Source organism: Fundulus heteroclitus, chromosome 18 (assembly GCF_011125445.2).
Source record: "Fundulus heteroclitus isolate FHET01 chromosome 18, MU-UCD_Fhet_4.1, whole genome shotgun sequence".
NCBI classification, from domain to species: Eukaryota; Metazoa; Chordata; class Actinopteri; order Cyprinodontiformes; family Fundulidae; genus Fundulus; species Fundulus heteroclitus.
In genome coordinates, this window is record NC_046378.1 from 38,499,873 (window position 1) to 38,644,051 (window position 144,179).

Sequence of the window (144,179 nt, forward strand, 5' to 3'; positions counted from 1 at the left end):
TTCCTAATACCCCGACATTAGCAGATAACATAGAACGTAAGCTAAGCTAACACAAAAAGTAACACACTCAATAACAGCAAAAACTACAGTTTAGCTGTACAAGTGAACAGGCAACTGATCTTGTATATCTGAAAAAGGATTGACAACTCCTCCGTATAAAAGTGGAGGTTTTATCTTAACATAGGCTTATTGAATTATTTATCCCCACTTCGTCACATCCGATATCTTTTCATTCGATATAAGCTCTGTGTCCAACAAAAACGGTCTGCGCATGCACTCTTTGTTATCAGAGAACTAAGCCAGGAAAAAACCGGGCCGAGCAAACCCATCAAACTAGTCTAGATTTAGCGCAGTCCTTTGGTTGTGTCTGGCACGGTCCAGTTCAGTTTGTGATCTATTTACACTCGAAAGTTATCTCAGTTACCGAGCTCGGACTTGTCTCGGCACGGTTAAAAAAGGGTAGTGTATATGTCACATCTTCATTCGGCAAAAATCCCTATCCTCACAAGCTTCACAGTCTCCCTTTTTATAGAATTTCATTTACTTATATGGGGAGTTTTTCTTCCCACTGTCGCTTCATGCATGCTCAGTATGAGGGATTGCTGCAAAGCCATCAACAAAGCAGGTGACTCTCACTGTAGCTCTACGCTCTTTCAGGAAGAGTGAATGCTGCTTGGAGAGACTTGATGCAATCAACTGGTTCCCTTTATATAGGACATTTTTTGACCAATCTGTATAATACGATTGATTTTGACTTTGTAAAGTGCCTTGAGATGACATGCTTCATGAACTGGCGCTATATAAATAAAATTGAATTGAATTATACCAACCTGCTCCACCATGAGCTGACAGTGAGTCAAAAGAAAGAGGAATTACATGTGGTCATGCACAGGCATGGATGGCCCTGCATTGTTCGTTACTCAAACTGGCCAACAATAAAGCGCAGCAGACTCTGGCTGAAATTAGCAGTATAACGTGAATGCTGATCCAGAATGGGCTGATTGCAAGTTACGGCAAATCAATTATTTAAAAAAGTATATTTTTTAATTATGGTTACATAATGACGATATAAACTCTTGATTCTGATATTCACCCAGCAAGAAATGAGGTGGTTTACTCTAATTAGCATCAGCAGAGTAGAGGGACTTTCCCCTGATATGCAGGTAGACCTAAACGCTCCGGCTGTGATAGAAAAACAATAGAAACAATCTCTGGGAGCTTCTATATGGATTTTCATCAAGATGTGAACATTATATGGTGCTTAGTTCAGTGAAAATCACAGCATTTATTCCTGGAGTAGCTAAAAACATTAAAAGGAAATTTAGATCGCTATATTACTTTTCAATCCTGCAGCCGGTGCAATTCTCTGCTGACAGAAAAAGGTTTTAGGCAATAAACTGTGAAAATATAACACATCTACACAATAAGTTCAAAGGTGAGCATTCCTTTCTCTGCCACATTTGCTCTGGGTTTTTAAAGGTGCAGTAATAAAAAGAAATGAGCCAACTGATGACAAATGCAAAGAACTATCACAGATTAATTCTTCTTAACAATATGTGTAATATTACATAAACCAATTATACAAAAATACAGTGTTATTCAAAATAAAACATGCCTTTTTATTTATGCAGTATTAGTAACTGAAATATTAATACTGACAACAAGACAAAAAGTGAGGGTCAAAGGAAGGTCCAGGATGATGTTCTGTCATATTTTCCACTCTGGTAAAGAGGTTTTCTGTCGTTTGTTTGAACTTAGTTTGAGCTTGTTTCATATTTGTTGACTCATCAGAAGCAGTTTGGTAGCTGTCAGTATATTGATATTATTAGCTGTGTCTCGCAAAGGATTGTGGGATACCTGAAAGGGTTCTTAGTGCCGATAAGGGACGTTGCGGGGTTCCTAGGCTAAACTAGCCACGGGAGGAAGCATACTGGCTCTTTTTCCTACCTCCTTCCTTACTGACTGCGCTATTTGGACAGCACTTATCATGGTGACTGCTGACGCACCTTTGCTTTGACTAAAGAGTCCTGACTCTATAAGGGTATTCAGATGGAGCCTGCCCCCCGTCAAGTTCCAGGGGCATCACCTCATGTACTGGTTGCCCCACAGTGGTGTCATTTTGGGAACTTGAAAGACTGATCTAGCATTTTTACTATTATTTACCGTATCCTGATACTGATACATTTCTCAAAAAATATCATGTAAATATGTTGTGAAATCGCCATTAATGTGTGTATATATCTAGATAATATATAATATATATATATTAATATATATATATATATCATATATGTGGTATGTATGTATGTATGTATGTAGTAGTATGATTATGTATGTATGTGGGTTATATAATATATCATAATATATATTAATATAAGATAAAATATATATATATATCATATATAGATGATATATATATGTATATATGATATTATATATATATATATGTTGTGGTATATATATATATATATATTATAACATACATATATAGCGATATATATCTATATAATACTATATATATATATATATCTATGGGAGATATATAATATCTATTATGTGTAATATCTTATAATATACCATACCTGACTATATATACTATATATTATAGATATATATATAATATAGATATATATATATATATATATAATATATATAGATATATATATATATTATATAGGGTGTGAATGTATATATAGAATGTATATCTCTATCTGTATATCTGTGTGTATCTGTCTCTATATCTCTGTCTATATGTGTGTATCTGTATCTATCTCTGTGTCTCTGTGTGTATCTGTCTCTCTCTCTGTGTCTCTGTGTCTCTCTCTCTCTGTCTCTCTGTCTCTCTCTCTGTCTCTATGTATATGTATGTCTGTGTCTCTCTATCTATCTCTCTCTCTGTGTCTGTCTGTGTCTCTCTATCTATCTCTCTATCTATCTCTCTCTCTCTATATCTCTCTCTCTCTCTCTCTCTCTCTCTATATCTATATCTCTGTCTTGCCCTTATAGGTGCCTTTCATGTTGTCTTAAGACAACATGGAGAAAAACCTTTGAAAAATTTAAATGTGTTCTCCCATGGTGAGGCTCAGCCATTGCACTCTGGAAGGCGCTGACCTATGCGATTTCTCTAAATGTGGGAATCTCGACTGCATGATTTGAGGTTCTACCCTGACTAACTGGTTCATTCACTGCGTCAATGAACCGAGCTGATCGTGAATGGACGTTGGTAATAACTGTTCCTCAGAATGTGTAACATGGCTGAAAAGCCATCTCATGCTTCAGGATTCCTCACTGTAGGACCAGCAGGAGGGCGACGGCTCTTAAAATGATCTTATCTGCAGTGCTTTAACCTGTCACTGTGTTCAGCCCCGCTTCTGCTGTCCAGAAATATCAGCTGATGCTATTAATCTTTAACATCTTTAGAGAAAACATCTCCAAGTGTCATGTGAGAAACTGCTCTTTACACTCAGCCGGAGGAAACTTTAACAGAAACGCCACAATCAGAGAACAAGAGGAGGAATAAAACAGCCGTCTGTGAGTAGAAGAAACGAGGTAAACATGAGGCACTGCTGGTGAGCTGATGAATGATGCCTGTTTGACACATTATGATTTAAAATCATGGATCAAAATGTTGAGATATAGACAGACCCTTTCAGTTTTAAACTTGAGCTTAAAGTTGCAGTAATTACCTTTTTGTTCTTCTTGAAGGCAGCAGAACGAGAAGGAATCAAAAGCTTACATGCTAAAATTGGAACAATGTACTCTAATTTTAACGTGACCATAAATATGTAGTTTTAAAAGTACCTTTTTGTGTGTGTGTGTGAAATAACCAGTACGCCGGCTGGGACCGCACCGCTGAGGGCAGAACATAAAAATCCTGCTGACTTTGTTCCCCCTGCAGCTCCACCATGTTTACCCGCTGGTTACCCTTCATAGCGTTTCTGACCGGCTCAGTGACTCCGGGAAGCTCGGTGACTTTTCCGTCTACCTGCAGGCTCAAAGGTGAACCACTGCAAGAGATGATTTTAGCCTGTGGAGACGGAAAACTCCAAGGTGAGCATTTCAGTTGATCATTTTCACCAACAACCTTCAGTGTCAGTGCGGGAATAAAAAATCTGTCGCCTGCTGGAGGATTTTTACTACCTAGACTTTTAACTGAGCCATGAATCATCCAGGCATAAAAAGCCTCTTTAACGTCAAGCAATGACACAAACCCGTTTTAAAGATCCATCTTTCAGCCTTTTCCCATTTATCTGTTGAATCTTTGAATAATGAAGTTTAAGAGGGAGTATATAGTTCTGAAGATTCACATTTAGAAAAGATGGCTTCTGTTTCTTCACTGATCCGTTTCAGTTCAGAACCAAGGCCACCCTTGGTTTTATTTTAAAATCTGGTATCATGTGTTTTTGTAATATTTTAATCTTATGTCTTTATTTATTTTTCCTCTTGACCTTTGTTGCACAGCACCACTTCTGGTCCAGAAGATCTGAGCCTAAAGTTTTGTGTTCTTGCTCCCAGAAAAAAAAAAATCAGAAACGTTGAATACATTAAATAAAAACGGTTATTTTAAATGGTCATGTACATTTTATTTTTTGCTACAGTTAATCCAGAAGAGACTTAAACACATAGCTTGTTTATTAAACTGCTGACCAATCACCATGAGTCTAGCAGTTTTAGCTCCGCCCATTTGATGGATTTTTTTTAAACAAAAGTGCTGCACAACAGTACTATGAACTGCTTAAATACTGAGAATTATACATAATTTATTTACTGAAGTGTTATTAATGAACAATTTTCTGTTTTGTAATTTCTAAAGATGTACGTGATGTGTTTTATTTAAATCATCACATTTATTTATTTTTAATTTTACTCTAAATTGGACTGGACTGAAAAGGAGAGAAAACGCAGTGAAAGTAAAAAAAATGGAAACCCTTTTAACAAGCTTCAGAAATTTTTTTGAATATTACAATAATAATATTATACTATTGTTGTGCTCGTATAATTTATGGCAGCATGCAGATGTAAATGCCACCAGCTTCAACGTTACGCCTCATTGAGTTTTTACTATTTTAAAATGTGCAGCGAAGCAACTCTTCATCTGCAACTGCTTGTGTTGCAGGTGTGGTCCAGTTCTGGCACACCCCATTTGGTGACCTCCAGGGTTCTGGTTCACAGCCTCATCTGGACACTGTGTTTATGGACCATGATGGGAACCTTGTTATCCCAAACTCCAGCGTCCAGCACAGCGGACTGTACTACTGCGTCCGGCGCCACCAGCAGGGATCCACGCTGTGGCCTTACGAGCTTCATGTGGGTCCGGGCAACATGGAGGACGGGCAGCGAGGCGACGGCTGTTCTGCTAGCAGGTTCAGGAGGAACACGGGTTTTCCAGCTGAGAGGGAAGCCGTGGTTTCAGACGGGATCTTTGCAGGAGCCGTGGCCGCATCGGTGCTGCTGACGTTTGTGGTCGGATTCAGCGCTGGAGCTCTGTCACGAACTCCTGTCCTCAGGTGGGTTTAAAACATCTTATGTGATCATTTGGTGTGTTGACATGTTTTCCTTCAGATTTGGCCAAAAGGAAACATTTTTCTGACAGACGAGGGCAGCATACACCTCAAGCAATTTCTCTTGTTTACAGTCAATATATCGGTTTGATTTAAAGTGACGCAGTTTATGTAATAAAAGTAGAACTAGTTTCAGTTCAGAGTGCTTTGAAACAGAGAGCATGCAGTTATATTATCTTAGAAATTTAAGCTGTGAGCCAACACCTGTAGGATTTAAGACCACAGCGATGCAGGACAGAAAAAATAAACTTCTCTTAAAAAGGAGTTGATTGAAGGACAAAAGTTCAGTAGAATCTGCACACTGTCATGGAAAAAAACTAAGTACAACCTTTCTTCTTCCATGCGATTTTTAAAAATCCAAGATACTGCCAATTAAGCCCCTAATTAACGGATCAACACCTCTAATGAGTCTTTCTAAAACCCGAGAGCATACTGATAGGTTTGTGATAACGCTGCGCTAAAAGGCAGAATGGTTGACTGTGAAACTCCTGAAGTTTGCAGATGACACCACTGTAATTAATCTAATACAAGGCAGTGGCGCCGTTCCAAAATTATAGCTCCTAGCTCCTGTTCCTTGACCTTTCAATTCAATTTTAGTCATATAGCGCCAATTCATGATACACGTCATCTCAAGGCTCTTTCCAAAGTCAGATTCCATCAGATCCTCCAGGTTGGTGAGAAAGTTTCCTCTCTAAGGAAACCCAGCAGGTTGCATCAAGTCTCTTCAAGCAGCATTCACTCCTCCTGAAAGAGCGTAGAGCCACAGTGGACAGTCGTCTGCATTGTTGATGGCTTTGCAGCAATCCCCCATACTGAGCATGCATGAAGCGACAGTGGAGAGGAAAACTCCCCTTTAACAGGGAGGAGAACCTCCAGCAGAACCAGGCTCAGTGTGAACGCTCATCTGCCTCCACCCACTGGGGCTTAGAGAAGACAGAGCAGAGACACAGAAAGCACAGAAGCTCACATTGACCCAGGAGTACTTTCTATGTTAGATGGTAATAGTGGATGATCTGCCTCCCCTGATGATGTCACAGCTAACAGAACGCCAGACCAGGTGTACCTTCTAACGAGAGAAAAATGACAGAGAACACAAAGTCAAAAGCTGAAATAACAACAAACAATGCAGATTGGAGAGCAGTAGGAGAACTCAGCAGAGAGAGAGAAATAGATCCTGATGTCCTCCAGTAGCCTAAGCCTATAGCAGCATAACTATAGAGGTAGCTCAGGGTAACATGAGCCACTCTGACTAGAAGCTTTGTCAAAAAAGGAACGTTTTAAGATTAGTCTTAAAAGTAGACGGGGTGTCTGCCTCACGGACCAAAACTGGGAGTTGGTTCCACAGGAGAGGAGCCTGATAGCTAAAGGATCTGCCTCCCATTCTACTTTTAGAGACCCTTTGACAGGGTCAAATGTGGGAAGTAAAGGAGCTTTGGCCTGCTGTGCCAATTTAGGAGAGCCTTCAACTCGTACGTCATAATGCAACGACAATCCAGGCCCACGGCTTTTCGAATATAGAGCTACAAAAAACGTAGTGAACCGCTGAAGCTCTCCGTTACACAAAGCAAAACATATGAAGGCACGTACATTTGCATGTGTTACACACAGTACACGTGAAGCAATGTAACAGTAAATAGTACTAGCGTTACTGACTGCTTCACTCCACCCGCGTCACAAAAAGGTAGACAAGATGAGGCCAATATTCCTGATTTCTGACTGATTAAAACCAAATCTTCAAGTAAATGCTGCTAAAGGTGGTTCTACGGGTCTCAGAATCAGTAAGTGTTCCTAAACATGAAACTTCTTCTGCAGCTTTTCAGCCGTAATTATGTGCTGAAGCGGCACCAGGAACGATGACGCCTAGCGATACTCAAAGCATCTACCGACTCAAACACTGATTCCTTCCAGATGTCTACAGGCAATCAGCATGAGGCTGTCACCAAAGCAGCGCCGCCGCCAACCTGACGTCCCAGACGACTCTGGGTTAACCATGACCACCCGGCCACCCGTGGACGACACCCGGACCTTTGAGAAGGTGCCGACGCGGCAATTCTCTCCGGCCCGCAGAACTTCAGAGGCGCCAGATCCACTCACAACCCCGTCTCCGCCCGCCAAACCCAAGAGAAGCTTCCGCCAGAAAGACGAGGCAGAACCGGAGGGCGCGGCGTACTTAGAGGGATGTGATTACAACCGAGCGGAGGAGACAGACGGAGGGGGCGACGGTGAGGCAAAGGAGGAGGAAGAGACGAGACTCTCTTTCTACTCACTAGAAGGTGAAGGGAGTGAGACGGAGGACAGACAGGTGGAGGACGGAGAGGCGAGCAAAGAGAAGGTGGACGTAGCAGGGGAGCATAGCAGTGGAGAGGAGGAGGAGGAGACGAGTGACGAAGAGGATGGAGGACCAAAAACGGTTGAGTGTGAGGAGTTGGAGCACGCACCTCCAGAAACAGACGACGGGAGAAGCATTAAAAACGAGCGCGACACCACAGAGGAGGAGACGGCCGACGAGGCGGCGTCTTGTTCTCCCCGCCGCCGCGGCCGGGTCATCCGTTTGTACCAGTACGACGAGGACGGCCAGATGTACGGCCACCTCCCGGATCCGGCCCCCGAGCCGCCAGTACCTGCGCCCAGACTCAAGCAGCGCTCCCTGTCTCTAACGCGGCTGAACGCCATCATGGCGGCGGCCTCGGCGGGGCCGATGGAGCGGGCGGAGTCGGGGAAGGAGCAAGGCGAGGAGATGCCACGCTTCCACATGGAGATTTAAGACGACCGTTCAGTCCGGAGACGGTGCGGTGCTGCTGTTGAGGCGCAGCTTCAGAGACTAATGCGCCGTTTGCTGTAAAATAAGCAACTATTAAGGGATAAATGCGGTAAAATCCAACAATTTGTTATAAATGTCCGATGATTTAAATAAGATTGCAGCAGATTTAAGTTCATGGCATGATGAAGTCATTAAAAGGGCGGGTTGCACCTGTATAGATGATACTTTTGATTTCAGAATTTCATTTCAATTCATAGAAATATAAAAAAAGTAACAATAACATAAAAATAGCCCCTTAGGCCCAGTTTTTACATCTTATCTGCAACAAAAGTTGATATTGGGGTGAGTTACGCTTTTATCACACTTTTTCTTTTTGGACATTTCTGGGTTGTTTTCATGTGTTGTGGGAAAACTAAAAAACATTTAGTCAAAGGATGCTGTTACTACAGTTAGAAAAAAGAAAAAAAACACTACAGGATGCCGTTTTAGCCACTTAATATTTTTTTTAGTCCAACTGTTTTTAATGTTCTATTTTTGTTTCTACATTTTATTCCAACCTGCTTTTATTCTGTTTTATTTTCCTATATTTTAATCATGTAAAGCACTTTGCATTGTCTCTGTACTGAATTGTGCTATACAAATAAATTTGCCTTACCTTTATACACTTTGAAATAATATGAGGGGTTGAAGATGTATAGAAAGACCCCTGCTAGCTGGTTCGCACAATTTAAGCGTCAAACTATGTCTGGATCACTGAGCTATATAATACACTGGAGTGCTAATAGCCGCTGTCAGAACGAGTCGCTTTGAAGCCACCAGCCGCCATATTGGTACTCCCTATTTTCACACAGTAAACTAGGGAATATATATATATATATATATAATATATATATATAATATATATATATAATATATATATATATAATAATATATATATATATATATATCTCTATATCTCTATCTTAGATATATTATCTATCTATCTATATCTATCTATATATATCTATATATCTCTATCTATCTCTATATCTATCTATCTATCTCTCTCTATATCTCTATATCTCTATCTCTCTATATCTCTTCTATCTATCGTAGTATCTATATATTATATATTATATAATATATATCTATATATATATATATATATAGTACGCAGTAAGACAGTCATTTTGCATTTTTTAAATGATCCTGAGGGTTATGGAACAAAAAAGTCAAGTGGTAGACCCCAAAAAATGTCACCAGCTCTGAGCCGCAGGATCCGATTGGCTGTCCGTCAAGACACGGGACGATCCTCTACCCAAATTAAGGCCATTACTGGTGCTGACTGCAGCCCAATAACCATCAGACGGCATCTGCGAGAGAAGGGCTTCAGAAACAAAAAACGTCTTCAAAGGCCACGTCTTCTTCAACGCCACAGAATTGCCCGTTTGGACTTTGCAAGGATGCACCAAACATGGGACATTGAAAGGTGGAAGAAAGTTGTCTTCTCTGATGAGAAAAAATTTTACCTTGATGGTCCTGATGGCTTCCAACGTTACTGGCATGACAGGGAGATCCCACCTGAGATGTTTTCTACACGGCACAGTGGTGGGGGCGCCATCATGATTTGGGGTGCGTTTTCCTTCAATGGAACAATGGAGCTTCAGGTTGTGCAGGGGCGTCAAACAGCAGCTGGCTATGTGGAGATGTTGCAGCGGGCATCCCTCATGACTGAGGGCCCTCGTCTGTGTGGTAATGATTGGGTTTTTCAACAGGACAATGCTGCAGTTCACAATGCCCGCATGACAAAGGAGTTCTTCCAAGAGAATAACATCACTCTTTTGGACCATCCTGCATGTTCCCAGGATCTAAACCCAATTGAGAACATTTAGGGATGGATGGCAAGGGAAGTTTACAAAAATGGACATCAGTTCCAGACAATGGATGCCCTTCGTGAAGCCATCTTCAACACTTGGAGCAACGTTCCCACTAGCCTCCTGGAAACACTGGCATCGAGCATGCCTAAACGATTGTTTGAAGTCATCAACAAGAATGGTGGAGCTACTCATTACTGAGTCCTTTTTTTGACATTTTGATTTCTGTTTTGGGGGGTTTTCGGGTTTTTTTGAGCTATGGTCTTAAACTTTTGATCAGCTGAAAAAATCATGTTTGAGTATAAATGCAGTTTTCAGACAATTCACTGCTCAAATGTTCTTGTCTCTTGCACTGATTTGTCCTTTTAACATTGTGAAGCTCTACTTAGAACCTTCTTAAGATCCAATAGTGCAAAATGCAAATTCTTGCAATTTTTTGACTGGTCTTAAGATTTTGATCAGGAGTGTGTATATATATATATATATATATATATATATATATATATATATATATATATATATATATATACACACACACACACATACACAAAAACATGCATTTACATATATGTATACATACACATACTTGTATATATATTTAATATGAATAACATGTAAAATGTTTCAACACCTAATTTCCTAGTAGTTGATAGTGTTAGTACACCCACTGACTGTAGAATTACCTGTGAAACGTTTTCACTCAGCCAGAAAACTGCTTGTTGTTGCAACCAAATCCTATGGGATTCTGGGAGAGTAGGGAGTAGCAAGATGGGGGCCAGGGACTTCAGTTTTTCAGCAAAATCAGCACTCCAGTATTATATAGCTCAGTGGTCTGGACCTACAGCCTGGTTGGTGTTGACCTTTTTCAGGCAAGAGGTGACTTAGTGGAGCTGCAGGACGAGGGAAGGAGAGAGAGGACTTCTCTGTCGTTGTTCAGCTGCTGGTCGCCGTGCTTATAATCTCTGATGGTCCTGATGCCTCTCCACGCGTCGGGTGGGTAGTTGCTGCTGAAGTGGTCCTCGATGTCCAGCTTGAATCTGTGCTTTGCCTTCTGGATGCCTTTTTTCCACTCACTCCTAGCCCTGCTGTAGCCCAGCCTGTCTCCTGATCTAAATGCTACATCACTGGCTTTCTCATCAACAATCAAATCCCAATTACTGATGTCTGAAAGTCCTAAAAACTGTCAGGATTGTTACTTTTGCCATTTCCCCCACTGTTGGCTTCTTGAGAAAATCATTATTAGATTAAGAAATATTAATGCAGTTCATGTGTGCTACAACTTCTTTATGTAACTAGTGTCCTGATGAAAGGTATTTTAAGTTTTATTATTCGTTACAATATTAAGTAATTGATAACGCCGGCACAATTACCTTAAAACGACTGAAGTAATTGTCTTATTCTCATCGTTATCACAATACCAAAATATATTGTGGTAAAATTTCACATCTACAGCAGAGCCTGGAGGACATGTCCATAGGACCGTAATAAACGGTATACTCCATATAGCTGCAGTTTATGGAGGAGTGGCCAGAATTAAGCCATTACTTAGTGTTAAACATTAAAAGGCACATGGGTTACTCCCCAAATGTTTAGAGGAAGGTGCTCTGGTCTGATGAGACCCAAATTTTACTCTTTGCCACCAGATAAAACGCTGTCTGTCCCAAACCCAAGAACTCCATCCCCAGAATGAAACACGGTGGTGGCAGCATCATGCTCTGGGGATGTTTTTCCAGCAGCAGGGACTGAGAAACCAGTCCAATTCAAGGGAAAGATTGATGGTGCTTAAATAGAGGGACTTACCGGAGCAGAACCGGCATCATTTTACCAGCGATCTGAGACTTCCAGCATACAGCTGAAGCAACACTCTAGTGTTTTTTAAATGCGTTGGAATGGCCTAGTCAAAGTTCAGATCACAGTCTAATTCAGAACTTGTGGATGGATGTGAAGATCGCTCATCCAACGAGGAACTGGAGCAGTTCAGCCTGGAGGAACGGGTCGACATCCCAGAGGCCAGACGTAGCGAGACGGGTCCAAACGGCAGTAGTTTTGCCATTTTGTGGGTTAGAAAAAGAAAATAGTTTGAACCAGAGGTGGGGCCAAGTCAGTCTCAAGTCCCGAGTCCGAATTTTCTAATTTCAAGTCTTTGAGTCTTTAATAATGTTGAAATACATGTTAAATGTAAATAATAGAACGTGTTCTTTTTAAATCAGTGTTTACCTCAAAATGTGATGAAACCAGATTAACTGACCTTACAAAACAGTAAAATTAAACTTCAAGAACAGTCCTGCTTTCAACTATATTTTTCATTATATTCAGTGAAAAATGCAACAGCAGAACTTCACATGCAGAACCAAACAAAATTACTATTGGAAGCATTTTTGTCCTTAGCTTTTCTTTTCTTTTTTATCTGGTTAATCTGATTGGCTGTGCTGCATCTCACAGCCATGCATACAGAGAGAAGATAGACGTCTGCGTTTGTTGATACTGAGTGAAATTAATTAATGGTGTACACTTTATAAATCATAGATGTGTAAGGTTTAGATTTTGGGTAAAATAAAGTATTTTCAAGCAAACAGATTCAAGTCACAAGTCTCTGAACACTTTTTCAGATCAAGTATAAAGTCATAAAACCAATGACTGGCTGAGTTCACCTCTAATTTCTACATTATCTGTAGAACGCTGGTCTACGTCGGTTCTGATGTTTAGCAGCCAATAACTAAAGGATCTAAACTGGTGTAGGACAACATGCACAATCCAAATCCCTTCAGGAATATTTCTAGTATTTTACTGTTTTTAAATGTATTCCTCTATTACTTTTTTTTTATATTTTTGTGAGTTTTAGTGAAATTGTAGATGAATTATGGCACGATCTTAAAATTCCCCAGGAGGCCAAATGTGAGCCGTGTTCTTCAGGACGACGGGTCGCGTGTTCTTCACAGGTTCATCATTTGTTTGGTGATAAACCAGAAGGGTTCAACATTTAATAAACAAGCAGCTTATACTTTAAGCTCCTTTTAATAACAGTGAAAACATCTAAACAAGACACAAAAGTGAAACAAAATAATTAGCAGGGAGCATATTCCCGACTCCTTCAGCTCATTTTGTTTCTACACGTTCTCTCCAAATTAACGCAAGGAGAACCGACCGGGTTTATATTGAGAGGAACGCCTCCCAGCAACAGTTTAACGAAGGCGGAGACGACCTCGGACAGGATGCGAGTGTGAAGAGTCCACAGCGATCTTTCTGCAGTCCATGTTTTTATGTTATGCACGATTTTTGTGTTGGTGAGACCAGAACCCGTTTTTTTCCTCTTCTCATGTCAGCTGTTTGGTCTCTGCCGTTAGTTTTCGCTCTCCTTCCCTTTTGTTGGGTACGTACGGCAGCCTGGAGGCCGACCGCGTCTTCTGCCACTCCACAAACTCATCTAGCAGCACAGGCCCTGCAGGGAACAAAAAGTCCACTTAACGATTGTACATCCACTGTTTATTTTAGAAACCTAAATATGACCGACTAAAAAAACCCCAAAACAATCACTGGTGATTCTCCAAATGAACATTATGATCACCTGCTCATTGCTGCCATTTATGGTGAAGGTATGGAGGACTTTATTCTGCACATGTGGTTTAAAATCATTAATATCACAGAAAGCTTACTGCTATGAGCAGTTTTCTCTGGCTGTATGACTGTTGCAACATTAATACAACAAACACATGAAAATTTACAAATAATTATTTCGATGACACCATCGACAAAATTATCAAATTACAAAGTTTCACACACAGACTCTTATCAGGATTTCCACTACATGTATGTGATTGTGGAGCACCGCCACACTTTCAGAATGAATTTAAAACGTATGTTAAAACCATTTTAAGCATACGATATGGTATACCTACTAGGGCTGAACAATTAATCGCATTTTCAATATAATTGCGATTTAAAAAAACGCAATTTCCAAATCGCAGAGTCTGCAATTTTTGGCTATGTAACAATCAGGGAATTAGACGCGTCCATTAGGTGTTGGTAAAATGTTTAAAGTGGGTTTGCCTCCACATGGAAGGGAAGACAGTTGCAGCAGTGAGATAATCTAATTTTATTACTTGTTTTAGAGTTTATATAATCATACATAGCATTAAGTACAGGTCAATCAGTTTAATACATAGATTTGCTTGTTGGTTGCACTTTATGTTCAACAAGGATTGATGTCTAATTAAATTAAAAGCTGTTCTCTTGAATAATATTCTGATCAATAGAAACATTAAAAGTTCATATTTAAAATAGTCCTTGTTTACAAACATCTTTATTTAGAGAACATTTTTGTTGCTTGTGGTTAATGCGGAGAAAAGTCAAAATTGCAATTTTGATAGAAATATATTGTAGGCAGAACGCAATCATTTCTGCTCTGAGTTTAGATGCTGTGGGTCTTTTAGCAACTAATCCACATGGCGAGGAAACAAATTGATTTGTTGTTGGTATATATTTTGAAACACATGATAAATTAACTGGGGAAAAAAAACTCGCATTAAATCACAATATAAAAAAAAAAAAAAAATCGCAATTTGATTATTTTACAAAATCGTTCAGCCCTAATACCTACTGTATATTTGCCACTTATTCTAATAAGAGTTTAGTTTTAAATAAACTTCAATATCATGAGACGTTAAAATTGAAGTTATTTTGAAAAGCCAACCCCTCTGGCTCCTGTCTGTCTCGCTGCTACTGGTGGCTGCTGCGCTGCTCTCGGTAGAGAAGAAAAACTAGACGACAGTCCAGCGTTTCCACTTCAGTGACTGTCGCTGTTTCTGGGGACTTTTCAGACCCCTCTAGCAACTTTTATTCAAAAAAGCAACTAGAAACAAATCTAGTGACTTTTCTCTGTGATTTTGGCAATTTAGCGACGTCACATGAAAGCAGCAACCTGTCTACAGTTACCGGCTGCTAGAGCTATCTGGAGACTCCCTATTCCCTCAGCACTGTCTCACAGGCAGCCGTCCTGAAAGCCCTGCATGCAGTCAGAGCAGAGAGGAGACCCGCTCCGTTTTCACATTGCAGAAGTATAACACAAAGCTGCTGACTTTGTAATCCACCCTGGATTACAAAGTGGAATATAAATATATTATCGTATATTTTGGACCATAAGGAGCACCGGATTATAAAGGTGCATTAAATATTCCTCCCAAGTGTGCAATATCACTCCTCCACGTCCACAGCTCTCTATCCGTCTCGATCAGGAGGACAGAGTAGCTGGACTACGCTGCCCTGTTTCTAACATTACGCCAAAATAAACGTAACTTTTATATTCAATTACTAAGTTTATTGTTGCTAGCGTGTACTCCAGGCTGCCTTTTATGAATGCACTTCTAGTTTAGACATTACAGTCAGGCAGTCTTGTAGACAGCTCAGGGGTCCTATTAGGTAGTGACACAGTGTACCGTAATGCTCCTAATATCCATTGAGCGGAGCGACTTCATTGCTAACCAAAGTCATACTTACACATTTTAACAGATTGTTGAGCGCATTGTACCACATAAAATCAGTCAGTAAGGAAAATGGTGATCAGATATATTGAATTTTGAGACGATTTAAGGATTTTAAGTGCTCCTCATAGTCCAAAAAATACAGTAAATACAGTTTTTAATCTAGTCTTTTTTTTCTCTTAAACTGTTGCACTACAGTAATTACCTGAATACCACACAGCTTGAATCACTAATTCACTTCGTTCAATGTCTGTGATTACCATCTTAGTAAAATTAGACAAATTAGATTCAGGCAATGTTTAAAAATAATCCATTATTTTATAAAGTAATTTTTACGTATGTGACTCCCCCCCCCCGTTTGACTATAATATTTCAGAAACGTTTCTCCCTGGGAGTCGGGTTTGCTTCTGGGATACTCACAAGCCCCATCTTCATCGTAGTTACTGAGGTCCGTGTTGATGGTTCTGCTGAACTCCAGAACGTTGTACCACTGGTCTTTGTTCAGTCCTTTGTACTTTGACTGCTGTAGGGGTGGAGAAAAAAAAGTTGTTAGTAAAAACAGGCAGAAAGCATTTCTTAACTATAGATGTTCGTGGTACCAAAGAAAGGGCGACGTGCTAAAGGTGATGAATGTGAGAGCAGCCGGGCTGCATCAGTAACTGGACCATTACAAAACAATTGTTTTTAGAAGAGTTAATTGCTTATCTAAGCCATCTTATGTCAAATGTTGGCTTAAACATTTGACATAAGTTTAACCGGCATTGTGCCTCGTATTGGGAGCTGACCTTATAACATCGCAGCCGCTAGCAAAAAGCATCTGAACCAACCGTAATGTTTAAAATGTTTCATGCTTTTACTCGCCGGGGAAACCAGTTAGAAATAACTGATCAGATATGCCCTCGATTTGGACTGCAACAACAAGCAGTACACAAATGAGCGTGATTTACCTCCAGGAACTGGCGGAAGACAGGAAAGAGAGGCCAGGTCCTCCCCAGCAGCAAAGCCAGCATGGATGTAGCGGTTTCCATGTCCAAACTCCTCTGGTTCGTGTCCTAATAACGTAAACAAAACTAAGTGTGATGTGCAGGCACCGAGACGACCTGAGCTGCTTTTCATTCTCCAAACTTCTGCCAAACGGAGCTTCAAGGAAACATTTTTAGAAAAATAAAACAACTGCGTACATCACTTCAAAGCCATCACATTTAGCCATCTTTGCCACCAAGTGTCAGATCAACAATGTTGCTTTAATACTGTTTCTCAGTCAAAAAGCACTGAGTGATTTAAATAAAAGTGACCTTTAGAAATCTGAAAATATCAAAAATCATTTAGACACACGGCATAATAAGCAGAAAAGTTCTAATCCTACTGCAACATGCACACTTTCACCCTTTCAATCAGATAATAAGCTAACAGACCGAGCAAACTCACTCCAAGTGGTGTTTCTGATTTGAAAAGAATAATTAAATAATTTTACATAGAATTATTGTTTTTAACTGAATTTTTGCTGTGCATGGCTGTACGGCATCAGAACAAAAAAGCTTTGGCAGCAGCCAGAAACACCATGTCATTCACCTTTATAACACGAGAGTTAAATCACTGTACAGCAGCACGCCTTAATAAACTTACTCTGGCAAAGTCAAAAGCATATCTGTAGATGTTTTTGAAGGCCGCGGCGTCGTTGAGCTCACTGCGTAAATACTCCAGCTTGCTTTGTAACCGCTCCGTGCCGTCGCATCTGGAAAACACAAACACAAACGTCAGCGTCAGAAATATTGATTATGGTTAAAAATGTTAAAAAAAGGGGGGAACGTATGAAGCACCTACTGTAATACTGTCATTCCCCTGAGCCATTCGTCTTTTGTAAAGTATCCCATTTTAGCCGCGTCTAGATGCCAGGCCAAAACTAACATTATAATCTGGAACAAAGATGAAGTTGAGCAGGATTCAGGTATTTATTCGAGCCTCGGAGAACAGGATCCACGTTTTAGTCTGACTCACATTCTCTGGTTCCACGCCGATATCTTCACAGAACTTCTCCATGGCTTCCGGGTCGACCACCTTTTCAGGGCCGGCGTATTTGTGGAACCACGCCAGGCACTTTTTACTGGAAAACTGCCTTTCGGTGCCGTTGGGCTTCACGCCGCGGACCTGAGGACGAGTGAAACTAAAACACAGATCACAGGTTAAGTCCAGCTTCTCCAAAAGAGATTAGGATAAACAGCGATATCAGGTTTTCAGGTTTAGGAGCTCAAACAGCTGAAGACAAACGTTCTCCACATCTGAACTCCAGACTTTTCCAGACTTATTGGTCTGATTTTAAATTAAATACAAAAGCTTTATAAATTATAAATTCAGGCTTTAATTCCAGAAAAGCACCTCAATAGCTCAATGGATAAATGTACGGTTTGATGTAGAGATCGACCGATACAGGGTTCTTTTATGGCCGATTAAAGATTATTTTGACATCAGTCTAGCCGATACCCGATATGTGTTGCCGATTTTTTAGGGCCGATTCTTGATGCCGATACGGCGCTTTCTTCTCCATTTACATGATGTGAAATATTTGTAATCGTTGTCATTTTCAAGTCTCAAAACTTGCGTTTAAACCCAAGAACATTAACAATCAGCTTTAGCTTCAGTTTGAAAGGTACACTGAAAAAAACTCGCATCACGACCAGTGGCGGTTGGCCCATAGGGGGCGCTCGGGCGCTGCTCTCCCTAGATGTGGAGGGGAAAAGTCAAAATATATATAGATTTCAAAAGTATTATTAATGTCAGTTTTTAATTAATAGTATGTGGCTACATGTAATAAGAATTATTAAAACACTTCTACTAATTGACTCATTTAACAGTGCATTTCCACTGACAGAACGTAGCATTTCTCCCGTAGGGCTGTCACTCAAGGAGCCCTACAAGTGTAGCGAAATAACCAATTGTATACTGTTGCTAGGGAAAATTTATAAATATTTGGCCAATAAGCATCACAAAAATGAACGGGTTTGGGGCTCCTGGAATCATAGCCCTTGCTGCAAAGTGATCTAGGTATATGGCAAGCCGTTTTAACATAAAGTAATGTAGCTAGCAGTCAGTGACGTAGAGATTACGGCGACGACGACAGAGAGACACATATTTTGTCATGTGGTAAGTGAGTTTGAATATTGGGCTATATGTTGAAAGGATTTTGGAAGGTGCTGCGAACATTGCATCAGGTACATAATTTTGTCAGCTGATAATTTTTTTTTCATATTTTGAAATTCTGTTCTTGAATCACTATGCAGTTCAAAGCCTTCAGCTGATCCAAAATGCTGCAGCAAGAGTTCTGATGAAAATCAACAAGAGGAATCATATTTCTCCAATTTTAGCTTCCCTTCATTGGCTTCCTGTTAAATCAAGAATAGAATTTAAAATTCTTCTTCTAACGTATAAAGCCCTTAATAATCAAGCTCCATCATATATCAGAGCTCTGATTACCCCGTATGTTCCTAACAGAGCACTTCGCTCTCAGACTGCAGGTCTGCTGGTTGTTCCTAGAGTCTCTAAAAGTAGAATGGGAGGCAGATCCTTTAGCTATCAGGCTCCTCTCCTGTGGAACCAACTCCCAGTTTTGGTCCGTGAGGCAGACACCCCGTCTACTTTTAAGACTAGGCTTAAAACTTTTCTTTTTGACAAAAATTATAACTAGTGACTCATGTTACTCTCAGCTACCTTTATAGTTTTACTGCTATAGGCTTAGGTTACTGGAGTATATCAGGATCTAATTTTCTCACTATATTGAGTTCTACTGTTCTTCAATTATGCATTATGTGTTGTCATTTCTGCTTTAACTTTTTGTTCTCTCTCTTTTTCTTCATAGTAGGTACACCTGGTCTGGCGTTCTGTTAACTGTGACATCATCCAGAGAAGACGGCTCACCCGCTACTACCATTTAATGTAGAACAGATTACTGGATCAATGTGTGCTTCTGTGCTTTTTTGTTTCTCTTGTTGTGTCTCTGTTCTGTCTTCTGTAACCCCAGTCGGTCGAGGCAGATGACCGTTCATACTGAGCCCGGTTCTGCTGGACGTTTTTCCTTCTCGTTAATGGGTGGTTTTTATTTCCACTGTCGCTTCATGCTTGCTCAGTATGAGGGATTGCAGCAAAGCCATGTACAATGCAGATGACTCTTCCTGTAGCTCTACGCTTCCCCAGGAGTGAATGCTGCTTGTCGGGACTTTGATGCAATCAACTGGTTTCCTTATATAGGACATTTTTGACCAATCTGTATAATCTGACCCAATCTGTATAATATGATTGAACTTGACTTTGTAAAGAGCCTTGAGATGACATGTTTCATGATTTGGCGCTATATAAATAAAATTGAATTGAATTGAATTGTTCTGTTGTGAAATCCATTGTGAAACTGTTTGGCTGAAGATAATGGCAGTACAGTATGGTGTATGCCTGAATTATAGTGTTGTATTTAATACTGTTCCTTTCCTAAATAAGACCTAATATAGCTGTAAATGGTTGAATGTATCTGTAAGCTGCAGATTCTGAGAAGGGAATTAAACGCTTATTGTGGAATCGTAGTAATTTTCCGACTTTTAATTTAAATGCATGTACTGGGTTAGGCAGGGAAATCTATTGGCCAGCCCCACCAAGATGTTTTTTCACCAGCCGCCACTGATCATGACTCTTAGGAGAGCGCTTAATGAACGTGTCATCAGCGAGAAAAGAGCCTCTTTTAGTTCAGTGGCAAGGAGGAGGAGAACAAACACAGACCGCCGCCGTAATGTACAGACATCATTTTCTGTAAAGTTAAACGCTGAACGGATAGTGATCAGTAATTGTTTTCATGTGCGTACGTGATTCTCAATGGGAACCAACACACGCCAGCTGGAGATCAGACGTTGGGTCTTTATAATGAATCGAAAAACCGATGCACGTATCGGCCAATGCCGATACAGGAAAAAAGAGAAATAAGTATTGACCAGGCGATGTATCGGTCAACCAGTAGTTTAGCGGATAAATGGATGAAGAGGCTGGAGAAAGGATTCAGGGTGGACTAAAGGGACGACAGACGACTAAGAAAATCTGACTTGGCATTAAGTCAGGAAACATTTACGTCTCCATAGTCAATGTTCCTTTTCCATACTTCTCCAAGCTGTAAAGCGTCAGAGGTTTGGTGTAAATGGAGAATTGAGAGAAACCACCTTTGACATGGCCTTTGTTTATGTTTAAACCAGATCATATTCTCAGTTTATGACTGTAGATAAAGACAAACCAAGAACAGCAAAGGCGTTTCATTTTACGGTTCTCCTGGCTAGATCTGAAGCATCCCAAATGGAGGAAGAGTATAGAGAGATTTCTGACCTCACAACAAAAACGAGCAAAATAAAAAAATAAAAAAGTTTGGTGTTTCTGTGGGACTTCTTTCAGGGTAAAGAAAACTTTCCAGGCGACTCCAGAGTGGAACGCATACTTCTAGCTGAATAGCTACACGGACATAACAAAAAGCAGACAACCTACCTTGTAATTTTACACTTGTGCCCGTGTTCCTCGGAGTCAGGCAGTTTCCTCTTCTTCACAGGCATTATGGGAACTTTACTGGGCTTTCCTAGCTGGGCTTAATGGAATAAGACAGTAAAATGGTTAGGATTTGGGAAAATAACTGCTGATTGCTCTGGATTATTGCACATTTTAGAAATACCAAATTTCTGGACTATAAGATGCACTTAAAATCCTTAATTCTTCTAAAATAAAATGTACGGTGTGCCTTATGTATGATTACCATTTTCCTTACTGACTGATTTTATGTGGTACAATGCGCTCAAAAATCTGTTAAAATGTGTAAGTATGACATTGGTCAGCAATGAAGCCGCTCCGCTCAGTGGATATTAGGAGCATTACGGTATACTGTGTCACTACCTGAGGACCCCTGAGCTGTCTACCAGACTGCCTGACTGTAATGTCTAAACTAGAAGTGCATTCATGTAAAGCAGCCTGGAGTACGCGCTAAGAACAATAAACCTAGTAAGTTAATTCAATATAAAAGTTTATTTTGGCCTTATGTTAGAAACAGGGCAGTGTAGTCCAGCTCCTCTGTCCTCCTGACAGAGACGGATAGAGAGCTGTGGATGTGAAGGAGTGATATTACACACATGGGAAGGATATTTAGTGGGCCTTATGGTCTGAAAAATATGGCAACGAGAAAATCTGAGGGATTAAATGTAAATCTGATCTCCTTTTTATAACCTAAAACGTCTTAAATCTAGATTTTGAGTATTAGGTTAAGTTGCACATTAGATCTGTATGTTTTGTTCCCTTCATTACTTTGGTCAACTTTTAAAATGTTTATGCTCCTGAAAGTATCTTACAGTACTTTAGAGGATTAAAAACAACGCATTATTGTTATATTTTCCACTACTAAGTCTGTCCTAAAATATAGATTTAATATTTGGCAAAGAACTGTCAACAGTAGCCCTCATAAATCTGACTGTAATAAGATGTTACGGTTAGCTAGCTCAGATTATAAGAAGTGTATTCACACTCAAACATCAAATTTAAGTTATATCTACCTAAAATAAGTTATTTGGATGAGTTAGTTGATTTTCTGTTTTTGGGTTAACCGATTTCCTCTGTGTTTATGTGGGTCTTACATTATAATAGGCCTTAGAAATTAAAATGTTTCATTTGCAGAAAGTCACAGAGACCCTGTACACAGAGACGCTGTTACATCAACACCTCCACCTGACCGAGCAACTCAGAGGCGTTCTGCGGCCATTTAAAGTCTGAGCAAAGATATAATCATGTTTACAAAATAAGCCATCAAAAGTTAAAAAGTGTCTGCTGTGAGACGCTGGGCTCATGTCCACAGGGAACAATGTCTCAGATCAGCACATAAGGGACAAACAGAGCCAAACTTATTTAAATAAAACAGTAAAAAAAAAAGACTGTAGAAATATTAAAGGTTTTACTAAGAAAACTAAAAACTAAATCACAATCAAACATACATTCAGACTAGGCCTGAACAGTATATGAAAAATATTTAGTAATATAAACAAGGCAATGTGTTGAAGGCCATTTTTATTCCAAGAATTCATTCTTCATATGCTAATATTACACATTGCTACTGGCTACAGCAGCTGTAGATGTTTACTGATGACGGAGCCGATGCTAAAGCTCAGAAACGCAGTGAAGACATCAGAGGGGGGTGAGGAACAGATCTGATCATGAGCGCCATATTCAACAGGAATTTGCTAATAGCAAGCAGCCAATGTTAAGTTTAGGGTACGCTGTAATAAAAAGTTAATTTAAGAAAACTGCAGATGAACTAAATTCATATTTGCTACTGATGTCAATCCAGATGTATAAACCGGCTAACGCAACATATAGAGCCAGTCCCAGTTTTTCCATTACGGCTGCATCATCTGTAAGTGCATTTAGGACCGTAACAGAAATATGTTAAAGAAATTGACAACAGTTTAAAATGACTTACCGTGTTTCTAAAAGTTAATCACCAATAATTGTCATTATGAGTTACCATAATTACATTTTTGGTGAGCAGACACCGGCTGCTGAATAGTAATGAAACTAAAAATGGTTCATAGTGACTTTGATTTAAAATTTCAGTCCCATATTTATTGATGGGATTAACCTGTGCCCCTATAAACCTTTAACTTCTGGATGTAAAAAGCAGATTAACCTGTGAATCACTGCTGTGTGTGTTGTTTTTTTGTTCTTACCTGTAAACTTCTGGCTGCCTTGTCCATTCAAATCAACAAGATTCTAAAAAAGGTAAAAACAATTTACTACATTTCCAATAAAAACTTTACATTCAAAACACTCTAAAATTAGAAAAAGAAAAAAAAAAACGTTTAAACTTTATGTAATGAAAGCAATACTCACAAGCTTATCCAGCGTTTCTGATATTTTACCGATGTCTGCCAGGCCGCACGAGTCGATCCGATGACCTGCAACACAATCACAGGCAGAATATGGAAATTTAAAACCTGAAGAAAAGGTTTATTCTAGCTTTGTTCAGGTTCCCACTGACCTGCACGCATCCCTTACCGCGGCAGGTGTTAGGGCTGGGCGATTAATCAGATATTGATCTTGATTACGATTTGGGTTTTCAACGATCATAAAAAACACAATAATCGATATTTGTCCCTTAGTCGTCTCTCGGGGTGTCATGAATCCAGCGCCGCTGCCTGCGTGCCAGACTCCCCCCACGGCCGCCGACCCGTTTCATTTGCTTCAGCGTCAGCTATAAACGCTTCAGCAGCGAGAAATGTCGAGAAAGGCTAAAGACGTCGCGGTTGGTAGAAAAGAGATGAAACGGCTTCAGTGGTGTGGAAACATCGTGGGTAGGGCTGGGCGATATGGATTAAAAAATAAATCTCAGATTTTATCATACCAAATCCGATTAATCGATTTTTCCCTCCTTTTTGTTTCATTAAAGAAATTATTTTAAAACCTTGCTTTTATGTCAAGCATTTCGTCAGGGAGTTGACCTGAATTCAAAGTGCAACTAAAAACAAGCTGTGAAACATGCTTGTAAAACAAGATGGCAGCCGTGCCATTATAAACAATGAAAATATAACAAAACATTTGCTGCTAGTGGTATTACACATTGAGCTAAGAACAGGCTTCACTGCACTTGTGAACTTCAAACTAAGTAAAAAAAAAAAGTAAATAAGTAAATGAAGTGCCTCGTATTATGGTAAAAAAAAGTTTCCACTTAACAATATTTTGACAATAATTTTGCCTAAACATATATTCAGCATCACATGCTGTTCTCTTCATGGAAACCCAATGAGTGTATTGGCAAAATAAAATCCACATTTTCCAAAAATTAAATCTTAAAGAATTGTAAATTCGAATTAATCCAATAAATCGATTTATCGCCCAGCTCTAATCGTGGGTACGGGGAAGCAGACGTTGCACGGTTAGCTATAGCGCGCTAACCCTGCTCCTCCATTCATTTCCTATGGAGCGACGAGGCGACAGGCGCCTGCAGCAAAGCTACTGCAGAAATTCATGCGCGGGAAATTTTACGCTCGTACTTGATGACGTCAGACGCGACACAAGAAAGTCGAACAACGTTCAACTTTTGTGGCCGTCACATGGCTCCACAGTCATTTATCTGATCCACCACGAGGTGCGTCCTCAAAATGATGATGACTCCTCGTCTCTAATATGAACCTGGGGGTGTTTTTCTTATGTAGACTAGACATAAAAGCAAGATTTCAGTCAATTCCAGGTAAATCTTCTGACTCTTCTTGTCGGTGACAGGCTGCTTTGAAAATATCAAAACCCTCCAATTTTATCACCAACAAGATTTCTTGGAATCCACCAGCGTGATTTGAAAAGCTGTCGCTGTGTGTTGGTTCTTCCCTGCGGTGAAAGCCACCAGTAGCTGACGGTCACTCCCGGGAGCGACTAAAGACTTTATCTCATTTTTATCCAACTTTTTTCTTTTTTTTCTATGTTTGGAATCCTGCGGACAACGTTTCACGACCAGTTTTATGTTCGATAAACTCGTGTTAATATTGACGATTAATCTTGTTAAATAATCGAGATCTCAGTTTCAATCAAAAATAATAGTGATTATAATTTTTTTGCAATAATCGAGCAGCCCTACTTAGTTATTCAAGTAAATTTTGTGAATTTTTTCATTTAAGCTGTGATTTACAAACAGATCTCATGTCAGCTAAAGACTTCAACAGTTATCAGAAATCAACATCGGGGCAGAAATAATCAAATAATCAAACAAACCATCACTTCAAACCAAGTATCAAATCATGTTGGAAAACAGGATTAAATTCAAAATATTTAATATATTCAAACATATTGCTGGTAACTCATCACAGGAGGAAAAAGCCTGGCGCTGGATCAGCTGGCATTGGTAACATAAAAAACTCTTAATCTGCCTTGTATTTGATTGTCACATTTCCCTGAAATGCCGTCGTCATAGCGATGCAGTTGTCTGCTAATGGTGTGGTTTTTTTATTATGTGTGTAATATTTCTAACATGACTTCAAGAGGTTTGACATTTGTGCTGTTTTTTTGTTTTTGTTTTTAAGTTGGATGTGTTTTACGTTGTGTTTGGGCTGGAAAAAGTCAAGATCTGGCAACGCAGTGTAGTGCTGTGTCCATTCAATTAACTCAAGTCAATTATAAGCAGACGCTGCGATAAACAGGAGCGTTGAAGTCAGGCTGAACTCTGAAACATTCAGGAGAAACTACAGCAGCTGAGGAGCAGAACAGGAGCAGAGTTTTCTTCTGCCTGAAAATAACCCAAATTTCTCCCATTTAGCTGAATTACTGCTCGGTTCTGCTCCTCGTGCTGCAAGCTGCTGTGGCTAACTCACGTTAATGACGCTGCTTCCTGCTCGCTCTCCTTTGCTCAGTTGTCACTTCTTGTATTCGTTTGGAAATGAGTCTGAATATCCAACTACAAATGTAGAGACCCCCCCCCCTCTCAGTAGTTGAGTTGGTTTGATTGGTTGAATTGTATGACTGACAAATTGAGATATGAATTACAGAAAGATGGCCACTCTGAGGTAAAAACATAAAACCCAAATAACCACCGGGTCTGCGCTGGAGTATGTGGGCGCAGACTAGACTATAAAATCATAATTACACATTATTTAGAGTAAAAATTATAGCCTGATGTGAGATTTCCAGTATGAAGAACGTTTGTGATTTAGAGACCGTATAAAGCGACTCTGCACCGCCCATCACCACAACTAGACTTAAATTCTCAACCTGAAAACTGTGGCATGCTATGCTATAGGTGACAAACTATAATGAAAGTTAAATTAATTAATTGAATATGAAAGCCTTGCGAGTAGCTTTAATATTGGTGTTATGCTTTTATTTAATGATTACCATTCTGGTTTAGGTCATTTATAAAAACTTAAAATCCTTCTCGTCTACGGACTACGGACCATTCGGGTCGCACCCAAACCCTGTGTCAGAAGCTTAGGGCCCCACAAAACCTCACATTTTAAAAACAGATCTAAAAATGTTAGATTTTATTTAAATTGGCATGAGAATACTACTGAATCTGATTTGATATTGTTAAAAGATAAAATATTTTAAAAATTGCTCAAAACAGAAATGTGAGATTTAAAAGAAATAGGCCTGTTTATGCTGTAAAAGTGTATAGAATAATATTTATTGTTTTACGTTAACATAGTTACAATCTGTGAGTTTTATTTTTTTCTCTGTGTTTGACCTCAATTTGTCCACAAACGCGTATATATGTAGATAAATTAGCGGTGATTGCTTTTAAATCCAGCCGATTAAACCTGGATCCCTCCTCCAGATTATGCCTAATCTGTATCGTAAAACTGTTAGTGGTGATCTGAACAGGAAGAGCCCCCCCAATTAAAACTCTGCTTAAGGCCCCATAAAACCTGGGGCCAGCCCTGCCATCTAACACACTAACAGCTAACAAGAACTGCGTCACAAACTGGATTTCTTTCCTCCCGAACCGCGTCCAGGCTCGAAGCTGCCTCCTAAACGCCGACCGACAACCGTAATTCATCCGCAGCAGGAAATGTGGCTGAAAACGGGACCGCAAACTGGAACCCAGGCTGGGTTTGGTCCAAATCTGTGGTCCAATCTGTGAAAAATAACTACGTGTCTGACGACGTGCAGCCCGCAAACGTGATTTGAAACAAAACGCTTCGGTCTGTCGAGACTACGTCTTCCTCACAAACGCAGTCGGGATGTTTTTGTGCCTTATTGAAAAAGTCTCTGAACGTTGGGGGTTTTAACGTTTAAGTCAAATGCGACAGTTGATGCTAATGTTAGCAGCAGCAGCCTGAAAGCCAGTCACGGTGGCCCATAATCGCGATTTCCCCCCCAAATTCATCTGTAAACTAATCATTGACACAAACTAGAAGTTGAATGACATCTAAAATAGCACGTTAAATCCTTACAGTGTCATAAATGTTTTTGACAATAAGCAGTTTTCTTTGTTAGCAAGCTAACGCTAACGGCACACCGCGGGTCCCAGAGCTGCTGCTTTTTTTTTTTTTTCTTACGTTGGTTTATTTATCAACACGAAATTCTAAAGATGAATACATTTATTTTAGACTTAAACTATATTACAGAGCTGACTGAGTTAATACGCGTTACTTATTAAACTCGGTAATTCGTGTTAAACACTTACTGTTTCCAGCTTCACTCTGCCTTAAATTACTTCCACACTGTGCTGAGGCTTCAGCTGTACCGGTGTTTCCGTAGGAGTGGGCGATACCATCACTAAGCTGGGCGGGGGGGTGGGAGCCCACAAACCTCACCACTATAAAATAAACTCTCGCCAGATAGTCGATTTTTCTCACTTGCGTATTGAAATACATCATGTAATACACGATAAATACAAAAATATTAAACAATATAACCGCAAACCATGCGGAGAAAAACAATAGAATAAAACCGCATCCACCCTCCATAGAGGAAGAAGTGAAATCTCCCGCTTTTTTTTTAACGAGTAGTCCTCTTATTTGACACAAGCATGCGGGAAGACCTCTATGGAAGACCGAAACAGACAAAATTTAAAATATTAATAGAAAGATAAATGGCCTAGTAAATAAACTAATACACTTATATTATATACCAAAACTTAATATACCAAAACTTAATGTTAAATCCTTAGTGTTTTATATATATATATATATATATATATATATATATATATATATATATATATATATATATATATATATATATATTTAATATAAAGCAGTTCTCTTAGCTAACGCTAACAGCACACCGCGGGTCCCAGAGCTGCTTTTTTTTGTCTTACGTTGGCTTAGTTATCAACACAAAAAGAAGTGAAATCTCCTGCTTTTTTTTTTAACGAGTAGTCCTCTTTTTTGACACAAGCATGCGGGAAGACCTTCTATGGAAGACTGAAACAGACACAGTTATAAATATTAATAGAAACATAAATGGCCTAGTAAATAAACTAATACACTTATATTATATACCAAAACTTAATATACCAAAACTTAATGTTAAATCCTTAGTGTTATATATATTTTTACAATATAAAGCAGTTCTCTTAGCTAACGCTAACAGCACACCGCGGGTCCCAGAGCTGCTGTTTTTTGTCTTACGTTGGCTCAGTTATCAACACAAAAAGAAGTGAAATCTCCTGCTTTTTTTTAAGTAGTCCTCTTTATTTGACACAAGCATGCGAGAAGACCTCTGTATGGCAGACAGAAACAGACAGAATTAAAAATAGAAATAGAAATATGTAAATGGCCCGGTAAATAAACTAATACACTTAAAATGTACCAAAACACAAGAAATAATTGTGTATTTATAAATATCTCTTTGTTTCAAATATTCCATTTACTTTATCTGTTGTTTATAATTTTTGACAATCAAATTATTTTCTCTAATTGCTTCCAGCACATTATTTATTATTAAACAGCATATACCTGTCCTGTGTAAAAAAAAATTCAGTGGGGTTTCACAGCAACAATGGACCATTGAGGAAATGGCATGGGCTGTTGTGTAAGTGTTGTCCCGCTTTGAACCACTAGGTGTCATTGTTACTCATTCGTCCTTTAACATCTTTGTTAAAGGACAATTTTTTTTTTTATGAAAAATACTGTAAATTAAAATCAAATGCCTAAATAAATAATTTGTTGAATATAAGGTTAATTAAATTATAAAACATTTGGTATAGTAAACAATTGGGACGATTTAAACAAATGCATTTGTTTTGCATTTCTCTCAACGTACCAGTGTCGTATAGTAACAAAGTATAAATACTTCACTACTGTACTTAAGTATATTTTGGAGTACTTTATACTTTCCTCAAGTATAATTTTTTTGATAACTTTCACTTTTACTTCACTATATTTTCGAACTTAATTGCATACTTTTACTCCAATACATTTTCAATGTTTGGTTTAGTTACTCGTTACTACTACAAAAAAAAGAGAGAGAGAGAGAGAGAGAGAGAGAGAGAGAAAAAAATTGTAAAGCACTGACCTTACTTGAAGAAGAAAAACTGAAAGCTTACAAAAAGGTTGTATTTTCTGTCTAAACTTGGTCTAAATGTCTCCTGCACTTGGTTGTTTATATTATTTTAAGTGAATTTGACTTTCAAAGTTTACCAAAATGTAAAAAATGTCATTCAAACTGCATTTGCTTTGTTTTACTTTTTACTTATACTTTTCATAACATTACTTGAGTACATCTATTTTTACAGTAATTTTCATACTTAAGTACAATACATTTCAGATACTTTAAGACTTTAACTCAAGTAACACTTCAGTCAGTGACTTGGACTTTTACCAAAGTCATATTTTGGAGAGGTACTTATACTTTTACTTGACTCTGAGATTTCAGTACTTTATACAACACTGCAACGTACCAAACAGAGGTTGTAATATACAATGTATGCAACTGATTCACAGAGGTTCCAACCTTCACATGCACAATTTTTTGCACACTGCAACTATAACCATGTTTAGTTAAAGGACAAAAAAACACAGTCAACAGTCATGGATGCAAATACAAGGGCAAATTTATAATTACTCATGAACTAGATAGAAGAAAATGTGATGGCCATTTACGATTGAATGACTGGTCTGTCAGTAACTGCTTCAGTTTTAGTCCGTCTGAGTTAAAGTCTGCATTCCGTACACGAGGGGATCCCATATTTGTCCCAGAGATCTCCTTACAATTAGAAATCCCAGTGGTTAGTGCAATTGACTTTAAATTAACTCACATCACCAATGAGAACCTGAGGAACCTGCCCTTTAAACCACTGGAAAATAGATTTAGGATCAGAAACCTTTTGAATCACTGATATTTTTAATTTATCAATAAAGTCTTGGATCCTATTCCCTTCTTAGATATCGTCGGTAATGCCTTAAAATACATGTATTTATTTATTGAACATGTAACAACATATAGTTAAAAGAAGCAGAAGAAGAAAGAAAAAAGGACACAATAAGGAAAGAAATGTTGCTGTTTCACAAAATTGATGTATTTAATCAAGGGGAGAGGAGAAATATGAACTTATAGCAGCCCACCCCTTTATCACACACCGTTGCACTGATTTGTTACTGGTTACACGAAGAAATTTCTTAATAATGTGCAACAAGTTTTACAGCATATTTCCTTTCTATATTATTTAAATATTTACAAATAATATATATTTTAGATTTACATATAAGCAACAGATATCCACCTTTTATACCAACATTTAACTGTTTAATGGTTAGATGCTGCTGCAGTTCCATATAGATACTGGTCCATAGCTTCACCTAACTCATTGAAATGTGGAAAGTTTTCCTTGTTGTTCTGATGATGATGGGTGAATTATTTCATCTTTGAACTTTTTTTTCTGTCATTTTTCTCTTCATGTTAAGTATACCTGGTCTGGTGTTCTGTTAGCTGTGACATCATCCAGTGAAGACATATTACCATCTAACATAGAAAGTACTCCTGGGTCAATGTGTGCTTCTGTGCTTTCTGTGTCTCTGCTCTGTCTTCTCTAAGCCCCAGTGGGTGGAGGCAGATGAGCGTTCACACTGAGCCTGGTTCTGCTGGAGGTTCTCCTCCCTGTTAAAGGGGAGTTTTCCTCTCCACTGTCGCCTCATGCATGCTCAGTATGAGGGATTGCTGCAAAGCCATTAACAATGCAGACGACTGTCCACTGTGGCTCTACGCTCTTTCAGGAGGAGTGAATGCTGCTTGGAGAGACTTGATGCAACCTGCTGGGTTTCCTTAGAGAGGAAACTTTAGACTTAGACTTTCTTTATTGTCATTTTGTATGCACAGAGTGCATACAGAACGAAATTTCATACAGCTCAGAAAAATTGCAGTAACTCTACAGGATACGTTGCAGTGAATTTACAGTACAGGATTAAAATGCAGTAATTTACAGGATAAATTTCAATTGATTTCCGGATAAAGTGCAGCAGTGATTTAACAGAAATCTGACCAACAGAAATTTCTGACCAACCTGGAGGATTTGATGGAAATTGACTTTGGAAAGTGCCTTGAGACTACCTGTGTTGTGAATTGGCGCTATATGAATAAAATTTAACTGAACTATTGAGATGCTTATTTCATTTTCCAGCAGGACTTGGTATTAGCCCACAATGGCAAAGGTACCAAAAGTTAGTTCAGGGAACTGCTCCTTAGTGCCACAGGCTGATCACTACCATGAGACGCCGCATTAACGAAGTAACTCATGAAAAAGGAGCCTCAACCCAGTATTGCATTAATATACTGCATAGCACGAGCCTAGATTTCAGGAGGATCACACATTTATGTTAGAAATCGTTTCATTTTGTGCTGGTGTCTCAGTCCCTTGAGCGGCGCATCGCCTGCAGAGGCTACAGTCCTCGATAAAGTCGTCCTGGGGTTCGATTCCTGGTCTCGGGCGATTCGCTGCAGGTCCTCGGCTTCTCTCTATCCTGTTAAATCACTGTTCGATAATGGCTACTAGAGTCAGAAAATTTAGCCAAAATTAAAATTTCCTCAGAAACGAAATGTTGGGTTTCTGAAAACTACAAAGAAACAAACAATTGAAATATATGACTGAATGTGTGTGTATATATATATATATATATATATATATATATATATATATACACACACACATATACATACACACACACACACACACAGTGACGTCTCTGGCAGGATAACTCATCACCATCAGCAGCAGTTTTTATGATATATACAACCTGACTGATTCACTTTAAATGAAACAGATAAATTAGCATAAACCAACACACTAGAAATGTAATTTTATATAAGATAAATGTAATTTAATTTGAATACATAAAATTACAAATAAAGGCGCACTAATAATGTTAATTTATTGAACAGAAAACATTCACATCAATCCCTCAATGAGCCAGCAAGGACAACCAACACTAGATGGTCGCAGAACGTAAACGTAACGTGTGCAATTCCAGCATTTTGATTGGACGATCAGAGCTTGGGGCCGTAGTAGGGCTGGACAATAATTCAATAACGATATATATCGATCGATAGACGTATGGTTCAATATGAAAAACAGGGGTCAATAAAAAGTTGAATAAAATAACAGTGCACTCTAGCCTATCATGTAGGTCATTACATCCTCCCAACCAATCACACACCCAGGAAAGCTCCATTAGCCTTCAAAGACTTCAGAGAGCACGTGTGCTTTTTCCTTTTTTAAACACTTACAGTTTTTGTATAAAGTTGGTTGAATAAAGGGTTGTTTGAATCCATTTATTTAAAAATAGGCAGGGTTCCCACACCTTGGTGAACATAAAATTCAAGGACCTTTCAAGGACTTTCCAGGACCAATTTCCTCAAATTCGAGGACCACACGTGACGGCATTTACCTACTGTGACCGCTGAATAGTTTATCATATTTTAATACAATGCAAATTCAATAAAAGACTAAACGGCATAGAAGTTGTTGGGTCAGAAGCAATGCAAGAAAGTGGACATAATTTATAGCCTACATTGATATTGATCATATTCATAGCCTACATTTATATCCACAGTACATGGCTATGCCATACTGAAAAAAAGTGCAGCATTGAGATGTTCAGAATTATATCAATTTGTTTCACTTACTTTCATCTTTGATTAAGCTAGTTTTTGACTTTGACTCTGAAAAGTCGCTAAATATAGCGACAAAGTTGCTGAGTTGGCAACACTGCGTGAATGTAACCTATTGGACGCACGTAGGCCTAAACCATAGCCTACCAACTAACGAAGAAGAGCGAATGTACGTTTGCAAATTAAGTCTGCAGAATAAACATAATTTTAAAAGATCGTGTGTTAGTAAAATAATGACACACGAGTCGTCATCCGTGTGAACTTTCAACCCCACAAAAAAATTCAAGGACTTTCAAGGACCTTGAATTTATTTTTTCAGATTCACAAACTTCCAAGGATTTCAAGGACCCGTGGGAACCCTGAATAGGTCATTAAGCAACAGCATAAAATGGCCAGGACTGCACTTAAAATGTATATTTTGAATTGTTTTGATAATTATCGATATCGATCAATATGATTTCTATTTTATCGATATGCTTTTATTCTATATCGTCCAGCCCTAGGCCGTAGTATCTGTGCCCCATGGCTATCTACTGAGAGTGTACTGGGCATGCTCACTGCGATTTCAGATGTTCATGTTGGTGCAGCTCCAATATCAAGACGCCTCAGGAGGATTTAGCTACTGAGACACACATGTTTATACCAGAATTTTATTGGTCAGGGAATCTGTCTATTTTACAATATTGTTCTATAAAGAACGATTAAGTCCCACTGATTATTGTAACCATAGAGCTCCACAGCGACATCTGGTGGTGGTAAACCAAAACATTTGGTTTATCAGCACCAAGATGCTATTTTACTCATTTTCCTGTGGGAGCAGTAAGGATGTACTTGCTAACTTTGTTTTTTTTTTTTAAATATTGGTTTCATCTTTGAAAAAAAAAAAGCATACCAAAAAAAAAAAAAAAAAACAATATATATCTTCAATCTGTTTTTGCAACTTGATGTTAGATTTAGGTGATTTTAGAGCTCTGATACGTCCCAGTATGTAAAACTGTAGCGCTGGACAAGGATGCACTTTCTTTTTCCTCATGACTGTGTCCAAACGGATGCAGAGCTTGGACTTCATCTATGTCTTGTTGCATCAATCGGCTGATTTATGGACCAGAAATGACAGTTTTCTTTCCCGCTCATAGTCATGACACAAGAAAAAAGTAACCTGGTCATTAATTTCACTTTGTCCGCCTTGGTATTTAATTTCATAATGTCCAGAGCATGAGTTCTTACACACCACATAAATAACCCGCAGTGTGCTAACCCTTCAGCAAAGACAAAAAAAAAAAAATTTAAACTGTTTTAAACTGCAATCACAGGGCATGGTGAGAAAAAAAATCAAAATATAGACTTTATAACGGTGGCACATCCTCGGTTCTCCACCATCTCGCACACAATCACAAAGTGTGATAGATTTTCCGCGTACGGGAACATAAAATAAAATATAAATCATAGAGCAGCATGCTGTTAAAAGTGCACATACAGATTACACACATGTAAAAAGAAGAGATGCACGTCATGCACCCGGACACACGCAACACCCACACACACACACACACAATTTGGCAAAAATACTCCTCGGTACTCTGAACTAGTCCTTCGCCGCCGCCGCTCCTCCACGTTGGCAACTTTTAATTGCAATTTTTTTTTGCGTTCAACAAGATCAATAGCGAACGGGAGGGGTTGCAAGATGATCGCCCCCCCCACCTCAAAGATGGCAGCTGAGGCGTCAAGAGAAAGCAATAAACTGACACCAGCTTGTTATATTTGTCCTCCCGCCGCCGCACACTTCACCCCCCCCCCACCCCCGTCTCCTCCGCAGTTTGCGGCTGAGGAAAGTAAGGCAGGAAGTATTTAACTTTAGTGTGTAACTATTTAGTTTTTCTTCTCATCTGCTGGCACAGGGGGCCCCCATGCTGCCTGGCGTCTCCTCGGGTCGGACACTAGAGGGCAGCAGAGACAGAGACGGCCCGATGACTCAACGCTACATCTTTAAATGACACGCCGATAACACGCTGGCGTCACGCAAACAGAAAAGAAACATCCACACTTTTGTTGAAAAGGCTCAGCCTCGTCCCTTCGTCCGTCTTCAGGCCTCTCGCTCATTTCAGACACGTCCTTTTTACGCCTCGTCAGGATCATAAAGCGCCCGCGGCAGGCCGGCGGCAACAGAAAAACAGCGGAAATGCACTCCTTCCCCTCAGAGCCTAGGCCATGTAGATGAAGGTGTTGATGTCCGATTCGTCCCGCTTTATATATTTGTGTTCGATGAGCCACTCGATCTGCTCCTTTATCATCTTCTTCTGAGGCAGAAACATGTTTTTCAGGATCTCCACCAGCTCCGTCTGCAGCTGAGCGTTGCTGATGCGCTTCCTCATCTTCATGATTTGGATGATAGCCTCCTGGACACAAAATGCAGATTGCATTAAAACTTAACTGACTCTAAAGAAACATAGAGGCAACGGTCAAAATGCGCAAACCTAAGGTGTCCTGCAGAACCGCCCAGGGTTTGAAACTATAAACATTATTTGCTTTATCCAGATGTTGGGATTGGCATGTACTTGTATGCAGCATCTTTCACTCTGATATCCCTAAATATAATATAGTGCAACCAATTGCCTTTAGAGCAGGGGTGTCAAATATACGGCCCGCGGGCCGGATCCGGCCCGCCGAACAATTTAGTCCGGCCCTGTGGCTAAATGCATTATCATTATAAATTTTTTTTTTTTTTTTTCCAGTGTCCTGTCTGGCAATGTGGCAATAAGATGCCACAAAGAGCTCATCAGATTTGACTTTCACAAGTGGACAAGATAAAAGGAAGAGAATGATAAAACAATTATTGAAAAAAAACATGTACTTAATTTAATTGAAAATATGCAGTTCCTATATTGTCCACGAGGGGCGCTGTGTTTTAATTAACAGATTAAGCTTCAGGTGTGGAAAAATTCAAACCATGTTGTTGAAATTGCACATACTTTTCTTAAAAACACAGATTATTCATAATATATTGTGTAAAAGTGAAATTAACTTAATATAAAAAACAACAACAAGTCCACTTTTATTAGTTCTATTTAATCTTGCAATGAGTTTACTCGTGTGGCCCTCTTGAGATCAGATTAAGCTGAATGCGGCCCCTAAACCAGAATGAGTTTGACACCCCTGCTTTAGAGGGTTACATAATTATAACCTGACTCCGCCAGATAGATTTGCTCCGCATATCCATCTGGAAACCTTCCGTTGAAGTAATTTTGGGAAGGGGCGAAAATACTGGTTAGCTGATTGGCCTATGTTGGTGATAGACGGGCCAAATGAACCAATCAGATCAACGAAGCATATGACGTACCAACAGCGATGACGAAAACACAGGCTGTTGCCGAAACCAGTCGGGAGAAGAGCAAAAACATCTTTTCCTCTGAGAAAAGCCTCCAGAGCAGTGTTTTGCTCTTCTTTCAGCAAAGAAACACTCTGTAATTCCGATAAAACTTGCTCGATAGCCATGCTAATGCGAGTTTCATCGGCTGAAGCCGCCATGTTCTTTAGACTGAACTGTCGATCTTCTCGTTGCGTCACACCTCAACCCGCCTCAAAGCCAACGCTGATTGGACGTTCGTTTGGTGAACGGCTCCAAATTTTCTTTAACGGAAAGTAGCCAGACTGATCTGCGAGTGAAACCTTGAAAGCTCGAGAGATCAGGATGGTCTCACGAGGCTAACATAATTAGTAAAAAGAGTCCATCCGTGTAACGGAAACATAAATCCTGCTGTTCAGTGAAGGCCTCAGAATAAAAAGCATCAAGAAGACCGAGGAACCCAGACCAATCCATCTGAGCTCAGCTGTTTACAAGACAGTATTATTTGTAGAATCCACAAATCTGAATATTATAGAAGAGCTGCAATAAAAAGGATTAAAAACATAAAGAAGTTCCCTTTGCAGAGCTGTGAAAGACTTGAGACCTTCCTGAAGCACCAGGAGCTTAACCTACAGCCGGAGCTACGATTAGAGCGGCCTAGTCAAAGTCCGGAGCAAACTCCACCTGACGATCTGTGGCAGGACTTGAAAACTGATGTTGACAGACGCTCTCTGTCCAACCCGAGCGAATTTTGCGATGAAAGTGCTCAGATAAATTCATCATACTAACATAGTAACGAGGCAGGGAGGGCTGAGCACAAGCACACCACACTTTTCAGACTTAAATACGTTTTAGTTGTGTTATTTCTTACAACCTTTCTGGGTTTAATACAAAATAGATGTTTGATCCACCTTACTGGGTAAAGAGACATCAATCAAAGTTATTTCCATCATTAATCTTTACCGATTAATTTAGGTTATATATGGTTATAGACAGAGTTTCAGTTGCATCAGCATGCTTAAAAAAATAAATGAAATGTTTCCTGAAGCTTAGGGTCACCTAAAGGATAAAGAAATCATTATGAAATCTTCAGCTGCAGGAGGAAAGATCCTTAATGAAATTATAGAACATGTAGACTGTTAAATGTGGTTAAAAACAACAACAACAAACGGACTGATCACAGAAAAGTTTTCTTCTCTGGGATTTCCACAGCGAATCCCCCGTCTCCATCTAATCTGATCCGCTGCACCTCCTGTCACACCAGCTACCTTCAGGTCCTCCTGTCTGGCCGTTCCAGCCTCAGCATTCTTCTTCTGTACCCGTCCAAACCGTCTGGCCTCTCTGGCTTTACCTCCGATAAATCTAACCTGAGCTGTCCCTCTGATGACTAATTCCTGACCCTCTCCATCCTCGCCTCTCTCATAGAGACCATCTTCATCTCTGCGACCTCCAGCCTCCTTCCTCAGTGCCGCTCTCTCTACACCGGACATTATCGCTGGTATCCCCACCATTCCTTTCATTTTTATTGATCCTCTTTCATCACCTCCTCGTACGGGAAGCCTGGTTTTGCACATCCCAGCTCAAAAGCCAACCGCTGCTGTCGCACTTGCTGCCTGCTTGCATCAGATCAGGCATGTCAGACTGATTTCTATATTGGGCCGCTTTAGCATCATGGAGTTATTAAAAGGGCCGTTTGCACCTGTATAGATGATACTTATTTCATTTCAGTTCACACAGAAATATAAACAATTTCACAGTAACATAAAAGTATCAGCCTAAGGCCAATTTAAACAGTTTATCTGCAAAAGAAGTTGATATTGGGGTGAATTACACTTTAAACTGATCATTCTGCACACTGAGCTATATAATACACTGGAGTGCTAATAGCCGCTGTTTGAACGAGTCGCTGTGAAGCCACCAGCCGCCATATTGGTACTCCCTATTTCCCCCCAGTAACTAGGGAATATGTGCGCTACAGCATCGAATAACGAGGATTTTCTCATGTTCAGGGGGGGCTTAAAACTTTTAAAATGTCAAATGCCATATAGTTTTATGTTATGTTCTAAAAATATCAAGTACTGAGAAAGTCATGTGCTGAAATATTTTGCATTTTATTAATTCAAATATACATATATAACATTTATAAATATATAAACAACGATATACAAAAACATATTTACATATATGTATACATATATATACACATATACACATACTTATATAAACATATATATATATTTAATATGAATAACATGTAAAATATTTCAGCACCTAATATCCTAGTAGTTGATAGTGTTAGTACATCCACTGACTGTAGAATTACCTATAAAACGTTTTCACACAGCCAGAAAACTGCTTGTTGTTGCAACCAAATCCTGTGGGATTCTGTGAGAGTAGGGAGTAGCAAGATGGCCGCCAGTGACTTCAGTTTTTCACCAAAATCAGCACTCCAGTGTATAATATAGCTCAGTGATTCTGCATCACTTTCTCTCTTTTTGGACATTTCTGGGTTGTTTTAATGTGTTGTGGGGAAACTGACACCTAGTGGCAGGATGATGTTACTACAGTTAAAAGTTTTAGCCACTTTATACAATTCACAGGATATATGGCTCTACTTTATGACATGATATGCCTTTTTTGGCTCTTGATGGCCGGAGAAATTGCCCTGATGCACCGTATTCGGCCCGTGGGCCTTGAGTTTGATACGTGCATTAGAGGCGGTCGCTTTAAGTGTAACACTCCTGGTTGTTTCCCTTGGAGCCCCTGACATTCCTGGGACTACTAACCTTCAAACGAAAGTAGACCTGACCCGTTCCCCTGTTCTGGCTCAGAGAACAGCAGCATAACTCTGCGACGTACCTGAGTTCTGAGTATTCGGAGCTGAACGATTCCCTCGTTCTCCTCCTCTCTCATTCGCTCCGTCGTCAGCTGGAGCCGACCAATTAAGTTGATTTTTCCCCTCTTCTGAACTTTGGAGTTTTTGCTGAAAAAACAAACAGGACAGGTTAGAAGATCGTCTGTAAAAGGAGGGACATTTATGTCTTCATGCTGGACAGCTTATATTAAAATAAAGGAAGACGTTTTCTTTTCAGGTGACCCAACATACATGAGGGAGAACTCCTGGTTGACGTAGAAGAGTGTGCCATCGGTAAAGTCTTTGGGCGAGCTAACTGAGGGGTCATACGACAGGACTTGCTTCTTCAGTTTAGGAAAAGCAACCAGAGACTGTAAAGAGAGAGGGAGAAAAAACAACAACGATTTAGCCTTTAAAATACAAAACATAAAAAAAAAAATGGGCTCAGCCTCTAAGGCTGAGCCCGGCCACCCTCAAGAGGAAGCTCATTTTGCTCGCTTAAATCCAGGATTTCGTTCTTCGGTCCTGATCCAGACTTCATGACCAGAGGGGGGGGACAGAACGTAGACGGACCGGTAAATCGAGATCTTTGCATTTTGCCTCGGCTCTTTCTGCATTACTGCAGATGCAGCCCAGTCCGTCCGTCTCCTGCTCCATCGCACCATCACTGCTGAACAAGATAATCTAAATAATCTAAAATCCAAAATTAAAATTATATTTTCCTTATTCGAATTGAAGAAAATTGGTTCTAGATCGTAGCCTCAGATTTTTTTTTTTACTTGTACATCAGAAGAGTTTCCTTCAATGATCAGATTCAGCAACAGCCCCTGTTTTCAGTAACCTGACTCCGCCAGATAGATTTGCTCCGCATATCCATCAGGAAACCTTCCGTTGAAGTAATTTTGGGAAGGGGCGAAAATACTGGTTAGCTGATTGGCCTATGTTGGTGATAGACGGGCCAAATGAACCAATCAGATCAACGAAGCATATGACGTACTAACAGCGACGACGAAAACACAACCACAAGCTCTTGCTGAAACCAGTCGGGAGAAGAGCAAAAACATCTTTTCCTCTGAGAAAAGCCTCCAGAACAGTGTTTTGCTCTTCTTTCAGTGAAGAAATACTCTGTAATTCCGATAAAACTTGCTCGATAGCCACGCTAACGCTAGTTTCATCAGCTGAAACCGCCATGTTCTTTAGACTGAACTGTCGCGCTTCTCGTTGCGTCACACCTCAACCCGCCTCAAAGCCAACGCTGATTGGACGTTCGTTTGGTGAACGGCTCCAAATTTTCTTTAACGGAGAGTAGCCAGACTGATCTGCGAGTGAAACCTTGAAAGCTCGCGAGATCAGGATGGTCTCACGAGGCTAGTGTTCAGTGAGCTAATATGGAAATCTTCACAGATACTTAAAAACAAAACGCTGCTCAACCCCCTCAGGGAGGTTCTGGAGTGAACCATGAGTGTCCACCCCTTCTTAAAAACGCAGTTTGGTCACAGTTTGGCGACAGGCAGACTAAAAAGAAACACAGAAGCTAAAGCTCTGACCCAAAGCGTCCGCCTCAACTCGGCGTCTGGCAGCTCCGTGGCCAGTTTGAGGTTCTCGAAGCTGATTTTCTCCCTGGGCCGCTGGTTCCAGGCGAACAGCACGGCGAGCTGGAACGTCGTCACCTCCAGGTCGTACTGGCCCACCTCGTTTTTGAAGGTGATCTGAGGAGACGGGAGAACAGACGACGATGGGAGCAAACCCGTGAAATCTGAGCGACTGTGAATCTATGCAGCAAGATTTTGAGTAAGTAAAAGTTTTTTACATATTAACACATTTCACAGGATAACAACCACAAAGTGCTTCACAATAAAAACAACCACCTGTAGCAGCATCCTGCGCTAACCGCATAACGCCAAGATCTTTCTTTTTCACAATAATCAAGACGAGATTAAATGAAAGCAGGAATAATCATCTCCAATTCATCTTTTGACAACAAAGTCCGAAGCTTAGAAATATTTCTTAGCTGAAAGAAGCCGTTTTTGATTAATCCATGACTCTCTAGTGATCATGGCAGAATAAAAAATGATGCCAAGGTTTCTGGTCAATACATCCGGAAATTGATTAGTTTCAGTTATTTGGTTCTCAGGGGCAATAATTAGAGTTTCCATCTTATTAGAGTTCACCTGCAAGTGGTTGTCACAGAGCCACTGTTTAATATCATTAACACAGTTTATCAAGCAGCAAAACTTAAAATATTCACTTGGCTTAAAAGAACAAGAGAGCTGAATATCATCAGCATAGTAATGATACGACACATCAGAGAACTTATCTGGGAAAATATATAAAAGAAAGAGAACAGGTCCCAGGACAGAGCCCTGTGGTACCCCACATTAGGGCTGGGCCTTTATGATATTGTCCTATTATCATGGTGAATAATTTCTTATCATGAGAAGAATTTGGGTTTACAACAAATAAATAGTAATGTCTGAAAACCCCCAAAAACTGCCATTATTGTCAGGATTGTTGTTTTAGCCATTTTCTCCCCTGTTGGGTTTCTTCAGAGCATTAATGAATGTCAAGAAATTAAAATATAATAAATAAATGTCTTTACTGTGTGCTGTTTAGTGATAAAAATCACATTTAAAACATATTTAGAGTTTTGTTTTAATATATGTCACATTATTAATTTTTTTAAGAACAGTATTTGTAATTATGGGCCATAATTGACATGAATTCACAGCCACAAAGTAACCTAAAAAGACTACACGATGCTGGTTTTAGTATTTTATCATTATAACAGTCAGTGGCGGTTCTAGACCAGAAAGTGAAAATGTAAAAGTGAAACACATTAATTTAAAAATTATTCTTAAAATATAAACGTAAAAGGTAAAATGCCAGCAGTATTACAATATATCGTGATAAAATTTTAATTTATTTAAATTTATCGCCCAGCCCTGCCCCACACAGCAGGTACTTTCAGTCTGACATGAGCTGGTTTGCAAAAACCCTGAAAGATCTTCCAGAAAGCTGAGATTTAATCCCCTCCATTAGTTAAAGACATCAGAGAGTAAAAAGAGCCTTTGCTCAGCGTCGGTATTTATGATCAGAACTGTCCTGGGATAGTTAAGGTCTAAGCTTTTCTGTTAATATGTAAAAATAATTAGGCAAAAATGAGAGGATGGGAAGAATCAAGAGTTCGACTTTAAAAAAATAAAAGCTTTTAGTTAAAAAAAACAAATGCATGACACACTGAAAAGGAAAAGAAATCGCAGAATTAAAAATAATCTTTTCCTTTGGATAAAGACGCTTTAAACAGGAATTTAGTGGCTCCTTTACGCTGATTTGATCTACTCACAATGCCGTTGGACATGAGGTGATGCCAGTGGAGCTTACGGCCGCTGTGATTCCTCTTGTAGAAGTCCTCCACCTCAGGGATGAGGTCCTCCAGCTCCGTCGGCAGGGAGACAAAAACCTTTTCGCTGCTCCGCGACCAAGCCCCGGCATTCAGGATCTTAATGTTCACGCTGTCCGCTGCACGAGGAGAAACACCAGGGAAGAGTCTCAGCAGGGCTTTCCAAACAGTTCAGAAATACGACACTGGAGCTTCTTCACCAAATATGAGCCGATTGGTCTGATAAAGATTACTGCTGATAAATATGTCGGATTAGAGTAATTATTGTTCCACAGTGGGGGAAATTCGGCTGTATCAGCAGCGAGTAAGGGGAAATATTGCTGTAAAAGTTATTAAAAATGGCGTACTCAGATTAAATTAAATGTAACTGACCCGAAAGTGTACAAAATGGACGTGTCATTAAGAAAACAGCCACAGAAAAACTTTAACAAATGGAAAAAAAAAAAACCAAAAACAGCAAGGATGTAAACAACTTAATGATTTTTGTTGGGAGCAGTGATGGTTAAAAAGGGTGGAAGGATCTGTGATCAACGCCCCGTTGTGCACCGAGGATGCAGCCGCCTGTCACTGAGGGAGCAGCAGCTATATGCACATATGGGAGGTGACATTATCCCTGGAGAAAGGATTTATTTTTCTCCTCATAGAAGGTACACCTGGTCTGGTGTTCTGTTAGCTGTGACATCATCAGGGGAGGCAGATCATCCTCTATTACCATCTAACATAGAAAGTACTCCTGGGTCAATGTGAGCTTCTGTGCTTTCTGTGTCTCTGCTCTGTCTTCTCTAACATAGAAAGTACTCCTGGGTCAATGTGAGCTTCTGTGCTTTCTGTGTCTCTGCTCTGTCTTCTCTAACATAGAAAGTACTCCTGGGTCAATGTGAGCTTCTGAGCTTTCTGCGTCTCTGCTCTGTCTTCTCTAACATAGAAAGTACTCCTGGGTCAATGTGAGCTTCTGAGCTTTCTGTGTCTCTGCTCTGTCTTCTCTAACATAGAAAGTACTCCTGGGTCAATGTGAGCTTCTGAGCTTTCTGTGTCTCTGCTCTGTCTTCTCTAACATAGAAAGTACTCCTGGGTCAATGTGAGCTTCTGAGCTTTCTGTGTCTCTGCTCTGTCTTCTCTAACATAGAAAGTACTCCTGGGTCAATGTGAGCTTCTGAGCTTTCTGTGTCTCTGCTCTGTCTTCTCTAAGCCCCAGTGGGTGGAGGCAGATGAGCGTTCACACTGAGCCTGGTTCTGGTTCTGCTGGAGGTTCTCCTCCCTGTTAAAGGGGAGTTTTCCTCTCCACTGTCGCTTCACGCATGCTCAGTATGAGGGATTGCTGCAAAGCCATCAACAATGCAGACGACTGTCCACTGTGGCTCTACGCTCTTTCAGGAGGAGTGAATGCTGCTTGGAGAGACTTGATGCAATCAACTGGTTCCCTTTATATAGGAAATATTGGACCAATCTGCATAATCTGGCCAAATCTGCATAATATGACTGAATTTGACTTTGTAAATTGCCTTGAGATGACATGTTTCATGAATTGGCGCTACATAAATAAAATGTAATTGAATTGGATGTTATTTTTGTCAGAGCCCTTCTGTCTGTCATCATTTGACTCAGGTGAGCTGGACAAAGACTGGACAGGGAGACCCTGAGGACCAGGTTAGGGAACCACTGCTAAAGAAAATGCCCCAACAGAGAGTCATAAAATGTCTTTAGGAGCTGCCAGTGAACTCCAAGAAGAGAGAGGGTTGAAGTAACAGATGTAAACGTCAGCTGGTGATGATGACATTAAAATTTCTGCACAAAAACCCAAACAAACGTGACAATTTCACATAAAACAAATGCCAGTTATGATAATATTTCAAACCTAGTCTAAATCATGGCACTAGCAGCCAAAACTCATAAAAGCATCCAGGTTTATAGTCTGTTTTTTGTTTTTTTGTTTTTGTTCTGCAGGAAGGATGGTTTTGTTTGTGAGAGGAAGGGGCGGCCTGGTTTGTGTTTGTCAGCGTTGTACCTGGTAGAGCCAGCTTGTTGTGTTTATGCATCTCCTTGAAGACCTGATTGAGGTCCTCTGAGACCTTGATGTCCTGAAACATCCTGGCCAGTTTGTTCACATAATCAGCAGGCATTCCTACTTCCTACAAACACATAATCATACAAAAAAAAACAAAAAGCAAAAAAGAAAAAACATTCAAACAAACATGGAACAACAACAAAAAATAACACAAAAGAAGGTTAAGAAAATTAATTACAGTATAATTCATTTACTTTAGGGACTTTCAGCTGAAGGTCTGCGTGCCACAATTTGGTCATCCCTGTCTAACTCTGCTGCAGCGCAGTTTGTGTAAACATAATTTATTCAGTTTTTGCAAGCTAACTCACACCTTTAAGGTGAGCTCAGTTTGATCCACACCAACCAGAGCCTGCTCTCTCTCTAGTCTCAGCAGCATGCAGGAGGTGCCTACACACGCGTTAACGCAAAATGACAGCTGCGTTGTCTTTTTAGGAACAGGATGCATGCACGCCCCCTCTATCTGTGCAGCCCTGGGTAACTGCCCATAAGGTCCTTACCGCATCCCCGTTACTGGAAAACATTTTAATGGTGACACATCTTCCAAAGTACCATATTTTTCTGACCATAAGGTGCACCAAATTATAAAAAGGCGCATTAAATATTCTTCCCAAGTGTGTAATATCACTCCTCCACGTCCACAGCTCTCTATCGTCTCTGTGGGGAGGACAGAGTAGCTGGACTACACTGCCCTGTTTCTAACATAAGGTTAAAATAAATTTATATTAAATTAACTTACCAGGTTTATTGTTGCTAGCTCGTACTCCAGGCTGCCTTACATGAATGCACTTCTAGTTTAGGCATTACAGTCAGGCAGTCTGGTAGACAGCTCAGGGGTCCTCAGGTAGTGACACAGTGTACCATATTTACACATTTTAACAGATTTATGAGCACATTGTGCCACATAAAATCAGTCATTAAGCACAACGGTGATCATAAATAAGGCGCAACATAAATTTTTGAAAAGATTTAAGAAGTTTAAGTGCACCTTGTAGTCTGAAAAATATGGTAATGCCATGTAGGCGAAAGATCCTTTAAAATTAGGCCGATAAGAGCAAGAGTGGAGTTAAAGAGTCAGGAAGAACAGCTCCTCATCACTTCCAAGAGTTTTAACGCTTTAAAGCCTGATACAGGTATCTGTGAGGAAACTTCACTTTAAAAAATAAAATAAAAATCTTTTTAGTTGCTTTATAAAAAAAAAAAACAAAAAAAAACATTAGGTTTTCATATTTTCTTTGTATTGTAATTGATGCGTTAGATTTTCCTCATGTTTTCTGTATTTCCATGCAGGCTGTGTAAAATATATTCATAATTTTTTTGTTTTCAATTGTATTGTTCAGAAAAAAACTGACTCTGTTGTAGAGGTAGAGGTATCAGAAAAAAATTGTATCAAAACTTATATGATTTTGTGAGGATGGGAGCGGAAAGAACAAGGTCGCAAACTACAGCAACTAAAAGGAGACGGCTCCAGCCATCCTGTGGAGGAAGATCATTTCTAAAAAACAGTGAAATTTTAAACCGCTCAGATTTCTTCTGGCGTGCTGAGCGGCCAGACGAGGCGGGGTAAAGGGGTAAAAATACTCATTCAAATGGCAGATAATCTTAATTTACCTGGTCAAATTAAGGACAAATACACTCATTTCAAAAATATTTCCTTTACTTTTAGTTCCCTTCTTGCATTGTTGATGAACCGACATCACAAACTGCTCCTTAAACGCTGATACAACAAAATTCCCCCGTCTCATAAACGATTGGAAGCCATAAATACAATTAAAACACAATAAAGTAAGGACTTTCCAACAGGGGAAAAACACTATCTACAGATATATTCTTTGGGAGGTTAACAAATGTCCTCAGGTTCCTCATTCAGAGAAAAACTAACATGAAAACCAACAACTGCTTCAGCCTGATGGGAGATTTCATGAAAATAAGAAGTTTGCTGCCTTGTGTTAAAGGTGCATAGCCACATTATTGACTTTTCTTATTAATGTATTCGTCAGTAGCTCACGCTGGTTGCATACAAAGTTTTTATGAAAGATTATCACATCCTGCTGGCGTATTAGTTGTTATTTTGGTGTTTTATGCTTCGTTTTTGCTCAATTACTTAGTAAATAAAGTCTTTCGTGTTTACTTTTAGTAACAGAAGAAGTACGTACTGCACATGTGTAGCAGGGGATCAAACAAGGAAGCGGCTAACGGCTATTAGCATCTCCGGGCAAAAAAAAATAAAATAAAAAAATGCAGAAATGTCCAAGATTCAGTGAAAAAAGCACAAAAAATATATGATTCCAAGCAGGAAAAGCCTGGAATGTCTCTGGGAATCCAGTCTGAACGTTGGTGTTCACTGAAACAGACGCTAAACCTGCTGAGGCTCAGATGTGACGCAGAGTTGACTGACGTGAGAAAATGTTCTGATACGAGGCTCTAAAAGTTGCTGTAGATCGGTTTATTTAATTAATAACGGTTGGTATTTGATCACGCTGAGCTGCTGCTTTACGGCGAGGCATTGCAGAGGCTCAGGCTCGGTCTGGTATTATGTATTACTGATTAATTAAGCAAACCGGTGTTATGGTAGTTTTGTGGAACTGTCACTAGATGGCGCCACATCTGTTTATATCTGCTAATCGCGCCTGATGCTGGGGTTATTTATCCACAAAAAGGACCATCAAAACATTATCAGGATGGAGGCCTGGTGTATATAGCCTAATTTTATCATGATCAAACAGTTTTTGGTCTTTTTTTATTTTTTAAGCATATAATGTGGTTATATACCTTTAATGCCGCCACATCTTAAAGGTGATTTAATTCCTCCCCAGTCTTTGTTAGGACAGATAACAGCAGAGTCTGACTCACCCTCAGCCACTCCACCATGTTCTCTTCAATCTCGCTGTCGGCTGAAATGTCCAGAATCAGCCGCCTGGTCAGGTGAGCTTTGTGGTACCGCATGAACACGTCTTTGTTCTGGACGTACTTCAACACCAAGAGCTGCAGGAACCCAGCAGGGGATTAGGAAACCAGCGCTACAACCGGGGAAACAAATACGTGAAAGACTCGCTCACCACTTCTTTCAGCTTGAGCTCGATTTCTTCAGAGGTGAGTTTCTTGCTGAGGGGAGTTTTCCTCAGCAACATGTCGCAGTAGTTGGCCAGCAGCTCCGGGCACTTTGACTCCGGCTGAGTCTTCAGACCCGCACTGGTTGGTTGAAGGCAAACCGTCACAGAATGACGCACACTTTGAAAAGACAGCGACGCGTTTTAATGTTTTAAACTCACCCCTTCTGTTTCAGAGGCAGCTCCAACTTGAAGATTGTCGCGTCGTTCACGACCGCCTTGTAAGCCTTGGAAGGAGGAAAACGACAAAACCATTAAAAGAAGCACTGCAAGCATGTTTTAAAAAATAAATAAAGTTTATCCGTTTAGCTTGTTAAAATGTCTATTTTTATGTATTTTAGGTAAAATGACCCAAATGGGGGAAAAATGTGAGAAAAACAAAAACAAATGTCGGCTTTCTTCTCGGTAAATAACTAAGGTAGCAAACCCCGAGGGATAAATATGAGGACAGTTGCATGTTTTAAAGTATTTCCACACTTTGAACAGTTTTGGGAGAAATAAATGGTCATGCCTCCTATTTTAGCTGTAGTTTCAGTTGTAGCTTTAAGGATTTAAGGATTTATGCCCTTATTTTTATTACAATGAAACAAAAAGAAGTCTAGTTAGTTGTATTTCTTAGAAAAGCTGGTCAAAACTACTTTAGATCAGAAATCCCCAAAGGATTTATTTCTTATTATGAATAGAAACAATTAGTGATGAAACTTGTTCCAATGAGACTAAAGAAGTCTAGTCAAGGATTTACTTTGCTAATTCTCATAATGACACAAAATAAGTTATTCTAGTTGTAGCTGTTAGAAAAGTTGGATAAAACTACTTTAGATCAGAAACCTTCAATTAAATTTTATTTATATAGCGCCAATTCATGAAACGTGTCATCTCAAGGCACTTTACAAAGTCAAAATCAATCATATTAGACAGATTGGTCAAAAATTTCCTATATAAGGGAACCAGTTGATTGCTTCAAAGTCCCAACAAGCAGCATTCAAACCTTCAAGGTTTTACCAAGTTTATTTCTCATTATTATTAGAAACAATGAAGTACTGTGATTTTCTGCTTTCTGTGTGTTTATTAATGCATGAATAGAAACAATTAAGCTTTGAATGTTAGTGATTAAGCTTGTTCCAGTTAAACTAGTCTAGTCAATGATTTACTTAGTTTATTTCTTATTATGAATAGAAACAATTAGCGATGAAGCTTGTTCCAGTGAGACTAAAGAAGTCCAGTTATGGATTTACTTGGCTTTTTATTACAATGAAACAAAACCATTTATTCTAGTTGTAGCTCTTAGAAAAGTTGGATAAAACTATTTTAGATCAGAAACCTTCAAGAATTGACTTAGTTTACTTCTTATTGTGAACAGAAACAATTAAATACTATAATTTTATGCTTTCTGCATGTTTATTAATGCATAAATAGAAACAATTAAGCTTTGAATCTTAGTGATGAAGCTTGTTACGGTGAAACTAAACAAGTCTAGTCAAGGATTTAATCAGCTTATTCCTTTGTTAATGTAATGCTTTTCTTTTCATGTGCAGCACTTTGAATCGTCTTGTTACTAAAAAAAAGTGTTATATAAATAAACTTGCCTTGCCTAATAAAGGATATATTAAAACTATGCTGCCTCTTAGGTTATAAAATTGTTTAGGCTCCCTTTAAGTGAATGGATTCTGCACTGCTGCTATAATCAAAGATAAACTAAGCTCAAAATGTTAAACCAATTAAAGGCAGAAAATTGACAGGTTTGACTCTATAAGTCTCAGATATACAGAGGAGCTCACGACTGATTCACTGATTTAAGATTCCCACATCATCACCCCTCCACCGCTGGTCTTTACAGATCAATGTATGCTGGGTCTTTTCTCCAAACATGCGATGCAATTATGGGCACACAACAGTAAGTTGAGCTGCTATATTAACTTTGGAGCAAAAAAAAAAAAATTCTCTCTCTGAGATATTAAACCAAATAAATCACATTTGTTCAGTTCCTTTACAATCTTCCTGTCTTGAACTTGAATTTGTCGACTGCTGTGAATGCAGTCATAAATGTTTTCCACTATAGAAAAATGTTTCTCACTGCGGAATGATGTCCTAAAAAAATGTCTGGAAGTTACCTTTTGAGTTTTTCCAAAGCTCATCTGCAACAATAATTGCTTTTTTTTAGGGTCATTGCTGACGTCTACCCTGCATGGTGTTGTGTTTCGCACGTCAACCTTTTAACCAATATGTGTGAAGGGATGTCATGTGTTTTTCTTTGGCACTACATAAATAAACTGAATTAAATTGACTTAATTAGCTGCTACTTTCCATCTCAAATCGCACTGAAGGACGAGAGTGTGCTTCAGATAATGGCAGGATGTTTTTTTGCCACCCATTCTAAAAGTAGAATGGGTGGCAGATCCTTCAGCTATCAGGCTCCTTTCCTGTGGAACCAACTCCCATGAGGCAGACACCCCGTCTACTTTTAAGACTAATCTTAAAACTTTCCTTTTTGACAAAGCTTCTAGTCAGAGAGGCTCATGTTACCCTGAGCTACCTCTGTAGTTATGCTGTGATAGGCTTAGGCTGCTGGAGGACATCAGGGCCTATTTTTCTCACTCTACTGATTTCTACTGTTCTCCAGTTTTGCATTGCATTGAAATGACAGTTGTCATTTCTGCTTTAACTTTCTGTTCTCTCTCTTTTTTCTTCATAGTAGGTACACCTGGTCTGGCGTTCTGTTAACTGTGACATCATCCAGAGAAGACGGCTCACCCGCTACTACCATCTAATGTAGAACAGATTACTAGATCAATGTGTGCTTCTGTGCTTTTTTGTCTGTCTTGTTGTGTCTCGAGGCAGATGAGCGTTCATACTGAGCCCGGTTCTGCCGGAGGTTCTCCTTCCCGTTAATGGGTGGTTTTTCTTCCCACTGTCGCTTCATGCTTGCTCAGTATGAGGGATTGCTGCAAAGCCATGTACAATCCAGACGACTCTCCCTGTGGCTCTACGGTTCCCCAGGAGTGAATGCTGCTTGTCGGGACTTTGATGCAATCAATTGGTTTCCTTATATAGGACATTTTTGACCAATCTGTATAATCTGACCCAATCTGTATAATCTGATTGAACTTGACTTTGTAAAGTGCCTTAAGATGACATGTTTCATAAATTGGCGCTATATAAATAAAATTTAATTGAATTGAACTTTCTAAGCAGCTTTAAGGTGCGAGCTTGAGTGTTGTTCGGTGTGCAAACTAAAAACAAACCATATCTCTCGCTGTGAGGAAGCGAGGGTCATCCTGGAAAGCCTCCTTCACCAGTTTACTGAAGCGGTTGAACAGCGTCAGCAGCTGCTCCACGTATTTCTCAGAATCCTGCAACATGTGAGAAAACGATGAGCTGCAGGCGGAGAACACTACGCCCCGCTGAGAACAACAGACGTGACGATAGAAAGCGGCAGAGCTGGTGAACGTACCGTAGTGATGGTCTCAGCGGCAGCCACCATGTCCGCCAGCCCAGCATTAACGATGTGGTCTTCTAGGTCCTTCAGCATGGGCTCAATCCCACTGGGAACCTTGTCCATTAGTGAAAACATGAGGTGTAGCTCTGTTCAGGGAGGGGAGAAAAACAAAACACAGACTCAAAGTGTGATGGGCGAAGTCAAATCCAACCATTCGGCCATCGGAGACGTTATCTTATGCTGAAATAATCCAGCAGGCTTTACAAACGTCGCTCGTGGTTTTTCTCCTTCAGATCAGACCAGCGTTTCGCTTCAGAAGCCGTTTGACTCTGACCTCTGGATCACTGAGCCACAAAAAGACCTTCATCCACCACAGAGGATGAATCTGTGTTTAGTCTAAATATAGGGCTGGATTAAAAAATAAATCTCAGATTTTATCATACCAAATCCGATTAATCGATTTTTTCCTCCTTTTTGTTTCATAAAAAGAAATTAAAGAAATTATTTTAAAACCTTGCTTTTTATGTCAAGCATTTCATCAGGGAGTTGACCTGAATTCAAAGTGCAACTAAAAACAAGCTGTGAAACATGCTTGTAAAACAAGATGGCAGCCGTGCCATTATAAACAATGAAAACATAACAAAACATTTGCTGCTAGTGGTTTTACACATTGAGCTAAGAACAGGCTTCACTGCACTTGTGAACTTCAAACTAAGTAAAAAAAAAAAGTAAATAAGTAAATAAAGTACCTCGCATTATGGTTAAAATAAAGTTTCTACTTAACAATATTTTGACAATAATTTTTCCTAAACATATATTCAGCATCACATGCTGTTCTCTTCATGGAAACCCAATGAGTGTATTGGCAAAATAAAATCCAGATTTTCCAAAAATTAAATCTTAAAGAATTGTAAATTCGAATTAATTGATTAAATCGATTTATCGCCCAGCCCTATCTAAATATCACAGAAAACTCAGCAAAGAACCACTTTTAAACTGGATCTTGCAGCTTTCTCTAATGGCTTTTTATCTTAGATACCAGCAGCTTGTAACAGAGACTCATTTTCCATTGTTTTTCAGCTGAAACTATCAAAAATAGATTTTAAGCTTCTGGTTTTGGTGTGTGTCCCTTCCCCTCCCTAGTAAGAAAGAAAAACACTCAGAAGAAAACAATTTCTATCCTTAGGAAATCAGTGCCGAAATCGGTGCAGATATTTGTTATAGTGGCACCAAAACAACCCAGATTACGTCATAAACAGCTGAAGAATAAAGAAACGTGGCGATCATTTGGGCCAGTGCAGAGGTACTCACTTTCTGTCTCGTTACGTTTAATCATTCCTGGACATTCAGCGAGGATGGTCTCCTTGAACGAAGTCACCAAAGCGTTAACACAACATTCCATAAGCTGTGGACAAACAGAGGAAACAAAATCAGATTTAATGGCGAGATGGCATCCAACACATGCACATACGAATATAAACGTACCCAAAAAACTACTAATATCGAGTCGGATTATGTATAATGAAGGGGGTGTGAGTATCTGCTGCACGTTGCATAAACCGATATCTTAGTACACACGTGTCAAACTCAAGGCCTGCGGGCCGAATCTGGCCCGTCAAGGCGATTTATCCGGCCCTCCAGAGCCAAAAAAGGCGTATCATGTCATAAAGTAAAAGCATATATCCTTTTAAAGTGTATAAAGCGGCTAAAACTGTGGCTCCTGTAGCGAATATTGCTGTTTTTTTTTATGTGTGTAGTAACAGCATCCTGCCACTAGAGGTCAGTTTCTCCACAACACATGAAAACAACCCAGAAATGTCCAAAAAGAGAAAAAGTGATGCAGAATGATGAGTTTGAAGTTTAACTCACCCTAATATCAAGTTTTTTTGCAGATAAACTGTATAAACTGGGTCTAAGGTGCTACTTTTATGTTATTGTGCATTTTTTTATATTTCTATATAAACTGAAATGAAATTATGAAAAAAGTTTCATCTATACAGGTGCAACTGACCCTCTTAATGACTTCATGATGTCAAAGTGGCCCAAAATAGAAACGAGTTTGACCCCCCTGATGTTAGTGGATGCATAAAATTGGAACATTATATATATATATATATATAAAGTTTATAAATGAAGCCAGCCTTAAATGTTAAGTCTATCTTATTTCAGTACCACTTTTAATAATTACTTGATAAACACTTTATAAATCATTAACTTCTTATTATGCATTAATAAAGGATGAGAAAGACAAAACTGACAGTTTTTTGCCAAATAGTGAGCCAAATCTATATTTGGCTTAAACGTTTCAAATTCTATATATTTCCTCTAGAGCTTCTAAACTAAATATTTCAATCTAAAGTACAACCTCATAAGCTCAATAAGGATTTGCAAACATAATTCTGTACCATGTAATATTCCACTTTATCACTGCATTATAAACAGGCTCAAAGGAATGCAAAGTTTACACCTTGACATAAAGGATATACATAATTTTAAACATTTTAGCCAAATATAGATTTGGCTCAATATTTTGGCAAAAAAAAAAAAGGTCAGTTTTATCTTTCTCAGCCTTTATTAATGCAAATTAAGCAGTTAATGATTTATAAAGTGTTTACCAATTAATTACTAACATATCTACAAACCATTTATAAGTCTATTAGGGGAGCCTCATTGTAAAGTGGTACTGAAATAAGATAAACTGAACATTTAAGGCTGTCTGTCAATTGTCATTTATAAACTTCATATATATATATATATATATATATATATATATATATATATATATTGTTCCAGTTTTATGCATCCATGATTTATAAAGTGTTTACATATTTAATTATAATGTCTATGAACCATTTACAAGCCTCTCTAAAGGGAGCCTCATTGAAAAGTGGTACCATTATTTCTTATACAATTTATTTTATCTAGATGTTTTCTTCCCTTCATTTATTGTTTTTACTCAGATTTATTTATTACTATCATAATTACCATTTATGATCTTTTATATTACCACATATATTGTATTACTCTATTTAAATAATAGTTCATTGGATTCTACGTCATGGGAAACACTTAAAATAAAAGCGCTGGATTTCAAATTATGTACGTAGTTTTTTGTTTGCTTTAATTTTTTGATTAATAGGAAGTGACAGGAAAGGGGGGGGGGGGGTAATATAGGTTTATACTTCCTGCCACGGTGTAGTAAATTAGAAAATAAATGAAGAAATATTGTCACATTCAATAAAAATGTTGAAATACTAAATTGTAGGTCTTTCATCCTGCTTCATCTGGCATGAAGACAAACAATGGATATTAGCTTTGAATGAATTGCGTGCATTTATCTTTTTTTGTGCAGGATTTTCATTAGTGCACAATGTTTCCCATCAGCAAATAAATTAAAGTTTTTAAGGAACTTAATTAGTGCACCCTGTAAGGGATCTTTGTCTAGCAGCTTACTATGTTAAGATCCCCTGGGCTGACATACCGACACTTCACATAATCAGATAATTATTATTTTAACTGTTTTTAGGAGAAATGGCTGTAAGGAAGGAAAATAAATTGTATTTAACACCTCAGATCTCATGAAAGACACTCACTGCTTGAACAGAATTACATTCACGGCGTGTCTCTAGATATCTAAGCGCTCTCTTCTCCTCTTCTCTGAGTTTTGCATCAGCCTGCAGGAAATGATCAGAAAACACAGAAACATTGTCACACATTCAGTGCCTTAAAAGTGGCATGTCACAAATACAAATTTCAGTTTATTTAACTAGGATTTTAGGTTAAACGTGGCTAAAATGGTGATAAGAAAAATTTTGAGGGATGTGAGTAAACTGATAACCAAAGAATAAATTAAAACGGTACAATACCGCCCTGGATTTTCTGATGCTCTATGGAACATCTCAACGAACCGCTCACTTAATCCAGGGAAGTCCAAAGTGGGACCCTCAGTGGGGGCAACAAACTCCAATAAGAATGGTTCTGTGTGCCACCCCCCCCAAAAAAAACTCCAATTCAACAGAATAGAGCTAACCTTGTAACACGGGCGTTTGATGCAGTTTAGGCACTAATAACACTGATAGATTAAAGTTCTTTTACCCAGATTTGCTTAAATGTTTCTGTAATGGTGAGTAGGATCACAAAAGCAGACTTGGGCATTTCATATTCATTAAAGATGGTTAGATACTGCAAGCTTTTCCAAAGAAAATACTGACACATTTTTCTAGATGAATAGAAAACAATTGACACTATGTCTTTCTTCTGAAATGGGCAACCTCAAAGACTATTTACCATATTTTTCGGACTATAAGGCGCACTTAAAATCCTTAAATCATCTCGAAATTGATGGTGCGCCTTATATATATGATTACCGTTGTGCTTACTGACAGATTTTATGTGGTACAATGCACTCATAAATCTGTTAAAATGTGTAATTACCTAAAACACTGGATATAATTAAAAAAGACCTGGAGCGATGGTCAGCATTGCCTTTGTCCCTCCTCGGTCGCATTGAAACCATCCGCATGAATCTGTTACCCAGATTGTATCTGTTCCAAATGTTACCAGTTGGCATACCTAAGTCCACGTTCGTTGAATTGGATAAAATTATATCAAAATTCATATGGCAAGGCAAGCGCCCTCGCATAAAATATAAAACACTACAAAGAAGTAAGACGGAAGGGGGCCTCAAGCTTCCGGTTTTAAAATACTATTTCTGGGCAGCTCAGTTAAAGCCTTTAATTTCATGGATCCAACAGGATTCTCAAACAAGATGGCTCAGCATTGAGCAAGCAAAGTGCTCAGTACCATTAAAGGTATTGCTATTTCTAGATATCCCAGTAAAGGAACTGCCATTGTGGACTAAAACCACACTTGACGTTTGGAACAAAGTGCGAATTTCTTTCAAGCTACCGAGAGGTTTATCAATATTAACAAGCATTGGACATATTACATCTTTCACACCCAATCTCTTGGACAAAAAGTTTTCTAAATGGGCTGAACAGGGGCTTACATTTCTTCATCAGTTGATCGACAGAAACAATCTTATGTCGTTTGAAGGGTTATGTAGGAATTTCCATCTCCAAAAAAGTGATTTCTTTAGATATTTACAGCTGCGCTCTTTTTTGCTCGCACACAAGGACTGGGAAAAAGTACTAAATCCAACGCCATTAGAAAACCTTCTAATCCATTACCAGAAAGGGGGAGGAGATAAAAAATGTATAGCAAAGTTATATAGTGCATTACTGTCAATGAACCTTAACGATACCACTTGGACAAAACAAAGATGGGAGGCAGAGACGGCCAAAATAATCTCTGACGAGGCATGGGAGGAAGTCTGGATTGAGGCTCATAGAGTTACAAACTCAAATATGTGGCGGGAATATAAATGGAAAATTATTAGCAGATATTTCAGGACCCCAGATGTGGTTGCCAAGATGGATCCTAAAGTACCAAGCTTGTGTTGGAGAAATTGTGGCTCAGCGGTCCCCAATCATACACACATTTTTTGGTCATGCCCCAAACTTCAAAACTTTTGGGATGAGGTGTACAGAACTATAAACCATATTTTCCCAGGAGTTATACCAAAGGATGTTGCAGTTGCGGTACTTGGTATTATACCAGATGGCTTGCAAGGACGAGCCAAAGCATATCTGTTAAATGTCCTTTTTACAGCTGCCCTGAAATGCATCACAATAAGGTGGATGCAGCTGGAGCCTCCTTCCTATGACTTATGGGTCCAAAAAGTAAGGGAATTGTATAAAATGGAAAAGATAACCTACTCATTAAGACTTCAACAAAACACTTTTAGCCTGCGCTGGGGACCAGCTGAAGCAATGTTGATGTAAATAAACCCAACAAGTTTGTCTCTTGGCATATGATGTCTAGCTATCCCTCCCATAGTGTATCCTTATTTTGGTGTTGTATGAAGATGAACCTACAATTGTGACTAAGATGTTTATTTTATGGAAAACTTTATACTGTCAACATTTGTGTCATGTGGCTTTAATGCATGGTTGTATCATTGCTCTGCAAAAATAATAAAAGTCTAAGTTCAAAAAATAAATAAATAAAAAAAAAAAAGTGTAATTACAACTTTGGTTAGCAATGAAGCCGCTTTGCTCAATGGATATTAGGAGCATTACAGTGTATTGTGTGAATACCTGATAGGACCCCTGAGCTGTCTACAAGACTGCCTGACTGTGATGTAAAAGTGCATTCATGTAAGGCAGCCTGGAGTAAACGCTAGCAACAATAAATTTAGTGAGTTAATTCAATATAAAAGTTACATTTCTTTGGGCCTTATGTTAGAAACAGGGCAGTGTAGTCCAGCTACTACTAGAGCAGGTTGTCCAAACCTTTCGGTACGAGGGCCAAAATTGTGAACGCAATTTTTTTTTAAACAAAAAAAAAAAAGTACATTTTTTACTTGCTCTACAAAACAGGATAATTTTAAATAAATAAATTAGTCAGATTTTTTTTTATAGGAAATGAATGTGTAAATCATTGTGGATCCTAAATTTGAAAAAAGGGTTTTGCTCATTTGTTGCATTCATCCAGTTTGGAAATTATTTTTAATCATTTAATTTGACTCTTTAACAAAAATAAACTCTTTTTAGTCTAGTAATATCAGAACAGGATTTGGATCAGTTGTTCTTTGAAAACACTTGCTGTAATTAACCAATTTTAATAATTTAATTCAAAGCAGATTTTAATGCACCTAAGTCTGCATTTGAGTAATTAAATATCATTGAATAGATGTTACTATGAAATTAAAGAGAATCTCAAAAGTGTGTTTATTAAAAGATGAATACTTTGTGTTGTACTAAACTTTTTCAATTGTAGGATTTTAACTTTTCTTGTAATAATTTTGCCCTAATTAAAAACAATAAACCTTCCATCTGCACCAGCCACCTGTGCTGGTGAACCAAATCTTTCTTGAAATGTAGTTTGGGGGGGGCGGGGTCACCCAAAATCAGTAGTGGGGCCCCTAATGGCCCCTGGGCCGCATCTTTCTCTCAGAAGAGCTGTATACAGGGAGGGGCGCGCTGCAAAAAGGGAACTAAAAGTAAAATCTTCTTGAAATTTGCATATTTTTCCTTGATTTGAGCAGATAATTAATTATCCTGCACTTGAAATAAGATGATGGAGATGAATTGTTCTTATTTTAAAGTGCAAAAATCTTATTCCATTGGCAAATAGTCTTATTTAGTTGCTCAAATCAAGGAAAAATACACTGATTTAAAAGGAAATTTTACTTACTTTTAGTTCCCTTTTTGCAGTGCGGAGTGATATTACACATTTTGGAAGAATATTTAGCCAGCCTTATGGTCTGAAAAATACAGTATTTTTTTCAGATCCCTTTTCTACAAGAATTAATCTTTGCTTCATTAAAATATTGCATGTTAATTGCAGTGTTGATCAGGGAAAAGGAAATATATTATGACACGTTACATTTTTCATTGATAGTGTCGGACACCGCTGGCGTAAACATAAAACTTAAGGACTCAGAAAGCTCAATCCATCATTAAATAATTAACAAGAGCAAACGCTTACTTTAAAGGGACTAAAGCAGGAAAAAAAACAACAATTGCAATATTGTGTCGTACGTATTTCATGTAGTTTTGGACACCGTTTTGTTGCAGGTAGGACGGTGCCTGTGTTCTGTAGAACCTCTCTGTGGAGTCCAGGTAGGCTTTCTCAAAGTTATCCCTGTAGATCTGCAGCTTGTCCTCTGGGTTGGAGCACAGGTTGACTGGTGGGAGATGACAAAGTGAAAAAAGTTGGTAACATTTTAACAGTTTGTATAAATTAGACGCATTTTCTTCATAAGTTTGCATCCTTCTTCTTTCTGCAGACCTTCAGTCTGCTCTTGATGCCTGTTTTTGGACAGAAGTGGCCTCATTGCTGTACTTCTTGTCATAAAACCTGCTGAAGTTTTCATGCATTTGCACCCACAACCACCGGAGGCAGCGCAAAAATAACGCAGCACGCTAAACAGGGTGCGGCCGTCCAGGAGCTCGCTCAACCATCTTACATATTATGACAAATCTTTGTTCGCTTCAAGTAGGGCTGGGCGATAAATCTACACTGCAAAAACGGAACTAGAAATAAGTAAAATGTTCTTAAAATCAGTGTATTTGTCCTTGATTTGAGCAGGTAAATAAGATGATTTGCCAATGGAATAAGATTTTTGCAATTAAAATAGGAACATTCATCTCCATCATCTTATTTCAAGTGCAGGATGTCTAATTATCTTATTTTAGGGGTATCTGCCATTGGCAGATAGTCTTATTTACCTGCTCAAATCAAGGACAAATACACAGATTTTAAGAACATTTTACTTATTTTAGATCCATTTTTGCAGTGCATTTAATCGATCAATTCGAATTCACAATTTATTAAGATTTTATTTTTGTAAAATCCAGATTTTATTTTGCAAATGAACTCACTGGGCTTCCATGAAGAGAATAGCATGCAAATGCTGAATAAATGTTTAGGAAAAATATACTGAAGAGATATTGTAAAGAGGAAACTTTTTTTTAACCTAAAGACGAAACGTTTTAATTTAGTCATTTACTTTTTTAAGTTAGTTTGATGTTACACCTGTGCAGTGAAGCCTTAGTTCATTGTGTAATAAAACCCCTAGCAGCAATTATTTAGTTATATTTGCATTGTTTACACAAAGCAGTGTAAGCTAATCTTGTTTCAAATCTTATAATTAGTTGCACTTTGAATTCAGGTCAACTCCCAGACAAAATCCTTGACATAAAAGCAAGTTTTCAAAATAATTTATTTAAATTGTTTTTGTGAAATAAAGGGGAGAGAAAAAAACAATTAAAAATCATTTAATCGTATTTGGTTTAATAAAATCTGAGATTTTATTTCTAAGCCATATAGCCCAGCCCTAGCTTCAAGAGAACCTGGCACTTTGCAGGTCTGGTTGATCCAGAAAACTGTTACTCCAGTTGCAATAAACTGCATTTCTGGGGCCATTTCGTTGCAAGGTTGCGTGCTTTTCATTGGAGGCAACCATCCATAACGAAACACGTAAACAACCTGAAACGCGTCTGTTTAACAGCCAGGTCGGGCTGTGAGCGCGGTTTTAGGAGGATTTCTTCCCTACTTGATGATTTATACTGAAATTAATGTAGCTGAACATTTTATGCTACACGTAGACACATAATTAACTTAAAAAAATGTCTCTGCAAATAAATATAATGCTTTTAATGAAATAAACCCACAGTGGCATCAAGTAGGGGTAGAAAGTTTTTTGTCCTCATTGGGGACAAAAACTTTGGTCTCTAGATGTGCAAAGCTGAGACTAAAGCAAAGCCCAAAAATATTTCTAGTTGTAACTGCAGCTTGGAGTTGCAAATGCCCTTTGCACAATCAATTCTGCACATACAAATGGTTTTAAAAATACTCACCTGTATACTGTGACTTCTCCTGCATTGTCTACATTTAAATTGTTTACTTTTAAATCACTGCTGCACCCTATACTGTAATTTAATTTTACTGCAATTTACAAGCTGTATGCAACGAAATTTCGTTCTGTACGCACTCTGTGCATACAAAATGACAAATAAAGTTGTCTAAGTCTACGTCAATTGCACTTCAGACAATACAGATTTTGATTTGGACAAAACTTTAGAATCCATGAATTTCTCTCCATCTCCCTTTTTGTTTGTTTTGAACATAAAATCCCAACAAAGTACATTTTAAAGAAGCATTAAGCAAAATTTCATAAAACTTTTATCTATATAGCGCCACTTCACAACACACACTTTCCAAAGTCTAATTCGTCTGCATCGTTGATGGCTTTGCAGCAATCCCTCATACTAAGCATGCATGAGGCGACAGTGGAGAGGAAAACTCCCCTTTAACAGGGAGGAGAACCTCCAGCAGAACCAGAACCAGTGTGAACGGCCATCTTTCATTAATGCATCAAGTATCACCATGGGTCGACTTTACAGTCCCGTCTTACCGTATGATTCGCGTACACCTATAACGAGCTGGGAGTCAAAGGCCTCGCCCAGCCTCTCGGCGTGCACCAGCTTCATTGCGCTGTCCTGCAGGCGACTCTTGATGTTGGAAAATATCGACTCGTTCCACGTGTCCAGCATCAGCTGCAGAGAGTGAAGACAACGTGTTAAAACGGCACAAAATGGTCGATTATCACGCCGAAGAACAGCCAGGAAGACCTAATAATGAAGATATTTCACATAAAATAGTTACTGCTAAACTACTGCCATCCATTCCTGCGTTAGGTCTAAACGTCTCCAGGAGACTCTGGAATATGCTCGCCTCTTAGTATTAAATCTGCACAAATTCTGGAGCATTTTAAATCCCTATTGAAGACTATTTTTCAGCACACGTTGACCCAAATGTTTTACAGTTCTTTTAAACTGTATCTATTGTCTTTTCTTGTCGTAATGACCTTTTATGTTAATTGCTTCACTGTTAATGAATTTCACAACTTCTTGGCAGATTTAGCTTGTATATTAAATAATCTTTAACATATATGAAATGTGTGCCATCCCTTTGGGAGCCGTGTGGTGCCACTGGGCGGCGCCCGGATTTGTGGGATTCAAACCCGGAACCTTGCAGCCTCTCCAGGACGCAAGCGCCCTTTTCTCTAAACTAGCCCACACCCCCGCCCCTCAGTGTAAATGTACTATATAAATAAATTTGACCTTCATCGAATGACTTATATTATCCTACAAAAAATTTTACTTTTTTAACAATCAAGCAATTTCCGCAAGTTGAGTCAATTTTGAAGGTGAAAACCCTTTTAATGCTTTCTAACAAATGGATTTGTTTAATAATTACATAAATCCTGTGTGAGTTTCTTATTTCTCAACATTCCTGGAGGGCACTGCTTGCTATTGCTTCTCATTCTCCTGTAATTTGGAATTTGGTCATATTTGCCCCCACCTGCTGACATTTAAACGTGCATAGCCACGTTTATTTGACTTATTCATTTATACATCAGTAACTCACTCTGGTTGCATCCAGAGTTTTTATGAAAGATTATCACGTCCTGCTGGCGTATTAGTTTTTATTTTGGTGTTTTATGCTTTGTTTTTTGCTCAATTTGGTACTAAATGAACACTGAGCTATATAATACACTGGAGTGCTGATTTTGCCGAAAAACTGAAGTCACTGGCCGCCATCTTGCTCCTCCCTACTCTCACAGAATTTGGTTGCAACAACAAGCAGTTTTCTAGCTGAGTGAAAACGTTTCACAGGTAATTTTACAGTCAGTGGATGTATTAACACTATCAACTACTAGGAAATTAGGTGCTGAAATATTTTACATGTTATTCATATTAAATATATATATATGTATATATATATATATATATATAAGTATGTGTATATGTATATATGTATATATATGTATACACATATGTAAATATATGTTTTTGTATATTGTTATTTATATATTTATAAATGTTAAACATATATATTTAAATGAATAAAATGCAAAATATTTCAACACATGACTTTCTCAGGACTTGATATTTTTAGAGCATAACATAAAAGTATATGGCATTTGACATTTTAAAAGTTTTAAGTCCCCCCTGAACATGAGAAAATCCTTGTTATTCGATGCTGTAGCGCACATATTCCCTAGTTACTGGGGGAAAATAGGGAGTACCAATATGGCGGCTGGTGGCTTCACAGCGACTCGTTCTGACAGACGGTGATTAGCACTCCAGTGTATAATATAGCTCAGTGTAAATGAAGCCTTTTGTGGTTATTTTCCATATTAACGGAAGTACGTACTGCACATGCGCAGCAGGGGTTAAAACAAGGAAGCGGCTAACGGCTATTAGCATCTCCCAGCAAAACAATGAAGGTCCAAGATCCAGTGAAAAACAACAACAAAAAAAAACGGTGTTCACTGAAGCAGACGCTAAACCTGCCGAGGCTCAGATGTGAAGCAGAGTTGACTGAAGTGAGTAAATGTTCTCATTAGGATCAGAGAAGTTGTAACCGGCCCAAACAGCAGAGCTGTAAGCTAGCGCTAGCTGCTATTAGCTTCACAGACAGCCTAATAACAGGGATCTGTCTCAGTCTGGGTCCTTCAAGCTGCACCACTCAACGCTCTGCTGCGTTAATGCAGACCGACACAGCGAAACAACATGTGTTCAGTCTTTGTTGTCTATAAGTTAATGTTTCAATTAATTTTTAAGTTAAGGTGACCAGGTATCTCTAACAAAAAGTGGCGACGTCTCTGATTTTGATCAGAAGCTCTTTCTGGGGGTTGGTTTGTTTTGCATGATTGCAACGCCGACATGGCGGCTGGACGGGTAAATAGCCGTCATTGCACTAAGCTTTTTTCCTCCATCATGATACATTGAATATTTATACTATAGACAGTAATGTTTACTCCTTTGTTCATGCTGGTCAAGATGAATTATTTAAATTTGATATATGTCGCACCTGAATATAAGTCGCAGGATCGGCCAAACTACGAAAAAAAGTGTGATTTATTGTAAGAAAAATTTGGTAATAGCAACGCTCTTCTTAGCCTCTACAGTCTGAAGTAAAAACATTATAAATAGATTGATTGATCGGTTTATAATTTTTTTTGTGATGTTCTGATATTAGGCTTTTAAAGTTGCTGTAGATCGGTTTATTTATTTAATAACGTTCTTCGATCACGTCGAGCTGTCAGAGGGTCAGGCTCGGTCCGCCATTATTATTTATAGTGGTTTATTAATTTTTATTATATGTATTATTATGCTTTCTGATAGTTCTGCCGCTAGACGGCGACACGCCTGTTTATATCTGCTCATCACACCTGGTGCTGGGGTTATTTTTAGGCTTAAAAAGAACTATCAGTACAATTTCTGGATGCTTAGTGTATATAACCTTATTTTATCTTTATCAAATGTTTTTCTTATAGGCATATAATACTTTTAAATCCTTCTGTACCAACTTCCCTTCTTGCTAATCAAACACTTCCCCCTTTTTTCTTGCCCGTTTCTTGGTTTTACTTTTTATAATTTTGGTCATGCTTGTTGTCACGGAGCCTTTTTAAATGGCGGCTCACCCTCCAGCGTGTTCTCCTCCCCTCAGTCTCACCTTGCGTACAATGCTGTCCTCCATGTTGGTTTTCTTGTTGCTGCCTTGTTTCCCCATCAGCGTGATCTCCAGCTGACAGAAGGGCTTGGGCAGGATGTCGCACTGGGTGAAGAACTTCCTCCACTCCACGATGTAGGCCTTCAGCAGCGCCGTGTCGTCCTGGTGGCTCAGCACACGCTGCCAAGGCGACACATACAGCCAAACATGAGAAATTATGCAGAACCGCCCGGAATAAACGCTTCCTGAAAACTCCCAGGAATCGAGTACGCCACTTTTCGTTGAAGAAGTTGCACAGAGATGACCAGCGTCACTTTAAAATCCTTCTGTTAGTCTATAAATCCCTGAATTAGCACCTAAATCCATCACAGACTTGTTATCAGGGCATCAACCCTCCAGACCACTCAGGTCTTCTGGCTCCAGCCTGCTCTGCAGAACCAGAACCAGAACCAGAACCAGACATGGAGAAGCAGCATTTAGTTCCTATGCTCCACTGATCTGGAACAAACTCCCAGAAAACTGTAAAAGTGCTGAAAGCCTGAGTTCCTTTAAATCAAGATTAAAAACACATTTGTTTAGGATTGCCTTTGACTGTTTTACTGAAACATCATTAGTTCAACTTTGTACACTGCAAAAACTGATCTAAAAATAAGTAAAATGTTCTTAAAGTTAGTGTATTTATCCTTGATTTGAGCAGGTAATTAAGATTATCTGCCAATGGAATGAGTATTTTGACCCCTTAAAATAAGATAATTAGACATCCTGCACTTGAAATGAGATGATTGAGATGAATTGTTCCTATTCTAAGTGCAAAATTCTTATTCCATTGGCAAATCATCTTTACCTGCTCAAATCAAGGACACATTTTAAGAACATTTTACTTATTTCTAGTTCCGTTTTTGCAGTGTAGTCCATCTGTTTTTAATGTTTGCTTTTAGTTTCTATTTTTCCATCTTTTATTTTGTTTCTACATTTTATTCCAACTTGCTTTTATTGTGTTTTTAATTCCTATATTTTTTGTTAAGCACTTTGCATTGTCTTTGCACTAAAATGTGCTGTACACATAAATTTGCCTTGCCTAATCTAAAGACAGATTATTATTGACGACTAGGGATGGGTACCAAAACCAGATATTCTAACGGCCAGGTCGGCCGATCTTTGTGGAGCGACAAGTTTCAGCCTTATCGGCACTCTTAACTCAAACAACATTTTATTATCAATCCCCTCCTCCTTAAAAGGTGCAATAAGAAAGATATTTATTGTAGAATCAACCTAAATAATTTTGACTTGTCACCCAGGATGGCAGTAACATTCCTCTCATCAACAATGTTTTAGTCCTTTCAGACCTAGAGGTACGATCCAGAAAGACTTCAGTTCAGAGTGCAGCCCGTTTTTACTTCCTGGTTCCTAAGCCAATCATATGAGAGTTCCCAGGGTTCTCAAAACAGAGCGCAGCATTTGGTATTTTATATTTGCAACAAACATGGAAGCCGGTAAGAGAAGCGGACCAGAACTATTCTAGACCCGTCCTGTGTAAGTAGAAATTCAGTTTCACAGCAGCAACAGACCGTTGAGTAAACAGCGGCTCTCCGTGAAAGGTCTTCTGTACGCGTTGTTCTGATTTTAACCACTAGGTGTCATTATTTATTGTTCCTTTAAGACAGGGGTCACCCACATGGTTCCACAAGCCTGTTCTAAAAATAAAAAAGCCCAATCCACCAGTGAGCTGCATCTAAAACTTTATTTTATTCCGTTACTCTTCCGGTTTATTCACATTTGCATTTATATAGATATAACAATAACAATGCATTAAATATGTGTTTATTTTATATGACTTTAAGGTGAAATCTGAATCTTCTAGTTCAAAGTTCAGTACTGGTAGCCCTTCTTAGGACACAACGTTCTGCTCTCACTTGTTCGCCTCGCTATTTCATCCACCATAAGGAAAGGTGCCCCGCTCACTGAGAAAGGTACGATGGCAGAGCGAACAAAAAGGTTAAAAGTTTGGCTTAACGTTTCAAAAAATAGTTGCCGTCAACGCATTCTGCCCTTACTGCAACAACAGGTTTGCTTGCCAAGGCGGGAACACGAGTAATTCGACAGAACACCTCCTGAAAGCACGGCACATACAAACAGAAAGATGCAGAGTGTTCGACCGCCTGAGGACAACAAGCTCTGGCTCTGGATCAAAAACAGCTGCTCTGCATATATGTACGCACGCAAAGCAGACACATGAAGCACTGATACAAGTTTTCATTCATTATTGCATCTAATATGTGCACGATGTTTAAATCGTGACGTTTAAAACAAAGAAGAAATGTACGCATAGGCTACAAATTATCTGCACATCTAATATGGGGCTTTTATTTTGGACAGGGCAGTTTCTTTAGCAACAACAACACAATTATACAACATACTTTTTATTTAAGTTCATTTTTAGTCTTGTCAGTCATTACTTGTTTTTTTTTTTACCCTTTTGTTTGAATTAAAAAAAAAAAGGTATCGATAAGAGTAGAAGTATCGACACCCATCCCCATTGAAGACAGTCATTTAACGAAGATTTGTCAGTACCAAGAATTAAACATCCTTGATTTGTCCTGAAGGAAAGTGCAAAGGTTTTCCACTCTATTTTCAACTTTCAATTCAGTTTATCCATATAGCACCAATTCCCAACATGTCATCTCAAGGCTCTTTGCAAAGTCAAATCCACTTAGTCTGTTGTTTTGTTCATGCATTAATATAGAAAGATGTTTGGCACATTTCTCAAAATTATCCTCAGTTGCACACTTCTTTAATTTATATAATGCTATTTTTAAACACCTGTTAACATTATAGCATTTTGTTTTCTTACGTTGCAACAACGGCCTCCAATCCTTTTTTTTTTGTGTTATATTTTTTTCTTTGCTTCCATTTACGCGTCATTTTGCTGCTGGAACTCGTGAACTTCTCCACCGAGGGACAATAAAGGAAACTCTATTCTACTGTTCTCTTCATGTAATAAACAACAATAAAAAACTAAAAACAACTATGTAGGAAAATATTAGTGGCAGGACACAAAGACTCAATTTGTTCCTTTCTTTTGTTAAATCTATGAGAAATACCAAAACTAAAAGTCTGAACAACAAATAAAAGAAAGGTTTTAGCACCAACATGGTGATTTGTAGCAGACAGTAGATGATCAACTGAAAGATGACGTACGAGAGCTGGGCAGGTAATCAGAGAAAAAGCAGTGAAAGGTTAAATAATAACTTTGGAAAACCAGGAGAATTATTGGTCAGAACCAAAGCATCAATTAAAGGAAAGTCAGAGAAATATAACATCAGGATCAAGGCAGCCTTGTACGACTATAATGGTTACCTATTCTTCGGACTACAAGGTGCACTTAAACTTCTTAAATCTTTTCAAAAATTGATGGTGCGCCTTATCTATGATCACCGTTGTGTTTACTGACTGATTCTATGTGGTACAATGCGCTCAACAATCTGTTAAAATGTGTAAATATGACTTTGGTTAGCAAGGAAGTCGCTCCGCTCAGTGGATATTAGGAGCATTACGGTACACTGTGTCACTACCTGATAGGACCCCTGAGCTGTCTACCAGACTGCCTGACTGTAATGTCTAAACTAGAAGTGCATTCATGTAAGGCAGCCTGGAGTATGCGCTAGCAACAATAAACCAAGTAAGTTAATTCAATATAAAAGTGTATTTTGGCCTTATGTTAGAAACAGGGCAGTGTAGTCCAGCTACTCTGTCCTCCTGACAGAGACGGACAGAGAGCTGTGGACGTGGAGGAGTGATGTTACACAGTTGGGAAGGATATTTAGTGCCTTATAGTCTAAAAAATATGGTACTCACTAAAACAACAACAACAAAAAAAACAGAAATAAAGCGGCTACTTACGGTTTGTGCTTGTTTGATAAAGTCTAGGATATCTTCTTTGAGGGCTTGGTGGATTTTGGCGGGACCTTTATCATCCCACAGACATACAGCATGGACATCACTACATAGAAGAAGAAAAACACGTCAAGTCGGTTCTTACGTGAGAAAGAACATTATTCCTATTCCAATAATAATAATAATAATAATAATAATAATGTTTATTTGTCCAATGAAATGAGTTATGGAGGGAATTTTGTTTCATTACTGTTGCAAGCAAAGAACACTTTTTGCAAATGGAAATAAACTCAGGGTGTGAACAGCCTGCCTTTAAATAGAAACAGCTTTACTCTGCAAAGAGGAAACTCAAAGTAGGTAAAATCCTCTTGAAATTAGTGTTTTCTTTTTTCATTTATTTGAGCTGGTAAATCAATTTCGATTGCAATGCAAATTGTAATTGACAATAAAAATTTGATTGATTGATTGATTAAATCAGATTATTTGCCAATAGAATAAGATCTTTGCACTTAAGTTAAGAACAATTCATCTCCATCATCCTATTTCAAGTGCAGGAATTATCTTATTTTAGGGGTAGAAACTTTCATTCCATTGGCAAATAGTCTTATTTAGCTGCTCAAATCAAGGAAATACATACTAATTTTAAGACCATTTTACTTACTTTTAGCTCTCTTTTTGCAGTAAATAAGAGGTTAAAGTTCTTTAAGATGCTAACAAACTTCTAAGCTGATGAGCTTCCTACAGCAAAAGGACGATATATGAAATGAATGAAATGAAATGAAATTTGAAATGAAATTTATTCGAACATGATACAAATATAAAAATAAAATAGTGCACAGTAACAAGAAGTGCATAAGAAAGAAGAGAAAATACAGATTTTTTGTTTCAGTTAACATATCATGCTCAAAATGGGGTAGGAAGAAGTGAGAACTTATAAACTCCTACCCCTAAACACTTGAGACTTTAGAGTCCTACTGTCATTAAAAAAAAAAAAAATCAAAATCAAAGTGGCAGTTAGAAGTAACAGTTACTAATATTTACCTATACATTTTCCCATTTTATGCTGGTTTATCTTTCTAAACCCTTACACCAAGTTATTATCTTCAATACACACCTTATTGCTTTCTGTCCCCATGTGTGTATCTATTGAAAATTACCTCTTTGTACTTTCTTTTGAATTGTGTTAAACTATTGCTTTGTTTTAAATCTTCATGCAACTTATTCCATAACTTTACACCTTTAATTGAAATACAGAAGCTTTTCCTTGTTGTTCTAAAATTGCGGATCTTGAAGATTGAGTGATATAAACACAGCAGCGACTGCGACACTTTGACAAGACAGCGTCGTCTTACAGCATTTTCCTGCATGGACGACGTTAAAAAGTGAGCAGCGGCTGCGCTGTGACGCAGCAAAGAGCATCTCTTACGAGAACAAGTCGAACCACTGCTGCTTGGTGACGGCCTCCTGCCTCAGCAGCTTGAGAACGATGGGCCGCATCAGGTCCCACTTGTCCTCGAACTGCAGGGACCCCTTGTTCTGGCGGAAAGACATGTGGGAGGGGTGGAGGACAATCTGATGTTACGGCACAGAAATGAGAGAACACACGCTGGGAGTGAGACAGAGAGTTGGCTGGAGAGATGCACCGATCAGGGTTTTCCTGGCCGACACCGACCGCCGATGTCTCTGAGGTCTGACCTGCTGCTTTCCCTCTTCATGATGACATCACTAAAGGCTACGCCACATGACAGAAAAGTGCACACTCTGATATAAATAGCTCCGTTGTTACAACATAACGTGGTGAAAGCACAATATTATCCCCATTCAGAGTTTCCCTTTTTCCTCATTTAAAAAAATAAAAATCAATAAAACTCAAAAAAGTGCATGAAGGTGGTGACAGTTGTGGGTTGATGCTTTTTAAGACCAAAAGGAGGTGAAAATGTTTTATTTTTTTTATGCACTTATTGAATGTGGGAGATTTTTCAGTACTTGACCGACCAGAGCCAAACATCTCTGGGTTGACTGGTGCACCTCTAGATTCAGTTCAAATTCAAAAACCCTTCATTAATCACAAAGGAAAATAACAAAACTCTCACTTTTAGTTTGAGTAAATTAAAAGACTCCAGGTACTAATGAGGCAGACGTGTAACCATTATATCTGACAATAACAGTATAATATTATTATTATTATTATTATTATTATTATTATTATTATTATTATTATTATTAATAATAATAATAATAATAATAATAATAATAAATTTAATTTATACTGCACTTTCCATCAAAAGATCTTAAAGTACTACAGGTAAAAAAGAAAAAAAGCATAAACATAAAAGAAAATATTTAAAAAGCTATTTTTAGAACAGAGGAAAAAAAAAACATCTAAAGGGGACCAAAAGCTTTGCTAAAAAGAAATGTTTTAGGGCCACATGTTTTATAGATAAATACAGAGTTTGGCAACCGGCCGGACTGTAAACATCCTGAAACATGAAGGCTCACTGAAATAACAACTCAAACATAAACTAAATAAAAAACACTTCATGGAAAACGGATTATTTTGAGAAAATAAACAAAAGCAGGAAGATTTTTCAGTTTCTTACCAGATGACTTAACAAAAATAAAATTTCTAACTTAGTTCCTTTAAATGTCTCTAACATTAGAAATCGTGCTCCATCATATAACCCTGGAAATGACCTTTTCTCATTTTGAAGTATCAACGAGACTAAATTAAGGTTTATTAACGCTGCTGGGCATTCTTAAAATGGATAAAAGTAAACGTTTTTAGCACATTTGCTGTAATTTCTGTTGTTTTCTTTTTTCTAAATTCAGTGGCACAAATTATAAGAGAAGCAACAGCTAAACTTGAGTTTTCACAGATGCAAATAATGGTCATTTCTGCTGATTAACGTTTAGAAACCATAATTTCTGCCAAGCTCTATTGCAACACCTTGAGTTTCTCTTTTTTCAGCCGTTCTGCTGGAAATGTGCTGCCGGGTTCAGGACAGACAAACCAGCCCGACTCATCAGCGCTCCTCCACCGTGCCGGAAACTTAAGAGCAAAGGTTTTCAACCGTTTTACGTGTGTGAACAACGTTCCTAACTGACTTTACATGACATCCCCACGTAAAGCTTGACCTGTACACGTCCTGGATGAAGGGAAGGAAAGCGAGATCGATAACGACCTTTTTTTTATTTGAGAATATTTTCTTTACTATCAGGAAGTCCACAAAATGCAGTTCAAAGTCTTCAGCTGATCCAAAATGCTGCAGTAAGAGTTCTGATGAAAATCAACAAGAGGGATCATATTTGTCCTATTTTAGCTTCCCTCCATTGGCTTCCTGTTAAATCAAGAATAGAATTTAAAATTCTCCTTCTCACGTATAAAGCCCTTAATAATCAAGCTCCACCATATATCAGAGCTCTGATTACCCCGTATGTTCCTAACAGAGCACTTCGCTCTCAGACTGCAGGTCTGCTGGTGGTTCCTAGAGTCTCTAAAAGTAGAATGGGAGGCAGATCCTTTAGCTATCAGGCTCCTCTCCTGTGGAACCAACTCCCAGTTTTGGTCCGTGAGGCAGACACCCTGTCTACTTTTAAGACTAATGTTAAAACTTTCCTTTGTGACAAAGCTTCTAGTCAGAGTGGCTCATGTTACCCTGAGCTATCTCTATAGTTATGCTGCTATAGGCTTAGGCTGCTGGAGGACATCAGGGTCCATTTCTCTCACTCTGCTGAGTTCTCCTACTGCTCTCCAATCTGCATTGTTTGTTGTTATTTCAGCTTTTAACTTTTTGTTCTCTGTCATTTTTCTCTTCATAGAAGGTACACCTGGTCTGGTGTTCTGTTAGCTGTGACATCATCAGGGGAGGCAGATCATCCTCTATTACCATCTAACATAGAAAGTACTCCTGGGTCAATGTGAGCTTCTGTGCTTTCTGTGTCTCTGCTCTGTCTTCTCTAAGCCCCAGTGGGTGGAGGCAGATGAGCGTTCACACTGAGCCTGGTTCTGGTTCTGTTGGAGGTTCTCCTCCCTGTTAAAGGGGAGTTTTCCTCTCCACTGTCGCTTCATGCATGCTCAGTATGAGGGATTGCTGCAAAGCCATCAACAATGCAGACGACTGTCCACTGTGGCTCTACGCTCTTTCAGGAGGAGTGAATGCTGCTTGGAGAGACTTGATGCAACCTGCTGGGTTTCCTTAGAGAGGAAACTTTCTCACCAACCTGGAGGATCTGATGGAAGCTGACTTTGGAAAGAGACTTGAGATGACATGATGTGAATTGGCGCTATATAAATAAACTTAATTTTCATAACTTCAGAATGACTGACTTCCAGATGTTTGGATCTCGCTTTCTAACACTTTCCAGACTGGCGAATGGCAGCAGTGGTTTCCCTGTTCATTGCTGAGGTCTTTCCACCCTGGCATTGTGTGAAATGCATTTGAATATCAGCGTCTGGCTTCTAATTTTCCTCCATAATTCGTTGGTAGTACCTCCACACTCCCACGACTGTATGCGCTGTTAAGTTTATAATCACAACATGGGATCATCAAGTGTATTTAGAACCAGTTAATACATTAATGTCCCGTTTAATTTGCCATGTAGGTCACAAGGCTTTAACAGTGGAGCCAGTGCTGGGCTCGTTTTAACGCCACCTGGCAGGTTAGCGCATATTTAAGGGTTTAAAGCCCAACTTTCCCTGGATGGGATCTGCTGCAGACCAAAGTTTTCCCTGAAGTGAAGAACGTTCTTCAGGGCCTTTCAGAAACAGCAGCCAGGTTTAGCAACTATTCAACCATTAGCTGGACCTAATAAAGGCCACACAGAGGCGGCTCGGCGGTCCAGCTGTGCGGGTTATTAAAGAGTTTGCGGTGTGGAGGTTTGGGTTTTCCATCGGAACCTCGTTTCTCGTCCTGCGCATCGGCTAAGACCCGCTTCTTGGCTCATCTCTCCCGGACTGCTCCGCGCAGACACCCCGGTAGAAGCTAACAGCCGCGGTTCTGTTTTCGGTTCCGGCTCTCTTCGAAGACGGGTTAGACGTCCAATTTAAAGAGCCGGGTCGAGTTAAAAAAAAGGGGGACGAACATGTTCGGGGAAGCGAACCCCCGGCACAACAACGGGCAGCGGCCACTTCAGGCGCACCTTTACGCGCATTTATTGCATTAATGCTAACATCAGCGGAGATGCACGGAGGCTAAAACACCCAGGATACTTATCGGCAGCTGAACTAAACAGATACGACGGCAAAGAACCTAAATGTGCACATAAACGGTGAATGTAATTCAGCTGCTTCTTACCTTTAACAAATTAGGCGTCGCCATGTTTCTATAACTTATCACCTCGCGGATTCTCGCGAGAGATAGGTGTTCAGGATTAGGTAATGGTAACCCAGTTCACCGAAATAGACTCCTGCTTCTAAAAACAGACTAATTATAGGCATCGTTTAGTAGTTAATCCTTTCTCAGTGTGCGATACGATATTCTGATTATAATTAAAAACATTTTCAATCTATTTCCCAGAACTAAAAAACTTCCAGCCTGCTTTAAATGAAATCCAAAATTACAGCAGCAGCGTATACGATGTTTAACATGATTGCGAAACAAAATAAAACTATTGAAATACAACAGATAATCTGAAGTTGAAATAATGTTGGATCTTAATCCTTAACTATACAATACAATGCGATATTCTATTATATTTTAAAAAAAATCTACTTCTCTAGATTGAAAGACTTCCAGCCTGTTTTAAATGAAATCCAAAATTACAACAGCACAGTACAAGACGTTTAAACATGATTGCATAATAAAAGTTAAATATTTAAATATAACAGATAATCCAAAGTTCAAATAATGTTGGATCTCAATCCTTAAATATACGATATGATATTCTGATTATAATTGAAAACATTGTCTACTATCTATTTCCCAGAACTAAAAAACTTCCAGCCTGCTTTAAATGAAATCCAAAATTACAGCAGCACCGTATACGATGTTTAACATGATTGCGAAACAAAAGAAAAATATTGAAATACAACATATAATCTGAAATTGAAATAATGTTGGATCTTAATCCTCAAATATACAATACGATACAATATCTATTAGAATAAAAAAAAATCTACTTCTCTAAATTAAAAGTCTTCCAGCCTGTTTTAAATGAAATCCAAAATTGCAACAGCACAGTACATGATGTTTAAACATTATTGCATAATAAAAGTTAAATATTTAAATATAACAGATAATCCAAAACTCAAATAATGTTGGATCTCAATCCTTAAATATACAATATGATATTCTGATTATAATTAAAAACATTTTCAATCTATTTCCCAGAACTAAAAAACTTCTAGCCTGCTTTAAATGAAATCCAAAATCACAGCAGCACCGTATACCATGCTTAACATGACTGCGAAACAAACGAAAAATATTGAAATACAACAGATAATCTGAAGTTGAAATAATGTTGGATCTTAATCCTCAAATATACAATGCGATACAATATCTATTAGATTAAAAAAAATCTACTTCTCTAAATCAAAAGTCTTCCAGCCTGTTTTAAATGAAATCCAACAGCACAGTACATGATGTTTAAACATTATTGCATAATAAAAGTTAAATATTTAAATATAACAGATAATCCAAAACTCAAATAATGTTGGATCTCAATCCTTAAATATACAATATGATATTCTGATTATAATTAAAAACATTTTCAATCTATTTCCCAGAACTAAAAAACTTCCAGCCTGCTTTAAATGAAATCCAAAATTACAGCAGGACCGTATACGATGTTTAACATGATTGCGAAACAAAAGAAAAATATTGAAATACAACAGATAATCTGAAGTTGAAATAATGTTGGATCTTAATCCTCAAATATACAATATGATGCAATATTCTAATATATTATCTAACTTCTTAAAACTAATGTGAGATCTTCCTTGTAGGAACCAAATCTGCACAATCCAAAGTTGGCAGTTTCTCTCGGTTGACAGCTCCACAGTCTCCCCTTCACCTCAGGTCAAAGTGTATATTTCATCTTTAATAGCGCTTATTCTTCATCAGTAACATCACCAGGTCTGCATGTTTTAATTTATGGAACATTAATCGCCTTCATCGTCTCAATTACACCTTTAGTGGTTTCCATAGAGCAAAAGTATGCTCTGCCATGATTTAGGCCAAATCTTTCATCATCACACACTCCTATCTGACATGCCGCTGACAGTCTTCTCCGTGGCATTTTGAAGACAAAGATAAGTAAAGGACTGAACTTTGACCGCTGAGACAGTTAATCATTCAGCTGCAGAACGATGAAAGGAAATGGTTTAAAGAAGCCCGTAACGGCTGAGGCTGTGAGAACGCTTCAGCCGCTGTGGTGAGAGAACATGGCTGCTAAACAATCCGGAGAACCCTGCGGGGACAGCAGCTCTGAGGGTAGATGCCGTAGATTTGTGGGGAGGATCAGGAAATTCAAACCAAAGGAGGTGTTCACTTGGTGAGTGGATTAAAAAAACAACTATTTTCAGGATATCACAGTTACTCTGGGGGCATGTTTGTTGCTATTTCTGCACAAATCAATGCTTGTATAGGAGCCCCCTTTTAAGGAGGTACTTTTAAAAGAAAACATATATATATATATATATATATATATATATATATATATATATATATATATATATATATATATATATATATAATGGCTGCAGGAAAACAGAAATTGACAATTTCTCCTTTACTCAGTCACGATACAACTAGAAACTAGCGCAGTTAAAATAAAACCCAGATTTTCTATTACGTTTTCTTTGTTTATTAGTAACTAAAGTCTCTGTATTCACAAAGACAAACTTAGCAATAACCCTGAAGTTAGTTTTGACTGTTTAAAATTAAAGGAGGTTAATATTTGTCCCCTCCAGCCAACAGCAGTGCGGGGCCCATGTTTATTGGAAATGGGCCCCCAAACATGAAGCCTCTTTCCTGAAGTCATTTTGATACTATATTTATATTTTAAGACAGGATTTTTGCAGTGCTCCTGCCCCTCCTCGGACCACAAAACGGTATCAAAACCCGGAATCAAAAACCCGGGACCTTTAGCTGTGAATAAGGAAACCGTTTTCCATTCAAACAAGCCTTGAGGACGTTTTCTTTGTCTCTTCCTGATATAAATACAATAAAACCGGTGTTTATATTGAGGATTCTACCGTTGTTTCCATCTTTATAAATGAAACTCTTTACTGTATGTCTGGCACTGGACGCCAGGCTCTATCTGGCAGTTTTGCAGATATGTTTTATCTTAACAGCCGTTTCTGTGATTGAGTGACCTAAAGTTGTCATGACATGACATGTGAGCGTCTCAAACCGCCATTAGATAAACGTCTGTGTGCTGTTTATGCAGAAACATTTCAAAGGTGATAATTACTTTCTCATTCACACTATATTTGTCATATTTTTATTATGTAATTTAAGAATTTCTTAAAAAAATTTAAATCCCAGCTAAGACCTACATATGCTGCTAAACTGTTTTTGCTTGTACATGTTATGTTTAGTCAGCTCAAGTGGGTTAAGTCTCTTGCAACAGCAACAACAAGAATCTATCCGCTTTAGGATATATTTTAAACTGTTATTAATGGATGTCTGGGCTCATGGTGGCCTTGCCCCTACTTATTTATCTGAGCTATTAAGCTTTTTTTTGTTCGCTCCAGGTCCTTCAGGTCAGACGGTCAACCTTTACACACAGGTCCATATAAAAAACAGAAACTTCTGGGTGATCGAGCTTTTTCTTCCACCAGATCTTCCATCTCTAACTGAACTTGGCCCTTTTCTATAAAAAAAATGTAGATTTCAAAAATCTCACAACTGTGGAAGCACTTCTGATGGCTTTATCTACCCATTTATATTTTTTTCCCATCTCCCCTGTTTTTTTGTTGTTGTTATATTGATTTTATTAAGCACTTTGGTCAACATATTGCGGATCTGGAAAGGGATGAAAAAAAAACATTGATTGATTGATTGATTGATTGATTGATTGATTGATTGATTGATTGATTTTTAATTAGAGTTTATCGCCGTGCTGTAAACTCCGACCTCTAGTGTTTCCAGCCGACACTAGTTCAGATTAATATCTAATGTTGACTAATTCTGGTTACCATCAAGCAGTCAGTACATATGCCACGTTGTCAATTTAATTCTGTCCGATTTGGTTTAAATGTTGTTTCAAAGAAACTTTCACACTCATAAAAAACAGATTTGAATTTAATAAAACATTTACGTTCTTGAACGGGATATTTAAAGCCCCAACCTCAAACCTGTTAAAAATATATGAAATACCAGGTAGGAACAAGAATGTTCTCTGTCATTTTTTCTCTTCATAGAAGGTACACCTGGTCTGGCGTTCTGTTAGCTGTGACATCATCAGGGGAGGCAGATCATCCTCTATTACCATCTAACATAGAAAGTACTCCTGGGTCAATGTGAGCTTCTGAGCTTTCTGTGTCTCTGCTCTGTCTTCTCTAACATAGAAAGTACTCCTGGGTCAATGTGAGCTTCTGTGCTTTCTGTGTCTCTGCTCTGTCTTCTCTAACATAGAAAGTACTCCTGGGTCAATGTGAGCTTCTGAGCTTTCTGTGTCTCTGCTCTGTCTTCTCTACCATAGAAAGTACTCCTGGGTCAATGTGAGCTTCTGAGCTTTCTGTGTCTCTGCTCTGTCTTCTCTAAGCCCCAGTGGGTGGAGGCAGATGAGCGTTCACACTGAGCCTGGTTCTGGTTCTGCTGGAGGTTCTCCTCCCTGTTAAAGGGGAGTTTTCCTCTCCACTGTCGCTTCATGCATGCTCAGTATGAGGGATTGCTGCAAAGCCATCAACAATGCAGACGACTGTCCACTGTGGCTCTACGCTCTTTCAGGAGGAGTGAATGCTGCTTGGAGAGACTTGATGCAACCTGCTGGGTTTCCTTAGAGAGGAAACTTTCTCACCAACCTGGAGGATCTGATGGAGTCTGACTTTGGAAAGAGCCTTGAGATGATGTGTGTTGCCAATTGGCACTATATAAATAAATTGAATTGAATTATTGTATTGTATTTTGAGGTTTCTTTTGTGTTTTTCCAATTAATCAAATTTTCCCTAAAGATTTTAGTCACATTCACGAGTCTGGGAATTGTTTTTTCACAGGCAGCTTGCCAAGACGCTGGCCATGGGTCAGGGTCTGGCCGGGCTCATCTGTGGTACCGCGGTCTCCTCCCAGTACCTGGCCACCGAGTTCCACCTGAACACGCCGATGCTGCAGAGCTTCCTGAACTACATTTTGCTGTGTGTCACCTACACCACCATGCTGTTCTGCAGGAGAGGTAGCGTCATAGCCGGTACCCTGAAACCTTGTTTTATCTAAAACGTCTCACTTTTTTTGGTAATATAAGCTGCATACTGGGGTTTTGCAACTCAAATTCCTGCATATTTTCTACAAGCAGCCAGGCTAGCCGGACTTCAAGGTTCAAGGTTTTTGCATTTGTACCTGTAGGTAGATTTGTTTTGTAGTGGTTCAAAATACACTCAATGGAAAAAAACAACAACGGATCTGAAAATAATCAAAACCATGAACTAAAGCAGCGCTCAAAGTGCTTAAGACTCCACAAACCAAACCAAAGGACACAGAACAGGAGACAGAGGCTTAATAATCAGCCTAAGCCTTAGAGATAGGGCGTGGAGCTCTAAGTAGAGTCGCTGCATTGAAAGAAGTTCTTGAGGTGGTTTGGGCATCTGATAAGGGACGCTCCCTGGGCGCCTCCCTTTGGGTTCTTTCCAGACCCTGGAGAACATCCAAAACTTCTTGAGGGATTATATATCTGTCTGGCCTGGAAACGCCTTGGTTGGATGGATAAATATGCAGTACTGACTGGATCAGTAGTTTGATTTTGTATGGTCTTCTGAAAATTTCCTAATTAAAAATAAGATTTCTTTGGACTTTTGCTGCTTTTTCCAAACATTATAACCCACATGTGTCAAACTCAAGGCCCGTGGGCCGAATCCGGCCCTCAAGAGCCAAAAAAGCCATATCATGTCATAAAGTAGAGGCATATATCCTTTTAAATTGTATAAAGTGGCTAAAACTGTGCCTCCTGTAGAAAATGTTGATTTGTTTTAACTGTAGTAACAGCATCCTGCCACTAGATGTCAGTTTTCCCTCAACACATCAAAACAACCCAGAAATGTCTAAAAAGAGAAAAAGTGACGCAGAATGATGGGTTTAAAGTGTAATTCACCCCAATATCAACTTTTGTTGCAGATAAACGGTATAAACTGGGCCTAAAGTTCTACTTTTATGTTACAGTGCATTTTTTTAATATTTCTATGTGAACTTTTTTAGAAGTTTATCAGATTTTCAGTGACGAGACAATTCATTTGTACAGAAACATGAGAGTTGTTTCATCTGATCAGCGTATTCTTAATTGTCTGAGTAACTGTCCTCATTCCTGCTGGAGAAACAAACACGTGATTACTGAAACTCCGGGGTGATCCCCTTTAAAATGCAGGGGATGGAAATATCTTGCAGATTCTCAAGAGGAGATGGTGGAAGTACCTGCTGCTGGGTCTGGTGGACGTGGAGGCTAACTACACCGTGGTCAAAGCCTACCAGTACACCACCCTCACCAGCGTGCAGGTGAGTACAGGGTTACAAGACTTCTGACCTCTTACAGACAGAACAAACTGTCTTTATTGTCTTTATTTTTCTTTTGTGTTGATTTTATCACTTTGGACACGTTTTGTTTAAAAATAGAGTCAGTTCGTTGTGAATTTAGTCCAGCTGTGTAGTTATTGGTTCATCACCTCCAGCAGTATTTAGGTCTGTGTTTTTCTATTGTGTGGTATTTATGCCACATTTATTGTCCAGTTATGCAGTAAAGTATCAAAGTGGTGCTGCATTAATACCAACGAGAACATTAGAAACAATGAGAGGGACTCATAACCTTCTTTTATACTATATGCCATGTGTGAAAAATTAAGTACACCCCTCTTGCTTTCATGAAATAAATTAGGTATATCCTTGGGGGTTTCTGAATCGATTCAATTACATTTTATTTATATAGCACCAATTTATGAAACATATCATCTCAAGGTTCTTTCCAAAGTCAGACTCCATCAGATCCTCCAGGTTGGTGAGAAAGTTTCCTCTCTAAGGAAACCCAGCAGGTTGCATCAAGTCTCTCCAAGCAGCATTCACTCCTCCTGAAAGAGCGTAGAGCCACAGTGGACAGTCGTCTGCATTGTTGATGGCTTTGCAGCAATCCCTCATACTGAGCATGCATGAAGCGACAGTGGAGAGGAAAACTCCCCTTTAACAGGGAGGAGAACCTCCAGCAGAACCAGAACCAGGCTCAGTGTGAACGCTCATCTGCCTCCACCCACTGGGGCTTAGAGAAGACAGAGCAGAGACACAGAAAGCACAGAAGCTCACATTGACCCAGGAGTACTTTCTATGGTAGAGAAGACAGAGCAGAGACACAGAAAGCTCAGAAGCTCACATTGACCCAGGAGTACTTTCTATGGTAGAGAAGACAGAGCAGAGACACAGAAAGCTCAGAAGCTCACATTGACCCAGGAGTACTTTCTATGTTAGATGGTAATAGTGGATGATCTGCCTCCCCTGATGATGTCACAGCTAACAGGGTTTTAATCCAAATTTAGGGGTCGTTCTTCATGGAGTTTGCAAGTTCTATGTGGGTTCGCTCTAGGTTCTCTTCGCCACAGTCCAAAAACATGGCTGTTAGGTTAGAAGGCCTCTCAATTGTCCTCAGGTGTAAGATAAGATAAGATTAAGATAGGGCTTTATTGATCTCACAGTGGAGAAATGTACTTGTCACACATCGACTTAATAAACAAAAAGAAAGGTGCCAAAAGGAGGAAAGGTGCATAAGGTATAAGGTATATGTTATATACAGTGTGTCTACATATGTACAGTGTATCAAAAATAAAATAAAAAATAAAATAAAAAGTACACGGGAAATAAAGCAGATATTTAGGGTGATTTATGTACGCTCAGGTGACTTATATACAAATGGAATGACGTTTTACATTAAGTGTTACCAGGTAAGAGCAACAGTGAGGTAGTGAGATATCTATACAGCTGAAGTCGCTTATTAAACAGTAATATTGCACAGGTTATTGCACAGTGTCTTAAATAGAGTTGCACAGTAGTTATTGCACATTAGTGTGAGTGTGCATGCATGGCTGTTTGTCCTGCGCCGGACTGGCGACCTGTCCAGGGTTTATGAGGACAAGCGGGTGCAAATGATGGACAGATGGATGTGAGAGACAGAAACAACAAACAACTGAAGCTCAAAGGGTGTACCTAAATTTTCACTCACAGCTCTTTCATTTAGGCTTCATGTGCGTTTACTAAATAAGGAGTTTTGAACATGGTTTTGAGCAAATGTTTGTTTTAACTAACTGTGGAAAACAAAGATTCTTTATTGTCACCGCTTGTTACCGTGGTGACATTTCTTTTTGGCCTTTCCGGCTAGGAGTACACATAAAGACAAACAAAGAAACAGCCGATGAACAAGGGTTACAGTGATTTATTTCCCCCATTATAGCGCTCAAAAGATAAAAAATATATATATTTTTAAAGTAAAAGTAACTTTATTAGTTACAGATAAATAATGAAATGTGCATTTAGATATTCTGAAATAATAGTGTGCAAATAGGCAATAGCATTAAAGTGATAACGTACATAACGTATTATGGGCTAGTAACAGTGGGAGGAGTCTGTAGGGTGTACTTTCTTCTTACTGTGACTCTAATTACATGATTGATTAATTTTTTTCCTGAATCAATTTGCAGTTGCTGGACTGTTTTGTGATCCCGGTGCTGATGGTTCTGTCCTGGTGGATCCTGAAGACCCGATACAAACTGATCCACTACGTGGCAGTCTGCCTCTGTCTGCTGGGAGTGGGGGCCATGGTGGGGGCCGACCTGCTGGCTGGAAGAGACCAGGGCTCCAGTAAGAACTCCTGGGAGGGTTTGACACAGTTTTTTTTTAACAAAAAGCAGAGGACGTACTCAGTTTATTTGGCCTCATTTTCTGCATTTTGATTTTTTGATTTGTTTTGTCAAGACGGGTTTGATTTTTGACTTGGTTTGGTGATTTTGGTCCATTTGTAGAATCCCACGTTTCAGTACTTTACTAACGAGGGTTAGGGGGGTAACTGCTGCAGAGCTGCAGAGCTCTTAGTGACAGACTGCTGCATCCTAGATGCTCAAAGGAGTGCTTCTGCAGGTCCTTCCTCCCAGCTGCAGTCAGACTTTGTAATCTCTGCTGCTCACAACAAACTCAATAACTGTTGACATCATGCTGATGGTTGCACGCATTCTCATCCGTTCATTTATCGTTTACAGTTTCCCAGATGCTAAGGTAACTTGCACATGCCTCAGCTACGTCGGGATGCTGCTGCACTACCGTGCTTTTTGCATATTATATAATCGTGTGTATGTAAATAGGCTGGGGCCTTATCTACAGCTTTGTGCAATATCTACTCTGATAGATACTTTTTATCCTCTATTCTTGATGATTCTTTAGAGCAGAGGTCACCAACCTTTTAGAAGTTGAGAGCTACTTCACTGCTATCGTGTCCTACGAAGGGCTACCTGTACTGACTTTTGAACCAGAAGAGTCAAACCTCACCTTAACTTTACGTAATATACACATTTTTGATGCATGTATCGTTTTTAAATCTTTGTAAGTACAAGTATGATGAAAAAGGAAGAGCTACTAAACAAAATAACATTTTAGATGCAGGTCACTGGAGGGTTGGGCTATTTTTTAACGGGCTTGAAGGCACCTTATATGATCCTCAAGGGCTACCTGGTTCCTGCAGGCCCCATGTTGGTGACCCTTGCTTCAGAGCTAATCTTAGATTAGACCAGTTTGTTCTTTTTTCTTCTTTTTTCATTGCTAATAATTGTTTGTAACTGTGTGTTTGCCGCTGTCACACCCGAACTTCCCCATTGCGGACCAATAAAGGAAATCCTATTCTTAATATTACTCGCTTCCCTCAGTGTCTCAGCTTAGTCTCTCGCAGCTCTTCCTCGCCTGTTAATTTTCTCACCTGTGTAGCGTTCAATGTTGAAACTGCCTGGTTTAAACCTTCCACAGCTAAGTTACTCCATTAGATCCTTTGTCATCCTCACCCTGTTCTCTTCCTGCCTCCTGAGTTCAGTTATTAAAAGCTTCTTTGTTCTTCTTTGTTCTTACCCTGAGCTACCTCTGTAGTTATGCTGCTATAGGCTTAGGCTGCTGGAGGACAACAGGATCTATTTCTCTCACTCTGCTGAGTTATCCTACTGCTCTCCAATCTGCATTGTTTGTTGTTATTTCAGATTTTAACTTTTTGTTCTCTGTCTTTTTTCTCTTCATAGAAGGTACACCTGGTCTGGCGTTCTGTTAGCTGTGACATCATCAGGGGAGGCAGATCATCCTCTATTACCATCTAACATAGAAAGTACTCCTGGGTCAATGTGAGCTTCTGAGCTTTCTGTGTCTCTGCTCTGTCTTCTCTAAGCCCCAGTGGGTGGAGGCAGATGAGCGTTCACACTGAGCCTGGTTCTGGTTCTGCTGGAGGTTCTCCTCCCTGTTAAAGGGGAGTTTTCCTCTCCACTGTCGCTTCATGCATGCTCAGTATGAGGGATTGCTGCAAAGCCATCAACAATGCAGACGACTGTCCACTGTGGCTCTACGCTCTTTCAGGAGGAGTGAATGCTGCTTGGAGAGACTTGATGCAACCTGCTGGGTTTCCTTAGAGAGGAAACTTTCTCACCAACCTGGAGGATCTGATGGAGTCTGACTTTGAAAAGAACCTTGAGATGACATGTTGTGAATTGGCGCTATATAAATAAAATTGAACTGAATTAAATCGGTTGTTTCTCCAAAGTTAAGTTATCCTAATTCTGCTTGGACTAGATCTCTTATCCTGATGTTCTGGTCCACATATAGAGGTTGAGCATTATTTGCTGACGCCACTGTTTTTTCTCCTGTGTCTGCAGCCTCCAACATCTTGTTGGGTGACGGGTTGGTGCTGCTCAGTGCAGCTCTGTACGCCGTGTCTAACGTGTCTCAGGAGTACACGGTGAAGAATCTGAGCAGAGTGGAGTTCCTGGGGATGATTGGCCTGTTTGGGACCGTCATCAGCACCGTCCAGATGTGAGCCGTCATCAACAGCACGAGTTTACTTAACATCGTGTTTAACCTGGTAGGTTGACCTTTTTTCCTCCTGCATGCAGGGTCATCCTGGAACGAAAGGAAGTCTCTGCCATCGTCTGGAGCTGGCAAGTTGGTTAGTATTTATTATTTTACATGGGAAAAACTTTAAATACGGAGCATATGGGAGACAGAAAATCTGATTTTTTTTTTAATCCTCCAAAATTACAGGTGAATGAAACTGAATGACGCATTTCATAGTTGCTTATTCTAAAAAAATAAAAAGGTATTGTTTTGTGCAAACTTTTTAAATCACACCATATTCACTTGTTATCTTGTGTCACGATCCCGAGACCTTCACTATTTTTAGGTTTGTGGAGATCGTGCAGTTCTGGTCAGGTTTTCACGTTTTAGAAGTATTTGTCAGTCTGTAGATTCTGTTCATTTCTTCCAGCTTCCTGTCATTATTTTTTCTGTTCATTATAGATTCAGTTTGCTCCTTTTATTTCTGTTATTTTCCTGCTTCAGTCTTCAATTCTGTTTATTGGATCCTGATCTATGTTTACAAGCACAACATTTCACGATCGGATTGAAATGTGTTCAGATTGAAAAACAAAAAGCAATCGAATGGTTACGTTTAAATGGGCATACAATCAATTAATCTGATCATAATGTGCGTTTGTATGCCCCTAGTTTTATTCAGAATAGAATAGAACCACTTTGACATGTGCAGTTATTAAATTCCCCTAAAGAAAACCATAGAAGAAGAACTGCTTCCATCTTTGCTAAACAACAAGAAATAGCAAACAAAGCAGTATTATATGAGTTTGTTTGTCTTCGAGCGCCCAGGCTAGACTAGCACGATGTTCTAATTACGATTGAAAATTTACTGAATAAATAACAGTTTTGAGCTCTTTTATTTATTCGAACAGAAAGGTTTAATCTGGAGCCCTGACATTTTTGCTTCCCGACGTATTTCCGCCACTCACTAACGTGGAAATATGTCACGTTTACGTCGGGCGCACCCGGGTCAGTTTGCATCAATCGGAATAATTTGATCCTGACAAGCGTTTATAAGCACGTTGATCGGATTATCAATCTGCATAAACCACCCGTCTCATTCAGATCATAATTTCATTCAGATTGATCTTAATCCGATCACAATGTTCCGATTGGCTTGTTTAAACGACGCTTTTTTTATTCTGATCGACCATTTATTCCTATTACTTTCATCCATGTAAAAGTAGCACCTGTCTGTTAATTTATTACCATGATTTCCTGTTAGGTTCTGCTCTCCTCCTGTTCCTGTCAGATCATTGGTCTCTCGCTCCCTCAGCTTAATTCTCTTTACACCTTTCACCTGTGCTAATTGCTCCACCTGCCTTCCCCCTGTGTCTTCCTCTATATATTCAGCCGGCTCATTCCTATATTAATGTCAGGTCCTCCGTTATGCTCCGTCACTTCTGGTTTTGTCATGGCCTGTCTTCCTTATAAGTTGGATTTTTTTCATCTCAATACATTGTCTTTATTGTGCTGCTCCCAAGTTCTGGTCTGCACTTTGGTCGTTACAACTTAAAACTACCCGACAGAAAGATCCAGACTTTCTTGCAATCTTGTAAAGTCTTTTTTTAATGAACAGTTTCATTGTGTGTGTGTGTGTGTGTGTGTGTTTTAAAGGTATTTCTTGTATTTTCTTTTGATTTTTTTCTGTAATTCTTTTAAAAAACAAAGCTAAAGTCTGGACAGAAATCTCTTAAAGACGTTCAGAAAGCCTGAAAAAACTTTTGTCAACACCCCTTTGCAAGATGACAAGAAAGTCTGTTATCTTAAAAAGAAATAACAAAGAAAATAGATGACTCAAGATTTTCTGCACAGTTCTGTAAGTCATTGTTTGATAGAAATGTTTCCCCCCCTGGTGTTTTATAATGACAGTAGACTGGATGTGAAGAACCAGCTCAGCTGCAGCTCTCCTTCTGTGTTTTCTATACTGGACAACGTGATTTTATCTGAATTAGCCACGCTTCTCTCCTCTCAGGGCTCCTGTTCTCTGCGTACGCTCTGTGCTTGTACGCTCTGTACAGCTTCATGCCCATAGTGATGAAGATGAGCAGCGCCACCTCCGTCAACCTCTCCCTGCTCACCGCTGACCTCTTCAGCCTCTTCTTTGGGATCTTCCTCTTCCAGTACAACGTGAGCAACATTTCACATTTACAAAATTAATCTGAGCAACAAAAAGAACGAGACAGAGAAAAATCCCGATCTAACATGTAACCAAGTTCTGCAGAGGTCTGATAATGAACCATTCATTTAATTTGAGTGTTGTTGGATCAGGGAAACCTCTGAAAGATGCAGGACACCATCCTCTGAGGACTTTAGGATTCAATCCGGTCTATTGGTGGTATGTTTAGTGTTGACATCCTTCCTGGAAGGTTGGCCTCTGCCCCAGTCGTAAGAAAAAAAATGTTTCTTACCTCACCTTTTATTTAGCTCCATCCCATTAACTCTGACTTTGCAACAATGGCTTTCTTCTTGCTGCTCTTAGGCAAGGCAAGGCAAGGCAAATTTATTTATATAGCACAATTCAGTACAGGGACAATGCAAAGTGCTTTACATGATTAAAATATAGCAAATTAAAACAAAAGCAAGTAGGAATAAAATGTAGATAGAAATTAGAACAAAGAAGTGGTGATTCAGTTAGTTTTAGTCTTAGTTTAGCTTTGTCAACTTTATTGCCAGTTTTGCCACATATACCAGACATACAGGCAAGTTAAAATACTGATCCTCGGATACCTAGAACATAAACCAGGCAATAAATTAGGCAAGGTAACAGAATGCAGTGAGGTATTTGAATAAAGCAACCGCAGTCTCATTGCCTCTCCTAATGGGACCCAACTTGATAAAGAGGTTGAAACTGTGTGTTGGTGTAGAGTTATGGGTCAGTAATGTGAAGATGAGGGGCCTCAGTACACATCCCTGAGGGCCCCCTGTGTTCAGTCAAAGTCTTCAGGCCCAATCTGGGTCACAACAACCTACAGATTACTATAGAGATTCTGCACTGTCAATAAATAATGACTAAAGTTAACATGCAATCTCAGAGTCATCTGTATTCAGAGAGTACACTCTCTACACCCCCAGGACATGAAAGCACAGACTCCACACTGTCAATTATTTATATTGACTGTTAATTTTTCTAAGACAAAGAGGCCAGGAAGACAGAAAAGTCCCACCTTGTTCCCCTCGAAAGGATTTCAGATGGTAAGTTGTCTCCAGGTCATAAGTGTCGGCACTTCCATGACAAAAAGGATTTTAGCAGATTGTTGTCTGGACAATGGAAATATATGATAATATGGTGTCATTGTCAGGTTGAGGAGGGACCCAAATGCAGACAAACTAGACGGCGTAGGTTTTTATGACAAAATAACAATAAAAAAACTACAGAATGAAGAACAGGGCAGGGAAACAAACCATGAGGAGGAGCGAGGACAAAAATCTGGCAGAGCAACAGAGCTGCAGGAAGCGTGATGTCGAAGGAAGAAATGAAAACCAGGCAGTTTAAATACAGAGGGGAGGTTTGGGTAAAAGTGAGACAGCGACAGGAGAAGGTCATCAGGAGATGAGGAACAGCTGAGAACAATAGAGGCAGAGGAGCTGAGGGGAGGAGACCAATGAACAGAAACTGAAGACTCATGGAAGGATTTTTACTGAAATAATAAAAACTGTACATAAAAAAGCAGTAAGAACAAAATACACAAAAGTATGCACTAAAATGGGAGCAACTACAAAATATCGCCCTGATTTATTTACTGTCCTGACCTGTAAAACACTAAATTAAATTATAACAGGGGGTACTTTCTTGTTCTTATGACTGTCACTGCATACAGCTGTGGTCCACTGTTGCAGTCAGAACCTCATGGAGCTTGGCCCGCTAAAGACAGCGGAGGTGATGGAGGACTTCTGAAGAGATGGTCCTCACATCGCCTCCTCTCACCCTACCTCAGGGTCTGAGATGATCCTTGTTCTGAGGAAGGCCCAACAGAGACTGGACTTTCCTCAGCAACACAAGGAGTAAAACCTTCTGCTGGTCATCTCCAACACAGCCATCTTTTCAGTCTCTGTGGTTTGGCTCATCCACAAAACTCATGATTTGAGGCGATTTCCTGACCCACGTGCAGAATCACTCAAAAGAACAGTTAAAGTGAAGAAGGTTTATTTACAATATATTAAAGGTTCAGTAAAGCGGTCGAATCCGCCAAGATCAGCTCGACATTTTTTACTTTCGGGTACGTCTGCAGAGGGGGAGAGATTGGTTAAAGAGTCTGCCAGCTCATGGTAGGGGCTGTGAAACTTACATAAGTTTTAAAATCTCCTTGAAGTATTATATGGAAAACTTACCAGACATATGTTCACAGGTGAATTGATCTGTTTCCTTGGGCCTGCTAACCTAATTTTACTGTGACTTTATGTTATTGGCATCTTATCTGTTTGTGTCCACTCTCCCGTCTTGTTTAATGTTCACTGTTCTTACCTGCCTTAGGACAGCGGATGCAAATTAGCTGTTGTGCTAATTCTGGCATATTTACATTGATGCTTTAAGATGACATGTTGATGAATGTGCATTGTTCTAATTCAAATAAATAGGTAAATAAATAAATATGGGGGGGGGGGGTGGAAAATGACGGCAGGAGGGAACTAACTTGTCCGTACTTGGTTCCGGTATTGTTGTTGTCAGGTTCAAACACCTAAAACATTCATTAAACAAACACAAGGAGGAGAGAAAACAGAAGAGTTAGTTTTCAAACTTGCAAGGAGAGTCAACAGAGATGCTTAATACAAATCTCCAAACTTGCTCTAAAACTCCGTCGCCTCCTCTCTTTTTATTTCCAAATGAATCCCTGGTTACATTTGTCAAGCTAAGGGGTAGGGATAAGCAAAACACTCTGTGACCTTCGAGATAACACTAAGCAGTTCACACAGTACAGTTATGCGTAAGCACTCCAGATGGCTGAAAACAGTTCCTAACAGTTTCAGACATATTTAGAAAAACACTTATTATCGTCACAACATATTTCTCTGCTTTCTGCAGCCCTTCTGCAACGATAAGAGAGAGAGAGAGTAAATCAATACACATACATAGTAAAATAAAATGGTAACCACTGGTCTATATATTCCAGCAAATATATGATTAACACAATAAACACAAACACTGTAATGAGAGAGAGAGAGAGATCAGTCACATGAAATACACTTTAATTTCTGAATAACTAAAACCTTAAAACTTCTTAGTAGTAAAGAGTATATACGTGATAAATGCAATGAACATAGTAAATAACATAAAATATTGATAGAATTATTTTTACTATTTACTATTTTTACTATTTTCTATCTTAATATTTTACTATTATCTACTAAGTTCATTGCATTTATTACATATATACTATTTTGTACTAAGAAGTTTTAAGGTTTTATTACAGTGTATTTTATATCCCCGATCTCTCTTTACTTTAGTTTATTGTTCATTAGGTTTATTGTGTTAATCATATATTTGCTGGAATGTATAGACCAGTGGTTACTATTTCATTTTACTATGTATGTGTATTTATTTACTCTCTCTCTTATCGTTGCAGAAAGCAGAGAAATGTGTTGTGACGATAATAAGTGTTTTTCTAAATATGTCTGAAACTGTGATAAACTGTATTCAGTTTTACTATTTGACTATATTGACTATTTGAAAATAGTCAAATTAATTCTATCATAATTTGTTTTCCTTGGAGTGAGCAACACGCTGGAGCGCGGGCATGCAGGTAAAGCAGACTGAGGATACCACAAAGCTGCAACAAGTCTTCCTTTGCAACCAAGCCAAAGGAAGACTTGTGATCATCAAAAAGGGCCTGAAGCACAGGAATAAAACAATCCTGAGATGAAGATCATAAAGTCAACAATTCACACGAAAAAACCACTAACGCTCGAGAACTGGATATGAACACCATCACAAATAATCATCTGGGGAAGAGAGATAATCCTGCAGCTCCTTTTAGGCACCAGTCAGCCTGATCAGGAGATTTGCTCCAGGTGTGCAGAGATCTTCTCTGAAACACCAACTCACTCATACAAGGAACCAAACACACCGGAAGAACTAACAAAAAAAAACAAAAAAAAAAAAAAAACGGGACGGATCCAAACCACAACGAACAATCAGGTCTGCAGAGAAGAACTGGGTTGATCTTCCCTCCATCCAGGACTTGTACATGTCTAGGATCAGGAAAAGGACAGCTAACCCCACACAACCTGGACACCAACTGAATTGGACGTTTGTCTTCAGGGCCAAAAAATTAATAAAATAAAAAACAGCCGCCCAGACCGTCTTATATTCTGTTTTATTTTTACTTAGTTGTACTACAATATCTTCATTGAGAGCAAAATTGAGAGTTAAATTCCTGGTTTGAACTAAGTTGGCGGTGAAAGCTGGTTCTGATATTTTTTACATCTTATCTCCATCGCTTACAGTAGATGATTGTTCTGCCACAGTCTTTCCTCTCTGTAACTTTGATCTTTGGCTCTCTGCGTCTCCTCAGTTCTCCGGACTCTACCTGGTCTCCCTCGTGGTCATCCTGGTGGGCTTCATCGCCTTCAACGCCGTGCCGACGCCCACCGACCCCACAGCAACCAGCACCTCTTCGTCTTCCTCCTCCATCTGCGAGGAAGGCTTCTATGAGAATCCTGGGGTGGCTGAAAACGACGCACCCGTTAGGATCCCCGCTGAGGTAGAGGAGGAGGACGAAGAGCAGCGAGCGGATGAAACGAAGAGGAGGGCGTCAGATTTATCACGTAGCCTTGGGGAGGAAACCGACGAGGACTGTAGTGTTGGACGCAGCACTAAACTGTGAACCGCTCTGGAGATAAAATATAAAATGTTATTTTAAGCATTTATTTATTAAGTTGTTACAATAGGATGTAGAAATGTTGCAGAAAAGCCGTGCTGTGCAAATAGAATAGAGCCGTGCAGCAAGACTTTGCTCAAATGTACATTGGTAATATGAAGCTGAATGACAATAAAGTCTAAGTTTAAGTCTTTTATGATTCTGAAGCATGTATTCATTGTTTTTAAGTTTAATGCAGAGAGATTTACTTTTCTGGTGGAAAATCCTTCACACCTGAGGAATGTTTATTGTCATTACAGCTCCAGGCTCCGGTTTCCTCCTACAGTCCAACAACAATCCTGTAATGATCACAGCTTTTGGTCTGATTATTTTTTCACGTTGGCCATCTCAGCCTTCCATACAGTGGCTGCTCTATTTCCTGATTGCTAGCATCTGTTGTTTGCCCTGATTACTGGCACCTGTGATTGACATTATTTAAGCTGGCCTTCCACAGCAAGCTGGTGCCAGATTCTCGAAAGCCTTGTGTTAGTAGACCTTCCAGCATTTCTTAAACCTGCCTACCTGTGTTCGACCTCTGAGTATTCTCTGGATTCCTGCCTGTTGCCTTGCCCTTGTCGGTCTCTTCACCGGTTCTCAGTTTCTGGACAACGACCTCTGCCTGCCTCTCGACACTGCCTCTCTGCTCAGTCCTCTCTGTACCTCTGCTTGTTGAAAACTGGATTTTGGACCTTGGAAACGGACTCGGACTGGACCTGTTGGATTTCCCCTGTCGCCTGCCCCCTTCAGGAGAAAGGACTCTGTTTTGGATTCAACGTCTTTTACGGATCCAATCAAGGTTAGTGGCTTTCCTTGTGCAGCTATAATTTCCCTCTGCAAGCTCACAGCCACTAACCTGTCTCTCTCCTTTTCAGAGCAACCAGTCCTGTTCCCTGAGGCTTGTTTTTTCTACTACGTTACTTTTAATAAATTAAGTTTAACGTACTCTTGGTGTTGTGTTAATTACCGGGTCCGACTCCTGAGATTCATAACAAATCCAGATGGCAGCTCCAAATTGCTCTTAGGTGTGTTAGTGTGCGTTAAACATCGTTCATCCCATGAGCCTCCATGTTGGGGAACAATAGACTCCCACAACCCTGGAAAAAAAATGAGTGTGTACAGAAAAATAATGGCTGACTAAAAGTTATTTGTCTTTACAATATAAATAGAGTACGGTAATACAAAAATACAAACCTCTGGTAATTTCTGACACAGAAAGACCTCAGCTTTCATAAGGCAGTTTGCACCTACAAAAAAAGTCTTTGCTTCAACTCCCGTCTCTGCATTGCCTCTGTTTTTAGAAAATATGACATTTCATTTCACTCTTATGCTGATGATTGCCAGATCTATTTCGCCTTGGCACAAAACAACACTGTCCATTAACTCACACACTGCCTAAAGGACATTAAAGCATGGCTTTCCATGAACTTCCTTGGTTTAAATGAGAACAAGACAGAAGTTATGTTGTTTGGACCGAGCTGCTGCCCCTATTTATTTTAAAGCAGCTCTTTACCAGGGGTGCCCATGGTTGTTCAGTGTGCTACATATGTGTGGAGTTGTGTTAAAACTTAGAAAAGGCATGTAAGTCCAAAATATGCATCATATTGACATTTAGAATAAACACTATTAAAATAATACATAGAAACTGTCTGGTTATTTATATGTTTCACACAAAATAAAAACACAATTTACTTAAAATGAGTGTAGGTTTTGTTTTTCACTTGGATTCAAATTGTAATAGAATCTTTAAACTAACACAAAAGCAATATAAACTAAAAGTATAATTTTTTTTACATAATTATATTCATATTTATACATAAACTTTTAAATTTGTGTCAGTTCCTTCCATTATTTTTTCAGTTATTTCCTTTATTTATGTACTTAGGAACTTATACATATACATAATTATATAATTCATCACAGTTACATTTATAACAAATGTTTTATTTATTAATACAATTACATATATAAATGTTTATTGAACAAATCATTAGTTGAATTTTTGACTCTGGGTGGTTTTGCACGCTACAACCGCTGGAGGGCGCCTGTGCACCAAATAAAAACGTCGTTGTTACTACGTAGAAACACGTACGAGAATTTCGAAGTAACGTACGAACGTCCGTGGCTCCCACCAACCGCCTGGCCTGCGTGAGTCACGTGATTTGTTTTTGACGTACGGAACAAGCCGCGTTATTTCAGCTCGACGCAGGCCGACGCCGTGTGGTTCAACAGGGACAGCGGTTAGCTAGCAGACGGGCCAACTTTCCGGTCCATGAGACTATAATTAATTCTCCAAGCGACGTGTCCTGGTTCGGTTTACCCGGGAGGCGAAAGGCTAAAAAAAATAATAATAAAATAACGGCTACGGTTTAGCCTCCCCTGCCGTTGTTCGCGCGCACGTATTTAAAGAGAAGTTATCTCGGGATAAATTAGCCAGATTAGGCACGGAGTTGGTCGCAGAGCTCCTTGTTTCGTGTCCAGATTCGGCGCCGAGCACGGTTTGACGGTTCCACGGACCATGGTTCTCCTGAAAAACATCCACCCTCCCACCGAGGGAGTGCGACACGAGCAAGCCGACACCACGGCGGTGCTGGACGGCCAGAGGCTGGGCTGCGGCACGCTGTACGTCGCCGAAACGTGAGTGACACACATGGCGCTTGTTTTCGCGTTAATGAACTGTTTTGATGCAGAAACTGGGTTAATATGTACAAATGCTGATTAAAAATATCGAATAGGATGCTTTTATTTCCAGGGAGCTTCAGTGGAAACTTACCTGGTTTTAAATAATTGACTGTTTGGCGTCTCCGCCTCATAGGAGACACGTTTATAGAAAATACAGTTACACCCAGAAATATGTGGACTCTGCACGCCGCCACGTTGGATTTAAAATTAAACAGCTACAATGTAATTGAAGTGCAGACTTTAAGGTGTAATTATATTTCAAGGGGCGGAACTAAACATGTGGGAATTTTAGCCTATTTTTATACAAACGCTCCTCATTTCAGGGCCTCAAAGGGAACTGGACAAATAAAGAAACCCCTAAGTTAAATGTTAGTTTTCAGTATTTATTTGGGAACCCTTTGTAGACAATGAGTGCCTGAAGTCTGGACATCACCAGACGCTGGATTTCCTCCTTAGTGATGCTTTAACAGGCTTTTCCTGCAGCTGTCTTCAGTCTTCCTGCCTCAAGTTTTGTCTTGAGCAAATGAAATTCATGCTCTATTGGGTTTAGCTCTGGTGATGGACTCTGCCATTGCAGAATATTCCACTTCTTTGCTTTTTAAAATCTCCTGTGTTGCTTTTGCAGTATGTTTTGGATCGTTGTCCAGCTGTACCGTGAAGCGCCGTCCAATCAACTTTGCTGCATTTGGCAGAATCTGAGCAGAAAGTTTATCTCTATAATCTTCAGAAATCACCCGGCTGCTTCTGTCTTTTGTCACATCATAAATAAACATTAGTGACCCAGAGCCACTGGAAGCCATGCAGGCCCATCCCATCACAATGCCTCCACCATGTTTTACAGAAGATGTGCTTTAGATCATGAGCTGTTCCAGTTCTTCTCCAAACTTTCTGCTTCCCGTCATTCTGGTACAGGTTGATTTTTAGTCCCATATGTCCAAAGAATGCTCTTCCAGAACTGGACTGGCTTCTTCATGTGTTTTTAGGCAAAGTCAATTCTGGCCTTTCTGTTTTTGAGGCTGATTAATGGTTTGCACCTTGTGGTGAATCTTTTGTATTTACTCTCATGAAGTCTTTTTATGGTAGACTTAGATACTGAAACACCAACTTCCTGGAGAGTCTTCTTCATGTGAGTGGATGTTGTGAAGGTTTTTCTTCACCATGGAAAATGATTCTGCCATCATCCAACACTGTTGTCTTCCGTTGACATTCAGGCCTCTTTGAGTTCACAATCTCACCAGTGCTCTCTCTTTTTTTTTTTTTCTCAGAATGTACCAAACTGTTGATTTGGCCACTCCTAACATTTCTGCTGTCTCTCTAATTGATTTTTTCAGTTTTTTCCTGTGAAACTTTATGTATTTTCTTTTTTGTTTGTGATCATTTTCACTCCAGAGGCAGCTGATTGATGTTAAGTCGACCAGAAAGTGCTGAACTTTTTAACATTTTGATCTTAGAACCTTTTAGCTGCAGATTTCTCCTTGTTATTCAAAAAACAATAGCATTATTTGCTAATTTGCATTTTCCCCCTTTTATTTCTAATACTCATGAAATAAGCTTAAGTAATTATGTGAAAAATCTGCAGATTGTCAATTTTTTTATACGATGACTCGGTTAATCGTCAGAATAATTGAATTTTAAATCGTTTATGACAGCCCTAGAGCTAACATGTTGCTTTATGGTTTGATGCATTCACTGGTTGGAAAACAACCAGTGTCTCCCCCCCCCCCCCCCCCCCCCCCCCCCCCCCCCCACTGAGCTATATAATACACCGGAGTGCTGATTTTGCCGAAAAACTGAAGTCACTGGCCGCCATCTTGCTACTCCCTACTCTCACAGAATCCCACAGGATTTGGTTGCAACAACAAGCAGTTTTCTGACTGTGTGAAAACGTTTCACAGGTAATTCTACAGTCAGTGGATGTACTAACACTATCAACTACTAGGAAATTAGGTGCTGAAATATTTTACATGTTATTCATATTAAATATATATATATATATATATATATATGTATATATAAGTATGTGTAAATGTATATATGTATACATATGTTTTTGTATATTGTTATTTATATGTTTATAAATGTTATATATGTATATTTAAATGAATAAAATGCAAAATATTTCAGCACATGACTTTTTTAGTACTTGATAGTTTTAGAACATAACGTAAAACTATATGGCATTTGACATTTTAAAAGTCTTAAGCCCCCCCTGAACATGAGAAAATCCTCGTTATTCGATGCTGTAGCGCACATATTCCCTAGTTACTGGGGGGAAATAGGGAGTACCAATATGGCGGCTGGTGGCTTCAAAGCGACTCGTTCTAACAGTGGCTATTAGCACTCCAGTGTATAATATAGCTCAGTGGTCCCCCCTCCCCCTGCACCTTTTGTAAAAATTAAAATCAAAAACTGTAAATTTAATAAATTGAAAAAATGTATTTACACAAAAATCTATTTAGAAGAAGTCTTCCTCCACTCATTTTAAGATTAAATATTGAGGAAGTTATCTTCTGCACATTGTGCTGTATAGGCGCATCTAGCTTGTGGTCTCTGCTTAAATCATTCTCGCAAAAATGCTCAATTGGCTGAAATCAGGGAAACTGTCATGCAGGTGAAACATCTAAGCTCAAAGTTGGTGATGAAGGAAGAGAGGACATGGACAGGTGCAGTTAATTTTAAAGATGCAGTTTTAGCGCCTATTCAGACAGAAACAGGTAAACCTGTGGTGGAGCTGAGGTGTGCTACCATGGGCGTGTTTACCTGCTGTGAAACAATCAGGAAAATTAAATTTTTTTGTTTCTCTGATTAATAACAGCTTTATGGAGGCCGGTGCTCTGTTGTTGTTACTCTGTGCCGCTTTACCAAAGTATTCTGTCTGTCGTCATCAGACAAAAATCAAATTAAACTTCTTTGTGTTTGTATTCTGCGGCGTAAATTGTGAGTCAGACTCAGATTTAGAAGCTGCTATATGAAATGAACAAAGTGAGAACATGCACAGGTAGATCATCAGAGTTTAGTCCGTGAATCCACCTGGACGGTCTCTGCTTCAGAGACGTTTCAGGACGTGGAGGTTTGACCGATCTGAGCGTCTCTTTCTGTCTCTGAGCCACCGATGCGCCAGAAAACCCCTCAGGATTCTGTTGTGTGCAACTTTATTGCAATTTAATTCAAATTCTGTCTATTTTATTTCCACAACCTTTGTTATGACTGTGTTATTGTAACTGCAGCTGAATTATACTTTTTTTTTTTTTTTTTTTTTTGAAGATTGGTGGTGCGTTAACCCAGTTGGGACACTGAAGGGGGTGCGCAGCTAAATCTAAACTACCGTATTATCCGGACTATAAGTCAGTTTTTTTCATAGTTTGGCCGGGGGTGCGACTTATACTCTGGAGCGACTTATGTGTGAAATTATTACACATTTTTACTGGTGTATCATTACACCTGTTATTTTCACACCAAACCACCAGAGGGCGCTCTAGGCCTGTGTTGAATCAGACGTAAGCGACGTAGAAGCGGAAGTGCTGCAGCTTCTATCTAACGGAGTTAACGGAGTTATTTGAAACTGACACCGAGGATAAAGATTTCATTGGATTTTAGTTATTTGGAGTGACACGGGCGCTTTGGTTAACTTTTTTGCATGTTATTTATGCTATAGTTATTCTGAATAGCTTTTAATATGTTATGTTAACATACCAGGCACGTTCTCAGTTGTCATGTAGCGTAAGCTAACCGTACAATTATTCAGCCTGTTGTTGCCTCCTTTCTATTTTTATTTAAAATTGCCTTTCAAGATGACATGTCTGTTCTTGATGTTGTATATTATCAAATAAATTTCCCCCAAAAATGCGACTTATATGTTTTTTCCTTCTTTGTTATGCATTTTATGGCTTGTGCAACTTGTACTCCGGAGCAACTTATAGTCCGGAAAATACAGTAATACTGCATACCTTGCATCTTTGCTTTAAAACACGTTTGAAAAAAGGTTTTCAACGCTGATGGGGAAATTGTCTTCTCGTTGGAAATTTTAGATGATGTATTTTTGAAGATGGCAGCTTTTTAAGAACAGATCCTCTCTTTTCATGTTTTCTTTCAACCTAGGGCTGGGCGATATGGATTAAAAAATAAATCTCAGATTTTATCATACCAAATCTGATTAATGGATTTTTTTTCCTCCTTTTTGTTTCATAAAAAGAAATTAAAGAAATTATTTTAAAACCTTGCTTTTTATGTCAAGCATTTCGTCAGGGAGTTGACCTGAATTCAAAGTGCAACTAAAAACAAGCTGTGAAACATGCTTGTAAAACAAGATGGCAGCCGTGCCGTTATAAACAATTAAAATATAACAAAACATTTGCTGCTAGTGGTATTACACATTGAGCTAAGAACAGGCTTCACTGCACTTGTAAACTTCAAACTAAGTTAAAAAAAAAAGTAAATAAGTAAATGAAGTACCTCTTATTATGGTAAAAAAAAGTTTCTACTTAACAATATTTTGACAATACATTTGCCTAAACATATATTCAGCATCACATGCTGTTCTCTTCATGGAAACCCAATGAGTGTATTGGCAAAATAAAATCCAGATTTTCCATAAATGAAATCTTAAAGAATTGTAAATTCGAATTAATCGATTAAATCGATTTATCGCCCAGCCCTATTTCAACCCAACGTAAGCAGAGTGCGTCTCCATTAAAAACCGTGTATAGTTTTCCTTCCAGGTGTTGGGAGTTCTGCCACCAACCAATCCGTCTAAGTTGCCTTTCTTTGTGTCTCTCAGGCGCTTGTCGTGGTTTGATGGATCAGGGTTGGGTTTCTCTCTGGAATATCCCTCCATCGGGCTGCATGCCATCTCCAGGGATGTGAGTGCGTACCCCCAGGAACATCTGTACGTCATGGTGAACGGAAAACTCAACGGTAAGGGGAGGAATTCAGCGTTCATTTTGATTAAGTCGCCTCAGACTGATGATCTCTGACGGTATTCACCTGTTTTCACGTAAAGCGTCTTTTATGGGAAGCTTTCGATGCGCTCTTCCTGATCATCTGTTTCCTAACTGGGGTTTTAACGGTACGTTGACTCAAACCTGTTCGATTTCTCTTTTCACAGAGGAGAATGAGGCAGAAATGGCCGAGAAGGAAGCAGGTGATGAGGAGGATGACGGCAGCAGCAGCGGAGGGGACGACGACGACGAAGGGGTGATCTCAGAGATTCGGTTTGTGCCGACCGACAAGACGTCATGTGAGTGAGCGCCCTGGGGGGCCGGGCTTGATGGGTGCAGGACGCCCTGAAGGCAAAACATCAGATTGTGTCGCTTCCATGTAGAAAAAGCCGTTAGTTTTAGCACCAAGAAGGAAAGACATCAGCTATTACCTTGGAAAGGAAGCTATTGCTGTCCACCAAAAAATGCTAAGAGTCTAATGTGCAACTGCCCCAGTTAGCATGTTGTAGTTCATGTCAGGACAAATGGGACAGACTTAGTAGGTATTGGTTGTTTGAAAGGGTTGAAGGAGAAAACCTCTCTAAAAAGAAACACAAAAGAAAAATTAATGGTGGATATGAATAAAAGCGGCGTACACAGGGAGCGTTTTCCTCAGAGAAGAAGGGACCAAAGCAAAGATGCTTGTTGAAGCGGCCCTGTCAAAGTCCAGACTTCCTCCCTTTGTTAAAGGATGATGTGCAGAAACGAATGTATTAGAATCTGGTAAACATCAGATGGTTCTCCTTAAGTCCTCAGATGTAAAACCGCCCGTCTGGCATGTCCAATTTGTGGACTATCGTCATGTTTTTAGGATATTTCCCATCACTGCTATGCAGATGATATCCAGTTGTATATTTCCTTTCCTCCAAATGAAATGTCGAATCTACACAAATTACTAAAATGCCTGGATTTAATTAAAAGTTGGATGTCTGAGAGTTTTCTTCAATTAAATGAAGAAAAAAACAAAGTTGGGCCTCTTGTCACCTCAGCTAAGGCTACGTTCACGTTGCAGGGAAATGCGGCTCAAATCCGATCTTCTTACCCATGTGCGAACCAAATCCGATCTTCTTACCCATATGCGACCCAAATCCGATCTAATTGCTCATGTGCGACCCAAATCCGATGTTTTTGCCCATGTGTAATCCAAATCCGATGTTTTTGCTCATGTGCAATTCAAATCCGATGTTTTTGCTCATGTGCGACCCAAATCCGATGTTTTTGCCCATGTGTAATCCAAATCCGATGTTTTTGCCCATGTGCAATCCAAATCCGATGTTTTTACCCGTGCGCGTCCCAAGTCCGATGTTTTTACCCGTGCGCGACCCAAGTCCGATGTTTTTACCCATGCGCGACCCAAGTCCGATGTTTTTACCCGTGCGCGACCCAAGTCCGATGTTTTTACCCATGCGCGACCCAAATCCGATGTTTTTACCCATGCGCATCCCAAGTCCGATGTTTTTACCCGTGTGCGACCCAAATCCGATGTTTTTACCCATGCGCGACCCAAATCCGATGTTTTTACACATGCGCGACCCAAATCCGATGTTTTTACCCATGCGCGACCCAAGTCCGATCTTTTTTATTGCAGTGTAAACGGCCCAATTCCGATTTTTGTCACTTCCATATGTGATACTCATTCGGATACAAATCGGATTCTTTTTCTTTCAAAGTGTCTGCAGTCTGAATGGTCATGTCGCATTTAATTTGTGTTTTCCTTTCTCCAACACATCCGCACACTTTTATTGAGGCAAACATCTGAGGCCCTTCTTCTGATCAACAACAACTAGTTATTTTCCGGTGTTTCGTTAAGATATTCTATGTTTTAATTTAAAGCAAGTAGATCATCTGACTTGTCTGCAGGAGTTTTACTGTGTGTTACAGATCTGCTCAATTTATTTATTTATAAATATATGCCATTAAATTACTTGGAAACCAAAAGCTATGTTTTATTTTTGAAGTAAATGACTGTTGGATTCGGAGTTGTGCTTCTTGACGTGAAACATCAGATGTTTGTGCTTCACCCTACAGTGGAGTCCATGTTCTCAGCCATGTGTGAATGCCAGGCCCTTCATCCCGACCCGGACGATGAAGACTCTGACAACGACTTTGAGGGAGAGGAGTATGACGTGGAAGAGGCTGGTGAGGGGGAACAAAATCCATAGTGTTGATTTTTTTTTATTTATTTTTATTTTCTTTAAACAGTAATTTGCTCTGGAGATTGTCATAATTATTTGTGCAGTAAATAAAAATGCTAACACGCCTTTATTTCTTGTTTTCCTTCCCTCCATGCTCCGGTTGTCTGACTTGATGTTTGCAGAGGCAGGTAAGATGTGCAAAATTCACCACTTCACAATATCACAACTTTTAATGTTTAATATTTAAACAGATTGAAGATCTGGTGAAAGATCCTAGGAAAACATCCAAACCTGCAGAGACTCGTGTCACTTTATTGATAAGACTCTGACAGAAACCCTTAAATGCCTCAGTGTGGAGCGTTAAAATAACTTCTGTACTAACGAGGGTTGTAGTCCTGCACCAATGTCCTTCATTATAACCAACATGGCCGCCGTCACCCACAAGTAGACGACCATACCATGTTAGCATTCAACACAAATATCTCGTCTTTAGTAATCCGTTGTCTCAGGTTGCAACTATTTGGACAACCATTGATGTGTTAAACAGCTTTACACAGAAAAAAGCCTCTTGTTTCCGGAATCAGAGGATTTTCAGTTCAATCATGCTAACAGGTAGCCCATAGCTAACGGCCAGCAGTGTAACACTCTCTGGTGTCGACGCTGTCACTGAGGGAAGAAGACTCGACCACACTTTCTATCAGTGAGATGTTTTTAAAGTCAAGTCACTGGAGCTACAAGAATGCAGCAAGATATTTTAAAATCTGTATTTTCTCGTCAGCACCTGTCTGAAGTTCAGGCTGCGGGATAGCGAGAGAGAGTGAGACTTTCAGCTTATAACAGGAAGACTGAACACAGCTTTCAACTTCTGCATCATGGAGCGTGTTGGTTTTGGAAACGTTGGTAGCCTTGTGGAAGTTTATGTATTTCTTTGATGAATACAGACATACTGCAATTTAACTAATACTAGTGGTGCTAATCCTTAACAAATGAACAGTTTACAGGGTTTGCTCCAATAAATCCTGGTGATAATTGTCTCGGCGGGTAATGGGAGGCGGTAGTGTAAGCGCCAGGAGCGTTGCATGACGCAGCTCGAAGGAGGGGCGCAGCTTGGTAGCGTGTGCGCCAAGCTAATAACAGCTAGCGTGTGCGCCAAGCTAATAACAGCTAGCGTGTGCGCCAAGCTAATAACAGGTAGCGCATTAGCTTATGGGGGGTTTCTCCCAGACTAACTTTACTCAACGTTTTATGTCGCTCTCAAACATTTCAAGTAATAAAAACTATGCTTAGCTTGGCGGCGGTGGCGAGTAAAGCATGGCGGCCCGCTGGGCTTATAATGCGGTGAGGCAAACCCAGGTTTAAAATGTAAACACTGTAATAATTTAAGTAGTGGTGAAAACCTCTTCTTATTGGCTTAAATCAGCTTTAGAAAAATCCTACTTTCTCAAAAACTCTTGGCTGGTGCGTCAAGACTCTGCGATTAATCCATGTTTCCACCCTTGCACTCCAGAGCACGGCCATGCTGACATCCCGACCTTCTACACGTGTGACGAGGGTTTGTCGGCGCTGACGCAGGAAGGCCAGGCCACGCTGGAGAGGCTGGAAGGGATGCTGGCCCAGTCCGTGGCTCAGCAGTACCACATGGCCGGAGTGAGGACCGAAGAAGCAAAGCCGGAGTTTGAAGGTTTGAGTCGAGCTGATGATGTTTTAATTTCTGTTTTTAGTCGATATTACAACCCCGGGGCAGAACTATGTAGTCACTGCTCGCCCCGCCTGCTTTGCTTGTTCCTTCACTTTGATACAAATGAATAAATCAGATATGAAATAGGGCTGGGCGATAAATCGATTTAATCGATTAATTCGAATTTACAATTTTTTAAGATTTCGTTTTAGGAAAATCTGGATTTTATTTTGCCAATACACTCATTGGGTTTCCATGAAGAGAACAGCATGTGATGCTGAATATATGTTTAGGCAAATGTATTGTCAAAATATTTTTAAGTAGAAACTTTTTTTTTACCATAATACGAGGTACTTCATTTACTTAATTACTTTTTTTTTAACTTGGTTTGAAGTTCACAAGTGCAGTGAACCCTGTTCTTAGGTCAATGTGTAATACCACTAGCAGCAAATGTTTTGTTATATTTTCATTGTTTATAATGGCACGGCTGCCATCTTGTTTTACAAGCATGTTTCACAGCTTGTTTTTAGTTGCACTTTGAATTCAGGTCAACTCCCTGATGAAATGCTTGACATAAAAGCAAGGTTTTAAAATAATTTCTTTAATTTCTTTTTATGAAACAAAAAGGAGGAAAAAATCGATTAATCGGATTTGGTATGATAAAATCTGAGATTTATTTTTTAATCCATATCGCCCAGCCCTAATATGAAACTTGTTTTGTTTAACAGTGGACTGGGTAAAATAGGTTTTAATAAAAGAGAAAATAAGTTATTATTGGCACGTTTTTGGTTATTGATCATGGAGAGAGGGGGAAAAATCAGGCTGTAACTTTTAAAATGAATCCTGCACTGCAAAAAAGGAACTAAAATGAAGTAAAGCATCCCAGGCAGGGACGAAACCCAGAATTAAAACGGCCCCGGGTCAACGTCGGACAAACAACCTTCAGCTTTATTGGGTTTCTTAGTATTTTTAAGGTCGCACTAAATTTTTCAGGGAGACTCCAACCCAAACGATGTTTTGCTGAGCTTCTCCTCCTTAAGAAACACGTTGAGGGGACTGATGGGAGGAGCTAACGTTCTGCGCTCTAATTTTTTTGCTTCGCTTACTTTCAACACAGACTGTCGCCAACTATTTAACAACTTTTCACACCTCGCTAGCCATTTTTTGTTATTAAAAAGTGACAATGACACTAGTGGATTAAAAAAATTAAAGTAAAAGCAGCGATCGCTCTGAGTTTACGTCTCTTCAGCAAACCATCAGCTCCTCGTCTGTTTCACACTGAAAATGATTCACTCACCAACAAATCTTCCACTAGATTACAAATTTGGAATGTAAATATATTATAAACATATTCTTTAATGGGTAATGATAATTTTTCTTAAATAGATCCTCCCTGTAACTGATTGACATGCAGCCTCTCATTTATTCACCTCATCCACTGTGGCTGCCTCTGCTGTCTTTTGGTTAAAATTGATATAAAAACATGTATAAATGTAGTTAGGCCTGTCACGATAATTAATCAATCAATTAATCGTGCGATAAATTTTAATCACATGATTGATTAATTTACCCAGCTGGTGTCAGGTTACGCTCTGGTGAGGGAGAGCCAGAGAAACGCTGGTTTGAAAATTAATTAATTAATTAATTTGGTGTCAAAGTCAAACAGGAACGCTGCAGCGTGGGAGTTTTTTGGATTTAAATCAAATGACGAACCTTTAATTTGCCTAAACCGGTGGGTCAAGAGGATAGATTTGCGTTTTTGTGGCGTTATCATTAGTTGAAAAAGGTCTCCAAATTACAATAATATGATTTATCGCAATAAGTTTTAGTAAAAATTATCATCCAGCATTATTTTTTTTTATTTTGTAACAGACCTAAATGTTTGTTAGATTCAGGTAAAATATTATTCACTACTTAAAATAATTTTTATAAAGGTGTTTTTTTTATTTTTTTTGTTTTGAGCATATTTAAAGCGTTTATGATAATTTTCTGTCTTGTCAGTGTAGATGTTTTTCTCTCCTACATACATTTTATTGAAGATTGTGTTTTAGCCTTTTTTTTTATAAAGTTATTTACGGTATGTTTTTACGACTCTATTTCGATTAAAAAATATTAATTTTGTGCTCTTATTTTGCTTGCTTTTGTTCCAAATGTTTAAAAAATAAACCCGTCATCATTATTTGTTTTTTACCAACATGTGTTTTTTTTTTTTTCTGTAGGGTCTTGTTTGACATTTAGTGACCTAAGTGACCTAAATTTGGTAGAAACAATTTGAAAAAATCAAGACACCAAACAATAAAGTTTTTTTTTTTTTTAGCTTAAATGAAGAACAAACTTTTTACAATATCAGCAAAATTTGACAAATAAAAACACCTTTGTTGAAATGCTGAACTTTTATTTTTTTTTGCTGAGACTTTAAGCTTGAATCTTTTCATTTAAAGTTTCTTTTTAGTTTCGAGATAAAGACGTGAGAATGATTTAAACTTATGCGGCCTGTTCTTGCAGATGGGATGGAGGTGGATGCTGCAGCCATGGAGGCCGGTCAGTTTGAGGACGCAGACGTCGAGCACTAGTAAGCACAGCTGTTTTTTTTTTTTTAATAAATGCACATTTTTAGTTTATTCTATTTGACAAACACCGGGGCTGCTCAGAAGATTTGAATTTATCTTAGAAACGTGTGTACAGGACCAAATCTCATTGTGTGTTTTTTAACCAACAAACTGCCTTAAAACTGCAGTGCTGGACTCTCATTCCTGCAGATTCTTACGCCTCATTTGTTCAAAGTGCTCGAACCAAACGTGACGGTTTAGCAGATAAAGCTGGCTGTTCAAACTGACGTAACTTTTTCCTGATCTTGTTTCATGTGCTGAAGTTGCTTCATTTATAAATCCAGTGCTGAGCCGAGATACAAATAGAATAGCAATAGCCTTTATTCAGTTGAACCAGCAGAAGAGTGGCTGGTAAGTCGAAGCATGTAGATTCTCACAAAGGTTAAAAAAAATTAATAAAAATATAAACTAAGAATAAGACTTTTAGAGAACTAGATAAAAGTCCATGACCTTGTTCAGCAGCTCCGCAGCAAATAGTGACATACTTGTTCAAAAATTTTATAGAAAACAGCCATCAACAACGTCTGCATTGTTGATGGCTTTGCAGCAATCCCTCATACTGAGCATGCATGAAGCGACAGTGGAGAGGAAAACTCCCCTTTAACAGGGCGGAGAACCTCCAGCAGAACCAGAACCAGGCTCAGTGTGAACACTCATCTGCCTCCACCCACTGGGGCTTAGAGAAGACAGAGCAGAGACACAGAAAGCACAGAAGCTCACATTGACCCAGGAGTACTTTCTATGTTAGATGGTAATAGAGGATGATCTGCCTCCCCTGATGATGTCACAGCTAACAGAACGCCAGACCAGGTGTACCTTCTATGTAGAGAAAATGTGACTGAACAAAAAGCTGAAATAACAACAACCAATGCAGATTGGAGAGCAGTAGGAGAACTCAGTAGAGTGAGAGAAATAGACCCTGATGTCCTCCAGCAGCCTAAGCCTATAGCAGCATAACTATAGAGATAGCTCAGGGTAACATGAGCCACTCTAACTATAAGCTTTGTCAAAAAGGAAAGTTTTAAGATTAGTCTTAAAAGTAGACGGGGTGTCTGCCTCACGGACCAAAACTGGGAGTTGGTTCCACAGGAGAGGAGCCTGATAGCTGAAGGATCTGCCTCCCATTCTACTTTTAGAGACTCTAGGAACCACCAGCAGACCTGCAGTCTGAGAGCGAAGTGCTCTGTTAGGAACATACGGGGTAATCAGAGCTCTGATATATGATGGAGCTTGATTATTAAGGGCTTTATACGTTAGAAGGAGAATTTTAAATTCTATTCTTGATTTAACAGGAAGCCAATGAAGGGAAGCTAAAATTGGAGAAATATGATCCCTCTTGTTGATTTTCATCAGAACTCTTGCCGCAGCATTTTGGATCAGCTGAAGGCTTTGAACTGCATTTTGTGGACTTCCTGATAGTAAAGAATTACAATAGTCCAGCCTTGAAGTAACAAATGCATGGACCAGTTTTTCAGCATCAACCCTGGACAGAATGTTTCTAATTTTGGCGATATTCCTGAGGTGAAAAAAGGAAACTCTGGAAACCTGTTTAATATGTGCTCAAAAATAAAAAAAATCAGCCTTGCCCTCTTGATGAGCTCGTCTAACAGCTTCCTCTCAGCTGTAGATAAGCTGCTACACCACTAACAACCACAGGTCATTATCTCATGTTCCCAAAGAGGAAAACCAAAAAAAAGCAGTAAGATATTAACCATAAATGTCGTAGCTGGGCCCTTCATGCGTGTGCTTGCTTCTCCCTGCAGGATGAAGTCGTGTCAACATCCAAACAAAGCACCAGTGGGACCAGAGGAGGAGACGGCAGCACTTATTCACGGCTTTCTGCTCGGACCCACACCCTCTTCCTGTTTCAGGAGTTTTCTCTTCTCCTCCGTGTGCTGAAACTCTTCTTAGTGGCCCTTCTTGCTTCGGCTCATGTGCGTCTTGTGTTAAAGCTCGCTGAAAGCAGCATGTTGATGCTTTTTTATGGTTCTGTCATCAAGCTGCTGTCATCCGGTGAGTTACTAATGAACAGTCGGCTGCTGGGATGCTGCCAGGAAACACTCACATCCTGTTGACTGTATTAAAACGTCTTGTTTTGTTCCTAAAAGCTAATTTACTAGATTTGTTTTTGTTTTTTTTCCTCCTTAGATGTCTTTGTAAGAAATTAATAAAATAATTTTGTATCTTTTGTTCTGAGTTTGATTTTGTTGTTGATATTCCGTTAACTCAAATGTTAAAGATTAAAATCAAATACAAACCCACAGCATGATGCTTCCACCACCGTGTCCTCCTCACAGGAAGGTTTTTTTTGTTTTTAGGGTGACGTGCCGAGTTAGATTTCCACCTCATCGTTTTGCATGCTAGGTGTGGCCCACAAACTTCTCAGTAAAATACGCCCCTAATTGGCCTTTCTGCAATTCCTTTCAACAGTCTTAAAGGTATTTATCTCAATTTTAGGATTTAAAATGTCATATGTCCAGATGTTTGGTCTTATGATGTATTTAGTTACATTTTAAATGTCGTTTTCCCCAATAAACCAGTTTTTGTTCCTGAAACTGGCTTATCAGATGTTTTATAATTGACATCAGAAGATTATTCTATCTGCTACCAGTTTTTTTTTTTTTTTTTTTTTTTTTTGTAGGAAAGTGTAAATTTAATAAGATTTGATTAGAAAACTGGGATTTCAACAGTTGGCTCAGACCTGTCAGTAATTTATGCAGCTTTCTGTTGGGGTGGTGCTGAAGTTTAGTAACCTACAGACAAGCTTAGGTTCAACCTTTTCAGTATTATGGTGTGTACCTTTTTTTTTTTCTCGATGGGTCGAATCCGGCCCATTTGAGAAAATTTCCCCGGTCCTCAAGAGTTCAAAAAAGGCATATTATGTCATAAAGTAGAGGCATATATTCTTATAAAGTGGCTAAAACTTTGCCTCCTGTAGCGAATGTTGATTTATTTTTTTTAACTGTGTAGTAACAGCATCCTGCCACTAGATGTCAGTTTTCCCACAACACATTAAAACAACCCAGAAATGTCCTAAAAGAGAAGAAGTTATGCAGAATGATAAGTTTAAAGAGTAACTCACCCCAATATCAACTTTATTTGCAGATAAACTGGGCCTAAGGTGCTACTTTTATGTTACTGTGAAGTTGTTTTATATATTTCTATGTGAACTGAAATTAAATTATTAAATCAAAAGTAGCAACCGACCCTTTTAATGACTTCATGATGCCAAAGTGGCCCAATATAGAAATTAATTTGACACGCCTGCTTTAGGTGGACGGTCATGTTTTGGTAGCTTTGACAGGGTTTTTCTTGAAAGTTTGTGAATTTGAAAAATAGGTTATAAAAAACATACAGAGTGAACAGGTGTTACATTTTCAAGGGAAAATTATGTTATTCACCCTCACAGCCACAGATTTTGCTCTAAAGTCACCATCTTTGGTCGGTTTGTAGGCCCGTCTGTCCCCTTTCACACAATGTCTTCGGATTTGCTCTACATCTCACGATTGTCTTCTATCCTACTGGGTGAAATTATCCCTGCTGGCTTGGGAAAGCCTCGAGAGTTGGAAAGTGTCACAGGAAAAAGGGAAGTCCAGGTTTCTCAGGACCTGTTACCCTCACATCCTGATCTCAGGTAAGCAACAGATATTGAAACAATTAACAAAACATCTTAACCAACCACTGAGTCTATGGACTATTAAAAAAATAGAGATCCACCTGCAATTTTAACGTTTTCCTTTATGTTTTCATGTTTTTATTTGACTGCAATCCAGTTAACATCCATCCATCATCTCAACCTGCTTGTCCCCACAGGGACACTCACACTTCAAGGCAGTTAGGATAGACCAATTTACCCAGCAGTCATGTTTTTAGACTGTGGGAGGAAGCCGGAGTACCCGGAGAGAACCCACGCATGCACAGGGAGAACATGCAACCAGTTAACAGCTGTGCAAAAAAATAAATGGGATTGTGCAGAAGATTCGGTTACAGTACGGTTCTATGGGAATATCACATAAAAACTGGTTACACTTCTCTTTTGAAACAATTTGTTTAAAATGTTCTACAGAGATAAGATTATTTACTATATTTTCCAAATATTTTTCATTCCAAATAGAAATTCATTGTAAATATAAAATTGTCGAGATAGGATTTTACTTAATGTTTTAGCTGAATTTGTTCAGAAAATAAAATACCATTGTGGTTCAACCATTGGAAGACGGTAAAAAGTTTTTTTTTTCCTGTTAATAAACTGGGCAAACCCCCGCTGACCTCTACCTGCACTGGATTTTAAAGTAAACGGGTCTATAAACGGCTTCATTCTAGGTTAAAAGTGTTGTGCTTCAAACATTAACTCACCCTGACGCCTCTGCTCTAATTTATATTTTTAAACATCTCTTAAACTGAAGTGTTGTTTAGAAAAAGAAGCTGAGCAGTAACTTAAGCTCTGTCAGGATTTACATCTGATGTGCTCTGTGGTAAACATGCCGCCCTGCAGAGCTCATGTCTGCTTCTTGGTCCGCAGCGGGAGGTGAAGAGGCGCCGGTCTTTGTGAAAACGCCGGCGAGAGTTTATCAAAGAGAAGCACTGAGCTCATCATACCTGAAACGACAGGAGCAACACGGGTCAGGGTGAAGAAATAAAAAAAAAAACAGTCAAAGAAAGAGATTTGGTCATATTCAATACATTAGAAAACTAATGACAAGTTTATTTATTTCAGTAATTCAATTAATTAAGAGAAACACATTACATATATTAATTAAAGCCTTTATTTCTGTTATTTTTTTTCCACCTCCAGCTTACAAAAACGCAGCATTTAATATTAAAATATTGCATCAGACCAATAAAAAAAGCATTTTTTTTCATGCAGACATGGGGACTTAATGAAAAGTCTGTTTAATACCAGTTTAAAGGTGACATGACATCACTGCATAAACAGGGGTGTTCAAACTTTTTGGCAGGTGGGCCGAAATTGTCAAGTCAAAAGTACTCTAGGGCCAAAAAAAAAATATTAAAGAAGGATACAAAATTAACCAAAAATTATGTTGAGAATTGTTTTTACCTGCTCTACAAAATATGATCATTTTAATTAAAAAAATAATTAAATTTAATTAAATTTTATTTATATAGCGCCTATTCACGAAACATGTCATCTCAAGGCACTTTACAAAGTCAAATTCAATCAGATTATACAGATTGGGTCAGATTATACAAAAAAATTATTTTCTGAAGTAATGGGATGTGTAAATAACTGTAGATCCAAAGTTAAAGAACAAAAAAGCTAATTTGCTTTATTAAAAGATGGTCAACCATTGTGCAAATCATTTTAGGCTTGGTTGAAAAGAACTGAATTATTTTCGGTTTAGCAATATAAAGAACAGGATTTATGTCTTTCTTTGAAAACACCTGCTGTATTTAGACAATTTTAATAAATGAATACGAAGCAGGGTTTAATGCACAAACGTTTGCATTTGAGTTAAAGTCCTCAGATCGATATAATCCTATTTAGTATGAGATTAAAGAGAATACAAAAAGTGTGGTTATTAAAAGATTAATACCTTGTGTTGTATCTAATATATTCAGTTATAAGATCTAAACCTGTGATAATTTTCGAACTTTGGACATGCCTGCATAAACCATTTCATATAGTTGATATTGCTGCATATGTAAATTCTTCAGCTTGTTGTATCATCAGACCAAACGTCAGGCCCTCATTAAAAGTGTTGGATGAGGTAGTGATGTGCAGCAGATTATATTATACCCTCAAAACCTCAGAAATTTTAAATTTATTGTGGCCCCTTTAAAAAATTTTTTTTAAGAAAAGTACTTTTAATCTGACAAGCAAACCTTTTAGAAATGCATTTTCTATTTTATTGAATATGGAGAGTGAGTATTTTCCAGTTACACATCAATGTGAGTAAAACAGCCAATATCATCATGGGTTTCTTCAGTCATCACGTCATTAACACTTTATGCACACTTTATATTTATTTAACTATTGAACTAGGATTGTGCTTTTTCATCCGGCTTTTCGTATTTTTAATGCCTTGCTTCTAATAGTGTGTTGTCTGCTTGTTGCTTTACATTCATGCTATGGTTTTGCTGTGTGAAGCAATCAACCTGTGGATTAGGTTACTAATTTCTTGTAAATGTAGGACAACTGAAAACCTCTGACTGTCTCCAATAAGAAAAGCCATAGTATTTCCTTCTCAAGTGACTTTTCAGTGCATTTAAATGTACTAAAAACCTTAAATCTCTGCTAATTTAGTAATTTCTTTTTTTGCTTCCAATGAATCAGTCTTTCAAAATGAGTAAAAACAAAATCTGCAAAAGTTTTAAGAAATGTTTCTCGAATTAAAAAAAAATGGAATTTGGTGGTCTGGTCTTAATAGTTTAAAAGATCATCAGAAAGTCCAGAGATTTCATGTTAAAGACCCCATTTAACCATAAACTGTTAAGAGATGCATTGACAACGAAATAGAATACAAGACAAAACTTTTCTAGTTAAATATAAAAGGTGATTCTGTCTACATGTAAGACATATTTAGTCCTTTTGAAGTTTAAACTCCCTGCAGAATATGTGAGTCATGAGTATCCAGCATTTAAGCAGCTTATCAGATTTATGTCGACACTCTGAACACAAGCAAGCAGCTGAGGCTAGAAGCCGGCAGTGACACAAAGCGTTGATTTAAATTTCTTTTTAAATTCCAATTACAATTCAGCCGGATGATTTTATCATTCGTTTTCTTACTTACAAAAACAAGAGGTCGACTAATGCAGGTTTTTTTTTAAGACCGATACCAATACCGATTATTTCGACATCAGGCAAACCGATACCCGATACATGGGGCCCATTTATTTATTTTTTGGCTAATTCTTGATGGCATTACATGACGTTTCTTCTTCAATTTACATGAGAAAAATTACACAATGATAACAAATGTTACACAAGTGTCAATCTAAACCAAAAAAAGACACATTAATTAAAAGGAGCATAGTTCCAGAGTTTTTGCAAAAGTCCCCCTGAGCTATCCAATAATATCGGTCGACTTCTAGCTTGAATTTTTAGTTTTAGCTTTTAAAGAAAAAAAAGAAAAAAGTTCAAGCAAAGAAATTTAGGCCAGATCTGATAATCGCAGCTTTCAGTGCTCAAAAACATGTTTAGCATAATTAAATACTGACTGGTTATAAAGCGCAAAATAGACGAATAAAGTGGTTTAAATTTTTCTATTTCGGGGGGGGGGAAAGGACGTAAAACATACATACAGTTGTTTTATGTAATACAGATTTCCAGAGTTTAAAAGCAAAAAACAAGTGTGCAAACTGTGACCTTTGTTGATTTAAATTTCAGACTTTTCCATCAGCCGGTCTTACCCAGAAGCGGACCCAACCAGTACACAAAGCAGTACTCCAGGAAGGAGTTTCCACTGCAGGAGAACTGTGTAGAGAAGGCCAGCGCCGGGTTAAACACCGCTCCCGTCACACCGCCGCCTTAAACACAAACAGAACATTTCAGTCACGGTGAGTTCACTACGTTACGCACCGCTGGAGCAGAAGATACGAGCAGTTAGAACGCTTCATGAGGTTTTGGTCTGAGGGATGACAGCAGTGCAGAGATTCTGCTTCGTCTTTCACCTGCTGCCTACAGGGGTGACCATAGCTGGAGCATCCTCCTTCTCCACATCAAGGAAGGTTCCCTGTTCATTATTTCCTTAATCCCAGCAGCTCTTATTCAGCGCCAATTTTCATGTTTGCTGCTCGTTAGCATCTGTTAGTTGGACTAACGAGACCCAGCAGAGGCAAATTCAGGTGTAACAGCAGCAAAGTGACAGTGAAACGAAGCACGCAGATTTACAAGAAAATAAAAATACACACACACACATATATATATATATGACACAATGAGCAAGCTGAATAATTACTAATCCTGAAATATCTAGTCTAAAAGTGCCAAGACTGTCTAATTTAAAACAACAGCTTTAATAAGATATTAATTACTTTCTTTCTGTCTATGTTGTATTTTGTTGTTGCTACTTTTACTTGGATTTCATTTCTACTTTTAATGACTTCATTTGTTTTAACTTCTAATACAATTATTTTGAATCAATGTTTTTGATCAGCACTTTAGGTCGTGGTCTGCTGTGTTTAAAGTGCTTTATAAAAATAAAGTTGGCCCAGGTTTGCTAAAACCTGGCTTGGAAAGAAAATATAAACTGGTGGGCCAGATTGATAATGTGTACTCTAGTTCTGTATATTATTGTCGTGTGTTTTTCAATGCACAAAGGCCACGAGAATTCATCCCGCAGGCAAGGTTAAAGAAAATAAGACAGGTTATACGAGTTTTACTAATTTGGTAAATATCTATCCCTCTGCTTTATTCTCCAGTATGCATCAAAAAGGGACCTGTTGAAGGGGGAAATGCTTTAAATGAAAACACAAAAATCTACACCAAGCTCCAAGAAGCACAGGAAGACCGAAGTGGCCCAATATTAAAGGCATCAACCAGATTAAATTAGGTTTCCATTGGCTTGAGACAGTAAAACTGGGGCGTCCAAACTTTTTTGCTTGTGGGCCCAAATTGTCAAGTCAAACTACTCGAGGGCCAAAAAATAAATTAACTGTAAGATTTGAAGTTGACTGCAATAATAATTAAAAATAAAAAAGTTTCCATCTGCACGAGCCACCAGGCCTGGTCGGCCAAATCTTTCTTGAAACTTCTTTCTTACCCCTCCTTCCCTGTCTGAGCTGTTACACCCCCTCCCGTTCCCTCAGGTCAGCTGATCAATTTGCTTCTGAGGGTGCCAAAGACAAAGTGAAAGCTCAGAGGGGACCGTGAGTTTTCTGTGGCAGCTCCCAAGCTATGGAAAGATCTTCCTTTGAGCATAACACAGGCCTCTTCCCTCGCTGTTTTAAGTCCCTTCTTAAGACCCATCTTTTTTCTTTGGCTTTTGGCACAATCTGAGAGGTTTCACTTTGTTTTATTGTGTCTGTATATTAATATGTATTTTATATTTGATCCTTTCTATTTTATATTTGCTTTGTATTTCATGATTGTGCAAAGCACTTTGGTCCTGTCGGTGTATAAAGTGCTTTATAAATAAAGTTGGTATAGTATGGTATGGTATGGTATGGTAAATGCGGTTTGGGGAGGGCCACAAAAAATCAATACAGGGGCCTCAAATGGCCCGCGGGCCGCACCTTGGACACACCTGCAGTAGAAGAAGGAGAACCAATCAGCCTACCTGCATAGACCGCGGCTGTGATGGCAGCAGCCACCGCGTGCACGCGGTATCTCTCCTCCACGGAGTGCGTGTGCGTGATGACGGTCTGAACAGCGAAGGCGCACATCAGCTCCACGGCAGCGGCCCCGGGCAGAGACGCGTGGATGGCGCTGACGCACCGGAACCCGAGCAGCTTGTGCCGGCTGTGCAGTCCCGACAGCCCCATGCCCCAGATCACCGGCACGGCCGCGCGCGCCATCACGGCCGCTGCGAACTGGCACGCGATCCGGCGCGCTGCGCACCCACCCGCGGACCTGGCGCGCCACGCGTGCTCCAGCGCGCCGCAGGGGTTCCCCACGGCCCCTCTGAAGGTGAGCCCGTGGGCCACGGACGTCACGTACGTCAAGGTGAGCGCGAGCTGGGGCGGGATGCCGCCGACCTCGGAGAGCAGCTTCAGCTCGTGCGCGCAGCAGCAGAGCTGGAAGGTGGACACGAGCTCCGCCGCGTACGGTGAGAGCCCGGTGTCCCGGAGGGCCCGCGCCAGCAACCGGCGGGTCGCATCGCTCAGCAGCACCACCACCGCGAGCACCGACAGAGACACGGCCACGTCCGCAGTCATGGCTCCGCTCTGTGAGCAGCGCGGAGCGGGCGTTCAGCCGCGGGGTGCCGCTCGGTCCGCTCTGGAGGTCACCGATGGATGTCTGTGTCGCGCCCGGTTAACAGCCCTCCATCCTGGGGGATGCAGTCGGACCATCCGGGGCCGAGGAAGCTTCAGTCCCGGTGCTGCTCACATGGTGCGGAAGTGACCGAACCCCACAGTTTCCCTCCTCCCTCTCTATCCTCCACCGCAGGCATTGCTCCTCGTTTTCCTAGCCACGTTTCTCTCAGCATGCTGCTGAGAACAGACACCCTTAAAATCTTATTTTCTGGCTCCGTCCCATCCAACAGGCGCCAAATTATATTCTTAAGCAGTCATGTTTTCCCTGCAGTCACTAAAAATAAGCTTACATTTACGGTTTGTTGGTCGACTTTCTAATTAATAGAGCTCCCAAGATTTTAAAACCTGCTAATTAAGGCTTTGTATTTATAAAACCACTCAGCTGCAGAATCTAGGATCTATGAAAAATCCTGCAAATAATCCATTTTATATTTTATATTCAACTTCAAGCAAATTCTTCCCAATCACATCACAATCACAAGATTCAGACAAAGAAATTTTCATTTCAGTGAATAAGCACTGAAAAGACATTATGCATTCAAAACAGAAAAATTAAACGTAAGCGTGAAAAACAGAAAATATTACGTGGTTCTGTACATAAACATAATATGTTATATTATATTATTATATATATCTTATATTATGTATATGGTTCTGTCTGTCTGCATCAAAGGGATTTCTGTGCAAAGATCTTTGCTTCCTCTTTCCCAAATTGTCGCTTAGCCATTGAACTATTGTAACATCTTACGTTAACTTCTATTTATTATGAATTTTGAACATGGCCAAACTGTACAAATTGGAAAATCAGATGCTTATTATCTCCCCAATAAATTATTTTTAAAGCCCTTGAAGTCTTTGGACTTCTCAGAGCCAACATATTGGACGGTCGATTTAAATCGCCAGAGGAACATTATATAAATGAATAGGTTAAAATTTTGTCCACAAACATTTTCTTAGGATATTGCAAAAGTTCAGATTGTATGTTTCGCCAGACTGTCCTGTCATACAAGTCGAATAATTGGGAACTCAGTGTTGACGGATCTCCTTCAGAAACAAGACAAACGTTCTGAAAAGTATTTTATTCGTTTTCATATTGTTTTACTGACAAAAGGAAAACAAGACGTTGCGTAATTGAAATGTTTGGTCCATTTTTAATCGCATTTTGTGAACGTCTCCCTCTCCTACCGCCAGATGTCACTGTCTCACCATTCTTCGATCTGCATTCGTTGCCACAAATCTGACAAGTCCCACCCTTGCTCTGGGTCTTTCTGCATGGAGTTTGCATGTTCTCCCTGTGCATGCGTGGGTTCTCTCCGGGTACTCCTGCTTCCTCCCACATTCAAAAAACATGACTGTTAGGTTAATTGTCTCTAAATTCTCCTTAGGTGTGAGTGTGTGTGTGAATGGTTGTTTGTCCTGTTTGTCTCTGTGTTGCCCTGCGATGGACTGACGACCTGCCCAGGGTGTACCCCACCTCTCGCCCATTGAACGCTGGAGATAGGCACCAGCACCCCTCGCCATCCCACAATGAATATATGTGTAAGAAGAGGGAAGGGATGGCCACATCGATCACAACGGCTGTCCTCTGCTGCTTATCAGTGATCACAATGTCCGGTTGGCCATTACCATTGTGTCTGTTTGTATCTGGAAATCCAAAGTCCTACAGGATCTTAGCTCTGTTGTTCTCCACCACCTTGGGAGGAGACTCCCATTGTGACCTGGGGGTCTCCAGTTGGTGTTCTGAACAGATGTTTCTGTACACTATACCAGCTACTTGGTTATGGCGTTCCATGTATTCCTTCCCTGCTAGTATCTCACACCCTGCTGTGAGATGCTGGATGGTTTCTGGGGCTTCTTTGCATAGCCTAGACCTGGGATCTTGTCTCTTAAGGTAGATCTGAGCCTCTATTGCTCTGGTGCTCCTGCGTTGCCATGACCAGGGCTTCAGTGCTGTCCTACATGATGGTTCCTTCAGTTCCTTCTCTTCCAGCTTCCATTGTCTGAGACAATAACTGAGCACTTTATCACCATCTTCCTGATATATTCTTTGAGCTTGGATGTTTCATCTTCAGTTGTAGCTCTGTTGCTCGCTAGGCTTCTGCCTCCTACTTTGCGCTAAGTACTGGATTTTGGGTGTCTTCTCTTCCATTTAATGTTGTTAAGACAATATATATTGGAAGAATGGCTATAAGATAGAATATAATTTGACATCGCCCACTGTTCCCAGCAGTACATTACAGCACTGGTTCCTGGACCAAGAAATAAAATGAACAAAAGTAAGTAAAACATGTAATTAAGAAACAACTAAATAAGATTAAGGCAGTTTAAAAGTCATTGACGAGTCTGCATCTATGTTGAGTGGACAGTTGTAAAGATGTTGAAGGTGAGAAAGTGAACTGTAGAGGAAGTTATGAACAGTAACAGATCAGGGTAAACAGGCAATTGCACACAAATAAATAAATAAATGTGGCAGCGACATTAACGCTGGAGATAGGCACCGACAACCCCCACGACCCCATGAGGGATAAAGCGGGTCAGAAAATGGATGGATGGGGCAGCGACATTGTTACTAAGAGCTAAATGTATGTAATGAACAACGGATTGAAATTAATTGCAGATATCCTTATCATACAGGTTACATTACACTGACAAGTAGGGGCTATGTGTGCGTACTGTATAGAGATGTGGCAGAGAGATGGTGTGTGTGTGTGTGTGTAGCATTACAGTCCATTTAACATATCTATCTATCTATCTATCTATCTATCTATCTATCTATCTATCTATCTATCTATCTATCTATCTATCTATCTATCTATCTATCTATCTATCTATCTATCTATCTATCTATCTATACACACTTAAGGTTATCTTTTTAAAATAACCTTATATACACTTTTTATTAAGCACACATCTCTGTATTAAACTATGTTTTTTAATGTAATGTTTTCCTAAATGTCATATTTTCCATTAGCTGTAAGCGTAAAATCATCTTAATTAACAGCCGTAAAGGCTTGAAAACAACAACAAATCACTTAGTGATTTGAGAATTTAAATAAAGGTTGACAATTTTTAACATTACTCATTCAGAGTATGTCGAAGTAGTCTTTAAGTTTCCTTTGCTTATTTTTTCGACCGAAAAAAAGCTCCCCCCTCCCTTTTTTTTTAGCAAATTGAAAATTATTGTTATACAATCTAAAGTCTTTCAAACTTCACATTTCAGGCGAAATGATACCCCTGAACGCAACGCCATCCGCCCTAATGCATTAGGAAGCTAAAGTTTCGGAGGTTTCGTCATCAACCTTGAACGTACCACGGCCGAATCTTTACCGGCAAACTTAGACCCGCCCTGGATGTAGAACGGACATCCGTATCGGCCAATGAGAAGCGTGGGTGATCCCGCACTGACCAATGGTGTGCTTGGAACGACGTTCCTGGGGGCGGGTCTTTCTCTGCAGCAGGCTTCGCTAACAATAGCCTGGGCTCGTCAAGTTTTATCGTCAAAGAGGAGCAGCCAGGAGGGCGGCAGAGCGGAGCGGAGACACACACGGAGACACACACGGAGAGAGAAGGGGGGGACGGAGTTTGCTGGATACATGAGACGCTGTGACACGGTGACGGAAAATTACAACAAAGCGTTGCGGGATTTAGATCAGCCGACAGACCAAGTGGTGAAGGTGAGGGATGTTTTTTTTTTTTTATCCATTCCTTACCGTTATATTAGCCGTTGGTGCGGCTTTCCCGGCGCGCCGTGATTTAAGAGGCTAATTTCCCCGGTAATAGCGCTTTCTGTAGTGGGCTGGGAGCACAACATTGGCTTTTTGTTCATTAATCTGCGTCCACGGCACCCCGCGGGTCCACGGACGTCCACTCGGAGCGGACTTCCAGTCTGCCACGGTGAGGTGATAACAGTCGGAGGCGTGGGCCGGTGAGATTATTTCTTTATTTTACCTCCCGGATCCCCCACTTGCCTTGGCTGCGAGTTTTCCTGGAGGCAAGGCATGGCAGGCCGGGTGGAAATGAATGAATGAATGAATGAATGAATGAACTTTTTTCACTGCATTAGTGCTTATCTTCTGGTTAAAAACAGGATAAAATAAGAAAAACGTGTGTAGAGACACTTGTTTTGAGAAAATGCTAAAAAGTAGGCAAGTAATCATTTAAAATCTTTTTTTAAATGACAGTAAAGCATAAATCCACCCTATATTTGGTAAAGTACACGCAACTTTAAACATGTCCTTGTTTTGCTACGTTGTGTATTTTATGGGAAGTTTATGTCTAGTGATGCACAGCAGTGAACAGGGAAGCAAAAATAATGCACTTTTTTTTTTTGTTTAAAGAAAAGCTAATAAACGTGGCCTGTATTTGTTTTTGGCCCTATTCTGTATGTTGTACATTATGCTGCAGCTTTAAGCGCTTTGGGGCATGTCTCTGCCAGCTTTGTTTTTAACCATTCTTCTTCTTTAATAGCTCAAACCTGATATGGATAAACTAGGTTTTTATGTCTTGCAATGAATCCTCGGCTAGATTTTGGTCTGGACTTTGACTAGGCCATTTTAGTACGTCTGTGTGCTTTATTTAAAGCCGTTCCTGTATAATTGTAGCTGCATGTTTAGGGTTATTGTCCTGCTTTAAAGTGAAACTCTGTTTTCTGCAAGTTTTCTTCCAGGATTGCCCTGTTTTTTTTGTTTTTTTTAAGCTCCATCCATCTCCATCCATCCAAATGAACTGTTCCCCCAGCGTGAAGCTGCCGCCACTGGGACGCTTTGCTTCAGGGTGTTTGTCGTCTATGACACTCGGTTTCTGGGAAACTACAAATGGGGTTGCTGATGTCTTTTTTCTTTAAAGGCCAGATTCGTTCTCCTGAGCTCTGCATCTCCATCAGAGTTACAATGGGCCTCTTGACTGCTTCTCTTATTAATGCACCCTTTTTATTCAGATGTATCTGCGTAAAACCCGTGGAAGCAGTGCGTCCTTTGCCCCCCCCTTTTCAGATATGCACCGTTTTGCGCTGGTGCGTCATGTTAGAATCCCAGTAAAATACGTTAAAAGTTTGCATTTGTAACAGGAGAAACGTGAACAGGCTCCAGAAGAAGGAATAGTCTGGCAAGGCACTGTATATCTGGTTAAAATGTAATCAAACATTCCTTTAAAACCAACACGCCGGCTCTACGGTGACCTCATTGTGCCTTCGCCGCCGCCTGCTGTGTCTCTGACTGCAGAGACGCCCTTTCTCTAGTTTTCTAGGTTTTGAGCAGCCACCCTGCACAAGATGCATTCAGGCTCTTCTTTCCACACGGCTCAGCAGAAATTCCTGAACGTCTTCTGGTGCTAGGAGGCTAACTCAGGGGGTTTGGCTCCGCCGCTGCACACATATATCTACTGCGTCGCGTTGACTGGAATCAAACCAGGACACCTTTGGCTTTTTTTTTTTTAACTGGGTTTACAGGTTAGATCTGATCTTTATTGCTGCTTCTCGACTCTTTAAAGTCAGCCGGCACATTTCTTGTCTGTTTCTGAGGGCATGCTCAGTGAGGCAGGCGCTTGGCCTCGACTTTTCCAGATTTGGACTCAACAACTTAAAGGGATGATGGTTAACCTTATTAACCACAGAAATAATAGACTGGTACTTCTGATTGTGCCAGCATATGTTTAATACACGTGTATCTCGTTGAGTGACAAGGATCTTGCAGTGAGACTTGGTGTTAAGGGGTTCTTGATGAGTGCGGCAGGTTTGCAGAACGTATTTTGAAGTTTTTCTTTAGATGTTTGCTGTTTTCATTGCATTTTCAGTCTAAGCACCGACCATGGCAGCACAGTAGCTGTTTAAATTGACAAAATTTCACAAACAGATTAAAATGTATTCAGATTAAATAATCGGATTGCACCGTTTATATGGGCACACAATCAGTTAATCCGATCATAATGTGCATGTATATGCACCTGGCTTTATTCAGAATAGAAGTACTCTGACATGCACAGTTATGAATTCCTCTTAAAAAAAACAAAAGAAGAAGAACTTCCATCTTTGCTAAACTACAAAAATTGTAAACAAAGCAGTATTCTATAGCAGAGTTTGTTTGTCTTCGAGCGCCCAGGCTTGACGTCCATGATGTTCTTATTACGGTTGAAACGTTACTGAATAAACAACGATTTTGAGCTCGTTTAATGTTTCGAACATAAAGGTTGTATCGGGATTACAGACAGCTTTGCTTTCCGCCACTCAACAATACGTCACGTTTTACATCGGGCAAAAATGCGCACTCGGGTCAGTTCACCTCATTCGGAATAATTTTATCCTGACAAGCATTTATATTAACGTTGCTCAAATTATGTATCCGATGTCCACTATTTTGTCCTGAAAATACAGGACTAAATGTGACAACAGCACCCCCTGCTGTTTGGTCTGTACCTGCGGTCAGTGGTATGATGAATACTATTAACAAACTAAAAATAGTTTATCTTTTAATATTAATAGCTTCATATTATTTTTGCCATTGGGGTTCATTGCTAGTTAGAAGTTGACTGCAGGTACGAGTCGGGCTAAAAGCCTTTTTTATTGTTGTTAATATTATATAGTCAAAGTGTGTTAGAAACCATTGTTATATAATCTATCTATCTATCTGTCTGTCTGTCTGTCTGTCTGTCTGTCTATCTATCTTAAAATAAGCAATATTAAAACGAGCAATAAAACTAGACACTGAAGTAAAAATGATAAGGAATGAAAATTAGAATTCATATTGGTGATACAATTTGGAAAAGGTGTGTCTGAAGCTTAGCTTTAAAAACAGAAAGTGATTGGAAGTTGCGGAGATCAGGAGGATGTGAGTTGCATCAAGTCTCTCCAAGCAGCATTCACTCCTCCTGAAAGAGCGTAGAGCCACAGTGGACAGTCGTCTGCATTGTTGATGGCTTTGCAGCAATCCCTCATACTGAGCATGCATGAAGCGACAGTGGAGAGAAAAACTCCCCTTTAACAGGGAGGAGAACCTCCAGCAGAACCAGAACCAGGCTCAGTGTGAACGCTCATCTGCCTCCACCCACTGGGGCTTAGAGAAGACAGAGCAGAGACACAGAAAGCTCAGAAGCTCACATTGACCCAGGAGTACTTTCTATGTTCGATGGTAATAGAGGATGATCTGCCTCCCCTGATGATGTCACAGCTAACAGAACGCCAGACCAGGTGTACCTTCCATGAAGAGAAAAATGACAGAGAACAAAAAGTTAAAAGCTGAAATAACAACAAACAATGCAGATTGGAGAACTCAGCAGAGAGAGAGAAATAGACCCTGATGTCCTCCAGCAGCCTAAGCCTATAGCAGCATAACTATAGAGGTAGCTCAGGGTAACATGAGCCACTCTAACTAGAAGCTTTGTAAAAAAGGAAAGTTTGTGACAAAAGTGGACCAAATCGTTTCAATAACTATGATAAAGTCAAAAATCCACTTTGAAAAGCTAGTCAATCATTGGCTGCACTTTTTTTTTCTCATACAACCTGTTCATTTCTGCTACTAGCTTGTTTAATAAATGACTTACACTTAGATTTTAAACCCCTGGATTAGGACCAGATAATTGGTCGCTTTGTCCTAAAACGTAGAACCAGCAGCACTGATAGAAGTTTTTACAGTGACTGTTGTGTTTTCTGTCTGCCGTGGCTGAAGGAAGCTTTATTTTTTTTTTAAAAAAGCAGCGTGATTATACCAGTGAATTCTGTAATCTGTACATGTAACCGTAGCTCCTATCAGTCTTTTGTGAGCTCTACAGATGAACATCAAGGCCGCGGGCTCTAAAATTAACCAGTGAGGAACACGGGGCTGCAGGAACACGCCATCCAGAGCACCGGCTGGTGGCTGATAGCGGCCCAGTTGTTGCCATAGATATCTGGGTGTGGTGAAAGGAGTGTTTTATTGTCCCACGCGAGGCATGAGGCCACGCAGTTGTCGCTCTGACGCCTCGGCAGCACCAAGGAAGGCGGGGAGGGGCTAACGGCCCATTTGACTCGGTTAGGCCAGGAGACAGCAGACTGTTGTCAGAGTATGTCCATGTTATCACTTTGTGTGTTTTGGCTCCGTCTCACCTGTCATTGAAGGTATTTTTAACCCCGAGACGAGTTTGTTTGGACTCGGCCTGACCATACGGAGCTGCTTATTACCAGAAGGATTTCGTCCTGTTCCCGTTGTTTATAATCTCCTCATCTGTCAAGGTGCTGGGAGGCAGGTCTGTTGCTGCTGGACGAATGGAGGCCGGCTGTTATCATCTGTTTCCAGTCTTGTGATTTTTTTCCCCCCAGCGCCAAGAGAGAGCCAAAAAAAAAAAAAAAGGTGAACAAGCATATTTCCCTGCGTGTGTAGCTGTTAATTTACAGACTGGAGCAGATTCAGTTTTATTTCAGCTTGTTATGGAAGCTTTTTTGAATGAATGAAAACTTTATTGTCATTGTCACAAGAACAACGAAATTTAAAAAGTGCCATCGATCCGTGCATATGTTTAAAAAAAAACAACAACAATAATAATAAATAAATAATAAATAAATCTCAGTCCCTCAATTTACACACAATATAAGAAATAAATAACAAATAACTGATAAAAACAACTAATAAATAAAAAAATAGCACATTCTCACACACACATCATCCATGATAATTAATGGTTATTTTTGGTTGCATTTAGTTTTGTTATTGCTGTCGGGTAAAAACTGTCTCTAAAACGGTTGGTTCTTGTTCTGATTTCTCTGTATCGTCTGCCTGAAGGCAACAAGTTTTTAATTTAACTTAAAGGTTATTAGCATATTAAAACATTATTAGAATCTAAGTGCAGACTCATTTTCACAACCAGCACTCGCACAGAAGTCTAATTATCATTGATGTTTCCATCTGCTGTGCTCACTGTCAGACCAGCATAAATAGTCAGATTGGCTTTGGAGCAGCAAAAAGCCGGCCAGCAGCTGAATAATGCATAGACTGTCTGCCTGGAAGGCTGCTGGGCCTGCTGAGCGCGGCGTCTAGACCAACCGCAGCACCAAAACTACATCTCTGCTTCCCATTTTCCCCCCATGAAGCCACTGGACCGGGTCAATCCTGATGAAAGTTTTGATCCTGCATTGATTTTTATTTTTTTTTATCTTGAAGCGTTGCATCCATCGGATTGATGTGATGGCGCATAAAACGCCTGGTTAGGGTGGGTGTGTAAGCTGGAAATAAGTGGCAGGGCTCTGCTGTGGGTTTGATCATCAAGCTGCTGATGCATTCTGCTTGAAAAGATGAGCCGTTGTTGAGTTTCGTTAAACCTGGAGTGGGGGGGCACTGCCCAATTAGAGGTGAGGAGCGGAGACCTAACAGGTGGAGATGCTTTCTTTGTTAATAGTGATTGAGGTAAATTCATGTGGAATGCTGAGGGGATGCGTCTAGAAGCGGTTTCTGTTGCTCGTATGACCAAAATGACCAAATGAGTGACTTGGAGACGTTTGGCTCCATAAATATGTTAAAGATCCGAGTAACGAAGGCTGGGTTGTACGCAGGGTCCGAAATCAACACTCGCCAGACGGCAGATGCGAGTAAATATCAGAGGGCTAGCTGCCACACGGCGAGCTCAATTCAATTCAATTTTATTTATATAGCACCAATTCATGATACATATCATCTCAAGGCTCTCTCCAAAGTCAGCCTCCATCAGATCCTCCAGGTTGGTGAGAAAGTTTCCTCTCTAAGGAAACCCAGCAGGTTGCATCAAGTCTCTCCAAGCAGCATTCACTCCTCCTGAAAGAGCGTAGAGCCACAGTGGACAGTCGTCTGCATTGTTGATGGCTTTGCAGCAATCCCTCAATATGTTAAAACAATACACTAAACATGTTCAGGGTGTCTGTTTTGAAAAACATATTTTGGCTACACAGGAGAAACGGCTACAGAAGAGGGAGGCTTAACGGGAATTTTCCTCTCCATCCACGGACTTCCTCTTAACCAAAAAAAAGGTTCCCAGGCCAAAGAGGGTGTTATAGTCCCTCAGACGTAATCTGGGTCAGCTTCCGGTGAGACCTGCCCCCACATCCCTCCAAAGGGAGGCGTCCAGGTGGAACCCTGACCAGATCACCAAACCGACTCCTTAAAATGCAGAGGAGCAGCGCCTCTACTCCAAGCTCACCAGCCACCCTACACAGAACGCAAATTCAGCCGCCTGTATCTGGTATCTCGCTCTTTCAGTCACGACCCATATCTCATGACCATCAGGGTCCGGACCGAGAGCTGTGAATCTAGATAACAGACCAGAACAACCATCTCTTTCTCCATCACTCATGAATAAGTCACCAAGAGTCTCCTCTACATTTAAACCATAATATCTGCAGCAGCTTCTAATACAGATGTTTAAAGGAATGATATTATGGTAAACTCTGGTATCAGTTAAAGAAACATTTCCCTTTGTAGTACCATAAAGGGGGAATTTGTCTCCATGTTCAACCCATCCCTTAGGGAGCAGTGTGCTGCCCAATGGCGCATGGGGAGCAATCTGTGGTCAAGAGTCTTTATCACTGAGTCTTTAAGACTGAGCTTTCAACCAATGACCCTTGGGGCCTCTCCAAGACTCCCGGCTCTCCAACCACTAGGCCACCACTGCCACATTACTGTAATAGTAATAGTAATATCATCTTTATTGTCATTGAAACATACATTGAAACATACATTACAACGAAATTTGTTTTCTGCTTTTAACCCATCCCCATTGGGGAGCAGTGGGCTGCCACTGTAAGGCACCCCGGGAGCAATTGGGGGTTGAGGGTCTTGCTCAGGGACCCAGAGTGCCGGTACTGGGGATCGAGCCGGGTACTTGCATCCTTTTCAGAGCGCAAGCGCTGCTCTAACCACTAGGCCACCACTCCCCTTGTCCACCTCCCATGTGATTGTGGCTGTTTAAGGTACAACCAGTGTCCGAAATTTACTTCCTGATTCACCTGCCAAGTCGCCTGGTAGATGTATAAAAAAATAAATAAAATCAACCGGCCAAGGTAAGTCTGACTGACTCCTGCTAAATATCGCCACATAATCCCGCTACGTAATTAGCCTGAGCTAAACGCTAGCTGTTAGCAAACGGACGTGACGTAGCTGCTGTAGTTCTCGGGTCACATGTGCGAGTGTTTTTGTGCGTTTGTTGTTGTATGAGCTGAAGGCAGAGGAACATAAAGATGCATCCACCCAGACGACGACTGAAAAACACGACTGATTTGGTGCAAACATTTATTGGTTCACACTGAGCCTGGTTCTGGTTCTGGTGGAGGTTCTCCTCCCTGTTAAAGGGGAGTTTTCCTCTCCACTGTCGCTTCATGCATGCTCAGTATGAGGGATTGCTGCAAAGCCATCAACAATGCAGACGACTGTCCACTGTGGCTCTACGCTCTTTCAGGAGGAGTGAATGCTGCTTGGAGAGACTTGATGCAACCTGCTGGGTTTCCTTAGAGAGGAAACTTTCTCACCAACCTGGAGGATCTGATGGAATCTGACTTTGGAAAGAGCCTTGAGATGATATGTATCATGATTAGGCATTATATAAATAAAATTCAATTGAAATAAATATTTTTCTATTCATTCTGAAGATGTGGCGGCTTTTATTTTGGCGTGGCAGGTAGTGGAAACCCTGTGTGGGGTGAATCATTAACTGGAGCACGACTGGTATTTGCAATATCTCGGTGAGGTCCTCCTGGGTGTGTCAACAACAAAGCCCCCCCACCAGTTATTTGTCTAGGCATGAATTCCTCGAGATCCTTGAGATGCACAGCCTCATTACAGCGAGGTTGTGGTCCTTCTATCATATCGGCAGCAATATACCAGAATCCTGGGTAGAAGAGAGTGGGGGAGTATAATTGCTCTGCATCCCACGTTTGGGCTCCTGTAATGTTCTCGGCTTCTTCATGTGTCGCTTCCTGCCGCAACTCCTTCTGGAGCCGAAACGATAAATTCTTAATCTTGTGCCTGAGACGAGCAATTAACCCTCTCCGTGAGACAATGTACCCGCCCTGGCGTCGTCATGACGAGTAACGAGTGGCTGCAGCATCACGGGTCCGTGTATAACTCCTGATAACGGGACTTTACAGAGCCCCGCTCGGTAAAGTTATACTAGTTTTAACTTTAATTGGCTGTATGCTGCAGTCCGCACTGGAGCTTTTCAATTAACAAGAATAATTATTGCAGTGTTTTCCCTAGAAATTCTCTGTGGGGGGGGGGGGTGGTTCTTCCACTTAGCCGTCCATTAATGTCACAGATTAAAGCTTTATACGAGCAGCCATCTTTCTGTCTCTCTTTTTATGTTTCTGTCTCTATCAGGTAACTTTATACATTGTTATATTCTGAAGGCTACATGCCTTTCTTCCTTCCTACTTCTTGATTGAATGAAAATCTCTTTAATATTTTTGAAAATTAAATTTTAATTTCATTACATTTGGGATCTGCTTGTGGTCCGTTCATGGGGTCCATCTTTTCCAAGAATAAAGCAGCCGTCTTATTTCATCCATGGAAGGAAGATGGATTTTTGTTTTCAACAGATAAACTTTTGATGATTTGCGACAATCGAAGCAAATTGTATTTTTGTAGGACATCTGAAAATGACCATAGAGCCGTGTACTTGTTGAGAGGAAACTTTTTGACCAATCTGATAGAATTTGACTTTGGAAAGTGCCTTGAGATTACATGTTTCATCAATTGGTGCTATATGAATAAAATTTAATTGAATTGAGAACGTGCTGCATTGAGCTTTGGTCTTCATAATAATCGAGTTTAAACAGACGTAGTCATCTTTATATCAGGCAAATATGATATATTGGTATATTGAAGTAATCGGGGCACCACGTGAAATAAACAAATGTAACAACAGGAAAAAACTGCTAAAGAATGCATTTATCTCGTTGGATTAGTGATACTAATTCTGTAGTTTCTTCTTGTTTATCAAGGCAGGTAAAAATGATGTGGTGACTCTGAGAGCTCTCTCACCTGCCAGGAGTGTGAGTTTACCTGCGTGCGAACCCAGGTGACTCTGAGCTGAAAGTAAAGCAGCGACGACTAGAGAAACATTAAAGGCGGCTGCACACCTGGTTGCACACCTGCTGACTCTCCAGACATTTCAAACTTCATAGCTGAGTGCACTTATTGCCTACATATGTGACAGCAAACCTGTTGGTCCATGGTGCAGAGAGGCTGCAGCTGCACTGCAAAAACAGACCGTAAAATAAGTAAAATGTTCTCAAAATTTGGGTTTTTGTCCTTGATTTGAGCAGGCAAATTATATTATCTGCCAATAGAATGAGTATTTTGACCCCTAAAATAAGATAATTAGACATCCTGCACTTGAAATAAGACGATGGAGATGAGTTGTTCCTATTTTAAGTGCAAAAATCTTATTCCATTGGCAGATCATCTTATTTACCTGCTCAAATCAAGGACAGATACACTAATTTTAAGAAAATTTTTACTTATTTTTAGTTCAGCTTTTGCAATGTGCCTTGGAGACTTCTTCCTGCCGAACAATTTATGGTGTGGCGCCGCGTACGCGCTCGTACAAATTGGGCTCTGCTCTTAACCTGTCCGCGGACTCATGCCCACCTTATCATGTAATAGCTCAGGATGATGCTATTTAGAAAGGATAATTTTAATAAAATTACCCGCGAACACGCACAGACGTAATAATTCACTGCATGCCCTAACTTCCTTGGGGGGGACGGGCAGTTTTGTTGGCCGTTCAACTTAGGGCTGGGCGATATGGATTAAAAAATAAATCTCCGATTTTATCATACCAAATCCGATTAATGGATTTTTTTCCCTCCTTTTTGTTTCATAAAAAGAAATTAAAGAAATTATTTTAAAACCTTGCTTTTTATGTCAAGCATTTCGTCAGGGAGTTGACCTGAATTCAAAGTGCAACTAAAAACAAGCTGAGAAACATGCATGTAAAACAAGATGGCAGCCGTGCCATTATAAACAATTAAAATATAACAAAACATTTGCTGCTAGTGGTATTACACATTGAGCTAAGAACAGGCTTCACTGCACTTGTGAACTTCAAACTAAGTTAAAAAAAAAAAGTAAATAAGTAAATGAAGTACCTCGTATTATGGTAAAAAAAAACTTTCCACTTAACAATATTTTGACAATACATTTGCCTAAACATATATTCAGCATCACATGCTGTTCTCTTCATGGAAACCCAATGAGTGTATTGGCAAAATAAAATCCAGATTTTCCAAAAATGAAATCTTAAAGAATTGTAAATTCGAATTAATCGATTAAATCGATTTATCGCCCAGCCCTATTTCAACTCTTGTTGAACTGTAGGGGAAACACTGGATTGTACGTTCTCCTTCACAGTAAAGGTGAAACCCATGATGGCCCAGAACCCCCCCCCCCCTTTAAAACAAGACCCCAGATCATGACAGGAGCACCAATGCTGCCAGGCTTGGTACCTGTTGTAGTAGCAGGGTGGCATCGTGTGGTGTAAGGTGTAAGGAAACCTTCAATAGTGTTTTTTTCTATCAGGCTTAAGGAGTTTTTTCCTGATTTCTCCACAGTCCAGCCGTGATCTATTGGGCTGTTTGGGTCGTGGATGGAGGAGCGCAGTCTTGTTTAGAGGGGACCCCCCCCCCTATAAAGCTTCAGGATTTACCGCTACATCTCCTGTCCCCCGGTTACTAGAGCCACGGTTCACTTGGCCAGAACCCTCCGTCAGTTTCAGGCCCATAAATCTGATTTTAATCTGTGTCTCTTCTGTGTCTCTGCTCTGATTCCCACACTTGTTTGTGGCTCTTTTCCAATCAGGAGGCTCCTCAGCTCAGAAGACTGGCTGCTGTCTGAGCATTCACACATTTTTTAACCGGTTTCACAACAGCAGCCTCCCTCATAATGCCGGACATCCACTGGAACGGACCTGTTTTTAGGATTATTTAAACCTCGTGAAGGTGCCATAAAGATCCTGTTTATTAACGAGTCGCTCATGGTTGCTGCCGCTGATACGATCATTTCTTGGAGCAGCACCAGTGCTTTATTTCTAATGACCGGACACCATTTTTACCTCATCAGCTGTCCCTGACATACATAAACACATCTGTCCTCTCTGTTGATTCAGTACAGTAAATTAAATCAGTCAAATTCATAGTTTAACTTAATGTCAGCGGTGCCTTAAATATCTCTTTTCTCTGTGATAAATACAGTCCAACAATTATCTAGATACACATTCTTATAACATATGTCTTTTTTTAATCAAAATAAAAGTACTTGCACTGCAAAACTGGAACTAAAAATAATTATAATGTTCTTGAAATGAGTGCATTTGTCCTTAAATAAATAAGATGATCTGCCAATGGAATATGATTTTTGCACTTAAAATAGGAACAACTCATCTCCATCATCTTATTTAGAGTGCAGGATATCTAATTATCTCATTTTAAGGGTCAAAATACTCATTACATTGGCAGATAATCTTATTTACCTGCTCAGATCAAGGACAAATACACTAACTTTAAGAGCATTTTACTTATTTTTAGATCCATTTTTGCAGTGTGGTCACTGAAATCAACAAAATAAGACTTGGTCTTGAACTCCACCGGTGGATTCAGCCAGAAACTTTAAATCCAGGCTGTTATCCAACAGAATTATGCTGCGTGTCCGATTCAGTCTCGCTCTCTGGGGTTTTTCTGGGTTTCAGGGAAGGGGAGTTCCAACTGTATCCTGATATTTTCAAATACCAACGTCGTGATGTCATTTGTACAGATACCACCCAGCCCAAACCTTTCCAAGTATCCCAACAGTGCAAGGCAGATGGTCAGGCCTCCTCCTCTCTGCTCCCATCTATAAGTTTTTGTTTTTTCTTTTCACATGTTTCTCTCCTTCCTCAGTCTGTTCTCTGCTCTTTCTTTCCATACATTTTGTCTAACCACTGCCCTGACTCTGTCTATTCCTGCTACCTTTCAACAAGAATTCCTGTTCCACCTCATGCAATTTATTTTATTTGCATTTCATTTCTTCCACTTGACTGGTTTTAATTGTCTTCTGTCTCTATTTGTTTTTTGCCTTCTGTCTGTGAAGCGATTGTATTACAATAATGTACTAATACTCCATCACCCATCATGAAACATGGGACTTGTATTATTTTCTCTATTTTATTGAAGGGATACATTTCTACTCCTCTTGGGTTTAAAAAAAAATTCCCTAGCAAAACCATAGAACATGTTTTATCTGCTGTCTAAAGCAGCTTATCTATCTAAGTATATTATATTCATTTATACATTTATTTAAGGCTACAGGTGAATTTAGACTTTTGTAGTTCAATGTCAAACCAGGATAAATGTATTTGCCTAAGATGTGGGAAGAATATTGGGTAATAAAGAAACTGGTCACATTAAGGTTAATTTTCCCTTAATTTAAACATAAGCTTGATGGCAACACTGAATAGTGACAAAAATATAAATGTATTTTTTCTAGTATAACATCTAGTGGCATTAAACTTCTTTATTCTCCGTTCTATCAGTCAAGATTCCTCCTCCTTCTGTCCTCTGCCCTACAGGGAGGTTTCATGCTGAGTTCTCACCTCAGCTTAAAAAAAAAAAAGCATCATTAACACCTTTCTTCCTTTAAGCAGTTTAAAATATGGTCAAGCAAGTAGGTCAGCTTAACCTTTACGTGACCCTTTTCATAAACATACAATTACAGTGTACTTAAAGGAGCTATAAGTCAGATATTTACGGTAAAATCAACCTAAATCATTTTCATTTATCACCCAGGATGTTAGAAACATTCCCTATAAACAATCGTTCCTCTCCATCAACAATGTCTTAGTCACGTTTTTCTCTTTTCAAACCTAGAGTTACGGTCCAGAACTACTTCGAGTGTATACTGTGTTTACTTCCTGGTTCCTGAGCCAATCATATGAGAGTTCCCAGGGTTCCCAAAACAGAGCGCAACATTTGGTATTTTATGTTGACAAAAGAGAAGCAGCCTGCAGACATGGAAGTTTTATTTCATTTCTGCCTCAGAAAGGCAGAAAAGAAATAAAATATAATAATATAATATATAATATAATATAATATCCTAGACCTGTCCTGTGTTAGTAAAAATTCACAACAGCAACACACCGTTTAAAAACGGCATATTAGATTGTTGTGATTGGCAAGCTTGTTGTACCGATTTGAGCCACAAGGTGTCAGTATTACTTATAGCTCCTTTAAAATTTTGTATTACACCAGGACAAATGAAATTAAACATAATATGGATGCAATACATTAAAGAGTTATGTGTTTTCTAAAAGACAGGTCTTTGTCCACAGCGTATTAGCAGTCAGGTTGAGTTGTATTAAACTGACTTCTTGTTTGCAAAAATAACCGGATAAATGCTGTGACTTTCGTTGTTAAACTTAAAAACGATTCAGTGCTGTTTTCTTACAGAGCCAGTTGCATAAATAGCTAAATCCGCAACAGCAGTTTTAACAAGTTTTAATTCTGCTACAAAAATACCAACGCAGCTAGATTTACAGGTGGCAACATATTGTGTGAACCAGTGGTGATTAGACTTTAAAAACACCTTAATAAGCCGTAATCTAAAGCTGCTAAAGCAACCTCCTGTCTGTCTGGGGTTTACAGTCCTGCTGTGTGTTTTCTCGCAGTAAGGTGTGAATGTGTGGACAGCTGCAGGCTCACCTTCTGCCCTTCTCTTTGCAAACAAATGGTCTTATACGACAGCAGCGCAGTTTGTTCAAGAAAAATAGAAAATAAAAAAATGTCAGCCCCGTCCTTATTTATAGCCCCTTTTACCTTACTGGGGATTTTGAAAGCTGTCTGAGTGTTATGACACACTTTTATCCAATTAATTACAACTTCTCATGTGTACACTTTCAGATTATCCCAGGATTGTTGAAGCAGATTGTTGAAATGGAAGCCCAATAACATAAGAGAGAAGCTAAAGCATATCAAAGTTTGATATATTAGGCTTTCTGTGACACAAAAAAAACAGTTACGATGTTTTTAGGTGAGAATGTGGCTACATAAAACTCAAATATCTGCTCCGTGTATTACGTTGCTTAATAGTAAAAGTCCTCAAAGGCATTCAGAGATGTCCTTAACAGGAGGAGTTCCTCAAATTAAAGAAGCTATACCTGATCCTGCACAAATTCGAACAGTTTAGTTTGAACCTTAAGCCACGCCCCCAACTTTTTTCTTCTAATGAAACACTGTAGGTGTGCATGAGGCTAAACAAGCTCGTACCTTTGGTAGAGAAAAATTGGCCCGGGTTGTCTTAGTTTGCTGTTTATTCTTACCAAAAAAAAAAAGTCTGGACTAACTCGATCACACAATCAATTATTCAATTGTTATCATCAAATTACGTCTTTAACTGTTCTTTGACTGTTCTAGTTAAACTGTTCTACTGTTTTTAATGTTCTTTTTTGTTTCTACATTCTATCCCTACTTGCTTTTATTCTGTTTTATTTTCCTATATTTTAATCATGTAAAGCACTTTGCATTTTCTCTGTACTGAATTGTGCTATATAAATAAATTTGCCTTGCCTTGCCTTAGCTCATAATACATTGTGTAAATAGTATTTTTCTTAACCAGACAAAAATAAATTCAGGTAAAGTTCCGTTAACAAAAAATTAAACAAATCAAATTTCTAGTTACATTTTTGCGGCTTCACAGGTCTGTGCGTCACACCGTCACGGTTGTTAGGTGACAGAAGTTACGCTCATGTAACGGCGGGACTGTTGCCGATACCTTTGGGTTCTTATTACCGCCACCCGCTGGACAGGAGGGGTAGTGCTTTTTTTTTTTTTTCTTCACAACTTACCCATATTTGGCCGATTTAAATACATTTTCTGTGGCCTTTCAGAGCTGTGGAAACAGAAATCTAACGAATAACCTGGGTTTAAAAAAACTGGTATTTTTACCAGTTTTAAAAGGAGCTTAATATGAAACAACTTATTGTATTTTGGTAGGTTAACACTTGATTATAGATTGCTATTCCCCTGAGCTGTTAACCTAGACAACATCCCGTTATGCTTCTGCTGCCTGTCTGGAAATCGATTTAACAAACGTACAAACTGTTATCGCTGTGCCTCAAAGAGACAGTGCATTAAATAATATTTTAACTTGTGTGTTTCTATGCAGACTGCAGGTTGAATCTGTCTGCTAAGAAGTGTCCGGACTCGACGTTATCAGGTAAGCCTAACTTGCAAACAGCTCAGTCCTGTGTGGTAAATGTAACGCTTACGCCGTTCTGGGGATTTTTGTGCCAGTACTGCTAAAGAGTTTAATGCTGTTAAGTTGAATAATTCAACAATTAATTGTGGTTGGATGTGGTTGCTGTGATTTTGTGAAGAGCACAGTTACATTCAGATCATCGTAGCATTGCGTCTCATTTTACAGACTCACCTCTAACACACAGGGGATGAATCCTGTGGAAATCCACTGATCCAACACAGATCAATGAACTTAAGCCATGGATATTTTTAAGAAGCATGGCTGGAAATAGAACAGTGCTGAGAAACATCGGTAGGTGTCACATAATGAAGCGACAAGCAGATGCTGTGGCTTGTAATCATTTATCTTAAACGAGGAATACGTTTTTAGACTTATCACTTGTTGCCAGTGTGTTTAGTTCAAGACTACAAGCTTTTTATACACTGATACTTTAAATATGATGAAATTATGTTCCAATCAGGATCTTTTTTTTTTTGTCTCCAATGCCTATTGGAGTCATTTGTGAATAGCTATTTGCCAATAATGTGTCCATCAGTGCCGTGTGTATATGTTAATTTACTCGTAGTAAAGTAACACACTGAAACATCCGTTAACCTCGTCATCCGCAGACCCTTTGTTCCGATATATGGCTTTCTGTAGGACGACCTTTTTGTTTCGAACGATAAATCCGACTCGACACAAACAGCTGCGCTCTAATAAACTCAAATCTCGCTCCTGATGGCATCGTTTTGTTACAGAGCAGTCTGCTGCAGTGTTAGGCTAACTTCTCTTTGTTTTCATATGACGCATTAGCGCGTCTCAGATCATAGTTCTCCAATAAATATGCATACACAATAGAGATCGACCGGACAATATTTACGTTTTTTTTTTCCTCCTTTATTGGCATCGGCCGATATGTCCATGTGTTCGCCGACCTATTAGCGCACTCAGTTGCCATGTCTTCAGCTCAGGTGAAGCGCATACATCTCAACTCCCTCACTGGCAGACAGTGGCTGGTAATGCTGTAAGTAGAGATGCACCGATATGAAATTTGGGCCGATATCGACTTCTGATGTTAATATTGCTGTTATGTCTGATAACCGATATTTACCTGTGTGTGTGTGTGTGTGTGTGCGCACATTTACATTTATGTGATGGTTAACTTTTGTAAAAGTTAAAAGTTTGTACCAACTGAAAACTGTTATAACTTTTTTTTTTAAATGTGGGTTATAGTCTAGACTTACACACTGCTTTTTTAAAATGTATTTATCTCTGCTTCATTAAAAAAAAAAAAAAAAAAAAACAGTCCTGTCTGTGATGCATCACTGTCACTTTAACATGATTGCACGCTCAACCTCCTCACCTCCCCCTCTTTAAACACAGGTATAAAGGGCAACTAGCTGGAAATAAACGTTGGTTGTCAATATCGGCCCAGTTTAACTGGCCTATATTGTTCCATATCGATATGTTAAAAAATGACTAATATTGGTCGATACCGATATATCGTGCGTCTCTAGTTGTAAGACTGGGTGCCAAGAACAACGTTTAATGTAGTTTTACTGTCCAATTTAAGTGTATATGTCTCACTGTGAGCGGGAAAGGACAGCGGTGTCTGTTTCTGTCTAAAAACCAACGTCTGATCTCCAGCAGGCGAGCTGTCACTGCGTGTGTTCGTTCCCATGGAGAATTATGTATCCACATGAAGCCAATCACTACGAGGACAGCATCTAACCTTACATGTAATAATCTCCATACACTGCAGCATTGGTCAGTGTTTATTCTCTCTCTCCCCCCCACCAAACTAAAAACACTGTGACACTTTTAAGTACTAGCAAAGTGCTGCCGTAAGACGGATGTTTTTTTTTTTTCTGTGCATCTTTCAAACTGCGCTCTGAAGCTGATTGTTAATATTAGCTGGATTAAACGCAAGTTTTGAGACTCATCAATATCTGGTTGAAGAATCAGCCCCAAACAAACCGGCAGCACATACCGAGTATCGGTCAGACTGATAATAATCGGTATCGGTTTCTCTCTAATCATCAATCCCTCATTTACAAATCACTTTGTCCTTTCACGTCTTACAACTGGAGCCATTAAAATCAAGGAGCCGTGTGTGGTTTCAGATCACGCAGCCAGGTAAGAGGCGTGGCCTATAACCTGCAGCATTCGTCTGTACAGGACGATGCAGTCTGAGGCGCTGAGCCCGGCATCAGATCAGCCACATGCATGAACCCAGGCTGGCTTTGGACACTGGTTGTGGCAGCCATTTATAATATAAAGCCTCAAATGGTGAACTGCACAACAAGTTAGAAACATTTACACAAAGACTTAAGTCTTCTTTTTCTGATATTTTGTCTTTATCAATATTGAACATATATTTTCTTGCAATGATTTTCTTGCAATATTTTCTTGCAATGAAAAAAACCTAAAACAAGTTTTTGTTTTAGGGTTTTTTCAGTCAGTCACTGAATGCATCACAGGTTATTGTGACGTTTTGTGTATACATGACTTGATTTCGTTCGGTTTAGTGAGGGGAAACTATTGTTCACATTATGTAAGGGAACTGTAACGCAACTCTGCTTTTCTCCCATCATGCAGTGCAGCGTCCATTATTCATGGCCATGCTGGGGAGGGTGAGGGGCGGGTTTGACAGCTGGTGGGTCGGTGATGAAGACAGACTCCTCAGCACACCTGTGTGTGTGTTTGCGTCTAGGCTGGAGGGGGATGGAGCGGAGTTGGTGGGCTCAGAGGCTTTGCTATGCATATTTTATATATTTTTTACTGCATTCATTCATGCATGTGTTTCAGCACTGTTGGAAAAAGTGTAATCTGAATGTCCTGACCTACATTTCTTGGTAGTTCAGCATGAACTCACTTTGTTTTTCCTCTTCTTTGCAACTGTACCAGGAAGTTTGTTTCTGATAGGAAATGAGACGGACGGGTGTCTCTCAAAGGATTATAAAACAGTAAAAAAAAAAGATAAATCACAATTTACTTTGTGATTTATCTTGGATTTAATAGTGGAAAGCAGAATTTGTGGTTTCTCCAGTACAACAACTCTTCCAGAAGCAGCCCCAAACCATCACAACATTGCCACCGTGTTAAATACGATGTTTTAGTTTTTTCTGAAACACTCCTAGTTTTACAATAGCTGTTAGCGGGACGCACACTTTACAAGGAAACTCCACCTTTGGCTCGTCGGTTCACAGAATATATATGTATATAAAAGTCTTTGGGATGAATAGAATGTTTTTTGGGGAGTTTGCAAGGTCCAAAATTAACAGACGCCAAATACAAGTAACTTTTCCATTTGGCGAGTAAATTTCAGAGGCCTAGCTGCCGCATGGCGAGTTACCCAATTACCTAGCGGGATTATATGAGATATTTAGCAGGAGTCAGTCAGGATTAATACTTTGGCCAGTAAAAAATATGCTTGGCCAGTTGATTATTACATCTACCGGCCAACTTGGCCTGTGAATCAGGAAGTTAATTTCAGACACGCCTGTGTCTTTGGAACTGATTAAATCGATACAGTAACCCTAACTGAGGCCTAAAGGAGACATGTGACATTTTAAATGTTGTTTTTGGTCGTTTTGACTTTGTGTTGTTGTTTATTGCGGTTTAATTTTTTTTTTTTAACAAGGAACACACATATAAAGAAGAAAACAAACAAAGCAATAAAAATACACACAACCCAGACACACACCCTCTCTCCACCCTAAAAAAAAATCCATCATACACTCACTTAACAGGTCCGTTTCTACAAATCAAAGTATGTTACAAGTTGCAGAAAGGGCAGCCATATGTCTTTGAGGCCCTCCTGTTTTCCTTTGGCCATATAAGACATCAGATCCATCCATTGCTTCACTCAAGGCCTCTCTGTGTCCTTCCATTTTAAAGCAATTACAAATTTTGTTTATATCAGGCTAAAGTCAAGAAGTTTCACATTTAAAAACAGGTGTGTGTGTGTGTGTGTGTTTGGTTGAAAGGGTTGAGTGTGTTGGTGTGTTCTCTATCTAAAAATAGGTTGCTAAGCAACAGCATAAAATGGCCAGGGGTGCACTTAAATATGTGTTATGAATTAGTTGACAATTATCTATCGATCGATATTTCTATTTTATAGACATGCTTTTTTTTCTGTATCGTCCAGCCCCCATGTATGTATGTATGTATGTATGTATGTATGTATGTATTTACATTCAGTTAAATCTAAAATGATTTATTTGTTTCCAAACATTATTTTTTATTCTTCACACCGCCAAATACAATGATAGGGTGTTCTCTTTTCTTTTCCACATTTTATACAGTCATCAGGAATATTGGGGTTGAAATAATGACGTTTACTGCTGTGATTTATGTCCTAAGTAACCATTTGCACTGCAGTAATCTGAACCTTGTATTGACTTTTTGCTTTTGGGCTGATAAAGAGGAAATATTCCACTCCTGAATGGAGATGTTGGTTTTTAAATCCGATCTCCAGGCTTGCAAATACAATGAGCTACTTTCTTTTGATGCTGCCAATAAAATATTGTAAAATTTGAAACAAAGACCTCTGCTCTGATAATTAACAGCCATATTCTCTATGGTGGCCCGTGGAGGTTCTACAGTAGATTTAATAAATTGGTAACAGCTTCTGATCTGGAGATACTTAAAAAGATGTTTCCTGGGTAAGTTGTATTTATTTAACTGTTCAAAAGACATTAACACTCCTTCATTGTACAAGTCCTTAATTTTGCATACACCTTTCTTCATGCATATTTAAAAACTTTGTGCAGGGTTAAATGCAATATTGCCCCAAATAAGTGCTAAAGCCAAGAGCCTTGACTTCTCATTTAAAGCCTGATGCCAAATTTATATGGTGTTTCCAACAAATGGATTGTGTTTTTAAACAACTGTTTAGTTTCAGCTGAGGATTGTAATCAATGTGTTTCTTTTTTTTAAAGATCTTTTAGCCTACTTCCTGTTGTCGGACAGGTTCTATTTCAGTGCTGTCCTATTTCTACAGGTCAACAGGTGTGAAATGGAAATAAAAATATATTTTTTTAGCTTCAAAGGGCGACAATATTGTTTACATAGGGGTCGGGTTGGCTTGGATATCAGAATGTTCTCTTAATAACTGAAAATAGCTTTTTGCCTGATATTAAACTTATCTGAAATATTCAGATGTGAAAAAATACAAAACTGAATAAATCTTTGGGGGTCATTTTCTACTGGGATGCAAATTATGAATGCATGACCCCTGGAAACAGCAGCCTTGCAAATATTACATCACAGCAGCTCTGTGTGTTTGTGGCTAGACACATAGTGCAGCTTTAATTCGTGCATAGTTTAGTAGCTCTGTTGCTACTCAGCTTGCATTGGGTCCCGTGCTTTTTTATTTTCCTTTGAACCCCGCTCCTCCTCTCCTTCCCCCCTGTCTCTCCCTCTCTCATATCTGCCATTTTTATTTCAGTAGGTCTCTCGCTCCTGGTGCTCCACTCAGTCTCCATTATCCTTTAGTCTTTTTGTGGCCTCTTTGTCTCTGCCTTCTTTTCACAGTCTGTCTCTGTTCAACCTTTCACTCTGGTGAGATTCCTGCTTCGTTCTTTCAGTCGTCTATTAAAAAAACAAAACACACAATCCTTTTCAGAGATGCGGCTTCCTTTCTGATGAATTAGAGTAAAGGTTCCAGATTAAACAGCTTGACGGAGCATAAGATGCGGACTAAAGGTGTGAAGGAGACACAGAAACCCTGAAGCTTCTGCACTACAGCAGGTCACTTAAAAGTAAAACTTTGCCGAACAAGAAAGAAGATGTTCTAAAATATGATTGTGAGACTCCTAGAGTTACACATGCAGGTTTTTAAATTGACCAGACTGTAAAAACCTTCCTTATTTGAGCCTACGATTGATTTATCACGTGTTCCTGTCCTAAGTGCTCGTGGGCCATAAACTGTATAAATCATCCATTATGCTGATGACGCACATTATGTTTCCTGATCGCTCTCCGTGTGTTCACCTCAGTTATGACGGCGTTTGCATCCATGTTATTGATTTAATTTCTGGTTAGCGTGCTTAAAGCCCATAAACATCATCAAACAATGGGTGTGCCGCTTAAGGTACTGCAGTGCATCATGGGAAGGCATCAGATGCTCCACACTGCTGTTCCTCTGTTCAGTTTTCCTCTCATAATTTCCACTCAGCTGTCCTGATCTGACTTTAAGTGATTAAAGTCGTTTTAAGTGGACAGGTGGAGGAGTTTTTGTTTTTGTTTCCAGCATTTATCGCATCACGGAAAGCCTCTGATTTGACTCTCCAATCATTTTGTATACAGAGCAGTTCTTGGTAGGACTCAGTGGCTTTAAAGCTATAGTTGGTAATCCTGTTCAGAAACACTTTTTGTTATCCTGGGTGAAATGGTCCCTCCACCCTGAAAGTAGTAAATAGCTTATGTTTTCAGAAAAAGGAGGTTAAATAATTAAGTCTCTGTGAGAGCTGCAGGCCTGTAAAAACTCTGACCAATCACTGCCATTCGGTCTGAAGGGCAGTGATTGGTCAGAGTTTTGTTCCTGCTCTCACCCCCCCCCCCGCCCCTCTGTCCCTCATGCTCTGGGTTTATCACCTTATCTACTGGTTGTCCCACATGCCAATCATTCTGATGCGCTAACGTAACGCCAGTGTGCGCGCTCGTTCCTTCACAGTTTGCTGGCTGCTGTAGTTTGCACACTGCTTGCTGGCTAGACATTTCTAGTGTTTGTGTATCCTGTTAGCTTAGCGGTTAGCCGTTCATTGTAGCTCCGCTCCTCTCACCGTATACTTTGTACATGGCTGAGAGTCACAAGAAGAGAACCGCGTTCATGTTTATAGGAAGAAGACCAGAGAGGATTTGGGAGATTTTCTTTTGCCCAAACCCCCTGAAGAGCGGATGAGATGATCTTGCGCAGTTATACAAGAAGGCATTTGGGAAAACTTCTACCTTTAATGTCCCAAGGTCATGTAGCTTCGCCTCGTGAGACCATCCTGATCTCGCGAGCTTTCAAGGTTTCACTCGCAGATCAGTCTGGCTACTTTCCGTTAAAGAAAATTTGGAGCCGTTCACCAAACGAACGTCCAATCAGCGTTGGCTTTGAGGCGGGTTGAGGTGTGACGCAACGAGAAGCGCGACAGTTCAGTCTAAAGAACATGGCGGCTTCAGCCGATAAAACTAGCGTTAGCGTGGCTATTGAGCAAGTTTTATCGGAATTACAGAGTATTTCTTCACTAAAAGAAGAGCAAAACACTGCTCTGGAGGCTTTTCTTAGAGGAAAATATGTTTTTGCTCTTCTCCCGACTGGTTTCGGCAAAAGTTTGATCTATCAATTGGCTCCTTTTGTCGTGTTAGTACGTCATATGCTTCGTTGATCTGATTGGTTTATTTGGCCCGTCTATCACCAACATAGGCCAATCAGCTAACCAGTATTTTCGCCCCTTCCCAAAATTACTTCAACGGAAGGTTTCCAGATGGATATGCGGAGCAAATCCATCTGGTGGAGTCAGGTTACATGTGGCTGGGGTCAGGCCCAAAGTTTACCCCCCTCTCCACTACCGTGCTTTAAGTGCGTTAAGTCCAAACGAGTTCTATTTGTTTAGTCCTTTTGTAACTGTCCTGTCACAATCTTATTCAACCTGCTGACTGACTGTAGTCTGTAGAGTCTGAGATGGCGCTCTGGGTTGAACTGGCTGGGACGTCCACTCCAGGGAAGGTTATTGACTCTTAAATGTTATAACTCCTTTAATAAAACACTTGAAGCCAGGATTTGGAGGCTTTTGACGGCGTCTGTGTTAAAGTTAAAGACACTAACTGAGATGGTCACTGAGTTTGATGTAGAGATTAGGCTGTCTGTGCTGCTAGCTGACTGGTGGATTAACAGCAAAAACACTTCAGGACGGATCGGTGCGTCATTCCCAGCATTTCTTGTCATGTGCTGACAATGGATTGGTTGCTCTGGAGAGCGCGGACACAGATCAGACCACTGGACTTTGTTGAGAAGTCCCTGCCTGCTTGCTTTGTGATTAAAGGCGGCTCAGACAGCGGGTCATCTGTGTGGGTTTATGGTGGGAGCTGTTTTATGAAAGGAGCTGTTTCTTTCCGTAGAACGCTGTGAAGATGGCCATAACGCTTCTCAGATTAATGGGCAGCAGCAGCGAGTTCACTGCTGCTGTGGTTCCACCTTGGCTTTGGGTTAATTCACGTGTGTGCGTGCCAGGCATGCACATTTTCTGTAAGGTCGTTACATTTGGGAAGATCCGTTTAATCAGATGCGTTTGATTTACCGTCGTCTGGCAGATATTTGAATATTTAATCCTAAAGAAGGGAGCACTTAGTAACACAATGAATTTCCATTTTGGCTTTGATTAGTTTAATAAATAATGACAGATTAGAATAGGGTGTGTTTGTTTAACCACTTAAGTTTAGACAAAATTTTAAAATCTGGTGAAGGTCAGATCATTGTTTTTCCTGATGCACGAAACTCTGAAATTACTTTCATTTTTACAGTGATGAGAAATATGTTCTTTTTTCATATAGGAGCAGTTATGTTGCTCTCTGTCACTGCCAGGCCACACAGTTATAAAAGTATATCTGTCTTCTTAATCTTTATTTTTGAACCCAGTCAAATAATGATCATTGATGTAAATGTTAGAAGTTTCTGTTGTACTTCTGCTCCAGCCGTATCTGTTCTGCCTTTTGTTTTGCCTCTGGTTCCTCAGGGTTTTAAGTTGTTGTTTTATTCCAGATCACCTCTTTATTTTTCCTGTAAAACCTCCCTGATGGTTCATCACCACAGACAGTGACTCAACTCTGACCACAGAGCTTTACTTTTACATCAGCGATGCATTCAGAGCAGATGAGACGACCCCCGTGTTGATTTTTCACTCTTCGCTTTTACTGGCTTGTGTTCGTGATGAAGAACAAACGCATTAAACCATCATGTCATGTTTTCAATAATTCTGTTATTAATTGTTGTTTTTTAGCATTTCTCATAAATGCAGGAACAAAAATGTCAATTTTCTAATAAGCAAAACATGACTAATGACTTCACTTCCAGTGTTTCCCCTAGAAATGTTGTGTTGGGTGGGGGGTAAAAATCATAGCGTCAGTTCTTTTTTGTGGGGTTGCTATGATGTTTCTATCACTTTACTGTCCATTAATATTACAGATTTATACGAGCAGCAAGGTTCTGTCTCTCTTTTTATGTTTCTGTCTCTCATGTATCTTTATACATGGTTATATTCTGAAGGCTACATGCCTCTCTTCCTTCCTACTTATTGATTGAATGAAAATCTCTTTAGAGATCTTTAGAGATATTTTGGAGCTTAACTTAATTAAATTTAAATTTTATTACATTGGGGATGTTTCTGATCCATTCTTTGGGTCTGACTAGCAACCAAAATGCATTTTCCAAGAATAAAGCACACGTCTGTTTACAGTGA

At 39.5% G+C, this 144,179-nt stretch overlaps 7 protein-coding genes across 9 annotated transcripts in view; 4 read left to right on the top strand and 3 right to left on the bottom strand.

Annotated features, from left to right (window-relative positions):
- Nucleotides 1–3,163: 3,163 nt before the first annotated feature.
- On the top strand, nt 3,164–8,454 carry LOC118566814. Of its 2 annotated transcripts, none has more exons than XM_036150299.1 (4): nt 3,164–3,569; nt 3,899–4,050; nt 5,117–5,507; nt 7,470–8,454. In XM_036150299.1, the coding sequence occupies exons 1-4, from the start codon at nt 3,556–3,558 to the stop codon at nt 8,323–8,325; spliced, it is 1,413 nt and encodes a 470-aa protein (XP_036006192.1). In that variant the 5' UTR covers nt 3,164–3,555; the 3' UTR covers nt 8,326–8,454. The 2 variants fall into 2 exon arrangements, with proteins under 2 accessions (XP_036006192.1, XP_036006193.1); XM_036150300.1 differs by having other exon boundaries at nt 3,164–3,549.
- Nucleotides 8,455–13,174: 4,720 nt separating this feature from the next.
- dcun1d5 (DCN1, defective in cullin neddylation 1, domain containing 5 (S. cerevisiae)) lies at nt 13,175–27,905 on the bottom strand. Its single transcript, XM_012853333.3, has 10 exons — nt 27,819–27,905; nt 23,540–23,604; nt 23,377–23,419; nt 21,161–21,257; nt 17,651–17,816; nt 17,477–17,568; nt 17,279–17,387; nt 16,600–16,704; nt 16,073–16,175; nt 13,175–13,614 (listed from the first exon to the last, which is right to left on the bottom strand). Exons 4-10 carry the CDS (start codon nt 21,223–21,225, stop codon nt 13,490–13,492), a joined length of 765 nt encoding a protein of 254 aa, XP_012708787.1. The 5' UTR covers nt 21,226–21,257; nt 23,377–23,419; nt 23,540–23,604; nt 27,819–27,905; the 3' UTR covers nt 13,175–13,489.
- A 6,491-nt stretch (nt 27,906–34,396) lies between these two features.
- LOC105924888 (cullin-5) lies at nt 34,397–73,781 on the bottom strand. The gene is made up of 19 exons (XM_036149901.1): nt 73,724–73,781; nt 69,856–69,965; nt 68,436–68,535; nt 64,539–64,715; nt 61,429–61,570; nt 59,051–59,196; nt 55,040–55,120; nt 52,758–52,851; nt 51,462–51,592; nt 51,253–51,360; nt 48,173–48,237; nt 47,960–48,092; nt 47,754–47,885; nt 44,844–44,967; nt 42,782–42,957; nt 40,986–41,147; nt 39,691–39,809; nt 39,444–39,567; nt 34,397–35,637 (listed from the first exon to the last, which is right to left on the bottom strand). Exons 1-19 carry the CDS (start codon nt 73,745–73,747, stop codon nt 35,443–35,445), a joined length of 2,343 nt encoding a protein of 780 aa, XP_036005794.1. The 5' UTR covers nt 73,748–73,781; the 3' UTR covers nt 34,397–35,442.
- A 2,029-nt stretch (nt 73,782–75,810) lies between these two features.
- On the top strand, nt 75,811–91,679 carry LOC118566711 (solute carrier family 35 member F2-like). The gene is made up of 8 exons (XM_036149902.1): nt 75,811–75,920; nt 78,589–78,764; nt 79,947–80,074; nt 82,255–82,414; nt 84,454–84,610; nt 84,691–84,743; nt 86,643–86,797; nt 91,180–91,679. The coding sequence occupies exons 1-8, from the start codon at nt 75,811–75,813 to the stop codon at nt 91,489–91,491; spliced, it is 1,251 nt and encodes a 416-aa protein (XP_036005795.1). The 3' UTR covers nt 91,492–91,679.
- A 2,054-nt stretch (nt 91,680–93,733) lies between these two features.
- On the top strand, nt 93,734–107,789 carry LOC118556127 (methylosome subunit pICln-like). 2 transcript variants are annotated; one of them, XM_036149983.1, is made up of 8 exons: nt 93,734–94,158; nt 98,981–99,117; nt 99,308–99,439; nt 101,208–101,318; nt 101,497–101,502; nt 102,822–102,995; nt 105,498–105,564; nt 107,365–107,536. In XM_036149983.1, coding segments are annotated over exons 1-8 (747 nt in total). In that variant the 5' UTR covers nt 93,734–94,039; the 3' UTR covers nt 107,366–107,536. The 2 variants fall into 2 exon arrangements, with proteins under 2 accessions (XP_036005876.1, XP_036005877.1); XM_036149984.1 differs by having other exon boundaries at nt 94,040–94,158; nt 105,498–105,570; nt 107,373–107,789.
- A 2,044-nt stretch (nt 107,790–109,833) lies between these two features.
- LOC118566750 (aquaporin-11-like) lies at nt 109,834–115,695 on the bottom strand. The gene is made up of 3 exons (XM_036150118.1): nt 114,841–115,695; nt 112,973–113,089; nt 109,834–110,200 (listed from the first exon to the last, which is right to left on the bottom strand). The coding sequence occupies exons 1-3, from the start codon at nt 115,436–115,438 to the stop codon at nt 110,100–110,102; spliced, it is 816 nt and encodes a 271-aa protein (XP_036006011.1). The 5' UTR covers nt 115,439–115,695; the 3' UTR covers nt 109,834–110,099.
- Nucleotides 115,696–119,047: 3,352 nt separating this feature from the next.
- LOC118566746 (serine/threonine-protein kinase PAK 1-like) overlaps nt 119,048–144,179 on the top strand; it is a 67,822-nt gene continuing 42,690 nt past the window's right edge. Inside the window, exons 1-2 of the mRNA XM_036150068.1 lie at nt 119,048–119,211; nt 134,659–134,709. The gene's annotated coding sequence lies outside the window, so the exon portion shown is untranslated. The remainder of the gene's footprint in view (nt 119,212–134,658; nt 134,710–144,179) is intronic.

Coding starts and splice junctions, on each gene's coding strand:
- LOC118566814 (XM_036150299.1), top strand. Junction 4,051..5,116: donor TGGAGACGGAAAACTCCAAG/GTGAGCATTTCA, acceptor CTTGTGTTGCAG/GTGTGGTCCAGTTCTGGCAC. Junction 5,508..7,469: donor TCACGAACTCCTGTCCTCAG/GTGGGTTTAAAA, acceptor GATTCCTTCCAG/ATGTCTACAGGCAATCAGCA.
- dcun1d5 (XM_012853333.3), bottom strand. CDS start 21,225: ATGCCTGTGAAGAAGAGGAAACTGCCTGACTCCGAGGAACACGGGCAC. Junction 17,569..17,650: donor TCGGCGTGGAACCAGAGAAT/GTGAGTCAGACT, acceptor TCTTTGTTCCAG/ATTATAATGTTAGTTTTGGC. Junction 16,176..16,599: donor TCTTCCGCCAGTTCCTGGAG/GTAAATCACGCT, acceptor CCACCCCTACAG/CAGTCAAAGTACAAAGGACT.
- LOC105924888 (XM_036149901.1), bottom strand. CDS start 73,747: ATGGCGACGCCTAATTTGTTAAAG. Junction 42,958..44,843: donor CAACAAGCTGGCTCTACCAG/GTACAACGCTGA, acceptor CTCCTCGTGCAG/CGGACAGCGTGAACATTAAG. Junction 35,638..39,443: donor TCCGAATACTCAGAACTCAG/GTACGTCGCAGA, acceptor TTTTGTGTCCAG/GAGGCTATCATCCAAATCAT.
- LOC118566711 (XM_036149902.1), top strand. CDS start 75,811: ATGGCTGCTAAACAATCCGGAGAACCCTGCGGGGACAGCAGCTCTGAG. Junction 80,075..82,254: donor CCACCCTCACCAGCGTGCAG/GTGAGTACAGGG, acceptor ATCAATTTGCAG/TTGCTGGACTGTTTTGTGAT. Junction 84,744..86,642: donor CGTCTGGAGCTGGCAAGTTG/GTTAGTATTTAT, acceptor CTCTCCTCTCAG/GGCTCCTGTTCTCTGCGTAC.
- LOC118556127 (XM_036149983.1), top strand. CDS start 94,040: ATGGTTCTCCTGAAAAACATCCACCCTCCCACCGAGGGAGTGCGACAC. Junction 94,159..98,980: donor ACGCTGTACGTCGCCGAAAC/GTGAGTGACACA, acceptor TGTGTCTCTCAG/GCGCTTGTCGTGGTTTGATG. Junction 99,118..99,307: donor GGTGAACGGAAAACTCAACG/GTAAGGGGAGGA, acceptor CTCTTTTCACAG/AGGAGAATGAGGCAGAAATG.
- LOC118566750 (XM_036150118.1), bottom strand. CDS start 115,438: ATGACTGCGGACGTGGCCGTGTCTCTGTCGGTGCTCGCGGTGGTGGTG. Junction 113,090..114,840: donor CACAGCCGCGGTCTATGCAG/GTAGGCTGATTG, acceptor TTTGTGTTTAAG/GCGGCGGTGTGACGGGAGCG. Junction 110,201..112,972: donor CTGGTTGGGTCCGCTTCTGG/GTAAGACCGGCT, acceptor CTGTCGTTTCAG/GTATGATGAGCTCAGTGCTT.